This window comes from Marmota monax, unplaced genomic scaffold (assembly GCF_021218885.2).
Source record: "Marmota monax isolate L192 unplaced genomic scaffold, Marmota_monax_Labrador192_F-V1.1 WCK01_AAM20220418_F8-fsc00041, whole genome shotgun sequence".
In the NCBI taxonomy this organism is placed as follows: domain Eukaryota; kingdom Metazoa; phylum Chordata; class Mammalia; order Rodentia; family Sciuridae; genus Marmota; species Marmota monax.
In genome coordinates this window covers 2,942,923-3,067,605 of record NW_026695238.1, presented here as the reverse complement: position 1 = coordinate 3,067,605, position 124,683 = coordinate 2,942,923, and the positions used below count along the sequence as shown (strand labels likewise).

The 124,683-nt window shown below is 51.5% G+C and overlaps 7 protein-coding genes, 2 long non-coding RNA genes and 1 pseudogene across 27 annotated transcripts; 4 read left to right on the top strand and 6 right to left on the bottom strand.

Moving 5' to 3' along the window:
* Positions 1-7,207: 7,207 nt before the first annotated feature.
* Positions 7,208-8,107, bottom strand: LOC124089688 (uncharacterized). Its single transcript, XR_006850833.1, has 2 exons — positions 7,444-8,107; positions 7,208-7,358 (listed from the first exon to the last, which is right to left on the bottom strand). It is a non-coding gene; the product is annotated as an uncharacterized LOC124089688 (long non-coding RNA).
* Positions 8,108-8,530: 423 nt separating this feature from the next.
* Ctdsp1 (CTD small phosphatase 1) lies at positions 8,531-14,632 on the bottom strand. Of its 6 annotated transcripts, none has more exons than XM_046439880.2 (7): positions 14,487-14,632; positions 12,003-12,151; positions 11,522-11,692; positions 11,357-11,413; positions 10,658-10,750; positions 10,347-10,532; positions 8,531-10,189 (listed from the first exon to the last, which is right to left on the bottom strand). In XM_046439880.2, the coding sequence occupies exons 1-7, from the start codon at positions 14,509-14,511 to the stop codon at positions 10,061-10,063; spliced, it is 810 nt and encodes a 269-aa protein (XP_046295836.1). In that variant the 5' UTR covers positions 14,512-14,632; the 3' UTR covers positions 8,531-10,060. The 6 variants fall into 6 exon arrangements, with proteins under 6 accessions (XP_046295836.1, XP_046295834.1, XP_046295837.1 ...); XM_046439878.2 differs by lacking the exon at positions 14,487-14,632 and adding an exon at positions 13,490-13,671; XM_046439881.2 differs by lacking the exon at positions 14,487-14,632 and adding an exon at positions 13,490-13,667 and having other exon boundaries at positions 11,522-11,626.
* A 2,868-nt stretch (positions 14,633-17,500) lies between these two features.
* Positions 17,501-26,027, bottom strand: Slc11a1 (solute carrier family 11 member 1). 4 transcript variants are annotated; one of them, XM_058577458.1, is made up of 15 exons: positions 25,874-26,027; positions 25,214-25,347; positions 24,417-24,539; positions 24,034-24,153; positions 22,505-22,611; positions 22,029-22,099; positions 21,707-21,774; positions 21,437-21,592; positions 20,428-20,586; positions 19,758-19,842; positions 19,542-19,661; positions 19,035-19,184; positions 18,597-18,670; positions 18,058-18,211; positions 17,501-17,859 (listed from the first exon to the last, which is right to left on the bottom strand). In XM_058577458.1, exons 1-15 carry the CDS (start codon positions 25,878-25,880, stop codon positions 17,828-17,830), a joined length of 1,560 nt encoding a protein of 519 aa, XP_058433441.1. In that variant the 5' UTR covers positions 25,881-26,027; the 3' UTR covers positions 17,501-17,827. The 4 variants fall into 4 exon arrangements, with proteins under 4 accessions (XP_058433441.1, XP_046295659.1, XP_058433440.1 ...); XM_046439703.2 differs by having other exon boundaries at positions 17,555-17,906; positions 19,758-19,847; XM_058577457.1 differs by having other exon boundaries at positions 17,555-17,859; positions 19,758-19,847.
* Positions 26,028-28,189: 2,162 nt separating this feature from the next.
* LOC124089561 (oxysterol-binding protein-related protein 9-like) lies at positions 28,190-30,175 on the top strand (annotated as a pseudogene).
* Catip (ciliogenesis associated TTC17 interacting protein) lies at positions 30,093-44,279 on the bottom strand. 7 transcript variants are annotated; one of them, XM_058577461.1, is made up of 10 exons: positions 44,164-44,237; positions 43,902-43,994; positions 43,440-43,640; positions 43,113-43,168; positions 42,371-42,457; positions 42,017-42,184; positions 40,572-40,696; positions 39,081-39,157; positions 38,672-38,760; positions 30,093-30,216 (listed from the first exon to the last, which is right to left on the bottom strand). In XM_058577461.1, the coding sequence occupies exons 1-10, from the start codon at positions 44,186-44,188 to the stop codon at positions 30,199-30,201; spliced, it is 939 nt and encodes a 312-aa protein (XP_058433444.1). In that variant the 5' UTR covers positions 44,189-44,237; the 3' UTR covers positions 30,093-30,198. The 7 variants fall into 7 exon arrangements, with proteins under 7 accessions (XP_058433444.1, XP_046295662.1, XP_046295661.1 ...); XM_046439708.2 differs by lacking the exon at positions 30,093-30,216 and adding an exon at positions 38,176-38,478; XM_046439706.2 differs by lacking the exon at positions 30,093-30,216 and having other exon boundaries at positions 32,525-38,760; positions 43,902-43,985; positions 44,164-44,279.
* LOC124089572 (uncharacterized) lies at positions 38,313-49,240 on the top strand. 2 transcript variants are annotated; one of them, XR_009226284.1, is made up of 2 exons: positions 38,313-38,448; positions 48,380-49,240. It is a non-coding gene; the product is annotated as an uncharacterized LOC124089572 (long non-coding RNA). The 2 variants fall into 2 exon arrangements; XR_006850797.2 differs by lacking the exon at positions 48,380-49,240 and adding an exon at positions 38,972-39,539 and having other exon boundaries at positions 38,336-38,448.
* A 765-nt stretch (positions 49,241-50,005) lies between these two features.
* On the bottom strand, positions 50,006-114,914 carry Pnkd (PNKD metallo-beta-lactamase domain containing). Of its 3 annotated transcripts, XM_058577463.1 has the most exons (10): positions 114,782-114,914; positions 113,871-114,039; positions 56,183-56,298; positions 55,943-56,055; positions 55,218-55,276; positions 54,504-54,596; positions 54,041-54,204; positions 53,092-53,178; positions 52,207-52,322; positions 50,006-51,981 (listed from the first exon to the last, which is right to left on the bottom strand). In XM_058577463.1, exons 1-10 carry the CDS (start codon positions 114,846-114,848, stop codon positions 51,808-51,810), a joined length of 1,158 nt encoding a protein of 385 aa, XP_058433446.1. In that variant the 5' UTR covers positions 114,849-114,914; the 3' UTR covers positions 50,006-51,807. The 3 variants fall into 3 exon arrangements, with proteins under 3 accessions (XP_058433446.1, XP_046295667.1, XP_046295671.1); XM_046439711.2 differs by lacking the exons at positions 113,871-114,039; positions 114,782-114,914 and adding an exon at positions 71,612-71,787; XM_046439715.2 differs by lacking the exons at positions 50,006-51,981; positions 52,207-52,322; positions 53,092-53,178; ... (3 more) ...; positions 55,943-56,055; positions 56,183-56,298 and adding an exon at positions 112,437-112,808 and having other exon boundaries at positions 114,782-114,913.
* Positions 98,360-111,742, top strand: Tmbim1 (transmembrane BAX inhibitor motif containing 1). Its single transcript, XM_046439712.2, is given in 13 exon segments — positions 98,360-98,563; positions 104,245-104,292; positions 104,294-104,486; positions 105,594-105,688; positions 106,367-106,431; positions 106,566-106,619; positions 107,177-107,227; positions 107,868-107,907; positions 108,185-108,222; positions 108,402-108,489; positions 108,816-108,911; positions 109,885-109,938; positions 110,316-111,742. Coding segments are annotated over 13 exon segments (1,101 nt in total). The 5' UTR covers positions 98,360-98,431; the 3' UTR covers positions 110,463-111,742.
* Positions 114,915-115,207: 293 nt separating the features above from the next.
* On the top strand, positions 115,208-120,152 carry Aamp (angio associated migratory cell protein). Its single transcript, XM_046439710.2, has 11 exons — positions 115,208-115,416; positions 115,877-116,032; positions 116,757-116,876; positions 117,410-117,549; positions 117,800-117,944; positions 118,120-118,203; positions 118,301-118,416; positions 118,556-118,659; positions 118,785-118,875; positions 119,080-119,234; positions 119,674-120,152. The coding sequence occupies exons 1-11, from the start codon at positions 115,296-115,298 to the stop codon at positions 119,747-119,749; spliced, it is 1,308 nt and encodes a 435-aa protein (XP_046295666.1). The 5' UTR covers positions 115,208-115,295; the 3' UTR covers positions 119,750-120,152.
* A 249-nt stretch (positions 120,153-120,401) lies between these two features.
* Positions 120,402-123,341, bottom strand: Gpbar1 (G protein-coupled bile acid receptor 1). Of its 2 annotated transcripts, none has more exons than XM_046439714.2 (2): positions 123,121-123,341; positions 120,402-121,582 (listed from the first exon to the last, which is right to left on the bottom strand). In XM_046439714.2, exon 2 carries the CDS (start codon positions 121,535-121,537, stop codon positions 120,545-120,547), a length of 993 nt encoding a protein of 330 aa, XP_046295670.1. In that variant the 5' UTR covers positions 121,538-121,582; positions 123,121-123,341; the 3' UTR covers positions 120,402-120,544. The 2 variants fall into 2 exon arrangements, with proteins under 2 accessions (XP_046295670.1, XP_046295669.1); XM_046439713.2 differs by having other exon boundaries at positions 120,402-121,694; positions 123,121-123,339.
* Positions 123,342-124,683: the final 1,342 nt, after the last annotated feature.

Here is a 124,683-nt window from a genome sequence, read left to right as displayed (position 1 = left end):
CATTTAGGATGGGAAGGAAAAGGAGTATGGTCCTCCCTGGTGTGGATTTGGCTCAGAAACTTGCTTTGAGCTGGTGCAGTGGTCTACACCTGGAATCCCAGTGATTGGGGAGGGTAAGGCAGGAGGATTACAAATTTGAGATCAGTCTCGCAGTTTAGTGAAACCCTGTTTAAAATAAAAAATAAGAAGGGCTGGGGATGTGACTCAAAGGTACAATGCCCCTGGGTTCAATCATCAGTAACAGAGTCAGCAACGTGGGTAACTGCCCCCAACCTGCAGAAATTCTGCCTCCCCTGAACCCTGGTTCTCAGAAGGGTGAGACGAAGTCAGCTGGGTAAAGCAGCCCCTCTTCCTGACCCAGCTTTCCAATAGTTCTAGAGCCTGAAAGCATACGCATGTGCACAGGTCTGTGAGTGCAGGGGTGTGCACATCTGGTCAGAGAAGTAAACACTCTGCGCATGCTATTTAGGTTTTAAAATAACATAACAACCTTTCTTGTAAATAAAATGGAAACTGGGTTTGGTAGCACACGCCTGTCAATCCAGTAACTCAGGAAACTGAGTCAGGAGGATTGCAAGTTCAAAGCCAGCCTCAGCAATGGCAAGGCACTAAACAATTCAGTGAGACCCTGTCTCTAAATAAAATACAAAATAGGGCTGAGGATATGGCTCAGGGTTAAGTGCCTCTGGGTTCAATCCCTGGTACCAAAAAGAAAAAGAATTGTTTTAGGCTAGGCGTGGTGGCACACGCCGTAGCTCAAGAGGCTAAGGTAGGAGGATTGAAAATTCAAAACCAGCCTTAGCAATTTATCAAGGCCCTAAGCAACTCATCAAGATCCTGTGCTGGGGATGTGGCCCAGAGGTAAAGCAACCCTGGGTTCAAGCACTTGTACAAAAAAAAAAAAAAAAAAAAAATTCAAGATGAAGTATTCCCTTTGACTGGCGTGTCTCCAGTATTTTTAATTTTATTTACTTATTTTTAATTTTAAATTTAAAAAGAAATTTTGACATGTTTCTGGATTCAATCCCCAGTACCAAAAGAAAAGGAAAAAAAAAAAAAAGAATCACCTAGCAGAGATTGTAATTTAATAGGTCTGGGTTGGGATCTGAGATTCTGTATTGCTAACAAGCTCCCCCGGGGATGCTGACCTGCTTTTTCTTTGGACCAGTCTTTCAGTGGCATGGCCAAAGGTAATGACATTGCATTACAACAGGGGGCACATAATGTCCCGTTATCCCAGCATGAGCAATGATTTCTTGGTCATAGTGGTGACTTCCAGATATTCTAAGTCGCATTTTCCTCTTTGCAATTAGAACTTGCCTTGAAACTGGCACAGTGATGTGCATCCGTAGGGAGGATGGCTTGAGCCCTGGGGTTCAAAGCCAGCCTGGGCAATATAGTAAAATCCTCATTTCCAAAAACAAATAAATACATAAAGTAAAAAAAAAAAAATTAGAACACCACCACCAACAACAAAATTGTCTGGTTGACAGTTTGGAACTAGTAGCACAGAATTTTTTTTTTTTTTTGTACAGGGATTAATCCCAGGGGAGGGGTGGCACAGACCTGTAATCCCAATGGCTCAAGAGGCTGAGGCAGGAGGATCATGCGAGTTCAAAGCCAGCCTCAGCAAAGGCAAAGTGCTAAGCAACTCAGTGAGACCCTGTCTCTAAATAAAATACAAAAAAGGACTGGGGATGTGGCTCAGGTGGCTGAGTGCCCCTGAGTTCAATCCCTGGTACCCAAAAAAGAAGAAGAAAAAGGGCCTCCATATGTTGCCCGGGTTGTTCTTAAACTTGTGATCCTTCTGCCTCAGCCTCCGGGGTGACAGGTGTGGACACTGTACCTGGCAACTTGAATCATGCTTTCTTTCATTTATCAGTGGATCTTGGAGCTCATTCTCCAAGTTTATAGAGTTCCATCTCATTGTTTTTCGTAACTACATAGCATTTTCTGGTATAGATATGACAAGATTTATTTAATCAGTCCCTTCTGGTGAACACTTAGTAATCTAAGTGTTTTGCTGTACAGACATTAATGCAGTGGGAGCTCCTACACAGCAGGTTGTGTGTGTTGTACGTTTCGCCTCCAGGGTAAATTCCTAAAAGCAGAATTGCTTAAAAGGTGTCTGGGTTTTTTGTTTGTTTGTTTGTCTGTTTGTTTTGGTACCAGGGATTGAAGGTGGGGGGCGCTAAGCCACTGAGCCCCATCCTCAGTTTTTTTGTTTTTTTTTTTTAATTTTGAGACAGGGCCTCACGAAATTACTTAGCCTGGCTTTGAACCTGTGATCCTCTGGAGCCTCAGCCTTTAGAGCTGCTGGGATTACAGGCGTGCACCACACACCCGGTAGGTGTCTGTATTTTTTAAATATTTGTGATAGAAGGTCAGATCACTTTGCAACCAGGTTGCACCAGGGACACTCCTGCCAGCACTGTATCTTGCGCCAGACTTCAGGTCACCTTCCTCCCCCTTCCCCCCCCCCACCCCACCCCCGGCCGCAGGAAGCCAACCAGCCACTCCCTGCCTGTCTGCTTCTCTCCTCTCTCTCAGGCCTCCTCCCTTCTTTCTCCACTCAGCAGCCCCAGGCCAGGCCTTTGCCCTTGTCTTCAGGACTGTGGCGGTGTGCTCCCGCTGGGGCACCGGGTCCCTGTACCCGTGATTTAGCTTCCGATGTGCAGTCGCCAGGTTTGCACGCGTCTCTCTCCTGCCCGCTGTTCCTCGGGATTCCTCCACGATGCCCACTGCCTGCAAGGAAAAAGGCCGCTTCCTTCTCTAGTTAGAGATGGGCATTATTTGCCCCCTCCTGCTTTCCGCAGGGCCGTCCCCCCCACCCCCGCTCGTGTGCCATTCCGTACCTTTTATGCTTCCCACAGTCTGGGTTTGGTCAGCCCGTGGGGCTTTGCTTGAAATTCTCCCAGCACATACTTTTCACTCAAGTCACCTCCTTCTCCTTCTCCTGCCTCTTCCTTTTCCTTTTCTCCTTCTTCAATTCTGGGGATTGAACCAGGGGTGCTCTAGTACTCACCTGCATCCTAAGCTCTTTTAAATTTTTCAGACAGGATCTTGTTAAGTTGCTGAGGCTGGCCTCAAACTTGCAATCCTCCTGCCTCAGCCTCCCGAGTCACTGGATTTACAGGTGTGCTCCAGCACATGGGGCCTCAACCCATCTTCCCAACTATTCCTTTTCCAGATCCTTGAGTATTCCTCCAGCAAGGAGCTGTTTTCCAATCTCCAGAGGGCCTCCCCAGTGGGGCTAGGCATCCCCAGAGCTCTTCCATCTCCTGTGCTCTCTCACAGCAGTGTACAGACCATTTATCTGTTCGCGTTTCTTTCTCTGTAGTAGGAGTGATGTGTGTTTTGCCATGTTAAAATTCTTGTGAGTCTAAGTGAAATAAGCCAATCCCCCCAAACCAAAAAACCAAAGGCTGAATGTTCTCTCTGATATGAGGATGTTAATCCACAATAAGGAGGGTGGGGAGAATAGAAGTTCATTGGATTAGACAATGGGAAATGAAGGGAAGTGGGGATGGGAACAGGAAAGACAGCAGAATGAATCGGACATGACTTTCCTATGCTCATATATGAATACACGACCAGTGTAACTCCACATCATGTTCAACCAAAAGAATGGAAGTTAGACTCCATGTACGTGTGATATGTCAAAATATACTCTACTGTCCTGTATATCTAAAAAGAACAAATTTAAAAACTTAGACACAAAAATCCTTAATAAAAATTAGCAAATTGTAAAAAACAAATGATTCTTGTGAGCCTAAATTTTAATGTATTTGTGACTATTTTTTAATATTTATTTTGTAATTGTAGTTGGACACAGTAACTCTGATTATATTTTTATTTATTTTAGTTGTTGAAATTCCTTTATTTTATTTATTTATATGTGGTGCTGAGAATCGAACCCATTGTCTCACACATGGCAGGCAAGTGCTCTACCCCTGAGCCCCAGCCCCAGCCCAGATGTGACTATGTTTTGACAGCGCTAACTCCATTTTGACCTTTCCCTGTAACAAGCTGTGAAGGAGCCAAGCAGCTAGCTGATAGCCATCTGGACAACAGTGTACCCATATGCAAATAAGGTAGTTGCAGACCAGAACTTTTCCTTCTAAATTTGACATGTGGAAGCTGAGATATACACCTTCTAGGACTATAGATACCAGAGCCTTCAGATTGCTATCGGAGACACATCTTGCTGTGACTCTACTTTGCAAGTATTTGCTCTGAAATGGCATTATCTGTTGGAGGCTCTGCTCAGCAATAAGTCTTGCTACATTGTTGACAACCTGATGATATTCTGGGCCCTTGTCATTTTGGAGGGAATGGTCCCCTGGTACAGGGGTGCTCAACCACTGAACCACATCCCCAGCCCTTTTTATATTTTATTAGAGACAGGGTCTCACTGAGTTGTTGAGGGCCTCGCCAAGTTGCTGAAGCTAGCCTTGAACTCACAATCCTCCTGCCTCAGCGCCCTGAGCTGCTGGGATTACAGGCATGCACCACCATGCCCGGCCCATTTGGACAATTTCTTCCATGGATCTTACAGGGCATAAGACCTGCCATGAATCTGAGGCAGTTCAAAGGCCCCTTCACCCTGATGCTTGCAGTCATGCCAGAAAGATTTCAGATGTGTTGCTCAGAATAATAGGCAAGGGTTTATTAGAAAAGATATGGAAGGGGAATGGGGGACACTATCAAGGAAGAGAAGAGAGTGGGTCCTCTCAGAGAGGAGAGGAACAGTGTGCCTCTCCTGCCCTCTAGTTTTATGGACAGAGGGGAGGTCCAGGGAAATTTCCAGAGAGCCCTGCCTAGGTCCACCTCTTGACTTTTGACTGTCAGCAGGATGATATCAGACTTTCAAGTCCCCATTACATATGACAACTCCAGGTCGATTGGCCCAAGCTGATCAGATCTAATCAGAACCTGTTCTTATAGATTTTATGGTTAGAGGGCAATTACCCTTATGTCCCTGAGTTCTGGGATCTGATCTGTGTAAGGGTCACAAAATCCCCCTCCCCTTTCAGAGTCATGTGTGTTTTTAAATTTTGTTTAGAGTTTTTAAATTTTTTTTTTAGTTATCAATGGAGCTTTATTTTTATTTATATGCAGTGTTGAGAATTGAACCCAGAGCCTCCCACATGCAACCGCTCTACCACTCAGCCCCAGCCCCAGCCCCAGCCTGTGTGTGTTCTTTATGGGCATTTTGGGCCTGCATTTCTCCTGCAGAGAATAGTTTGCTGAGGAATGTGACACACCCTGTCAACTTAAGCCAGGCACTGCTTCACGTAAATTACTATGGAAGGTTTTCGGGGCTAGGGTCTCACCCATTAAAAAAATAAAAAGCATGTGAGGGTCAGCATGGTGGGCCCAGTTTATAAAACTCTTCCCATAACCCCTCCGGTTCCCACCGTTCACATCTATCTGTTCCCTATCAGATGCTCCGTGTTTGGTTCCTGACTAGCGCTGTTCTCGCGTGATTTACTCATTTTTGGCTATGTTTTCATATGTTCCTTTAGCTTATTTTTTTTTATCCTGCTTTTCTGTATATTCCAAAAAGCCACTTAATTTGGAACTGTCATTTGTTTTATTCAGCATGTCATTTCATTAGACGTCTGTCCTTTAAAAAAAAAATTAGTTGTAGTTGGACACAATATCTTTATTTTATTTTTTATGTGGTGCTGAGGATCGAACCCAGGGACTCGCACGTGCTAGGTGAGCACTTTACTGCTGAGCTGCAGCCCCAGACCATGTCTGTCCTTCTTGAGTTTAAATTGTCACCAATATTAGGGAACCGGACCACCCTTGTCAGTCTGATGTGACAAATTGGCACAGAAAGCAGGGGATCTTTGTTTAAATTTTAATTATGCTAAGGGGCGTTCTATACTCAGAAATTCCCTGAAGTCCCCTCATTTGCTGACTATTCAAGGGTGAGGCAGTCGCAGCTCCTGCAGGGCACCGCTGCTCCTCAGCGCCCTTTCCTTGTCTGCAGGCTCCCTGCTGCAACACTCTGTCCACCAGAGCGTGTCCTTCAGACCTCAGTCCACAGGAGTTGATGGAGTCATTCCTGGGAGTGGGTATCTCACTCCTGTTCTTTTCTTCCCTGGGGACCGGGAGCATTGCCTCATTCAGGGAACCGCAGCTTGGCATGAGGCAGTAGACCAGAGAAGCAATTCACGAGACTTTCTGATTAAATATTATTGGAAAAGCCAGGGATGGTGGCGCACGCCTATAGACCAGTGGCTCGGGAAGCTGAGGCAGGAGGGTGGCAAGTTCAAAGTCGGCCTCAGCAACTTAGTGAGGTCCTAAGCAACTTATCAAGAACCTGTCTCAAAAAATAAACAGGGCTGGGGCTGGGGCTCAGCGGTAGCGCACTTACCTGGCATGTGTGAGGCACTGGGTTCGATTCTCAGCACCGCGTATAAATAAATAAAATAAAGGTCTATCAACAACTAAAAAAAAATTTTGAAAATAAAATAAATACATAAATAAATTAAAAGGGCTGGGGGTGTGGCTCAGTGGCTATGTGCCCCTGGGTTCAATCCCTGGTATAAATAAATACAACTGGAAAAAGGTTTCTAGGGCTAGGGCCTCACCCATGCTGGGCAGGTGCTCTACCATTGAGCTACACCCCTGGCCTTACTATTTGAAATTTTAACAGAAGCCATCAAAGACAGGCCAAGATGTATACCTTTGTGACTGCTATTGAAGCCCTCCTACCTTATTTCTTTGGTTAAGTTATAGGTGGCATTCATATTTGTGCTTCCTATTGCTGCAAAATCTTCATTTTCTCCCTCCTACCTTTTTTAAAATTAATTAAGCCTGCTTCAATTATGGAAATGTGTTCAGAATGGCCCTTCCAGGTTTTTTGTTTTGTTTGGTACTGGGTATTGAACCCAGGGACACTTAACCACTGAGCCACATCCCCAGTCCTTTTTTGTATCTTATTTAGAGACATGGCCTCACTAAGTTATTAAGTCTGGCTTTGAACTTATGATCCTCCTGCCTCAGCCTCCCAAGTTGCTGGGATTACAGGTGTGCACTACTGTGCTCTGCCCCCTCCCCCAGGGTTTTAACTCCAGAGGACACTTAGAGGACTCTGGGTAAACAACTACAAAATAAATAAATAAATAAATAAATTTAAAGGACATTCCAGAAGTACAGTTAATAACTCATCCTAGAGAAATGACACTGATACTTAAGATTATCTCCTCTACACAGAGGAGTACCTCCACCTTGCCCTTTATTACACTGGTGTGTGAGTTCCTTGAAAGCAGCAACAAGGCCGGTCTGCTCCTGGCACCGTGCCCGGCACAGGGATGCACCCATACACGTGGTTGAGTTGAACTCTGCATGGGCCAAGCGTATGTAGGTGGTGAGGATGAGGAAGCCTGATTGTGGTCTCACTAAAGCTGGGTGTCCAGTTCCTCTCACCTCTGAAATGCAAATCTGGGGCGACTAGCCTTTGCATAAAGAGCAGGAAAAAGAGCAGTCTAAAGACTGCCAAGGCCTGGGGCTGGTATTCATCTTGCCAAGGGCTGTCTGGGTCCAGCCCAGACCAAAGCTGACGCCAGGGGGACTGCAGGCTTCTCCTTCCAGGTAGGTGCTTCCCGGCTCCTTTCTATGGAGTTAAAAGTAGCAGATGCCCCGCACAGAGATTTAGAGGGCGATCAACATCTGGAGCACAAGGAGGCAGGCTCGGGGATTAGATCACCCTACCTGGGACAAGGAGGAGGCAGGACTAGGGAGGTGGAGCTGGGAGAAAAGGGAGCAACACTTGGGAGGGCCGGTGCAGTCACACGGGGTTGGCCGGAGAGGGCCAGGCCCCAGGGAAACCGGGAGTCCATCAGGACCGGGAGGCCTCTAGCGGCTACCGCAGGAGGCGGGCGAGCGGCCGGGAGCGCACTTCCTGCCGGGGCCGCGGTCACCCAGGCTCCGCGAAGGAAGTGCCCTGGCAAGGGCGGGGACGGGAAGCGGGGCGGTGGCTCGGGAGGGAGAGGGCGGCGGCCACACCCAGTCTTTTCCACCGGCCGGAGGCCGTAGACTGCGGACCCCCCGAACGGCCAGCACAGCGGCGGAAGGCCAGCGACCCCGCGAGCCCGACCACGTCAGCCCGGCCGGGGAGCAGCGCCTGCTCAGACCCCGCCTGGGGCGCCCCGCCCACCGCAGGCAGGCCCCGCCCCACCCCGCCCCGCGCATTCCACAGGCAGCCGCTGCAGGGAGTGGTTTAGTTTTGCTGTGTAGCCAGAGTCTCTAGTCATTAATGTCCGGGAATTTAATCAAGTCTGCAAGACCTGTCTCCATTTTGCAAATTAAGTGACTGAGGCTTCGGTAGCCCAGCCTCGATGTAGATCCAACCCAAATCCCGATTCACCCCGGAAGCCCTGAGAGCCGGAGCCCCTTCCTCCTTCGCACCACTCCTAGCCACTTGCTGAGGCAGGGTCACACTGCAGTCTCAGTGTGACTATTATCTGATCACTCATGCCCACTTCAAACTCCCCCAAAAACCACAGAAGCAGGATAGGGGGGGTCTGGCTTTCTCTTTAGTTCTTGTTACACTGTGAGGCTCTGGGTCACCAAGAAGGCACTAAATGCGAAGGTCACCCTTTTCAGGTCAACCATATCCTCCCTCCCCCCACCAACTCCCTTGGCACTGGTTTGTGGGTCCACTTAACCGTTCGACCCCGGGGAGAGCCCAAGGCCTTGACCTCCTGACTCAGCAAGTGTGGGGAAGAGTTTCAGAAACAAGTTAGAGTTGGAAGGCAGACATTCTGGGAGCTTCCCCCAGCCAGCAGGGGGCAAGGGAGGAAGCTGCAGTGGGTGGGTTGGCACAGGGGACAGGGACAGCTTGGCCCAGCTTCCTGGAGACCCCCCCAAACCTCACAAGAAGTTTCCATCTCCTGCAGATACCCCAAAGGCACTGGTGAAGTCTGGGGTGGGTGGAGAAGGCACCAGTTAGGGGTGGAGACCCCCCACTTAGCTGGTGGCCTAGCATATTGCTGGGCACACAAGGTGCTCAATAAGTGTATTTTGAACGAACGGAGCAAAAGGGCTGTGAAGGACAGGGAACAGGGCCTGGGGCCCCTTGGCCCAGCTTGTTCCATTCAGAAAATAGCAGTTTAAAAAATGTAAAAATCCTTTCCCTCCCTCCCCCCAATTTCTGGGCCCAGGAAAGGGGCAAGGGAGGGTGTCTCTATGCCCACCCTTCCCTCTCTCCATCCCTTAAAAATCTATATACACATATACATATTTATATGGCACCACAAGGGGGTCCTGCCTATGTCCCGATACTCAGAAACAGGGAGCCAAGCTCCAGGGCCTTGGGGTAATTAAGGCAGAAGGAAGGGGTCACAGCTTGGGTGACATAAGGAGCAGCCATCAGCCTTGGAGAAGCTGGACTGTGGGGTCCTGAAGGAAAGACCCTTGCTCCCTTCACAAGGGGTAAGAGGTTCTTCCCTCCAGGCCCTCCCCTGCCTAGACAGGAACTGGTGGGGGCTCTGTCAGTTCCAAGGGAGGCGTGGGGGTGAGAAGAGACTGGTTCCCCCGGACCAGCCTAGACCTCAGCAACCTGCAGGCCAGTCCAGGCAGGAGCTGATGATGGTAGCCACGCCCCTGGGAAAGCTGAGTGGGCAAGATGGGGCTCTATGAAAGGCACTTGGTGTCCACTGTTCCCAGGCTGGGGCTCCAAGGTATGGGATGACAGAAATCTTGCCCCCACCCCAAAAGCAGAACTGGGGCTAAGGAGCCCAATTTGGCAGCAGAGAAACATGGCAGCATGAAGAGAGGGGACAGAAAAGGGGAGCAGCAGGCAGGGCCCCCAGGTCCCCTGAAAAGTGGGGAGGAGGTTCGAAGGCACTGACACAGGGAACCAGGGGTTTACAGTCCTCGGTACAGCCTGGCAGGGCTGCTGGGGAAGACACCTGCTTCCCCAGGGCCACCAATGGGCACAGCTCGTGGGTTTTCTTAAGAGCTCTCGGGCAGGTGCCCAGAGTCTCCGTGGGAGGAAGTGTGGGCTTCAGTCAGGGGCAGGTCCAGGCCCCGTGGCACCTCACTAGCTCCCGGGCCTCGGCTGCCTGAGCACTGAGTAGACATCATCCACGCGGCTGAGTTGCTCAAAGAAGGGGAGGAGGTCATGGAGTTCGGTGTCACTCATGTTGTCAAACCACGAGGCCACTGGTACCTGGGGACATGGGAAGACAGGCACAGGTAACCAGGTGCAGGAAACAGGAATGGGAGCATCCCCCTCCCACTGGTCCTGGAGACTACCAGGCTTGGGACTGGGCAGGCCAAGACAGACTGAATGGGCTCCTGTCCTTGGGTCTCAGCCCTGTACTCACAGCATTGTCCGGATGGAAGACATAGGAGGCAGGCGAGTTGTCCAGGATGAGCACCCGCCGAAGGTCTCGTCCCAGCCGGCTCAGGTCCTTCACGTAGTTCCCCCGGTGGAAGACGCAGGACTCTCGAAACAGCCGGGCTCGGAAGGCCCCCCATTTGTCCAGCAGATCAGCTACTGGGTCTGCATACTGGAGGGTAGGAGGTAGGTTATCCTAGGGCCAGGAGTGGCCTGGGGCTGTGTCCAGCGGCACGTGGCCACCTGAGGCAGCAGATGGGAGTGCATGGTGGCCCCAGGTCCCTGGTGGGAACTCACCTTGGCTAGGCTGGCAGTGAACAGCACACACTCGAAGAGCTCGCCCATTCGCTGCAGGAACTCGTCGACGTGGGGCCGCTTCAGCACATAGACCTAGGGGGTGGGTCTGTGAGGGCGGCTGGCCCAGCTGGGGGAGGTTAGCCTTGGGCCGGGAGGGAATTGTGGAGGAGGCAGAGTAGCCCAGGAGGGCTGGCCCTGGGCCTGTGGGTTCCCACAGCCAGCTGCTCCACCCACCCAGCCTCCCAGAGGAGGACGAAAAGAAGCTTTGGCTCCCACCAGCTGCAGGTCCTGCCTCGTGGGGAGTCATTAATCCTAAGTCCCTTCCCCCAAATTCAGGAGCCTAGGGGTAGCCAGCCCCCTCACCCCAAGGCTGCAGCGCACCGGCCCCCGAGCCAAGTAATGGAGAACAGGCTGGACAGCACACAACCTATCCTGAATTACTTGAACTGGGTCCCGGGCAGGGGTGGGCAAGGGGGCACATACATACAGGACTGAGAAGAGGAACCCACTCTCAGGAGGCCTGGAGTTGGGCCCAGTCCCTGAGGTTCTATGTGATCTTGGGCAAGTCTCCTACCCACTCTGGGCCTCAGACATTCCACATCTATCAAAGTCCCATGTGGGGCTCTCTCCAGTTCAGTGGGCAGCGCTTGGGGTCTGGAGGGAGATGCCAAGCCCATCACCTCCTCCCCGGCCCCTCACCTGGTGGACCACCCCATCAATCTCCACTGGGATGATGAAGTCAGCGTTGTTCACTGGCTGTGGGGGAAAAGAGCTGCTGGAGCTGGGGTGGGGAACCCCAGGGCTGGGGGCCCAGCCGAGCCCTCCCTCCCTGGCCAGGGATGAGGGCTGCTGGGCAGGGCCCACCTTGAAGGAGCTGTGCACCAAGGTCTCGTCCAGGTCGATGACCACGCAGATCTTGTCCGAGTCCTGGGCCTTGGCCTCAGGGAGCAGGTACTGAACTGGGGTCTGCTGGTGGGAGGGGCCGGGCTGGGTGGGGGCACCTCCTACACAGCCTTCCCTACCCTGGCCCTCCACCTGAGAAACAGGAGACAGTGGGACATCCCACCCACTTCCCAACATGGGCCCCGGCAGCTCCCGGGAGGAATGGCCACTGGCTCTCTAAGCCCCTTGGCAAAGCTTCCATCTTCCAGCGGATCTTCTCTTGGTTGGCAGCAGGCAGAGCAAGCTGGGAGGGGCCCAGTGGGGGGCCTGTAGGGCTTGGTGTCCAGGTCCCCCCTTCTTTGAAACTTTCAGTGACTGCAGGTGTGTCTCCACCTGGCACCCCTTCCTTTAAGCCCCCTTCCAGCTGAGCCCAGGTACCCCTGTAGTCATCCCGACCACGTACCTTAGGGATGGCGCCATTCTCCTCCACGAGCAGGGGTGCCCCGCTATGGGCCGGCAGGGCCTCCCCATCATCCCGGCAGACACAGCAGAAGAGTGAGTGGAGGATGCCCCGGCTCCGGGGCTTCTGGGAAGCCGCTGACTTCTGGTCACCTGAAGCAGGGAGGCAGGGAGGCACAGGTTGGGATGTGGGCACGCTGGGTAGTAAAGTGCTGTGTATGTGTCCAGGTGTGAACCCCTGCTCTGGGAGGATCTGGCCACACCCCCTTCATCAAGGGAGACACTGTTGTGCTCTGGTCCTCCTGAAACACACCCCAGCCTTTGCTCCAAATCCTCTGAGGCTTCCCATGAGGAGGTCTAGGGTGGACAGTCACCCAGGTTAGGGAGGGCGACCTAAAGGAGGGGGAGGGGAGGTTTTCTTTTTCTCAAAACCTCCATCACCTGACTAGGCCTTACCTGAGCATCCCCTGCTTAGGAGGGCCAGGGCCTGGGGCCCCATTGTCCACTCCCATCCTGCCTCTGTCCAGTCCACTCCATGGGTCCAAAGTCCTCATTGAGGCTGGGCCCAGGGGCAGGGGGTGCAGTCCCAAGGCCTGGGCCAGTGTCCCGCAGCCATCTGTCAACCCCGCCTCCTAGGCCCCTGCCCCGCCCAGACCTGGGACCTGCAGCGCGGCTGGTTGATTGACAGACCCACCCTCCACCGCCCCTCCGTCTGACCCCCGCCCCAGGCCAAGCTAGGCCCAGGCAGGAGGTGGGCAGATCTGGGAGGACCCCCAGCCCCTGCACAGGGAAGAGGAAGAGGGATTCCCAACCTGGCCAGCCCCCTGGGCGCAGCCTCAGCGAGCAACGCGGCTTTCCCTGCCGGTGCAAGTGTGCACAGGCCCGGTGCCCACGGGCCTAAAGCCCGAGTGTCGCGTGCCTGGCCGGGCACAAGGCTGTGCCTGCGGGCGCCCTCTCCTTGGAAGAAGTGGCCCCTTTCTGTGCCTGAGGGGCTCAGCGCCTCCATGCTTGACGCGGAAGTTTTGTGGGAACGTGGCTGTGTTGGCGGGAGATCCCTCCAAGCTTCCCCAGCCCGCTGTCACCTCGGCGCCCCTTCCCAAGACCCTACGAGACCACAGCCCAGAGGGGGCGGAGTCTCAGCGGGTGGCCTGGAGGCGGCCTCCTAACCCCCCCTCCCAGCCCCATTGGCGCCAATCCGGGGGGGGGGGGCGCCCGGGAACCGCCAGCCCGGAAGCCCCCGCAGGAACCTCTGCCTCAGTTTCCCCACCTCGGACAGACTAGAGCTCCCTAGAGGCGCCAGGTCCCACCCCGCGTCCCTGCGACTCCAGGAGTTCAAACTCTCCCCGCTCCCTCTCGGCTAGGAGCTCCGGCCCGGCCAAAGCGGGCGCCCGGGGCGGTGGCAGCGGATGCAGCACCGGGAAAGATCCCGGCCCCTTCCTCCTCCCCTCCCGCGGCGCGCGGGCTGCGGCCCCCTCCCCGCCGCCCCAGTACCTTTGCCCCGCAGCGGGCCCCGCGCCTCCTCCTTGCTGATCTGAGTAATGACGGCCGAGCTGTCCATGGGGCCGGGCGCGCTCCGCTCCGGCCGGACTCTGGCCCGGGTGCCCGGCCTCCCCCCCGGCTCGGGCCGGAATCGGGGCGCGGGGGGGAGGGGAGGGGTGGGAGGGAGGGATCCCCGCGAGCTTTGGAGGGGAGGGGAGCCAGGTTCTAAGGGGGAGGGGGAGGGAGGGGGCGCGGAGGAAACTTTGTTACAACATGGAGTTTCCTCCCCGCGAGGCGGATGCAAACATGGAACCCGGGCGCTGTTTCAAGGCTCCCCCTTAAAAGGGCAACGGCTTTGGCGTGACCTGGACTCGGCCGCGGCTTTCATCACTTCTGGGGCCCTCACGGCTCCGCCGGCGGGGAGGCGGGCCGGGCCGGGTTCCTGCCGCGATCCGGGGGGCGTCCCCTCCCTTCCTGCCGCTGGCTGGAGGGACAGAGCCTCTGCGGCTGCGTGGCACAGCCAGCACCCGGCCCACGGTGCCAGGCCTCCGAGTGCCCGGAGCCAAGGCCCGCCCCGCCCGCTCCGAGTGCCCGAGGGCGGCGCGGTTCCACCCTGTGCTCCTACGAGGGCCAGGGGCTTGCCACTCCTCGGTTTGCTCATCTGGAAAATGGGATAACACTAACTTATCTGTTAAATGGGTCTTCTTTTCTGTCTGACGTTAGCAGGAACCTCCTTGCAGAGATGTCAGGAAGGAGCACTTGAAATCTCTTTGCTAACCCCGAACAGCTGTGCAAATCCACAAAATTATGTTCTGGATTTGACTCTGTCACCACCCACCGCGGTCTCGGGGGCGAGGAGATCGGGTCCGGAGAGTGAAAATTCCAACTTCCTTCCCCCGGGGACGCTCTCTGCCGACCTTTTCCGACTGCTCAACTTATGTCCCGCACCCTACCAGCTTCGCCTTCCCGCCTGGAGGCGCTCTCCCCTCCTCCCGCTTCGCCCACCGACCTAGAGAAAATGCCACCGTGTCCATGGGCCTTGCCTGATCCCCTTCCCCAGCCGACGGCCATTCTTATTATTGGAGGGTGCGGATTCCTGGGACAGGCTCGGTTCCCAAGTGTCCAGCCTGACGCCCCGTGCACAGTGCACTCCGCGCGGGACCGCGGGGACTCAGACATCACAGTTACAGGCGTTTAAACACACTGTCCCCGCCTCTGTGGGGACACACCCCAGCCACGCGGGTTCTTGCGGGAAACCTCCGTGCGCGCGCCAAGAGGTGTGCGGGTCCTTTTTTCCCCGGTTACTAAGTTCCTCCCATCCCTAGTTACTATTCGGTGTTCACAATTTAAAAAATAACCCGAGCCTCGACAACACGCCTCGGCACTTCCTTCCCTGCCCCGGCCTCGGCGGCGGGCGGGGCGGGCCGGGGCGGGGCGGGCGCGTCCTGTCCTGTCCGGGCCGGGAGCGCGCGCAGCGCACGTCCGCCGGGGCCGACGAGGGGGAGCCAGGAGGGGAGCGCGCGGGCGGGGACTCTGGGGGACCGAGGCCCGCCCGCTGCCGGACCCCGTTCTTCCTCCGCTTCCTAATCTCTGGTGTCCTCAGAACCAACCCCTTCGTGTCCCATTGACAGATAAGGAAACTGAACTCAGAAGTGAAGCCATCGGCTCAGGCCCTCCAGCTTGGGCAGGGGCGGAACTGTGGCCTCTCAGCCCAGCGCCTCTCCTCGGTCCAGCCCGGGGGTGGCGTCTCAATACCTCCGGATGCTCGCCCGCGCTGACCCCAGAAGGAAGTGGCCAGGGACTGTAAAGGGGGCTGGAACTGAACTGGCTGTCCCAGAGATACACAAAACCAGGCGTGGCTGGCCGCTGTCCCCTCACCCGCCATTCGCAAACCGAGATCCTACCCCCAGCACACATCCCTAACTGCCCCCCGCCAAGCCTTTGCTGGTGCGGTCTCTCACCAGGGGAGACACCGCCCCGGCAGGCGCACCTTGGTCCGAAGCCTCTGGCTCTCTCCCCACGTTGGCGAAGGTGGGTAGGGTGGTACACGCGCCCTCCCCGCCCCAGCCCACCAACTGCTGCACCCCTCTACCCCAGCAGCCGGTCATCACTGTACCCATACATTTATTTGGATCTCTTTTTATCAGTTTGCATTCCCAGAAAGGACAGTCGTGGGGGCTGCCAGTCGGGGTGGGCGGTGCGTGCATGGGGTGGCACAGAACTAAGCAGAATTCAGTTTTGCAATTAAGAGCAAATGTCCTCTCCATCCCCGGCCAAGTGGGGATGGGGGCAGTGCCAAGGGTAGGGTAGGGCAGGGCTCCTGGGAAGAGTCTAGGTGCAGGGCCACTCCCATTCCCAGGGTGGACAGCCTTCCTCCCTCTGGGGATGGAACTCAGAGCTACTATGGAGGTGAGGGCAGCCCCGAACAGGAGCCTCCTTGTCCCCAAATCGACTTTGTCCTGCCCTCATCACTAGCCCCCTATGCTAGGCCCAGGGTCGCCCCTTGGTTGGCCCTCTGCTGTCTTCTTTGACCCCAAGTTCTAAGTCCTAGGCTTAAATGTTCATGTGACCAATCCATGTGTCCTTTTGTCCACCCCCTCCCCAAGTCCTGCTCCACAGATCTGAGAACTCCCTAGAGGGGTTCCTGTCTGCACTTACTACACACACCAGAACCCTACTCCTGGCACACACCCCCTCCCTGGACTGCCCCGCTTCCTATCCAACTTTCAAAATTCTGTACAAAAGTCACCTTCTCTGCCCCTGGGCTCTCTAAGTTAGGGTCAGGTGCCTTTCACCTCATCCTGTTATTCAGTGGCTTGTCCTTTATTTACTTAGCTGTCTCCTGGAGTGTGCGCGCTCCTGGATAGCTGACACCTTCTCTAATTCGGAACTCTCCCTTCCCGCCTCTAGCACAAGGTCTGGCACAGAATTGGCACCCAGTTAATGCCAAATGAATTGGCCACAGGAATGGGCAGCGGGTACCGCTAGGAAGCTGCAGAAGGATATGGGAGATGCTTTTCTTCACCACCCACCCGCCCCATTCTTCAGCTCTAGGGTCCTGTGTTGTCCAAGGACAAGCCTGGAGAAGGGGGATGGGCGATCCTCTTGCCCCACACCTTCTCGGGCAGCTGCTCTGCTTTCTCCAAGACGTGTCACCTCCCTTCTCTCCTTGCGGGCCCCACTCTAATCATTGCCCTTTTAAGAAAGAGGAAATTCTTCTCATAAACAAGCGCCCCAACCTGAGCGCCAAGCCGGCCGCCGGACCCGCTGGGTCCCCGGGAAATCCGGGTTACTTTCAGACACCGCATCTGCCCCAGGCTCAACTTAGGGATAAAGTGCGGCGACCCCTCCTCGCTGCAGTTCTTCGCAACTCCGGGGCTGAGGTCCGAAGGACTGGCGGAGCCTGGAGGAGGGACTTAGGGGAGCCTAGAAACATCCTAGGGAGCGTCTGTAAAGTGCAGCCTCTGCACCGGGCGAAGGGGTGCCCGGTTCCTTCCTGCAGCTGAGGGGGTTCCCCGCCACCTCCTGGCCGGGGATCATTCTGTGGCCCCCAGGCGCGAGATTCTGGCACCAGCCTACCCTGATGGTGCCGCTTGGCCCGGAGCGGAGACGCCGAGGCGGGAGTGCGGGCGCTCGGGACTGTCCCTGCCCCTAGGGGGAGCTGGGAGTCAGCACGGAGGGAATGTTAAAGTGCCGCGTGGGAGTCCCGTTCGCCCGGTTCCCTGGGGAGATGACAAATGAATTGGGACTGGAAGGCACGGGCTCTTGGGTTCCTTAAGACTGGAGCCTGAAGGAACAAGAATTGGGCCTTGGTTTTACTGCCTGGAATACGGGTTGCAAGGGCAGAGCAGGAGCGAACCAGATGGGAAGGGGTCAGACTTGGGGTCTTCCGGGTTTGCGGTCCCAGCTCTTGGGAAGAGGAGGGAATGTTTGTTTAACATTCATCAAACTGTTCTAAGTGCCAGTTTGGAGCCTGTGTCCCTTTCCGTCTTTCCCCTCCCCTCATGGGTCAAGTCACTCATATGTGCTCAGTAAATTTTTTTTGAATGATTTTTAAAAGTTCCATGTGCCAGGCACTGCGTTAAAGTGCTTTATACCCAAGGCAAGGTTGGTGTTGTCCCCATTTTACAGATGAGGACACAGACCAAGAGATTAAGCCTTTATTCAAATTAGGAGACAGTAAGTCCCTAAGGACCACCTTTGGATGACTTGCAAGAGTGTCTGGCTCCATCTTGCTGCCTTCGTGTCCACGCCCATCTGTGTCCAGGGGCTAGTCTGCCCCTTCATCCCATCTCCCAGCCAGGGCCTGGGGGTCTCATCCAGAGCTTTCCCGACCGGCCTGCCTGTCTTCTAGGAGCCCATACAGGAAGTGCTGGTGGGAGCTGTGGGTCAGAAAGGTGGCCCCATGGGCAATGCAACAGGTCCAGACCTGGGAGAGGGTGACCACAGGGACAGTCAGCCTGGGAGTGGGGGAGAGGCTGAGACCCCAGGGGGGCCCACCTGGTGGCCCCCTCCCATTCTTCTCTCCACTTGCCTCCCCCCCCCATTCCAGAAAGCCCCACCCCACAGCCCCTGCATACCAGGTAGGCAGTGAGGGCCAGATAGCCCGCGGCCAGCAGAGCCACAAGGCCAAAGTAGGCTGGGTGGGGCAGGCTGGACACATAGCTGACCATAAAGTAGAGGTTGATGGCGCAGATCAGTGCCATGATGCTGGAGGTGATAGCTTTGCTCAGCCTAGGGGACAAGCAGGAAGCTCAGGACTGGCTGGATATAGCTAGAGACCTGCATCCGCCCCTCGTCCAGTGCCCACCGCTAGCTTGGAGCTGGGAGCTGGTACACAAAGCCCTCTTCTCTGAGCTGCGGGGCCTGGTACACACAGAGCCTTGCCCACTTCTGGTCTCCAGGCCCCCCAGCTCCACACTGGCAGGATCTGGCAAGAGGTGAGGTGAGGGTAACCTCAGGCTCTAGAAACAGCCCTCACCCCCACTGGTTTCCCCCACCCACTTACTAGCTGTGTGACTCTGGGAAAGTTCCTCAATCTCTCTGAGCTTCAATTGGACTTGGGGATAACAATAGTTCCTGCCTCTGGGTGATGAATACATGGGATGGGAGGACTCACCGGCCATTGGCAAACTCCTGCATGACAGCGGGCATGCTGGTGAACGTTAGGATGGGCAGCACAGCAAAGGGAAGCTGTGGAGAGAGGCGGGAGCTGAGGCCAGGGACCCTGCCTTCAGAACAGCAGGGGATGGGGAGGCCCCGCACCTCAACCTCTGTCTTGTGGCCAGCCTTTGGGCAAGTCCCCTAACTCCTCTGAGCCTGTCTCTGTGCCTTTCAAAGCAGGAGAAAGTATGTGGGGGCTGGGGGCTCTGGCACAGGCTGCCTGCGTTTGAATTTTGGCTCTGTCACCTAACTCTGCTGGTCAGTTTCCCCATCTGTAAAACGGGAACAACAGTGACTCGGATTTGGTGAGCCTTGTAGGCCAAGTGCATTCAGGGTAGCGCCTGAGTGGGCTCCATGTGGGGTGGCCGCGGTTCCTGCTGGGCCCTCATCTCACCAGCAGGCTCTGCAGCACGTTGAGCAGGTCGTTGAGGCCTGACAGGTCCCTCAGGTCCCGGAAGACGGCCACCAGCACGGTGGGCAGGATGGCGCAGGAGCGGGTGAGGAGCACCCGGGCAAAGCGGGACCACCGCAGCCTCAGGAAGCCCTGGGGTGGGGAGAGAGCGGGGGTGTGGGTGGGCCTGGGGCTTCACACTGGGAGAACACGGGCTTTCCATCTTTGAAATAGGGACAGCTCTGTCCCCCTTTGGTGGAGAGGCAGTGGGTGGAGAGAGCGGGGGTCCCCACCTGTCCCTGATTCCTAAAGACTTTCAAGGGGCTTTCGGGAGAGGGCGCTGTTTGTCCTGCCTCTGCGACTTCCAGCGAGTGGCCTCAATTCTCTGAAGCTCACTTTTCTCATCTCTAAAGTGGGACTACGGTGGCGCCCCGGGGGCTGCTCCAAGGACCAGCAAGGCCGTGTATCCGAGGCCCCACTAGTGTCCAGGGCCCCCCGCCTCCCGCCCACCTCCATCACGAACTGTCCCGCGTAGGTGCCGGTCATCGTGGAGCTCTGCCCGGCCGCCAGGAGACCCACGGCCCAGATGTAGAGCGCCGCGGGGCCGAAGAGGCACCCCAGGATCACGCCCTGGAGCGAGGGGCGGGGTCAGAGCTTCGGCCCCACCCCGTGGGCGGGGACAGGCGGGGCCCGCTCGCGCCCACCTCCCCACTCGCCGGCGCTTACTCCTTGGTAAATGTCCACCGACACCGTGTCGTTGTTCCTGGGGAAGATCGAGGCGTAGTCGTGGAGGCTGCTGTTGGCACAGACGCTGTACTGCGGCACCGGGCCGGGGGGCGAGATGGGGGGCCCAGACTTAGTCTTGGAAAGTCAGACCCCAGGCCTGGGCCGAGGCCAGCAGCTGGTGGTCTGCACACCGAATCTGGCCAGATTGTGGCTGTCACGGCTTTTTGCCCCCCCCCCCTTAATGTGAATTCGTTGCCTGTATTTAAAGTTGGGAAGGATGCCCATGGGACTCGGTTTCCAGCCTCAGAAGAGCTGGCACTACCCAGAAAATCCCGGGGACCTGCAGTCCCCTCTTCCTCACATGGGAACCCCTTCCCACAGCTCTGAGGGCTGACCCCGGAGACCTCTGACCTTGGAGACGCAGTCTGCAGTCCCTATTTAGTCCCTCTCTCCTGGCGCCAAGGAACAGGGTGAAACCCGGGGAGGGTGTGACACCCCCCCCCCGCCCAGATCATGATCGATTGGCTGAGTGGATGGTGGACAGCGTGAGGAGAGGGGACCCGGAGCCCGGAGTAGGGGCAGAGGCTCAGAAGGCACGTCTGGCCGCGGTGCCTGGCGTCCCCCTGGAGGGCCAGTGTGTGAGGTGCGCCGACAGGGAGAGCCGGCTCACCGCGTCCTGGTTGGTCTTCTGGAAGAAGGCCTGCCCAAAGACAGCCATGACGAAGAGGTTGATGATCAAGGAGACGGAGAGGGCGATGGTGGCCTCGATCAGGAAGTACATGTTGGCTTCTCGGATTTCCGCCCGGCGGGCACGGTCCACCTCTCGGGACTATGAAGATCAAAGGGAGAGGGAAGAGCCAAAGTCCTCAGAGTCACACCAGTGTCCCCTGCCTTCCCACTTGCACCTCTGTTCCCTCTAAACCCCAGGTCTTCTGAAGACCCCATGTGGCAATCTGGTTCAGAACCTGGTCAGCTGCCTCCTTCCTATATCCTTGTCCTTGCCAGAGGCCGCTCCACAGTGACCGGCTATGAGAATAAAGGAAGACGGGCCTTTGAGATCCCCATGTAAATCAGTCTGACACCGTCCCTTTCACTCACCGTGTTACATCCTTAAACACTTGCTTTATTTCTGCCTCAGGGCCTTTGCACTCGCTCTTCCCTCTGCTTGCAATAGCTTCTCCCTGTCTTTGGTCACTGTCTACCAGACTTCTCTTCTGTTTCCTTCAGAGGACCTTTCACAATCCACAGTCCCTTCCTTTGTTTGCTTGATCCTTGCCCGTCTCCCCTCCTAGAATACAGGCTCTGGAAAGGCAGGGCCTTGACTAACGTTGACCCTTAGCTCTCTGCACACAGCAGATGCTCCTTTTTAAAAAAATTTTATTAAAATTTTTTTAAAAATTTAATTAATGTTTTGTAGTTGTAGATGGACAGAATGCCTTTGCTTTATTTGTCTATTTTAATGTGGTGCTGAGGATCGAACCCAGTGCCTCACACGGGCTAGGCAAGCGCTCTGCCGCTGAGCCCCTGCCCCAGCAGATGTTGCTCCTTTTAAAATAGAGACTGAGCCTTTCCCGGCTCAGACCGTGAAGGAGCCGGGGGGCGGGGTTCCAGGCTGGGGGGCGGGGCCAGTGCGGCTTCAGGAGGCCTGTCTTCCTCCCTCCCTCCCTCCCTCCAGTCACCTTGACCAAGGCTGAGTGCAGGTAAATATTGTGGGGCATGATGATGGCTCCCACGATGCCCACGGCCTGCAGCAGCTCTGAATGGCCGCAGCCCGGGCACGAGGGCAGGAACAGGTCTCGAAGAAGCAGTCCCTGCGCCGGCCGAGCCACCACGTACTGTGGGGAGGAGAGGGTCAGCCACTAAAGCTGGGACACCCGCCTCTCCCCCGAGCCCAGCACCTGGGGGCTTGTCCTAGGGCGCTTCCTCCACCCCTGGGCCTGGCTTCCTACCTCGTAGCCGAAAGTCAAGGCCATGATGGTGATCAGGAATCCAAAAAAAGCTTCCAGCTTCCGCAACCCTAGGGGCAGAGCAAACCAACCAACCAGAATCCCCTGCAACACCGCAATTTTAATGGCTGATATTTTGAGCACTTTGTTCCCGCGCTGTGCCAAGGCTTAAGGTGTTGTACCCACGTGAGCCACTGTTTCCCACGTTGCAGATGGAAAAACAGCTGGGCCGCCAGGACGCCCAGGGGGGAGTCAGCCCCGCCCAGCGCAGCCGGCCCCAGGCTCAGCGCCCAGCCTCCCACCTGGGCCAGGAGCGCTCACTCACCATAGTTATCCAGGAAGAGGAAGAAGAAGGTGTCCACAATGGTGATCAGGACGCCACCCCAGAGCGGGATTCTGAAACCACAGTGGCCCGGGTCAGCCCAGCCTGGTCCAGCGTCTCGCACTACCGTCCTCAGCGCACGGACGGTGGGACCAGGCCTCCGGGGTGCAGGAGCCCAAGCGAGGACAGCGGGCAGGGAGGAGGGAAGCCCTGAGAGTCAACCCAACACTCCAGGCCCAGCGAAGCCCGCAGGGGGCCAGGAAGGCAGGAGGCTCAGAGCCATAGTCCTACATAGAGCTCCCTAAGTCACATCTGTGGGACTTTACAGAGGTCACTTTACATTCTGAGAAATGGAGCAGCAGCCCCATGTCAGAGGGGACAGCAAGATAAAACGGAGTCCAGGAGGTACATGGTCTGGGAAAGAAATAGCAGCTCTCCCCCAGCCCTGGACTGAAGGGTGGGTGCCCACGGGGTGCTACCGTCCAGCTGAGAGCAGGTTGAAAGCAATGGCTGTGCCGATGACCTCCTGCATGTCGGAGCCCACGATGGCGAGCTCGATGGTCAGCCAGAGGAGGGTGCGGGGCACCTAGAAGAGGAGCCGATCCTTCATCAAGGTCCTTCATCAAAGCGGGTCAGGCACTTGCCTGCAGTTTCAGTCTCACGCCCACCTTTCCTTCCCTGTACTGTGCTGCGGGGCTAGCAGCCTGCAGACCACCCTCCCCAGGCAGCCTTGCCAGGCTTTGGAAGCGGTGCTTATGCAGGATGGCGGTGTTTTGGATTCGGCTTCTGTGTGTCCCCCCAAGATGCGTGTGGTGCAAGCTTGGTTCCCTGGCAGCAATGTTGAGAGGTGGTAGAAATTTTAAGAGGTGGGGCCTAACTGGACTTGGTGGTGCACCTTGTAATCCCAGGGGTTCAGGAGGCTGAGGCAGGAGGATTGCAAGTTCAAGGCCAATCTCAGCAATTTAGGGAGGCCCTAAGCAACTTAGCAAGACTCTGCCTCAAAATAAAAAGGGCCTGGGAAGAGGCTTAGTAGTTAGGTGCCCCTGAGTTCAATCCCAGAACTAAAAACAAAACAAAAAAAAAGAGATGGGACCTAGAGGAAGGTAGGGAGGTGATTGAGGTGTTGCCCCCAGAAAGGATTCATGTAATTCTCATGGGACCTTAGTTAGTTCCCAAGAGTGTGAATTGTTACAAAAGAGCAAGCCTGGCCCCTGAATGGCTCTGACTTCCTGTCTCACCATGGCTTCCTGTCTGGCCATGACATCCCTTCTTCCTGTGTTCCTGCCATTGTGATGCCATGTGCCACTAGAGTCAAGCAGAATCAGAGCCACACTCTTGGATCTCCAGAACTTGAGCTATATAAACCTGTTTTCTTCACAATAGACCCAACCTCAGTTATTTTGTTATTGCAGTGACAAATAAACTAAGAGATTGGGCAGAGAGAAATCATTTTCCCTGATTCTGGTGGTGTTTCTGGCAGGGTCACTAGCAAGGACACCAGCTAACTGAGCTCCAGCCACACTTGTGGTCATTTAAGCAGTGGCCACAATGCTTCTGGAAACTTAGTGGCAAATGATGACTCTTGGGCTCATGCCAGGAGTATATCAGTTTTCTGAGCTTTGGTGAAACCTTTTGCCTTTGCTCCTCCAGCCCTTCAAACTGAGTGCCTGCACTGAATCCCTTGGAAATGTCTCATGGTATAATTTCTGTTTTCCTGCCTGGACATGGACAGCAGTGACCTTCCTTGAGCTGATGCCTTTCAGTTTCTGCCTTGGGCAATCACATCCCCAGGTTCTAATTTCCCTTTCTGTAAAACACGTGTTTCACCCCGATGCCCCACGATTCTGGGTGCTGTTTGTTTGAGCCTCAGTCTTCTCATCTGTCAACTGGGCTTGCTTGCCGCACTTGGGTGAGACAATGTACAGCTTTCATTTGATCATGGAAGCTGTAAGTAGCTGCTCAGGGTTCGAAATCTGTGGGTGCTTCTGACCAGGCCCCCTACACTTACCTTAGGGTAGTAGAGGTGGCAGACCTCTCCCAAGTCCTTGCCCGTCACCACGCCTAGCCGGGCAGCCAGTCTCTGGCACAGCAGGCCCAGCACGGTGGCCCAGAGCAGCACCCAGAGCAGCTGTGAGGAGGCAGGGAGAGCTTCAGCCAGGGGGGCTGTCCTGGAAGGCTGCAGGCTGGGGACACCTAACCCAGGACACCCCATGGGGAGAGGCAGGAAGACGGAGCAGGAACCAGCTTCGCAGGCTGCCCTGGGGGACCCCTTCCTGTCCCATTTGAACCAGGAAGACCATCTCCCTGGCAGCCCCGAGGGCCCCTGGCAAGCTGAGGGCTCTGCTCTCAGCCTGGTCACCTCCCACCCCACTGAGGCCCCGACTTGGGCACTTTGAATCCAGCCACGGCGCCAGCCTGCAGATCCGATTCGATGTTTCCCGGGTCCAGGAAGGCGATGCTCATGAGGAAGCCAGGGCCCGTGAATGCCCACAGTCTCCGGAGGCTGAAGGTGCCCTGGTGGGGGAGCAGAGGGAGGAGGGCCTGGGAACGGGGGTGGCAGCAGCTGCCTTGGCCGGCCCCTCCATCCAGGCGCCATTGTCTGTCCCCAGAGCTGCCCAGTCCCCAGACATGGCAGGGGACACGTGTGGAGGAACCGGCAGGGTTTGCTGAGTCACGGAGGATCTGCTTTCTGAATTGGTCACGGTCACTGTCACGTTCCGCAGTCTCAGCAGCATCCTGCACTTGACTTGCCCACCTCTTGCCGGCTTGACTCAGTAGGTCCTTGGGCTCCAAGAGGGGAGCACTCTGGGGGTCAAGCCGCCCTGGTCCAGTTCCTCGCTCCCTAACCCTCTCAGACCACAGGGGTCTCTCTGGGGTCCACTGAGGCTGGGGTCCCCCACCCCATTCCAGGGCTTGGCCTGTCAGTCAGACTAGAAATCTGCTAGATTCTTGTGACAGCTTCTTTGGAAGCTAAAACAAACCTGGAGGCATCAGTCCTAATTCACCCGGGACCCTTTCCCTTCCTAGAAAGCTGAGATTCATTCAGAAATGGCTTCATTCAGAAAGCCATTTGGTCATTTTTAGACAACCATGGCGTTTTCCAGCTAAGGAAGGGGCAGTTCCACTGTCGCTGCTGACTTGGGATCCTATCAACCCTGGAAGCCCCCAGGAAGTTCCAGAAGGCCCACCGGTTTCGCGTCTGGGATGGGAATCTTCTCACTCAGGTAGGTCTCCCTGGGAGGCGCTTGTTGGGGCCCTGGGCCAGGAGGGCTGGAGATGGAGCCATAGCTGGGCCTGCTCAGCCCCCAGGGCCTCCCGTCACCTGTGAGGAGCCCAGGAGGCATATTGAGTGTCCTGCCTCTTTCTAGAGCCCAGACTTCAAGCCATTGCCTCCTCCCTCTCCTCTTCTTGGCAAAGTAGAGAAATGAAAGTCCTTGGCCTTCATCTTGGGTCCCTCACCTTCACCCCTTGACCTGATATTTCAGATGTGTGGGAACTGGAAGTTTCAGAATTACTTTCCCAGAATTCCCCACACTCTGATCTCAGAGGTGTGAGAGAGACACCAGACTCCAGGAAGGGCAAGTTGAGGCCACCATGTCCTCCATCCTTGCCTCCTCCCAGAGACGAGGAAACTCAGGGGCCCTGTCTACAGAGACCAGACATGGGAATAACAGGCCCTTCAAAGGGGAAGATCTCAACCCCAGCGGGTCTGGGTCAGAACTGTGGTCCTGGCCACGACTCCCCTGGGGGACCAGGGGCTTCCTTGGCTTCTCAGACCTCCCCCAGACCTAGTGTCCTTCTCCACCCTGCCCTCCTAATCAGGGGAGCCCCTGGAGGCCACTACTCACTCGTCATGAGGACACAGGCGTCTGGTGCGTGGTGAGTTCAGGGATGTGCCGGGCACCCCTCAGCCTGCACCCGCTCTGTGCGGCTGCTGCGAGTGACTTTGGGAACATACCCTCCTGCCCATCACCCTGGCTCCGTCTCTTACATCACTGGATGCGGACATTCACATACTCACACGCTTGGGCGTTGTGAAACTCTCCAAAGGCAGAAGTGGCCTGCTCAGCGGAAGGGTCTGGTCACCCACAACATGGTTCCTCTCTCGGATGCCCTATGTCCTTCAACACTCTGGCTCCCCTCCAGGCTCCCCATGTTCTGTCTCCCAAATGAACTCTGATTTCAGGCACTTCCTGATTAGCAGGTTGGAACTTTGATCTCCCTCATTTCCAGGGAGGGGAGAGGGTTGAGGAGAGTTCCATAACCAGGGGCCCTGCTTCAGTCACACGCCTGCACAACGGCGCCTCTTGGAGATGCTCAGCTATGGGCTTCAGGGGGATTCTGGCTTGGTGAACACACTGGGTGCTAAGTGAACCACATCTGAGGGGCAAGAGAAGCTCCATGCACCGCCCCTGCCCCCCAATAACCTTGCTCTGTGTGTTCCTCCTATTTGGTTGTCCCTGGGTAAATCCTTTATGATAAACCTATAATATTAAGTAGGGTTTTCCTGAGTTCTGTGAGTCACAAATTATCAAAACTAAGGGTTGTGGGAACCTCCAGTTTGCAGCCAACTTGGAAAGAGGCATGTATAACTTAGGGACCCGCTACTTACACTTGGCATCTAAAGAAGGAGGCCAGCCTGGTGGGACCGTCCAACTTGTGGGGCTTGTGTTAACTCCAGGTAGTTAGGGTCAGAGTTCAGTTACATGGGAGAACACCCCACGTGGTGTCAGAAGTGTGGAGAGGAAGGAAACAAAGTGACCCTCTTTCAGAGATTTTTAGGCCCAGAGTTGATCTAGAATAGGATTTACTCCCATATTGAGTCCAACCCTTTAGATGACGCCTGGGAACCCAAGGTGAGAGTGGGGAGCCAATTTCCTGGCATCTCAATGACGGGGCAGGCTAGAGGAACTGGAGAGATGGCAGTGTGGGGACAGGGGAGAGGAATGGGTCCAGGGGACACGGCACCCTCATGGCTTGTCACCACGCAATCCTATTGCACAAGGTACCACATCATCCTGGCCCCTGAGGTCTGCACACATTTCCCAATCACCAACCCGGGCTCCTGTGGGCTTGGCGGGCTGGGACTGGGAGACTTCCTGTCTGTGTATTTGGTGGTGGGGGGGCGGCTTTCCAACAGCTAGGAACTCAGTAAATGTAACTGATCATCCATTGATCAGTGTCCCTCACAACCTCTAAGTTACAGAACAGGGGGTCTGTGCCATGGTCAAGAGCAGAGATCCTGGGCAGAGACTCAGAGAGCAGAAGTTCTAGAAGAGCGGCAGAAATCTACAGAGATGTCCCCAGAATCTGGGGGTGGTGCTGAATATCAACCCCTGCCCAGTTCAGGTGAAATTTCATAATTCTCAGTTCACTCAAAATGGGTCACAGACTTAAATGTCAGTATGCAACTATCAGAGTTTTAAGAAAAGAAGCAGGAGAAATGTTTCAGATCTAGAACCAAATGAGGGCTTCCTGGACTTGATCACCAAAAAGCCTGATCCATGAGGGGAAAACAGATGAATTGAACCTCAGATAAAAATTAAAGACTGGGCTGGGGATGTGGCTCAAGCGGTAGCGTGCTCGCCTGGCATGCGTGCGGCCCAGGTTCGATCCTCAGCACCACATACAAAACAGAGATGTTGTGTCTGCCGATAACTAAAAAATAAATATTAAAAAAAAATTAAAGACATTTTCAAATTAAAACCTTTTATTTCAAATTGAAATCTTCTGTTCAATGAGAGACCCTGTTAAAATGATTAAAAGACCAGATAAAGCTGGGCGTGGTGGGGCACACCTGTAATCCCAGCGGCTCTGGAGGCTGAGGCAGGAGGATCTCGAGGTCAAAGCCAGCCTCAGCAATTTAGCAAGACCCTAACAACTCAGCAAGGCCCTGTCTCTACATGATATATAATAAAGGGCTGGGGATGCGGCTTAGTGGTTAAGTGCCCCTGGGTTAAACCCCTGGTACAAAGAAAAACAAAACAAAACAAGGAGATAAAGATTTGTAGATAATGTTTGCAAATCACAGGGCAAGGGACTATTATCACAGTAGATAAAAATCTCTTAGAACTTAACTCTCAGGATCTGATCCAGGAGTAGAAGAAGGGTGTGCTGGAGCAGCCCCCGCTCCTGCCCCCGGAGGCACTGAGGGGCCTCGGCAAATGGCTTTCTTGCTGGCCACTTGCGGAGTGAGTAGACCCTTTGGGGGTTTGGATTCAGGATTTGTTCCTTGTGTCCAAGACTTTGACAAGAAACTAACAGAGGCAGATGCTGACCTACAAATCTTGATAGAACAACTAACGCTTTTAGATGACAAGCTTCAAAACTGTAAAGATGATGAACAGAGAAAGAAAATTGAAACTCTCAAAGAAACAACAAAGAGCAAGGCAGAGTCTATTAAACACTGCATTGTGTTACTGCAGATTGCTAAAGACCAGGGTAATGCCGAGAAGCACGCAGATGGAATTATCAGTGCTGTTAATCCTGTGGATGCAATATGTCAACCCAGTTCCTGGGAACCTGTAGCAGCACGGTGCCATCCCAGACTGTCTTACCTCCAGAACCAGCTCAGCGTCCGTCTTCCTTACCCGTGGGACCTGGGTTAGCTACCTTGGGACATCATCAGACTCCAACACCAGATAGCACAGGCAGTGGGCATTCACCACCTAGTAGCAGTCTGACTTCTCCAAGTCATGTCACCTTGTCTCCAAACACAGTCCCAGAGTTCTCTTACTCTAGCAGTGAAGAGGAATTCTATGAGGCCGATGGATTCCATGGGGTGGCTCATCCCCAAAGTGCTTAATAGATTCTTCTGGTTCTGCCTCCGTCTTGACACACAGCAGTTCGGGAAATAGTCTACAGCCCCAGATACCACAGAATCACTGAATTCTTCATGTCCAATGGTACAAGTGGTGCTGATCTTTTTGATTCACAGGACGATAGAGACGGTGACGGGGAGGCAGCAGGGTCAGTGTTATCATGCACCTCTCGTCACAGGTTAGGCTCCGAATGGATCTTCCTCAGGTAGTTCTTCCATCATTTATTCTTGAAAGAAGATCTCTTTTAGAAATGTACGCAGACTCTTTTGCACATCCGGACCTGGTGGTGAGCATTCGTGACCAGAAAGATCCCAGGGATCGAACAGTTCAGGTTGTGAAATGGTACCTCTCCACCTTTCATGCAGGAAGGAAAGGATCGGTTGCCAAAAAGCCATACAACCCCATTTTGGGTGAGATCTTTCAGTGTCACTGGACATTACCAAATGACACTGAAGAGAACACGGAGCTAGTTTCAGAAGGACCCGTTCCCTGGGTTTCCAAAAGCAGTGTAACATCCGCGGCTGTGCAGGTTTCCATCATCCACCCTTTTCAGCCTTTTATGCTGAATGTTTTAACAAGAAAATCCAACTCAATGCTCAGATCTGGACTAAATCAACATTCCTTGGGGTGTCCACTGGGGTGCACAACATAGGGCGAGGCTGGGTCTCATGGCTAGACTATGATGAGCATTACATTCTCACATTCTCCAATGGTTAAGGAAGGTCTACGCTCACAGTGCCCTGCGTGGAACTAGGAGGAGATGCAATATTAATTGTTCCCAAACTGGCTATAGTGCAAATATCGTCGTCCACACCAAACCTTTCTATGGAGGTAAGAAACACAGAATTACTGCTGAGATTTTTTTTCTCCAAATGACAAGAAGTCTTTTTGCTCAATTGGAAGGGGGAATGGAACAGTGTCATGTATGCAAAATACGCAACCGAGGAAATGCGGTCTTTGTAGATACCAAGAAGTTGCCTGTAATCGAGAAGAAAGTGAGGAAGTTGGAAGATCAGAATGAATATGAGTCCCGCTGCCTTTGGAAGGATGTCACTTTCGGTTTAAAAAACAGAGACGTGGATGCAGCAACTGAAGCAAAGCACAGACTTGAAGAAAGACGAAGAGCAGGAGCCGGAGGAAGGAAGGAGAAGGAAACTCAGGGGGAGACAAGGTTCTTCCGTGAAGATGGAGGAGGCTGGGTTTGTGATGAGCCATTCCTGAACCGTCTTGGTGCTGCGAGGCAGTAGGCTGGGACACGGGTCTGCACCCGGTGACAGGGCGGGTCGTAGAGCGCTTGCCTAGCTTGTGTGAGGCACTCGGTTTGATCCTCGGCATCACATCAAAATAAAAGGTTATTGGTCCACCAACAACTAAAAAAAAAAAAAAACAAAAAAAAAACCCCAAATATTTTTTAAAAATTCCAACAGAAGTGAGCAAAAATCATGAGCAGGGGCTGGGGTTGTGGTTCAGTGGTAGAGGGCCACATACAAGGGCTTGCCTTGCATGTTCAATCCTCAGCACCACATACAAACAAATAAATAAATAATTTTTTAAAAATCATGAACAGTCACTTCACCAAAGAGGATGTACAGATGGCAAAAAAATACATGAAAAGATGTTCAACATTATCATTCCTTAGGGAAATGCAAATTAAAATCATGACCAACCAGGTCAGGTGGGACACTCCTGTTAATCCTTGCTACTCATGAGACTGAGGCAGGAGTACCACAAGTTCAAGGCCAACTTGGGCAACTTGGCAAGATCCTGCCTCTAAAATAAATTTAAAAGGGCTGGGGCGGTCAGGCATGGTGGTACGTGCCTTAATCCCAGATACTCCAGAGGCTGAGGCAGGAGGATTGAAAATTTGAGGTCCAGCAGCTTAGCAAGGTCCTCAGCAACTTAGTGAGACTCGGTCTCATTTACTTTTTTTTTTTTTGCAGTGCTAAGGGTTCATGTATGCCAATTTAGTGAGACTCTCTCTCTCATTTTTTTTTTTTTAAACCCAGGGCTTCATGTATGCCAGGCAAGCACTGTACCACTGAGCCACATTCCCAGCTCATCTCTCAGAATTAAACAAAAGGGCTGAGGATGTGCCTCAGTGGTTAAGCACCCCTGGGTTCAATCCTGGTGCCAATAAGAAAAAAAAGGGGGGGGGATGCAGATATAGCTCAGTGGCAGAGAGTCCCTGGGTTTAATCCTCAGTACGATGTGGGAAAAAATTTATGCACAAATGTTTACAGCAGCTTCATTTATAATAGCCCAAGCTGGAAGCAACCCAGATGTCCTTCGACAGGTGGATGGTTAGCCAAACCACGGTACGCCTTACCATGCCAGGATACACCGCTGGGCATTTATCCCAGAAACTGAAACTTATGTCCACACACACATAAAGCCCTGTACATAAATGTTTATAGGAACTTTATTTGTCATAACCCCAAATGGTAATTATTTCAGATGTTCATTAACAGATGAATGGCTAAATAAGCTGTAGTACATGCATACCATGGACTACTACTCAACAATAAAAGAAACAAAGTATTGATAATAACTTTGATAAATCTCCAGGAAATTGTACTGAATGAAAAATAGCTAGGGGCTGGGGCTGTGGCTCAGCGGCCGAGCATTTGCCTTGCACATTTATTTATTTAAACACAAATAAATAAAATAAAGATGCTGTGTTCAACTACAACTAAAAAGTATTTTTTAAAAAATAGCTAGATGCAGTGGTACACTCCTGTAATTCGGAGTTGTTTGAGAGGCTGAGGCAGGAGGACTGGAAATTTGAGGCCAGCCTTGATGCTATCTCAAAATAAAAATTAAAAAGGGCTTGGGGTATAGTTCAGTGGTAGAGTGCTTGCCTGGCTTGTGGAACATCTTGGGTCCAATCCCCAGGACCACACACACACACACACACACACACAAGCCAATCTCAAAATGTTGCTGGTTCTGTGCAGTTCAGGCCCACACTTGTAATCCCAGCAACTGGGAAGGCTGAGGAAGAAAGATCACAAGTTGGAGGCCAGTCTCAGCAATTTAGGGAGAATCTCAGCAACCTAGCAGGATCCTTTCTCAAAACAAACAAAAGGACTGGAGATGTAGTTCAGTGGGTAGCAGAAAACGAAACAAATAAAAAACAGTTATATTCTGTATTATTGTTCTATTTAAATGACATGTTGCAATGACAAGATCTTAGAAATGAAGATCAGATTAGTGGTTGCCAGGGGTTAGGGATGGGTGAGGTGGGATGGATGTGGTTACAAGAGTGACTTGTGGGATCCTGTGGTGTTGGAGCCATTCAGATTCTTCACTGTTGTGGTGGATACCGAAACCACACATGGCAGAACTGCACAGAACCGCTACACCCACATGTGGGCATGCACACACGCACACGCACACACGCACACACACACACACACGCAAGCACGCACACATGAATATAAGAAAAAGAAGGGCACCTGAAAATGATCAATGGGATCGTGTCAATGTCACTATCCTGGTTGTATTGAAAACAGGGACACAGCTGGGTATGGTGGTGCATGCCAACTTCAGCAATTTAGTGACGCCCTAAGCAACTTAGCCAGACTCTGTTTCTAAATAAAAAATAAATAAATAAAAAGGGCTGGGGATGTGTCTCAGTTGGTTAAGTGCACTTGAGTTCAATCCCTGGTACCAAAAAAAAAAAAATGTGGGGGGGGACATTCTTTCATCAATACTCTTGACAACATTGTTCACAGCAGCCAAAAGGTGGAAACTGCCTAAGTGTCCATTAACAGATGACAAGATAAACATACAATGTGGTATATACACAAAATGGAATATTATTCAGCCTTAAAAAATAGTTTTTGGCGGGGCTGGAAACGTGGCTCAAGTGGTGGTGTGCTCGCCTGGCATGCGCGGAGCACTGAGTTCGATCCTCAGCACCACATTAAAAAAAAAAAAAGATATCGTGTCCACCTAAAACTAAAAAATAAATTAAAAAAATAATTCTGGAGGGGCTGTGTTTGGGGGTGGAATCTGAGGCTGCCTGCATGCTAGGCAAGTGCTCTACCACTGAGCTACACCCCCAGTCCTGAGTTCCAAAATGTTGTCAGTCAGTGTCAGTTCTTTGGAATGCCAAATGTTACACACATTGGTGCTCCTAATAGTTGATTCTCAGGTTTCCCCACTGTTATTGTCTAAATGTTTGTGTCCCCACAAAATTTATATTTTAAAACCTAGCTCCTGCTGAGTGCAGTGGTGAAACCTATAATCCCAGCAACTCAGGAGGCTGAGGCAGGAGGACTGCAAGTTCAAGGTTGACCTCAGACTCTTAAGACTTTGTCTCTAAATAAAAAAATGAAAAGGGCTGGGGAGTAGCTCCGTGGTAGAGTGCTCCTGGGTCCACTCCCCAGGTCCACAAAACAAAATCCAACAAAACCAATCAATAGGAGACGAAGCCTCTGGGAGGGATCAGGTCATGAGGCTCCATTTACAAGGGATTTGTGCCCTTGTATGAGAGATTGAGGGGACTTGTTTGCCCTTCAGCCCCACAGAAGACGTTCCCCAAACATTACACCTGCTATCGCCTCAGTCTGTGCTTCTTGGCCTTCAGAACTGTCAGCAATAAATTTGTTGTTTATAATTACGCAGTTTTTTTTTTTTTTTTGATACCAGGGTTGAGCCTAGGGGTGCTTACCCACTGAGCCTCAGCCCCAGATTTTTAATATTTAGAGACAGGGTCTCCCTGAGTGGCTTAGGGCCTTGCTAAATTACTGAGGCTGGCTTTGAACTTGAGATCCTCCTGCCTCAGCCTCCCAAGCCACTGGGATTATAGCACGCACCACCACGCCCAGCCTAAGGTATTTTCTTATAGCAGCCAGAATGGACTCATTCAGCCACCAAAGCCTTGCCAAGATCTCAAACATGAGGTATTTATGATGATTAAAATAGTAGGGAACAATTCCTGTTAAAGAATTTCTTTTTTAGTTGTAGATGGACACAATAGCTTTATTTATTTATTTTTTTAAGAGAGAGAGAATTTTTTAATATTTATGTTTTAGTTTTCGGTAGACACAACTTTATTTTACTTTTATGTGTTGCTGAGGATCAAACCAGTGCCTCATGCATGCTAGGCGAGCGCTCTACCACTGAGCCCCAGCCCCAGCCCCAGTAGAGAACAATCTTGATGCAATGCGTCATAAAACAAAATGGAGAAACCATCAAACTGAGCAGGAACAGGTTTTTCGTGCTGGTTTCAGGGGAACTGCAGATTTAACCAGAGGATTAATAAAGGGAAGAACGGACAGAGAGTCCAAAGACGAGGTCTGTACCTTCCCAAGCACTACCAGCCTGGTTTTAATGTTGTCTAGTTAAATACCAGAGACTCTTCTTTAGGGCTCTGCTATGGTTTGAATATGGTCCCCAAAAAACCTGCACTGGAAACTTAATCTCCATGGCAACAGTGTTGGGAGGTGTTTAGCTCGTGGGGCTTGTGAATGAATTAGTATCAATTATAAAAGGGTTTGAGACCCCAACTTCATCTTTTTTTGCATTCTTTCTCTCCCCCTCTCCCTCTTGACTTCTACCATGGGGTGATGTAGCAAGAAGGCCTTCCACAGATGCCAGCACCCTGACATTAGACTTCCCAGGTTCCAGAACTGTGAGAAATACATTTTTCTCTTGGTAAATCACCCAACCTCTGGCAATCTGTTATAGCAGCACTGAACAGACTGAGTCAGGCTCTACCTGTAGCACTGCTCTTAGTTCACCTGCTCTCTTCAAGGCTTCTTGTGGGAAGGGAAACTTGCAGAAACAGGTGGACATCCAGGCCTTTGCCTCACTCACGTCCAGAGTCAGTGTCTGGGACAGCAGGCCACATGCTGGTTAGGCTCCCTCCCTCTTCATCAGCTTATCCTGAGCCCTGTAGTAGCCCATAGGTTCAGTGCTCCCAACCCTCCAACCTCCTAGCCTTATCTTAAGCTGCTTTCTCTTGAAACATCCTCCACAACCTTTGCCTGGTGTGGCCTCCTCCAGGAAGCCCTCCATGGTCTCTCCCAGGCAAGGTTGTGTGCTCTCTCGGCACAATGCCCTGCTCTTGGTGGCAATGCTCTAGAGAGGAAGGCAGTTTCCAGGCACCTGGGGAAGGGGAAAGGCAGTGTCCAGTGAAGCCTGCTCTAGATTATTAAAGCAGGAGGTGCCCCTTTTCTGCTGTGAGGCAGCCACTTGGGTCTTTCTATCAGAATGGCTCAGTTCATGAACCCTGGAGCCGGACACTCTGGGTTGAACTCCCTGCTCTGTGTAGCCTCAGACCTTGACCTTTTCCTCATTTGTAAAATAGATATAATAGAACCTGCCCTGCTATGATGTGAATGTACCTCCCAAATTTTATGTGTTAGGAACTTAATGCGCCCAAGTTCAAGTGTTAACACATTTGGAGGCAGGGCCTTTAGGACAGCATGAGGTCCTGAGGGTGGGGCGCTCATGATAGGGGCAGTGGTTTCTATAAAAAAAAAAGGATAGTCTTAGCTACTCAGGAAGCTGAGGCAGGAGGATTGCAAATTGGAGGCCAGCCTCCACAACTTAGTGGGACTTTGCCTCAAAATAAAAAGGGCTGAGGGTGTATGGGGGTGTCGCTCAGTGGTAGAGCGTCTTTTGGGTTTAATTTGGGTTTAGTCCCCAGCACCACACCCTCCCCCGCACCCAAAGACAAACACAAAAAAGAGGAAGAGAGAGATTGGGCGGCTGCCTGCGGTCTCTGCGATGTCAGGATGCGGCCAGAAGGCCTCACCAGACGCCAAGCAGATGCAGGTGCTCTTCCAGCCTCCAAACCACCAGCCAACTACCTCTGTTCCTTATTAATAACTCAGTCTCAGGCATTTTGTTAGAGCAACAGAAGGTGGACTAACCCACCTCCTAGGGATGCTGTGATCACAGGAATTGTTGACTCATGCTTATTACCAGGACTATTTATTTTCTTACAGTGGTGGAATTGAGCCCAGGGCCTCATGCATGCTTGATAAGTCCCCTACCACTAAGTTACACCCCAACACCTTATGATTACTATTTATTTCTCTTTGATCCCTGGACTCTCAGACGAGGTCAAGTTTGAATTGCACACTTCCATGTTGTATGTATATGTTCCCTTCTTAGCCCTTTATGATAATAACAAAGTATTTTAATAATAACATTATAATTATTATTTGCTATTATTTATTAACTAATAATAATAATTATTATTTATTTATTATTATTGTTATTATTTTGTGGCACTGATTGAACCCAGGGTGCTGTACAACTGAGATACATCCCCAGCCCTTTTAATTTTATTTAGGGCCTGCTCTCACTAAGTTGCCCAGGCTGGCCTTGAACTTGTGATCCTCCTGCCTTAGCCCACGCCCAGCTTCCTTCTTACCCCTTCTGTGATCTACCCTTACACATTCGTCCACGGGATGACGAGGGTGTCTCCCTTTCTGAGCTCCTTGTGCCCTGCAGGGTCCTGGCCTGTTTGCCCACCACTGAATGCCCAGGTGCTGGGCCAGATGGGCTCAACAGGTGGTTTTTTTTTTCCCCCCCAGGAAATGGTCAGAGGTTGAAGCAAAAGGATTGCAAGTTCAAGGCCATCCTGGGCAATTTAGTGAGATCCTATCTCAAAATAAAAAAAGTAAAAGGGCTGGGGGGTGTCTCACTGGTAGAGCATCCCTGGCTTCAATCCCCAGTACTGAGAGAAAGAGAGAGAGAGAGAGAGAGAGAGAGAGAGAGATATTTATAAATTTCTTGGTATTATGGAGCAAAAGAAGGGGTCATAGAAGTTCTGGGACAAACTATAAGATCTAAAAATAAACCACTTTTGCAATGGATGTCCCAGAGGAGGCAGGGAGTGGTCAGACTTCTCCTTCCTAAGTTCCCTAATGCAGGCAGGCGAGCTCGACAGAGAGGCTGGAAGTTGCCTCTTCACCTTTCCTCCACCTGCAGGGTGTCTGCGACTGCAGGGGGCCTGGGGATATAGCTGGGAGTGTTCAGGCCCGCCTTGGTTCTCCACTTGTACTTGCTGCGGCCTAGGAGCCTGGCGGTGAGCCAGCCCTGTCCAACCCGCCATGACTCATGGCTCCCATTGTCCTCAGGCCTCCGTGCTCTGTTCCCCAACATGCTGTACTCAGAGCCTTTGTGCTTGCTGTTCCCTCTGCCTAGAATGCTTTTCCTCAGTCTGACTCCTTATCATTTAGGTCCTAGGTCAACTCAGACACTAGAGAGATCTTCCCTGAAGTCCCCACCCTCAATCCTCCAACCCCCTGAGTCACTTTCTACCCATGACTCAGCTTTTAAATGTCTGAAACGTCATAAGAAATAATGCTTTTTTTTTGGAGGGGGGTCCATCTCCCCACATTACCTGTAAGCTCCATGATGACAGGGACTGTGTCTTATCACTGCTGACCTCCCAGTTCCCAGAATAATCCTAGTCTGTGAAGGGAGGCAGTATTTGTTGGGCTGACTTCCAGCTGGGGTAAGAATTTCTTCTCTAGAGCTATGCTTCCGATATGGAAGCCACTCTATCTTGAAAGTTAATTTAAATCAAAAGTAAAACTCCAATTCTTTGGTCACACTGGCCACATTTCCAGTACAGAACGCCCATACTGGCTAGTGGCTTCCTTGCTGGACATCACAGGCACAGACCATTTCTACCAGAAGGTGGTGTGGGATGTGTTCCACTCTCCTGCTGGTACCCTCTGCTCATGCCATTTTCTCTGTCTGGAAAACCTTACATGTCCCCTACCTCGAGCCTGGCACAGTGGTGCCTGCCTGTAATCCCAGTAGCTCGGGAGGCTGAGGCAGGAGGATTGCAAGTTCAAAGCCAACCTCAGCAACTTAGTGAGAGCCAGTGCCTGTGGATCCCCCGCCGTTTGAGGGTTCCTGTGTGTGGGTGGGGACACGGAGACGATAGAGCACAAAGGCGTAGAGCGAGGCCAGGTGTGTTTCAAGACCCTCCTGGGGCGGGCGACTGTGCTTAGTGGGATCCAGAAGGATTCTGAGCGCCAAGGACCCCGCCCCTCCAAGTCTGCTACCTGGAGACTCAGAGCGCGGGCTTTCAAGAGCAGTGTCCAGGTTCACCCTGCTTCCCGCGCCAACTCTAAGAGTCGCTAGGCTTCTATTTTCTTATCTGCGAAATGGGGATAACAATGCGCCCGGCATCTAGGAGGAAAGACTGAAACTCGCTCCACTCGTGGGGTCAAAGGCACCAGGCGCGGGCCAGGGGGAGTCCCTGCTGGCCCAGCGGCGCCGGGAGCGCCCCGTTTATTCCCACAAAAGCCGCAGCTGGGCCGGCGCGCCCGCCCGGGGCGGGACCAGCCCGCGTCCCCGAGGGGCCCCGCCGCGACGCCCCCGCTTCCCGCTGGGTCCCCGCCAGCCTAGTGCGCCCAGCCCGCCCCCGAGCCCGCGGCGTCCCCCGGGTCCGGCGAGCGGAAAGGGCTGGGCCTGTGGGAGGAGCGCAAGGGCGGTGAGGGCGGGCGGTTTGCCGCAAAAGGGCCGAAGTACTCGGCGGCGAAGGTGACCACGTCCTGGGGCTGGCGCAGCAGCAGGAAGAGCAGGAAGTCGGAGACGAGCGCCTGCGCCTCGGGGTGCTGCCGCAGGTAGCTGGCGTGGCTCAGTCGCAGCTCCTCCTGGCGGGGAGGCCCGGGTCGGAGCCGGGGACCCGCGCCAGGAGCCCCCACCCGCTCCCAGCAGGGCCCCCAGGGTGTGCGGTTCAGAGCCGAGAGGGGGCAGGGGGAAAGGAGGGAGGGACAGGGAGATCGGTAATGGGGGGTTCATGGCCCGGGGTGGGGGGACCCCCGACTGGCCGCTGCGGCTCCTTACCTTCCTCTCCAGGAACTTAGAGTAGAGCTCCAGGTCCTCCTCCCACTCCAGGGGTTTCTTCTCAAACACAGGTTTTGGCTCTATGACATCTGGACGGGGAGGGAGGAGGAAGGCTGCTTACCCCCACCCCAACCTTCTTGGATACCCAGAGGATTCCCGTTGTCAACTAGAAAGCTCAGGACCAACCTCGGATTCTGCCCACAGGGCAGAGTTGCTGCGAGGGGTTCCTAGCAAAAGACGCCCGCCCCTAACTGCCTTGGGTCAGGGGCAGGAGGACAGAGTTTCTCCTCTGGTTTCCAGGCTCGGTCCCATCCCACGTGGAGTGTGCTGGCCAAACCCTGCAGATCCTGGTTGCCTTCCCCTTTCCTCCCCTCTCCCACCAGCTGCCTTGGGCCTGGGCTCTACTTACCCTCCTTCCTCAAGATGGGCATCTTGGTGATGATGCAGTACCCAGGGGAGCCCACCTGGATCCTCTTAGCCAGGTGCCTGGAAGGCAACACAGAAGAAGGTGAGGGAGTGGGCCTTCCTGGACCACCTGCTGGGGACAGGAAGGAACTAGCACTAAGTTGTAGTTCTGAGCCCCAGTGTGATGGTATTTAGAGAGAGGGCTTTTAGGGAGGTCATATGGTTAAATAAGGTCTCAAGGGGTCCCTAATCAGATAGGATTGACATCCTTATAAGAACAAGAAGGGACACGGGAGAGTTCTATTCACCCACACATGGAAGAAAGGCCCATGAAGACACAGCCAGAAGGCAGGTATCTACAAGCCAGGAAGGGAGTCCTCACCAGAAACCAACTTCTGGCATGGTGACCTTGGACTTCAGCCTTCACAACTGTGAGGAAATAAATTCCTCTTGCTTAAGTCAACCAGCCTGTGGCACTTCGTTATGGCAGCCCGAGCTGGCTAAGAAACCACAATGCCCCCTTGAGAATGCTCCTTTTTCTATTTAATTCTACTTTCTCTCTTATCTTTTTGAGTTCCCTGTTCCAAATAATTGCCCAGGGCTTGGAAGGGTCAGGTGCCTGTTTTTAAAAAATAAGTGAATGGAGCCCACCCAGGGATGCCCAAAAATAAATAAATAAATAGAAATAAATAGAAAATAAGTAAATGGAAAAGCCAAGTGCTGTGGTGCATGCCTGTAACCCAGCTACTCGGGATGCTGAGGCAAGAGGATCACAAGTTTGAGTCAACCTGGGCAACTTAATGAGACTCTGTCTCAAAATAAAAGGGTTGGGGATGTAGCTCAGAAGTAGAGCAATCCCTGGTATTAAAAAAAGAAAAAGTCAATAAGAAAAGACTTAGACTTTCAAAGGTATAAGCACAAAACAAAACAAAAAACACCTCCTCCTTCATAGGTGACATATACAAAGAAACATACGAAAAGTTATGAACTAAGGAAAGCCAAAAATATTGATCACTTTTTTTCAGTGAAGTTTCTAGATCAATACTTCTGAAATTTCAAGAAAGAAATTATTCTCCCCCACATGAGTTTTTCTCAGTGTCAGTGCTCTGCTGGTGACCACTTGGTGGTATGCCAAGGGTGCTCCAGCACCGATTCAATCAAGTGTCGAGTTAAAACCCTGGTGTCCTCAATATTCCCCTCGACTACGGCCACTGCCTTAGCTAATAGGCTCTGCAGGGCTGGCATTTCCTTCCTCAGCCAGTTGGGGTTATTTGTGGGAAGTTCTGGGAGGCACTGTGAGCATCGGAGAAGGAGCCCATGAATGAAGAAAGGGTGAGTGGCGTGGAGGGGACACTGGGATCTCAAAGACAACTCTTACTGGAGGTGTCCCCAGGAATATGTAGTCTCTCCTTTGCTCCATCCCCAGCCCGTGTCCCTTCCCCATCATTGAGCACCAAACTTGTCTATGACACTGTCCACCCCTGAGAAGGCTCACCCATCACAGAGCATGTAGAACTGCCAGGACATGGGGATACCCTCGTTGGAGTGCACGGTGTGCTCCACAATGAACACCTCGGACTGCTGGTGGCCCACCTGGATGTTCTGGAAGCCCAGGGCTTGCTGCAGCAGCCAAAACGAAGGGAGGGTGGTGAGGTGGGTGCCACCAGGGTCTCCCCGCTCTCAGCCTGATCCTTCCTCCTCCTCCTCCTTTTTTCCTTGTTCACCAGTGATTAGCAACTCTTGGCTGTCCACACCGTCAGGTGCCACAAGATTTGAGTTGTAACCCCCAGGTAACTTGGGCCTTCTCCCAGAGAACCAGCTTCAGCTGGCCCCTGGCCCCTGCCATGCCATCTTTGTGCCAAGTGTTGTGGTTGGCAGATTCTGTTATAGGGATGAGGGTCAGTCAGTATGGGGAAGGCGAGGAGGAGATGCAAGCTTTGGGGGCCAACTGGGGAAGTAGCAAGGCTGTGAGGAGAGAGGCAGGACAGATCTGTGATGGCCTCAGGCCACGCAGCTGCTGGCAGCCTGCCTTATCACAGTTGAAACTTAAACCAATGTAGCTGCTGCCATGGAGAGTCGAGCGCTAACATTAAACAGGTGTTTCAAAGAAAATGGGAGTTGTGGCACGCGCTTGCTTGTGTGCTTGTGATGGACAAGACAGAAGGTAACTTAGGAGGTCAGTCAAAGACAGACAGATCCACCCCCAAAGTGTCTTGCTGGAACTAGTGTGTGTTCAGAGGGCAGCTGTAAAAGCATGTAGTGCAGGAGGTCCCAGGTGTGTTGTGAACTTCTAGCCAAAATCAAAGAAAAAAGGAACCCTCTCACTTAATATTTAAGTAAGTGGGAAAAACTGCATTTCTCCAAGCTAAAAAATGATGTGTCTTTGGGTTGGGGGTGCAGGGGAGTGCTTGTCTAGCATGTGCTGGGCCCTGGATGACATGTCTTTAAAAGCATCCCTCTGCTGTACTGACTTTTGAAGACTGGCTTTTCTGCAAAAGGTTGTTTTGCTCAACTGCTCCCACTTTTTGTAGAACTCATTTCACCTGCCCCCCTCCACTTGATCTTGTTTTTGTTTGTTTGTTTGTTTGGTATCAGGGATTTGAACCCAAGGTGCTTTACCATTGAGCCACATCCCGGCCCTTTTTATTTATTTATTTTTTTTTGTCTTTGAGACAGGGTCTTGCTAAATTGCTCAGGGCCTCACTGAGTTGCTGAGGCTAGCTTTGGATTTGTGAGCCTCCTGAGCCGCTGGGATTACAGGCATGCGCCCCAGCACCTGACATCAGTTCTTGCTTTCTCTTGCCCTCAGAAATCTCATTCCCACCCTCCTGATTTATCCCCACCCCAACTCCCTCTCCACTCCATAGCTATCCTGCACCCCAGCCCAGCATCCCTCATGTCCCTTCTAGTTTGTCCCCAGGCCAAATCCCTTGCCCTCACATAGGTGGAGTAGCAGAGTTTGCCCTCAGTGTCCAAGGCCAGGAAGCGGGCATTTTGAGGGACCTTCTGCCTTCGAGCCATCAACCTCAACAGCACCAGGTTGGCAGCTTCGGAGATGAAGCCAGTAATTGAGTGCAAGGGGAAGAAGGCCACACCAGTCTTCACTTCCTGCTCAGGACAGATCTGGGTCAAGAACTGCCAGCCAGGAAGGGGATGGCAGGGTGGGCAAAGCATTTATGGGTGTGGGTCCTTGGGGTGTCCTCTGTCTAGACTCCTGGCCTCACGCCACCAGCTCTGTGCTTGTGGTTCTGAGGAGGAGGTGAAGGGTGGTGCCCACCTGGCTCTCACCCTTACCTCACCCTCCTTGATGCTTCTGGTCATGGCCAGCTGGTCATTCTGCTTCAGCAGACTCATCTTGTGTTCCATGGGGAGGATGAGGAACTAAGGGTCAGATCATGTGGTGGAGAATCAGAGACTCCTTGGTCCCCAGAGGTCACCTGTCTATTCTCCTTTATAAATGAGAAAACTGAGATTTAAAGGTTTTGATTTAAAATACAACCAACCAGAAAATCCTTCCATATATGGCCAAGCTCATGAACAGCAGCCATAGGATGGTGTGATACTAGCTAAAAAGCAGGGCACCTCAGAACACAGGTTTAAAACATGGGAACGACTCTGTGGAACTGTTCTAGGTATGAGTGGTTTCCACTGTGTAGACAGTCATGGCAGGTTCTAGAAGTTAGTGAGGGGGCCGAAGCTGGGGGTGAGGAGCACAGAGCCAGAGGGTTTGGAGGCCACATGGTGACAGATCCTAGGGACCAGCTAGGCCCTGGGAAAGGCCAGCCCCCATGATCCTCCAGGAGATGCTGGGCTGTAGGCTAGAGGAGAACCAAGTGGGGCTGGGTTCAGTTTGTGCATCAGGAGGACATCTTCAGCAGCCACCACAGCTGACCTCAGCATCCTGGATGGGTGGGTTTTCAAGTGTGCGTGTGTGGGGGGGGGCGGCGGGGACAGGGTGAGGGAGATCCCTCCTTCCCTCAGATTCTCTGTTCTCTCATTGTCAGTCAGGGGCATGACACAGGACCCCAGGAAGTACCTTGATGAACTCTCGACTATGTTGTTCCATGGTCTCCAAAGTCTGGGAGAGATAGCCTGGGGTGCAGGTACAAACTTTAATGTCACAGGAGACATGGGCCCAAGATGGAAGGAAGGGAAGGAGGGTGGGCCCAGGCTGGAGGACTAGGTGTGATGTGGCCCCAGGAAAACTAGGGGGTGGGTCAGTGCTGCTCCTGTGTCTGTGAATAACCGCCCAGTGGCCCCTCCCCCATGTCTCATCAAGAGGTAGGTCCTGAATAAAGAGGCTGGGAATGGAAGGGGTGGCGGGGTTGGAAGGATGGGGTGACATCAGCAGCCGGAACCCTACCCAGGAGCGAGTTTCCACAGACGGTTTTATCCAGGAGGCCGTGGCTAAAGGCGTGCACGAGGATGCACTGGGACATGATGCTCATTTCGTCCCTGTATTTCCCTCTCTGCACCTCGATGGTCAGTTCTCCCCGAGGCTCTCCGGTGTCGGAGACCATGGCCAGAGTCTCAGAGAAGAAGAGCATCTGCAGCTCCTCGGGCTCTTGGGTGGGGCGGCGGGTGGGGACTGATCAGCCCTGGAGTCCTCACAGCTTGTCCCGCCTCCCCCCTGCCGCCTCCCCACTGCCGTCCGCAGGAGCCGGGGCTGAAGACCCCTCTCCCCCTCGCATCCCTCCAACGTCAGCCAACAGGCCTTGCGCCCATTTTAGTTCTAGGAGAACGGAGCTGACAGAGGTGGGGACCGTCCGGGCCTGTCCCCTTGCCTCCTCCCAGACTCGGTCCCCTCGCCCCTGTCTGGGCTCACGGAGGGAGTTGAGGAAGTCGATGGCTTCAGCGTTGGCCTCTGGGAGGGGCTGACGCTCCTGGCCTGAGGGCCGGTGGTCCTTGCCTTTGGCGACTGCGGGGGAGAGGCTAAGATGGCAACCCCTGGGGAGAAGGGCGGGGCGGGCAGGAGTCCCCCAGTCCCAGCCTCTGTCCCCAAGAACTGAGTCCACCAGGACGACCCTGGAGGGGCTTGTAAGGGAAAAGAGCCCCCACCCGCTTCCACCCAGCCGCCCTCGTCCCACCTGAGGAGTGAACTTTGGAAGACATGCTGTCTGCAGCCAGCGGGTCTGTGTCCAGCCGTCTCCCTGGCAACCGGACTAGCTGCCGCCTCTTAAAGGGCCCCTTCACTACACCTTGACCTTGGAGGAAAAGTCTGACCACGCAGGCTCTGGTGCTCAGCCCAAGCCTGAAGCTTTGTCCAGCAGGGGGAGCATTTGACATTCTTAAGAGGCAGGGGAAGAAATGGATCATTAAAGAACTTCAGAAGTTGTGGCCGTGGGCCAGGAGTCTCACAATCGCAGAACCCAATTCCATGTTGCCTAAAGAGCTCTGCAAGTTGTAGTCCTAATACGATGGCCCCCAGCTTGTGATGCCTCATTTTATCAGGTTTTTCTTTTATTAATTAATAATTATTCTTTTATTAATTAAAAATAACAATTATTATTATTATTATTTATAACAACTCACGGGCACTTAACCACTCAGCCACATCCCCAGCATTTTTTTTTTTTTTTTGAGACAGGGTCTCCCTAGTTGCTAAGGCTGACTTTGAACTTGTGATCCTCCTGCCTAATCCTCCTGAGCCACTGGTTTTCAGGTGTGCACCACCACACCTGGCCCAGGTTTGACTTTACATACAAAGAGGTGAAACCATTTGTCTTCAGTAGAAACCATACTTTGAAGTTTGAGTGTGATTTCCTGGGCTAGTGATAGGCCATAAGATCTTCTCTCTAGATGCTGGGTAGTGTCAGCGAACCCTGGCTCCCAGTCAGCCCCTGGATCATGAGAGGGAACAAGGATACTCCACAGAAGACTGCATTGCTAAACTATGTTTGTTTTTTTTTTTTTTTCTTTCTTTCTTCCTTCCTTTATTTATTTATTTATTTATTTATTTTTTTGTACTGGGGATTGAATCTATGGGCGCTCTATCTCTGAGCTATATCTCCAACCAGCTTTATTTTAGTTTTAAGAGAGGGTGTTGCTAAATTGATGCAGCTGGCCTTGAACTTGCCATCCTCCTGCCTCAGCCTCCCAAATCAGTGGAATTACAGAGGCAATTCAAGGAACTCTTGCTAGATATAGTGGAGCATGCCTGTAATCCCGGTGAATCAGGAGGCTGAGGAAGAAGGATGGCAAGTTCAAGGCCAGCCTGACCAAATTAGTGATACTCTGACTCAAAACAAAACATAAGAAAAGGGGTGGGGGGTTGAGGATATAGCTGAGTGGAAGAGTGCTTACCTAGCATGCGCAAGACCCTGGCTTCAATCCCCAGTACCACAAAAACAAAAATAGAAACAAAACAGGGAGTGGAGCTAAGAATATGTAGCTCAGTGGTGGAGTGCCCCTAGGTTCAGTCCTCAGTACTGCAAAAATAAAAAATAAATAAAAAGAAAATTAAGGGGCTGGAGTTGTGGCTCAGCAGTAGAGTGCTCGCCTAGCAGGCGGGAGGCACTGGGTTTGACCCTCAGCACCACATAAAAATAAATAAGTAAAATAAAGATATTGTGTCTAACTACAACTAAAAAAAGTATGTATATAAAAAGAAAATTAATAAATATATACTTCAATTGAATAATTGATTTAGACTTGGACTTTTATTTAAAGTCTTACTGAGATTGTAAAAGGACCAAACATTATAAGATTAAAAAAGAGCTGGAGAGTGTGGCACATACCACACTGGATCATAGATCCCAGCAACTGGGGAGACTGAGGCAAAGGATCACAAGTTCAAGGCAAGCCTATTTTATTGTACTGAGGATTGAACCCATGGAGCCACATCCCCAGCCCTTTCTATTTTTAATTTTGAGACAGGGTCTCACTAAATTGCTGAGGGCTATTTTTGAATTCTCCATCCTCCTGCCTCAGCCTACCAAGCTGCTGAGATTGTAGGTGTGTGCCACCTCGCCTGGCCTCGGTAATTTAACAAGACCCTGTCTCAAAAATAAAAAGTAGGTGGTGTACACCTGTAATCCCAGAGACTGGGGAGTCTGGGGCAGGAGGATTGAAAGTTTGAGACCAGCTTCAGCAATTTAGTGAGGCCCTAAGCAACTTAGCCAGACCCTGTCTCAAAATAAAAAATAAAAATCACCAAGAATGTGGCTCAGTAGTAAAGCAATCCTGGTTTTAATCTCTGGTAACAAAGAGAAAAGAAAAAATATTAACATTTGCCAGACTTATAGTTAGAACAATATGACTGCTAAGTTTAAAAGTTTAAAAAATACTTATGTTTTTTTAAATTTGCATTTTAAGAAGCTGAGTATTTTTATTTGTAGTATTAATTATTTTTGGTGGTGCTGGGAATCAAATCCAGACCCTTGAATATACTAGGAAAGTGGTTTATCACTGAATGACACCCCCAACCCTGAGTATAAATTTTTAAAAGCCAAAGGAAAAAAAAATTTGTGTATGATACTGAGGATTGAACCCGTGGGTGTTCATACCACTGAACTACGTCTCCAATCCTTTTTCTTTTTCACTGAGACAGGGTCTCCTAAATTGCTGAGGCTCACCTTAAACTTGCAATCCTCCTGCCTCAGCCAACTGAGTGGCTGGGATTACAGGCGTGTACTGCCACACCCAGCACCAAAGTAAATTTTGAATAACTCTCCTCACATAAGGCAAGGTCAGTGATATTAAGGAAACTTATAGCTGCTTTGGAAAGCAGTCTGGCAGTTCCTCAAAGAGTCAGCAATTCTACTTCTAAGTATATCACCAAGAGAACTGAAAATATTTTCGATAGAAAAATTTGTACATCACCAGGCATGGTGGCACATGCCTTCAATCCCAGAAGCTTGGGAGGCAGGAGGATCACAGGTTCAAAACAACTTAGCAAGACCATATCTCAAAATAAAAAAATTGAAAGGGCTGGGGATGTGGCTCAGGAGTTAAGCACCCCTAGGTTCAATCCCTGGTAACAAAACATTAAAAAAAAAAAATGCTCACGAATGTTTACGACATTGTTCCTAATGGACCATCCTAATGGACCCAAAGTAGAAACAACCCAACTCCCCTTCAACTGTGGAATGGATAAAAATGGATAAACTGTCGAATGGATATACATGTTAAATGCATACCCACATTAAAAAAATGTTGTTTGGCTATACAAAGGAATGATGTATTGCTTTTAATTTTATTTTCCTTTTTTGTTTTTTTTGAGATGTTATGCAGGCTGGCCCACAAGGCTCAATGGATTACCCTTGCCTCAGCCTCACGTGGCTAGAAACACAGTACTGCTAAATGCGGTAACATGGATGAACCTTGAAAACACGTGGGACAGAAGAGGCCAGAAAAAGTGCACAGATTGTCTGATTCCATATATCAACTGCCTAGAAGGCAAATCTGTAGAGACAGACAGTAGTCAGTAGTTCCATAGCGCTGGGTCTTGGTGGGGTGTGGAAACTGAGCAGGATGTCAAATGGGGACAGGGTTTCTTTTGGAATAAGGAAAATGTTGTAAAATTAGATTATGGTGATGATCACAGACTCTATATATACTAAAACCCACTGAATTATATACTTAAAAAGGTGAATTTTCTGTTATGTGACTATCTCAGTAAAGCTGACAATTAAAAAAATAGGATTTAAATTTTTCCCTTCTATAATTAATCATAGCACCAGAAATCTGATGTAGCATTTTTTTCAGAGTGACTTCATATGCCTCTCCCCATCTGATCCTCATAATAGCCTCTGATAGGTGGCATGATTTTTTTTTTTTAAAGGTGGGTCCTGGATATTGAACCCGGGTGCTCTTTACTACCGAGTTCCATCCCCAAGCACTTTTAATTTTTTTTTTTATTTTGAGACAGGGTCTTACTAAGTTGCTCAGGGCCTTGCTAAATTGCTGAGGTTGGTCTCAAACTTGTGATCCTCCTGCCTCAGCCTCCTGGGTTGCTGGGATTTCAGGCATGAACCACCAAGCCCATTGATAAATGGAATTTGAATGAAGATTTATGATTTCGCTATCTTGCATCATTTCTAGATCAGACCCCTTCTTCCTTTGCCCCTGACCTCTGGTTCAGTGTGGCACAGTGGGGCTGATGCAGTCCCTGTGGATGTGGTCAGATGACCTGTCCTGGACAATGAGAGAAGCCCATTCTCCTAAGGTCTATGATTCCTTCAGCGTTGGGCCCATGACCCAAGCTGGAGCAGTGAAACTCAAGCCCTGGGACTCTTGGAGGTTCTGCATGGTGTGGTGAAGTAGAGTCCTGTAAGGCTGTAACTTAGCGTCTTTCCACTGCAGGGAGAACGCCTGACAGAGGGTGACACTAATGGAGAAGAAAGCAGAGCTGAAGGAAGACACTCTGAATCCCTGGATCCACCTGCGCTTCTCCACGTTTTGCTTTCCCACCTGAGCAGTCAGGAGGCTGTTCCTCTCCAGATTCTCCTTTCGGGTTAAGCTACTCTGTATTGAGTGTTTGACACTTGTACCTAAAAGGATTCTAACTCACTGTGTCCTCTCCACTGAAAAGTGAAGAAACAGGACAGGGAATTGACCTGCCCGTGGTCACTGGGAGGCTGAGTGACAGAACTAGGACTGGTACCAGGCCTTGAAGGTGAGTGACACCTGTTGTCCTATAAGCAGGTACACGCGGTGTGATTGTTACTGGGCAGTGCCAGCTTCAGGAGAGGCACGCATCTTCCATCCTTCAGGACAGACAGCCAGGTGGGAGAGGTCCCAGGCCCTGGGAAAGTGTTCACCAGCCCAGAGACCCGCCACCAAAGGCTCTTTGAAGATGTGAAGCTGAGCATCCCCAGAGTGACCTGCAGAGTCCAGAGCCTGGTCCTCACCTGCCCAGAGAGCAGCAAGCCAGACACGTCCCTGAGTACACAGAGCCACCTTCTCTAGGAGGCAAAGACTGTGGCCCATCCCAACCCAGCCTGACTCAGGACGGCCAGAGCCAGTGCCAGGGTCCCTGGCCTGGGGTGAGGGATCCTAAGAGGGGGCTGAACTATGACCAGGGGGGAATCTGTGCTCTAGGCTGGCCAAGAACGTGTGTCACTAAGCCAGTGCTTCCTGTCTTCATTCCTACCTTCAGTTTGGCCATAGCCAAGTTTCACTTTTTCTTTTGTTTTCCCATTTCAATGAATATCTACAATCAAATTAGTGTCACTTGTCAAAAGTAAATATTGGCCCCAAAGAGAAATACAAAGATGATGCTAAAGTTTAATTAGAGACAGGTATTCAATTAAGGCGTGGAGCTGCAGTCTGGATCTTTCTTTTCACAGCGGTGTAAAGACAGGCTAGAGCCAGGTGTGGTGGTTCACTCCTGTAATCCCAGCAACTCAGGAGGCTGAGGCAGGAGGATTTCAAGTTGGAGACCAGCCTCAACAATTTAGCGAGGCCCTGTGGTTCAGTGGTTAAGCACCTCTGGGTTCAATCCCTGGTACAAAAAAAAAAAAAAGGCTGTGCCCTTGAAGTGCTGTGATCATGTGTAGTCACGCCCCCCACCACCCTGCCCTGTGGTCCACCTGTGCATCTCAGGGTTTGGAAAACACTGAAGTAAGCAAATTATAAACCCTGAACAAATGCATACGGGTTGTGGAAAGAATACATTTAGGGTCCCACTCCTTTTTTTTTTTAATTAAAACATTTTTCCTAGCTGTAGATGGGCAGCATGCCTTTATTTTATTTGTTTATTTTTATGTGATGCTAAACATTGAGCCCAGTGCCATTCACGTGCTAGGCAAGTGTTCTGCCACTGAGCTACAGCCCCAGCCCTAGGGTGCCATTTCTGACCAAAGTTTTTCAAAGGTAGCAACCCCAAGTTATAGGACCTGGAACTGAGTCGGGAAAATGGTTAGAAAGTTCTCTGCTGTCTTCACTCACACAGCAGTAAAGACAAGTCATTGAGTAGTCAGACCTTAGTTAAATCATTCATTCATTCAACATTTATTGAGCGCCTACTGTTGTGCCAGGCACCGTGCTAGGCGCAGAAATACAGAGATGCATAAGATACAGTCCATGCCCTTAAGGATTCACAGTCTAGAAGGGGAGACAAACATGTAAACAAGTAAAATAGGGTATGATAAGTGCTGAGAGAGAGAGAGACAGAGACAGACAGAGAGAGAGAGAGAGAGAGAAGCATTTACAAAGTGCAGAGGTAGCCTGGGGAGGAGGAGCATGGGTGCCTTGGGGGGGGGGCTCTGGGGGAGATGAACAGGTGTTTGCCAGGCAGCTGAGGCAGGGGAGCGGGGGAAGGCATTCCGGTTCAAAGAAACAGCGTGAGCGAAGGCACAGAGGCATGAAACTGTGTCTCGGGCGCAGACTGCTAACCAGTCTGGTGGTATTGCTAGAGTTGTTCCAGGGGCTGTGGCTGCAGAGGGCAGGGAGGCCCGATGGGGAGGGGAAAGAGAGGGTAGGGGGCATCTCAAGGTCTTGAGCGGTGAGGAGAGCCCGAGGCAAGGCTTTGACACTTGAAGAGAAGGCTCCTGGCTGACCCCAGGTACGCCTGCTGGAGGACCACAGGGTGCCTCTCTAGGCCCCAAAGGGACCTGGACCCGAGACTAGAGGAGAAGCAGAGCTAGAGGAGGGGGGAGCAGAGGGTGAGGGCCCAGCCCAGGGCCCTGGAGGCCTCCAAGGCTCCCACACTTCTGCATTCTGCTGCAGAGCCCTCCTCCCTGCCAGGGAGGGGCCAAGGGGCCAGTGGGAATCACGGGAATGGAAGTTCTTGGCAAACTGCCAAGATGAATGTCAGGGCCCCAAACCAAATCCTTACAAATTCAAAAGAGGAGAGGGGTTGAGGATACAGCAAAAGAGATTAAGTTAGATAGAAGAAGGCAGGCAGAAATTCCCAAGAGCAAGGGCCAAAAGGAGGGAACTGCACTGACAGAGGCAGACTGTGGCTCTCTCTCCTCTGGGAAGCCCTTGGGGCCCACGGCAGGGGCAGAGGCCAGCAGACAGGCCCAGGCCAGATATGTAGGGAGCTGTGGCTGGCCAGGCGGTCAGGCTCTGCATCTCAGCATCCGGGGTCTCCTCAGCCTAAGGCAGAGGTTTCCTTGGCAACCAGGACCCTCCTGCTTCTAGGCTGCTGGGGGGCCCACGGAGGCTGAGATTAGAGACAGACTTCCAGGCCCTTGGGGTTCTGGAATGGCTCTGCCTGCAAAGGCCTTGGCAAGGTAGGGTGGGTGAGAGGCTGGGAGGAGGGGCAGAGGCCTAGAGACCCAGAGCAGGTAGCCTTGCAGTGACCACTTTCCCAAGGCACCATACCTGACACCATTTTACTGGGAAGAGTCTGTCCCTCAATCTTGATGGGGCAAAGGCAGAAGATGGACTTAGCCTGGTCATGGTTCCTGCTGCCCTAGTCTGGGGCTACAGTGAAAGCCAGGCCTCCTGGGGAAGGGGCTGACAGTAGCCTCCACATTTCCCTGCTGGCCCAGGAGTGCAGGAACAGAGAGGGACCTCCTAGTAAGCAGGGTCTGGAGATGTTCCAACGTCCTTCCTTTCTTGTCACCCTTGATGACCAGCCTCACTCTGTGGGGTCTCCCAGCCTTTGGCCACTCTTGATCTCATCACCTTGCCCTTCCCCTCCCCTCGACCAGTGGGGAGGGGACGATGCCCACTGGGGGCGCAGGTGGAGGTGGTGGTGGTAGCCATGAGGAGGACAGTGATGTGCAGGTGACGGGCAGCCTCCCCACTGCAGGGAGGCTGGCTGGGGTGGACTGGGGGCATCACTTGCTCTTGTGCGTGTCCTTTAGCCTTCGGAGCTCCTCCAGGAGCTGGGCCCGGGAGCAGCCCTCGTCTGCTGTGGGGCCCGGGCCTGGCCCCAGAGCCTCCTGCAGTGCCAGGCAGTGGGTCCTCAGGAATGGGTTGTAGGAGCGCTCCTCTCCCAGGGTGGACGGGCACTGTAGGGTGAGAGGCACCAGGCTGGATGGACAGAGGCTGGAAAAGGGACCCAACAAAGGAAGGCTGCCCCAGCCCCCACCCATCCTGGGGTCCAAGAGTTCTGACTGGACAGGCCAGAGCTCTGCGGAGGTGTCCCCAGCCCCGTCTCAGTATCAGGCTCAGGATGGGCTGAGTGCCCACGCCGTCCCCTGGGCTGCCGTCCCAAGGGCTCCCGAGCTCCGCACCGTGCTCCTGCGCTCCATCCGCTGTCTCTGCACCCACTGCATCTTCCTCTCCCGGGCCAGGTTCTCGGGCTCCACCACGCCAGCGAAGCCCAGGTTCTCCTCTGCATACTCGTGACCTGGCAGAGCCATGAGGCATGAGGCAGATCAGTGGTGTGGCCAGAAAAAGTCCTCCCTGTCCCCAGGCCTATGGTTACCCAACAACCAGGGAGGAAGGCGGGCTTCCAGGAAACCCACCCGCGGGGCCTGCTTTCCCAGCTGTGGGCACAAGTCAGTCAGGAGCAAGAGGCAGAGGCTGGGGGGCCGTGAGACACACACCACTAGGCTTGGAGCTGGGAGGACACTCTGCCACTGCCCAGCATGTAACCTCAGTCAATGAGCCAGAGTTTTCTAGTTTGGCAAGTAGAGAAAACACTAATGCCACAGGGCACAGATGTCACCATTGGGGTCCCAGTGCCTAGAACAGAGCTTAGTTCATGTCAGGTGCACATTAAGTACCGTCAAATGAATGAATCTATGTTCTGAGAATTAATACTTGTGAATGTTTTTATAAAAATACAAGGCAATGGATACATGCGGGATGTGTTTACTAACTTTTCTGGACTCTGGCTATGAACAATTAGACATCTCCTTGAAATGCTCTGGGTCCTGCAGGGCTCCCAAGGCCAAGGGCTGGCTGGTGGGGATGGCGGTGTGACAAGCAGAACCTTAAGGAGCCAGGACTGCACTCCTGAAGAAGGGAGGCGGAGCCTGCCCCACCCCTGGACGCAGAACCCTTTGTCCCTGGGCCAGAAGCTGGGTTGGCTCCAGCTCCAGGGGACTGAAGGGGTGGAGCACCCTGGTGCCAGGACCAGTGTGGGGCTAGAGAGAAGGGGAAAGGTGCCTCACCAGGCCACAGGAGGGTGTCATCGCCCAGCCCCAGCACAGTGTCCAGCGAGCTCAGCATGGTCTCTGCGGTACCCTCAAAGGTCCGTCCTGGTGGGGTCAAGGGCACAGGATGACACAGGATATGGTACTTGAAGAGGGCTGGGGACCAACTTGGAAGCTCTGGCCAGCCACCAGTCCTTCAGCCATGCCCCTCCCACCCACCTCCAGGAATTTAGCTCCCTCTTCCCACTGAGAACTGGGCCTGTCAGTCACCCTGCCCAAGGCCAGGCTCCATGCACACAGTGGCATCTGGAGGGAGGGGGCTGCAGAACCTTCAGGTTGGCCTCCCTCCTGAGGCCAAAGCTGGGGAGGTGGGGGGCTGCTCTTTTCCATGGGGGGCTTCTTTGCCTGGCTGCCCTTTGGGACTCTGCAGCCTAAGACATGGGATTGCCACCTGTCTATAGATCTCCCCTCACTTAGGGGTCCTCAGCTTTCCACAACCTAATCCCTCTAGTCACTGTTCAGAGAGCCAGGCCCCACCCAGTGACAATAAGTGCCCCTTGAGGTCTTTGCTCAGGTGTAGGATCTTCTCTTCTGTCCATCCCCTGTGGAAGGCCTGTCCATCCCCCGTGGAAAGTCTGGAGGATATAAAAAACAATTGGGTGCCAGGTGCAATGGTGCTTGTAAGTAATCCTAGCGACTAGGGAGGCTGAAGCAGGAGGGTGATAAGTTCAAGGCCAGCCAAGGCAACTTAGGCAGACCCTGTCTCAAAATAAAAAGGGCTGGGGATGTAGCTCAGTGGCAAAGTGCCCATGGGTACCAGTATCAAGAAAAAACAAACGAAAAAAATTGCGTGACACAAAAGCAACATACACGTTGTAACCAATACTTTCATGTGTGACATGGACTACAGCTGTCCTGTCTCTGTCCCAACTTCTCTCCACTCTCTCCTCTTTCGGGGGAAACTCACCACAGCCAGAGAGGAAGAGCAGGTCCCCTGAGAAGAGGCAGGAGGGTCCCTTGTAGGGCTCCCCATCCAGCAGGTAGACCAGATGGCCTTGTGTGTGGCCAGGAGTGGCCAGGGCCCGGATCTGGAGCCGTCCCACACTGACCACATCTTGATGACACAAAGGGCTGGAGGCAAAGCAATGGGGAGAGAGGGAACTAGAGCTGATCCCCACTCCCTCCACAGGCCCAGGGGTCTGGGCGATTTGCAGGGGGTGGGCTTCCATGTCAGGGAAAAAGCACCTAGTGCCCAGGGTCAGACCCAAACCTTTCCCCTTCCTCTTTTGGGGGCCATAGCTGGGCTAGCTGGAGGGCAGGGAGTGCCAATCCTTACCTGGGCTTGGATCTGCTAAGAGCCAGCAAGGATGCCAACAAAGATCTAGCTAATGCCCTCTGCCAGGCCCTCCCAACCTAGGCCAGGGACTTACTGGGTGAGGTAGGGGATGCCGTCCTGAGGGCTCCCGTACACCCGACAGTCCCGGTGCCGACGGCTGAGGTCACGGTTCCCTCCACTGTGGTCCCTGTAGGACAGTAGAGATGGGCAGCCAACTGTCCCTGGGCCTCCTTTTTATCCAAAGCATCCCCAGGCCTTTGTTCAAGCTGTTTTCCTGTCCAGAATGTCACTGCCACTCCCACCGTCCCCGCTACCTGGCACCCCCCCACCCCCAAAGAGCTCAGCCTGGCCAATGCTGACTGACCTTTCTGGCTCCTCTCAGCTCCAGTAATCATCCTCGAATTCTCACAAGTAGATCTGGTCACAGCCTGCCTAGTGCCTCCCATCCCCTACGCCCTGTGCCACCTGCCACTTAAATGTTCATAACCATTGGTCCTTTATGCAGTGTATTCCCCTACTAGACTTGTTTGCTTTGATGGAAGAGATCACAAGGTTTGCTGGTGCCCAGTCACATACCTACTCCATGGCCTCAGAATGGAGGATGAGAGACTGTCCTGCCTTTTAAGATGGTGGTGGGAGAACAGCCCCTTAACTCCACCCCTGCTGTGCTGGGTAACTGTGCTGACTTTCTGCCACCAGCTCTGGTCCTCTCTGGGCCCAGTTCTGACCCACACCCCTGCAGTGGGGCAAGGGTGGGCTAGGGAAGACTGTCTGCCCCCAGACCCCCAGAGTCCCCCCAGCCCCTTACCAGTGCTTGTGGGTGCAGAGAATGGCAACCAAGGTAACTCCCTCCTTTTCAATGGAAGCCTGGGGAAGAGGAGGCACTGAGTCGGGGGAGCAGGACGCAGAGGGGGACAAGCTGAGAGGCCAGGGTGTGGGTGCTGAGGAGAGGAGAGCGGGACAGGAAACGGGGAGAGAATGGGGGGGCTGAGAAAGGGGGGAATGAGTGGTCCCAGCCGGGGGCACTGGAAGAGGGCGGAGGGTGGGCACGGGGAGGGGAGAAGGGAGAGCGAGCTCTAGCAGGGACACGCAGGCACGTACACACAGAGAAACCGGGAAAGGGAGGGAGACCCCAGGACTGACAGAGAGGCCAGAGGGTAGTGGGGGGGGTGAGGGGCAAAGAGTGAGAGACAGCTTGGAAACTGACTAGACCCACAGTCCTGGGCCAGCACCTGTCTGCCCCCCTCCCCCCAGTCCTGACCACTCCTTCCAGTCTGCCCCCCTCCCCCAGTCCTGCCCCCTTTCCCCCCCAGTACTGCGCCCCTTCCCCCCCAGTCCTGCCCCCTCCTTCCAGTCCTGCCAGGGCACCGGCCCTCCCCCATGCTGTGGAGGTCAGTGCTCTCAGGCCTGCACACACACCTCCACATGGAGGGGTCGCACATTGCAGGTGGAGGGACCAGGGTCATCCCTTTCTAGCAAGGGAAGAAGTCGACCTCCAAGGGCGACCCCAAGTGCTCCCTGCGTCCGCCTCACCTGCACAGCTCGAGGGTCTGAGGGGTCCACAGCCACAGCCAGCCCGGCCTGGGTGTCTATGATGAGGTAGCTGTAGTTGTCCGAGAGGACGGGGATGGGAAGCACCTTCACTCCTGGGGGCACACACAGACAGAGATAGGCTGTGGGTGGGGAGCCCAGTAGTTCCGGGGAGTGAAGGGGAGGGTGCAGGGAGTGTGTCCCCACCCCTGAGGATGCCGGCCAGGGGCAGCCGGAGCTCACCGTTGAAGAGGCGGGGCTGGGTTTTGGAGTGGCCTTTGGGGTAGCGATTCCGGGCCCTGCGCAGCTGCTGTCTGTAGAAGAGGTACCCCAGCCAGGTGCGGGTGTACAGGCTGTACCTGGAGGGCGGATGGCAGGGGTCAGCCCTGACTCCCCAGGGTCCCCTTGTCATGCCTGCCGCCCCACAGCTCGGCTCCTCAGCTAGGCGATTCCATCAGCACACATTGCTGGCCTACTGTGTGCCCTGTCAGCACTCGGGGCAAGAGGGAGCATGGGACAGACACCAGGAGCTTGCAGCCACCAGGGGGACTGCGGGTTGAATCTACAGCTGACCCCCAACTAAGTGGGGGAGAGGAGTTAGGAGGTGGCCTTGAGGGAGGACAAGCAGCTGAGGAGGAGCGGGCGGGTGGAGCCAGGCAGGCATGGCAATCCCCCCAGGACCTGTGAAGGGGCAGATCCCCGGGCCCAACCCCAGTTTCCACCTTCAGAAGGTCTGCGCTGAGACCCAGAAACTTCCATGTTGTTGCTGGTCCGGCAACAACTTTGAGACACACTGGGGCAGAGGAAACAGAGGCCCAGAGGCAGCAGACAGCAGGGCTTGTTTGGGGAAACTAGAAAGTTCTATTTGATTGCTCGGTAGTGGAAGCATCCAGAGGTGAGGCCGGATGACCCAATCCCCATCATCATTCCAAGCCGTCCTGGGCTCATTGGGAAAAGTCCACAGAGAGGACCATGGTGACAGTCTTCCAAACACAAAATGTCAGGATACAGAGGTGGCTTCACAGGTGTGCGGCCTATGCAGTTAGGAGGGCCCATTCTAAGACAGGCTCCATTCAATTTAATGCTCTGCTGTTACCATCTTGAAATTATTTTTTTGGAGGGGAGGGTACCGGGTATTGAACCCAGGGGTGCTTAACCACTGAGCCACATCCCCAGTCCTTTTTATATTTTATTTAGAGACAGGGTCTCACTAAATTGCTTAGGGCCTTGCTAAGTTGCTGAGGTTGGCTTTGAATTCATGATCCTCCTGCTTTAGCCTCCTGAGTCACTAGGATTACAGGTGTGTGCCACAGCTCTTGGCACATCTTGAAATTATTAATAAATTTATCTTTGAACTTGCATCTTGTGAGTAGAGTCTGAGGCGACAATGGAGCATGCACCTGAGCAGAGGAGGAACACACGGCGGTATGCATAGGCTCCATTCCACTCTACCACACACATACTGTATTAGAAATGCTCGTGAGCACAGAATTCTGGGGGATCCCTACGCATGGAAATTCAAGAAGACCCGGAGTGACCACAGGTAAGTGCACATCTGTGACTGAGGGCTGGGGATGCTGGCTGACCCCAGAGGTCAAGCTATCAGTGAAACTAGGATTTGTTTCAAATGCACAGACAACTGTGTTCCAAGGAACGTGAACGACCAAAGAACCCTCCAGCAACCTCTCCTACTCTGTGACTTCCTAACTCATCAGTGCATTTATGATGCAGATGATGACAGAGAAGGGGAGGGAAAGATGAGATGACCAATCTGTCCTCTTTCATTCAGTCCTTCCTTAATTTTCAGTAAGTTGTTAGTACTGGTAGAAATAATAATTTAAAAGTTATCAAAAATGAAGTGTTTCTTTTCTTTTATGATCATACTTTTGACTTGTCATTGATTTGGGTAATATTGGAGATTGAACGCAGGGATACTTTATCACTGAGCTACAGTCCAGATCTTTTTTAAAAAAATTTTTGAGATGGGGCCTTGCTAAGTTGTTGAGTCTAGGCCCTAAGCAACTTGAACTTGGGATGCTCCTGCCTCAGCCTCCTGATTCCCTGGAATTACAGGTGTGTGCCACCATGCCTGGCTCTACATTTTAGTACCTTTAATGGCACTGCTTTTTAAACAAGAGGATCAAGATTTCACTTTAGGCTAGGTTTACAAGTTATGTAGCCAGTTCTTTCAGGGAAGGGAAACTTTTAAGTTGGCTGGGGATGGGGTCAGGGGCAGTCTGCATGGGGCTGTTTGTCAATCTAGTCAGAAAACAGGAAGGCACTCTGGCTGTTGAAGCCTGAGGCAGAAGAGTGAGTCAGGATGGAGGACAGACCCCAAACCTCTCCAGGATTTCTGGTGTGTGTTGTGGGGGGCACACTGAGCGGGAGAGCCTCTCTTCAGGCCCCCAGAGAAGAACTAGCTGATTTGTCTGCAGTTTGGCAGAAGCAAGCAGGCCTCCATGACAATTTGGAAATAATGGTTCAGCTGAAGTTTAGTCAGTATCCTCCCTGCCCCCCACACCCCTGCACTTGGGTCGACTGGTAATTGGTACACTGAGGGGGCTTTGTGGTCTTTTATGGGTCATAAGGCCATTTTAAAAAATAAGGCCTTTATTTTGGCTTTATTTCTGAGTCAGTTTCAGCCGCTCATGCTTCTGTGTCTTCAGCAATATTTATTGAGCCCTGGCTATTGGCCAGGCAGACCCTGTGTGCACAGGGTGCAGGGCAAAGTCACCGCCCAGGGCAAAGTCACCAGCCACTTGAAGCTTATGTTCTGGCAGGAGAAATAGGACAGTCAACAAGTACAGATGATAAACTGAAACCAGGGAAAGGATCCGGAGGAACTGCCACGTTAGACACACTTTCCTAAAGAAGTTAGGCCTCTCTGAGGAGGGGATGCGTCAAGAAGTCCGGGGTAGGCTGTGCAGTCTGCGGGCACTCAGGAGCAGAGGAAGGGGAAGTGCAACCAGCCCCTCCGGCCACCCGCTGCTGGGGACAGGCTATTCTTTCTGTGTTGTGCTGCTAAAATAGCTGAGTGAGCACAACAGAAAACAGATGGTAGGAATTAATTATAAACAGCACATGGAGGTTTTTTTTTTTTTTTTTAGAAAAAATGAGAAAATATTTGTGTACATCTCCATTGAAAAGGCACTGAGTCGTTGAGAGTGGCTCTTAGTGAAAATACCAGTGGATCCTTAATAGATTTTGTTTGTGTTTTTGTGGTTACGGTTGTTTTGTGGTACCAGGGACAGAACCTGGGGGTGCTCTACCACTGAATGACTAATCCAGTACCACCTCCACCCTTTTTAAAAATTTGAGACAGGGTCTCCCTAAGTTGCCCAGGCTGGTCTCGAACTTGTGATCCTCCTGCCACAGCCTCCTGAATCTCTGGGATTGCAGGGGTGCAGCCCGGCACCTGGCTGGATTTTCTTCCTATCTGGTAGTGAACATGAAATACTTTTGGAGAGAGCCAGAGAGCCAGAGTAAGTGAGAAACTCTAAAAGAATCCTGTGGTTCAGAAATAAGATCCTCCCCAAACAAAAATTAAAAACAAAACCAAAAACTTTATTGTTGAATACTCAGATTGGTTTTACTTTCCTTTTTTAATCAACCAGCATAAAAATTACTACTTGAAAACACAAATACAAAAGATAGAAAATGGACTTAAAAATAAATGAAAAATAAAGCCAGGGGTGATAGTGCATGCCTGTAACCCCCAGGAACTGGGGAGGCTGAGGCAGGAGGAGGCCAGCCTGGGCAACTCAGTGAGAGACCCTGTTGCAAAATAAAATAAAGAGCTGAGGGGGATGTGGTAGAGCACATGTATCACCTGGTTTCAATCCCCACTACAGAGAGAGAGAGAGAGAGAGAGAGACACGAGGGGAGAGAAGGGGGGGAGGCAAAGAAAGAAAGAAATATATAAACTGAAAGATATATTAAGAAATAAAAAAGACACATTAAGGTTGCCAAAGTGTCCCTCTGATCACTTGAATACTCTTGGAGAGGGTAGAGGATAGGAGATTGAAGCGAGTGGGAGACACAGGTGTCAGCCATTTCTACCATCCTGAGAAGAGGGCAACCTTCCTCTTCATTCTCTCAACAATTTACCCAGGCGTGGCAGTGTATGTGTGTGTGTGTGTGTGTGCACGCACACACACACGCACGCTGGAGAGAGGTGGTGAGTGGATAGATGTGGCTGCTGCCCCTCTCTGCTAGAGCAGGAACTGGGGGGTTGAACTGTCCCTGAAGGTCCCAAGCTGGAGGAAGGGTGAGCTCAGGCGGCTGTCAGCTGCCTGAGGACAGGCCCCACAGTGGCCTGCAGCCGGAGGTTGTGCAGGACCCTGCAGGTGCGGAGCCTGAGGGAATGGGAAAGAAGGAGGGCACAGCCTCCGTGCTTCCTCCTGGGCAGGTCCCTTGCCTGTGCTGCCCTCTCCTCCCTCAAGAAGCCTTCCCTGGCCCTCAGCCTCCCTCGCTCACCGAGGCTCAACACACAGACAACACTGAGAGAGCTCTAGCACAGGAGAGCTGTCTACACCTGGGCGCTGTGGGGGGCAGTCAGCCAAGTACCTGGGAAGGAGCAAATTTGCATAGCCTGCGAGTATCTCCTCCACAAGATTCTAATTAGTCAGCAGGGGAGAAACCTGGCTGACTCCACCTGAAACCAAGATCAAAGTTAACCTCAGGCCTGGGGGTGTAGCTCAAGGGCAGAGCATTTGCCTACATAGGTAAGGCCCTGGGTTCCATCTCCGGCCCTGCAAAGAAAAAAAAAAAAAAAAAAAAAAAACCACAGCAGTCACAGTATACAGATACACAGACATCATTTGCTTCTCAATATGATGCCAAGGAGGGCATGACTTCTCTTTGCGGTACTCATGCCAAAAATACATAGCCATAATTTATTCATAAGAAAACCTCAGACAAACATGTCAACATCATGACAGACAGACTGAAAACTAGGAGACTAAATGCTACTCAGGAAGCTGGATTGAATTCTAGACCAGAAAAAAGAATATTAGGGAGTCAGTTGGCAGAATTTGAATAAGTTCTGAGAGTAATTAACAATCTTGTGTTGATGCTAATTTGTTGGTTTTGATAATTGTACGGTGATTATGAAAGATGTTGGGCAAGGGGTATATAGGAATTCTTTGTGCTATTTTGACAATTCTGAAATTATTTCAAAATGAAAAGTTAAAAAGTTCAATGAGACAAGCACCTTTCCTCTGTACCCGACACCACCTTGCGCCATGTCGAGGCCTGTTCTGTCTTCGTTTTCTCCCTACACCAGCTCTGTGCCCTTGGCAGGCTGTGGGTCTTGTAGATAAGGTTCCTCATCCACAGAATGGCAAGCCACACTTGGGACTGCGAAGAGACTAAGTGGCATAGAGCAAGATAACAGGCAAGGCTCCGTCAGGGTGGGAGGGGTTGAGCAACTGCCACTTCCTTCCTAAATTCAGCCACACAGCTGCTAGCACAGGGTCGTCTGCTGGGAGGGACTGAGAAATGTCCTTCCCTGCCTTATTGGATGCTTACATGCGGGCTTTGGTTTTGTCGCCCAACAAAGAGCAAGACTGTGAGGCAGGGACCATGTACTAAGGGACTGGGGAAACTAGGTCCCTCTCTTTTGCTTGTTTGACTCAGCAAACAGTTACTGCACTGTGGGACACAGAGGGGAGAGCAGAAGACAAGATCCATGGCTCTGGCATCAGGGAGCTTGTGCAGTAGTGACAGGAAGAGCCACAGATGCCAAACCAGAAAATGCACACGTCAGCAAAGTATCGGTTAATTCGAGCTGGGGAAGGAGGAGAGGGACCTAAGGGAAGAGGCCTGACTGTGGGCAGGGTGGCCAGGGAAGACCTCTTCTCTCAGAGGTGATAAGGAAGCTGGAAATTGAGAGTCGGACCCTGCAGTGGGCACTCTTCTGGGCAGCGTGGTATCAAGGCCTGGGCAGGAGGGAGTATATGGTATGTTCTAGGAGTTTCTGGGGGGCTTCAGTCTCTCGGCAGGGCTGGGAGGACAGAGATCTGAGAGGCAGGTAGAGGTCAGGCCATGGTTGGAGAGGAGTTGCTGCCAGGTTAAGGCAGAGAAGCCATGGTCTGACTTCCCTTTCTGAGCCCTCCCTGGCTTGCTGCACCTGCAGGCAGCGACAGTGGGTGATCAGAGATGCTGAGTCATCCAGGTGGGGGTGACTCAGGGCCTGAACCAGAGCTGGCTTAGGGGGAGGGGCGGCCCTGTTGTGAGCCCTGAGATCTGTGTCTCCTGATCTGTTTAATGACAGCCTTGCACTCCCAGAGTGGGAAGGTGGAAACTCCCCAAATGCCCATCAGCAAATATATAAACAAGTGTGACATACTCACTGGAAACCTACACGGCCAGCAAAACAAACCATCTAGCATAACGGGTCTCCACACGCTCAAGGCTCGACATATACCATTAAGCTAAAAGAGGGGTTGCTGAGAAGACAGCTGACGACATTTATTAAAAATGCCAACACATGCAGAAACCACAGAGCTACCATTTTGGGATACAGATGTAGGTGGTAAAGTAAGCAGGGCGACAGGGGCTATCGAAGTCCAGCCGGGTTTATTTCTTAAACTGGGGGACGGGACAGAGGCTTGCTCTAGTGTCTAGCCTTTTTTGAATGAGGGACTAACTCTTTAAAATCTCAAAACCACCCCATGGCTCCCTGCCTTTGCTCTGGCAGCCCCGCCCCTGTCCCTGCCTGCCATGCCCTCCTGCTCACCCTCAGGGCCTTCTCTATTAACTGTGTTTCAGGCTCTGCTCACACCTGTCTCCTCAGAGAAGTGGCCCTTGATGAGGCCAGCAGAAAACCTCTTTTCTCTGCTCCATTTGGGGCGTGCGGCCCTCCCACACGCCCCTGGGTCCTTGAGGCAGAGGCCATGCCTATGGCTTCCACCCAGGCGCCCTGGTCAGTGCCCGGCCCAGGGTGGGCAGACTCCCACCTGCACCTCCTGTGGCTTCTCAGGGATCCTGGCAATCCTGCTGGATCTCCCAGCTCAGCCCTTGGCTTCAATAACGTTTAGCTGGTGAGTAGGCGAGGCCAGGAGAGGGCCTGGCCTGTGGATGGTGCCGTGACAGAGGCCAAAAAGTAGATCCCAAGGGACACCAGGCTGCTGGATCCCGGGAAGCCCAGGGGAGGCGTCTTGCCCAATTAAGTCCTCTCCACCCGTCTCCCCCTCCTCCCACCTGCTTCCCATGTCCCTCCCTCTCCCTGCTGCCTCCACAGACCTGGGTGAGCAGGGTGCTCTGCCAAGCAGGTCATCCAGACCCAAGGGCAGGGGTGGGGTTTGTGTCACTGGGACACAAAATCCCAACTTCCTCTGCCGTGTGGTCTGCAGCCAGGGCCTCCAGGCCAGGAAGGGGAAGGAGGAAGCTGGAGTCTGCAGCGGGGCTCCCCCAGCCCCTGTTCTGCCCAGCTCAGGTCACAGGTCCCCTCTGGAGCTCATTGCCTCACCTTTAATAACAATTAGCAGCTTTCTTGCCTCCGCCTGTGGGCACACCCTGAGTCACGTGCTTCCCACCCCTGACCTCAGGCAGGTCACGCTCAAAACTGGACTGAGGCAGGTACTGTGGTCCTCCCATTTTACAGATGAGGAAATGGAGCCCAGAGAGGGGAAAGGGGCTCGCTTGATACCACATAATGACTGCAGGCAGAGGTTCATTCCTGGCATCTTGATTAGGAGTCCACTCGGGCACTCAATTCCTCCCCAAACCCCAAATGAGGGGGTAGGATGAGAAGAGTGGTTCTGAACTATTTCAGGGCCACTCCAATTCCTCTGAGGGCCTTTTCTGAGAAAAATGATATGTCAGGGTGGTTACAGTGACCTGGACACACAGGGCAGAATTTGGCCTCTGGGACCTCCAGAGCTTGGACAGCACTCTGAATCCTTTCTCTGGGCTAACTTGCTACCCAGGCAGCGTTCTGCACACAACTGCAGAGGAACAGGGACCCCAGGGGTCTCAGGATAAGACCCTGACCCAGGACTTATGAAGGGCCCTTCTGAATCCAGGCTCTGGGATTCCTGATCCTGGACGGCTGGCGGGGCTGATGGTTCTGTGGGTCCCACTGTGAGCCAGATAGAGGAGAGAATTTAGGAAAAAAGGAACAAAGCCCAGTGGAGAAAATGTGGTGGTGGAGGAGTCCCTGAGAAGAAGCTATGTATGGCCTGTGGCCCACCCCACCCGACGTGGCTACAATGCCGCTTTTATTCTACAGTGTTCGGATTCATCCCGGGGTCTTGTGCAAGAGCTCTGCCACTGAGCCCCATCCTAGACCCTGGCCCCTGATTTCTTTCTTTCTTTTTTTTCCCCCTTGTACCAGGGATTGACTCCAAGTGTGCTTAACCACTGAGCCACATCCTCAAGCATTTTTATTTATTTATTTATTTATTTTTTTGGAGACAGGATCTTACTAAGTTGCTTAGGGCCCCACTAGGTCGTTAAGACCTTGTTGTTTTTTATTTCTTTGTTTTGGTACCAGGGATTGAATGCAGGGGCACTTAACCACTGAGCCCCATCCCCAGCCCTATTTTGTATTTTATATAGACACAGGGTCTCACTGAGTTGCTTAGCACCTCGCTTTTGCTAAAGCTGCTTTGAACTAGCAATCCTCCTACCTCAGCCTTCCGAATTGCTGGGGTTACAGGGGTGCCCCACCAAGCTCAGCTGGCCTCTGGTTTCTTGCGTCATTACCAGGTACATAGCTTCTGTTCTTCTATTGCTGGATGCAAAAGGCAAGACTCACTCACTCCCCAGCCTCAGCTTCCCTTTTTGTTAATCTGAGTGTCCCCATAAGTTGCACATAACTCACAAGGTGACATTGACAACCCTGGGAACCAGAGGTGGGTTCATACTCTGCCACGGTTTCCCAAGTAGGGTCAGCAAGCTGAGATCCAGGACAGAGCTTCTCAAAGGAAGGCCCTGGCCAACTGCACCTGAATGATCTGGGGTGCAGGCTAAACAGGAAGGTTGTCTGAGCTGCAGAGTGGTGAACACCTACAATCCCAGCGACTCAAGAGGCTGAAGCAGGAGGATCGCAAGTAGGAGGCAGCCTGGGCAACTTAGCAAGACCCTGTATCCAAATGCAATAAAGGGCTGGGAACATAGCTCTGAAGGAGAGCGTTTCTGAGCTCAATCCCCAGTTCTGGAGAGAGAGAGAGAGAGAGAGAGAGAGAGAGAGAGAGAGAGAGACTGACTCTGATTTTTCTCTATTTCTCTTGTCCCTCCTCCTTTCTTGAATTCTGATTCAGCAGTTCTGCCCGGAACTACCCACCATCACCTCACTTAAAACAAAAGTTTCCTAATTGGTCCTCTGGAACCCAGGTGGGAGACCAAAAAAAATCACTCTGCAGAGAGGGCAGGGCTGAAGCAGGGAGCAGTGGCCCTGGGTGAACTGCAGCTGCCCAGCGGCCTCCCTACAGAGCACCAGCCCTGCAGTATCGGGTCACAGACACCTCCTGACCTCACTGAGCCAAAGCATGGCCTCTGGTGTCCGAGGCTGAGCTTCCAGCCTATGGGATGCTGTGTGGGACAGCTGGGGACAGTGAGTCAGAGCCCTCCTACCCCTCCCTCTGGAACACAGAAAACACACAATGGAACTCTTCTTCTTCCTCCTCCTCCCTCAGGCCCTTGTGCCATCTGGGCTTCAGCCTCGGATGGCAAAGGCCAGGAGGGGATGAGCATAAAGGGGTCTGTACCCAACAGAATGACCTGAAAAGTCCCTACTGACAGGGTGCCCCCCCCCGCCCCGCCCCGTACTTTTTTTTTTGTAAGGAGTTTGAACCCTGGGGCACTCAACCACTGAGCCACATTTCCCAGCCCTTTGTTTTTTGTATTTTATTTTGAGACAGGGTCTCACTGAGTTGCTTAGGGCCTCACTAAATTGCTGAGGCTGGCTTTAAACTTACTATCCTCCTGCTTCAGCCTCCTGAGCCGCTGGGATTACAGACATGCGCCGCCAAACCCAGCCCCTCCAGTACTTTCTAAGTGGCTCCTGGCCTTAGTGGGTCCCTGATTCCACTGTGACCCAACAACTAAGCCCAAGCTGGTGAGGCCTCGGGTCAAGGGTGCTTCTGGCCAGGACCCAGCTTGCCCAAGCTTTGCATGTGACCAGGGACAGGGCTTTCTTTTCTTCCTTCCTTCTTTCCTTTCTCTCCTTCCTTCCTTGGGATTGAACCCAGGGGAGATCTACCGTTGAGCTATATCCACACTCCCTTTTGGTTTTTATTCTAGACAGAGTCTCATTAAGTTGCTGAGGCCTCTCTTAAGTTGCAGAGGCTGGGCCTGAACTTCTGATCCTCTTGCCTTAGCCTCCTGAGGCACTGGGATTACAGGCATGTGCTGTCATGCCTAGCTTGCAACAGGACACTCTTAATGACACTGAACTTGGAATGGCAGGCCAGGATTGCAGCTCAGTAGTAGAGCATTTGCCTAGCACATGTGAGGCACTGGGTTTGATCCTCAGTACCACATTAAAAAAAAAAAAAGTTAGAAAAAGATATATTTAAAAAAAAAAAAAACTTGAAATGGCCATCTGAGTGCTGAGGGACCTGGAGGGCCACCGGGACACAGGGCTCTGTTGGAGTCAGGGCCTGTTCAGAGGTCTCTTTGCAATAGACAGCAGCTCCCTGTTTTTAGCTTTCTCAAAACTCAGGAACAAGAACCTGAGCCGGCTAAGGATGCCTAGGGGGTGAGGTTCTCCTGAAGCTGCCAGATTGCCTGGGTGGGGGTGTCACTTCTCTGCCCAGAGAGGACCATACATACGGGGTCAAAGCACAGGACTGCATTTCCTGCCATCCTGGGACAGCTCTTCCTTAGACTTTGCAGCCCTCTCCAGAGGACAGTCATCTTTCACAGAAGGGGAAGGAGTGGCGCTCAGGGCTCTTAGACCTGACAGGAGGCACAGTAAGAGCTGGAGGACCCTCCACTGAGCCTCGTGCTGGCTGGGGGCCTGGGCCAGTCTCCTTGCCTGTAGTCCTAGGCCACTTGCCCAGCCGGGGCTCTGGGTTTTGTTTGTTTGGGCGTGGGGTGGGTTAACTTTGGCCTTCCCCTTCTCTTCCTCATCCTGACCCTAGGCTCTTGATTCAACCATTCCCTGAGCCAGGCCTGTGGGAACTAGAGTCGACCCCAGAACGGGCAAGAAGGTGCACTGAATCTGTAAGAGGAAAGAGGGTGGCAGGGTCCAGTATGGAGGCAGAGATGAATTTGGACTGAGGAGGCTGGGCTGGCGCCCTGGAGGAGATGGCACCTGGGCCAAACCAGTTTGTAAATTCAGAAACATCTAACAAGGGCCAACATGAGCCAGGCATTTCTCTGAAGGCTGGGACACGGTAGTGAAGAAAGTTTCTTTCCTTGTGTGGCCATATTCTGGTTGGAGGAGAAAAACAATAAACAAATAGACAAGTCAATGTATAGCATGTCAAGTGGGGACAGGTCCTGTAGAGACTGAAGCAGGGCAGAGAGAATGGAGTGTGCAGAGGCGGGACATTGCTGTTTACATGTCGGGTAAAAAGGGGCAGAGAATATTGAAGTCATTCTTTTTTTTTTTTTTTTTTGTACTGGGGATTGAACCCAGGGGTGCCACATCCCCAACTCTTTTTATTTTTTATTTTTCTATTTTGAGATAGGTTCTCACTAAATTGCTTGGGGCCTCACTAAGTTGCTGAAGCTGGTCTCAAACTTGAGATCCTCCTGCCTCAGCCTCCCAAACTGCTGTGTTTACAGGTGCACACCACTGCACCTGGCTGTCATTCTTTGAATGGACTCGTTCTTTGTAAGAGAGACTGAAGGCTGAAGGGTCTGAGCAAAGGAACAGCATGCTTCCAACTTAAATCAGAACAGTTTCATTCTAGTCACCACACTGAGGACACTGAGGGGCTGGAGGGCAGAGACAGCAATGGGAGGCCAGGTGCAAGGAGTAGCAGGGTGGGGAGAAGTTCAAATTTTGATGCATTGTGAAGACAAATCTTGGATGATGCAATAAAACTTGACCCACAGAGACGCAGGGGAGGGCAGAAGTACTGACAGGTCAGACAGGAGTACAGGAAGAGTCCTGGGGAAGGGGACTTGGGCAGGTCTGGGGTTGGATGCTGAGGGCTACAAAGACCTGCGTGGAGGTTAGCAGCTGTGCTCTGTGGTTTGGGAACGGGATACCTGCTGGGCAGTCGGGGAGGGTGTGCCATAGGGAGAGCAGGGAAGCCAAGGGGCTGCCATGGTCTAGGTGGCAGGTGACTTCTCCAGGTCCCAAAGGCCTGAAGAAAGGAAAAGAACCCTCTCCCCCTCCCCCTTCCTGACAGGCTGTCGCAGATGGCCCAGCGCCTTGCCTTCAGCTGGCTTTTATTCAGGCCATGAGCAGAGCAGGGTAGATGGTCCTTCACTCCCATCAGGACTCCTGCCACCCTCAGCATCAATGGGCCCCACTGGCCATGATAAAGGGCTTCCTCTTACAGAAGTGGTGCAAGTAAGGTTCACCCTGGGGACGGCTGGTTTTATTCATGTGTGTGGGGGGTGGCCAAGAAGGATCCCTGAAGGAATGAGGGGGCGAGGGGCTTGGCCAGCTAGGGTTGTCCACTCCCAAAGGCTGCTGCTATCTACCATCAACTCTGCAGGCCACTGCATGAGCCTCGCTTATGCCCCACTGACCTCCCTCAGCAGACAGAGGCTCTCCTCAGGGCCTTGTTCTGCAAAATCCTCTCAGCTATCCCCAAGAAGGCAAAGGGGCAAGAGGGAAACTGTGGCATGAAGCAGGGGCACACATGCAAGAGTCCCCTCCTCCGGATTCCAGCTCCTGGGGTGCCCCTCCCCGCACCAGTTTGGATATCTGTTTGCATTTGTTCAAGTGCACCTTTCCCCCACCCAGGAGCACTGAGGCCACATCCTGCTCCTGTCTGTGATCCTAGTCTCTGCCCAGGGCAGTGAGGTGTTAACGAATGGAGGGATGTGGCCCTTCCCAGCGGGTGGTAGGTAGACAGATGTGGAAGACACTAGTGGAGGGATATAAGGAAGCTCCAGAAGGAGCTGGTCACGCCAGGTACCCTCCCTCCTGCCCATCCCAGGCTACAGCAATTACCCACATTTCCTGAGGATCTACTCTGAGCCAGGCCCTGGGCACCTACACGTGAAATTCCATTTCATCTTCAGAGAAGCCCTATGAGGCAGGCACTCTCGCCATCCCCATTTTACAGATGCAAACGGCACAGAAAGGTTGTCTGTCCAAGGTCACATGGCCACTGCACAACAAAACCAGGATTCAAGAGCTGATTTGTCTGGTGACATGCTGTGTGCTTAGCTACTGTATACCCTCCTAGCCCCCACAGAGCCCCAAATGCATGTGTCTAACCTCAGTTTTGCCTACCTCAACTGTGCCCAGTTATTCCCATTCCAAAAGACCAGTGATTGTGTTTGAGGAAAGCCTTTTATAAAGTTGACAAATGCCACTTCTGTATCATTATTAATGATATAAACAGCCTCTTTCCCGGCCATTGTTTAGGATTTCCCAGGGTCTACTTTCCAGCACCCCACCCAATCCTCCATTTGTGGTCCTCCCAGCCAGGTGCCCATGTGCTTTCCCCTCCCTCCCCATCCTTCCTGTGGGCCTGGAGGCGCCCACAGCACCAACTAGTACGCCTACACATTCTCGGTGGGTTTCCTGCTAGGCTCGCCTCTCCAGCAGCCATTGGTCTGCCCCCCAGGGGACTGGACCAATTGTTTCTCAGACCTCAGAGCATAGGGTCTGGAATTCTGATTCCAGGCACACCCTTCTGCTCTGCCAATTTGGGAAGTTAATTCCAGGCAATCTTGAAATCCAGACAAAGGAAAGCCCATAGAAATAATGAATTCTGAAGAAGATCTCTGAGAACTTGAAGTTCAGGAATTTGGAAATTTCTGGATCTCAAGTTCTAGGCATACCCAAAACCTCACAATTTTGATAGAACGATCTTGGACATTCTGATCTCAGCAATTTTAATTCCAGTTCCTCATGGACATTCCTATTTTCCATTTCCCTGGGCCATTTGTATGATAAACTTTTTTTTTTTTTGTACTGGGGATTGAACCCAGGGCAATCTACCACTGAGTTATATCCCCAACCCTTTTCATTTTTAAATTTGAGACAGGGCCTTGTTAAGTTGCTGAGACTGGCCTTGAACTTGTGATTCTCCTACCTCAGCCTCCTGAGTTGTTGGGATCACAGGTGAGCACCACTGAACTCAACCAAATTTACCAAGTTTGGAAGCTGGAAATAGATTTCAAACTCTCTTCTCAAAGATAGCTGTCAAATTCCCAGAAATTTTTTAAAATACATTTTATAAAAAAATTTTGTTCCAAAGGATGTAGCTCAGTGGTAGAGGACATGCTTAGCATACATGAGGCCCTGGGCTCAATCCCCAGCACCAAAACCAAAACAAAAACAAAAACACCCCTCATAAATATTAAGATATTAATATATTCAAAATGTCATTATTTTAATGCTATCTGCAATGGGAAATAGCATTAAAATAATGAGCAATGGCAACTTGGTTGGAGCATTACCTACAATGTGATCAATGTTTGGTATAATGGCAACACAAGTATCCCAAAAGTCATGTACAAGATTTCCTTCATCCCCAGTATTCTTTTTCGTCCCACTAGGCCTTTCTATTTCTATTTCTCTGAATGCTAGTGAATGCCTAGGCCTGAAGCCTGGGGAGGGAATCTGGGGAGGTGGGGGAGGAGGGATGAATTGCACAATGCCTTCTCTGAACCTCAGGAAATTCCCAGGACTTGGCCTTCTCAGCAACCTGGCCTTTAGCCAGGGCTCCCACAATTCTCATCCCCCAAAATCACTGTCCTTAAACTGGGGCTTGAGTTTCTGCCCCATGGTCCCACTGGAAGTAGGGGGCCAGGGAGCCCTCAGAAGCCTGTGTTTTTCTGGCTCCTTCCCCTGTCTCCCTGTCTCTGGGCAGACAGCACTGGTCACTGCTCTTGCCTTGGTCAGGGAAAGCAGGGCAGGGGGAGGGGAGGGAAGGGTATGCTGGGGACAGAGCCACTGGAGGTCAATGAGCCTTCAACAATCAGGCTGTTAGTCCAGTCAGATTTCTCAGCCAGCAGGGGGGCCTCCAGGGTCCGGGGTAGGAGAAAAGGGACAGATTGATCTGTATGGTTGGGACTCCTGCTTGGGACAAAAGAACCTATCTGGAATGGTGGGGAGTTGGGTGATGGGGCAGGGATACATGTAGGGAGGGGCGGTTTCAGTGCCAGTTATTTGGTCTGGGGCTTTCCTTCTCTCTTGCACCTGCCAGCTGAGCCAACGTCTCCTGCCCTCCAATGACAAATCCCGTCTCCCGGCCCGAGGCCCCTGCAAGATCCCCACTTCCCAGCTCCCTGGTCTCCAGCTTCTTATCTGGAGCATTTTCCCAGCTGCCCTCTCACACCGGCTCCCTGGCTCCCTCGACCTCCTTAGCCGGTCCCAATTCTCTAGCCCTCCAACTCCTGTCCTTCCTCAGTCGCTGCAAACTCATAGGCTTCTCCATCCCATTTCCCGATCCCTCCGCTCTTACCCCGGGACCCTCTAGCCCAAGCCCGGTCCTAATCCGCAAGCACCCCAGTCCCGCCTCCACGTCCCCTCTCCCAGCGCTCCCGCCTTCCCGAACCCGCATCGGCCCAAGCCCGGGCACTAACCCGATTCGGAAGAGCAGCCGCTGGCTGCGCGTCATGAGCAGGCCGCGGAGGCCCCGCCGCACCCGGCAGCTGCGGGGACTCAGGAGCAGAACTACGGCGAGGAGCAGCAGCCCGCAGCCGGCCGCCCACAGCCCAGGCGCAGGCCAGCCAGCCCAGACCATGCTGGGGGCCGGCGCCGGCGGCCGCCGGGGGCGTGGCTGGGCGTTGCTAGGCGACGGCCGAGCCCCGGCCCCACGCGGGGAAGCTGCGGGATGGGGGCCGGGCTCCGGGCGCGCGGGTTCGGGGCGCTCGGGGCGTTGCGGCGCCGCCCAGTCCCTGGCTCGCATTCGGACCCGCCCCCTCGCCAGCCTCGGCCGGGCGCACGCGGAGAAGGCCACCCGGCTGGAGGCGACCGGCTCTGCCCCTCGCTGGCCCGCCAGGAGGCCCGACCCAAACGAGGTTCGGACCTGCGCTAATCTGGGTCTACAGTCGCCTGAATCCTCTGAAGTAAAAGAAGCCCGCAGCCCGTGCCTCCTTCTTCCCCATCCAGGGGACCTTGGGAGAGGCTCTGGAGTGGTCTTTCTAGCAAGAAGCCCTAAAGAGACTTTTTGAGGTGGAAGGAACCTGGAAGTTTATCTGAGTCAGTTGCTGTTCACTCAGTTTATTCATTCACTAAATTACTTTTCTAGCTCCTCCTAAATGCCAGGCACTGCGCCAGCATCTGAGGATGAAGGGTCAAAGATACCCAGCCTGTGTTCCTGGAATCTAGAATCTACAATCTACAATCTAGAATCTAGTGAGGAGACAAACCAAGTTAGCAAACAATTATATGTATATACTTCACACACACACACACACACACACACACGCATGATGACAAACTGTGGTGCTACAGAGGAAGCAAAAAGTGGGGACAATTACATGGAGTGCAGAGAGGACTAATTTAGATGGGGAGGGCCCCCTGAGGAGATGGCATTTCACCATGTCAGTAGGATAAGAGGCCGCCCAGGCTCAGGCTGAATGACTTGATCAAGGTTATGCAGTGAGGTGGGGCAGAGCCAGGTTTAGGACCAAGGCATCCTCCCTCCCATGCCCCATGGGATTTCCACATTGCTACCCTCCACCCCTTACTGCTGCCTTCCTGAAAGTGTTCCAGAAGTCCTTATGGCTGTGGGATAGAAGTGGATGCAAGAGGGCAAGGGAGGTGAAATCTACAAATTTAGGCACACAGGAGTCAGGGCTGGGCTCCTCTGGATCCAGCCTTGCCCTGGCGCAGTACAGGAAGGAAAGGAAATGCTGCAAGCAGTCAAGCTCACCAGGGCTCCCTCTGGGAGATGGTGTGGAGGGAAGCAGGTGAGGCAATGCTCTTGTTTTCTTCCCTGCTTCCTGTGCTCTGGTCTAAGACCAGATAACCTGACCCCCACATCATACATTTTCTCTTTCCTCTGAAAAACAAGGATTAGATTTTTGGATCTAAAGGTGGCAGCTGCACTGTGCGGAGTGTATAACTGTAGGATCATTGGGTACAAAGTACCCTCCTTTTCCTACTTCTACCCAAAAAGCCAAGGGATGGGTGAAATTTTCCCCAAATGCAATTGCAATATGTATATACTTAACACACACACGCATCATGGAGCTTGTTTTACATGGATACATCTTGAGGGACAGTGCCTATGACCCACACCCATCTTGTTCCTTGCCTGCAGTTCAACTTCTCAGTGCCTGGCACAGAAAGGGCAGGTGCAACAGAGGAGGCCTGGGGGAGAGGAAGACTGATAAACTAATTTGCAGAAAGCTCTTCCAGGATGGTGGAGTTTGTGTCTCTACATGCAAAGTGAAGAATTTTTACTTTTTACAAGGTGTATTATAAACACACCTTGCTCCAGGTGAGGCTGTTCCAGGCAAGCATTATCTTGAGAAATTATAACACACTCCTTGTGATCAGAAACAGACAACTGGATCCTAAATCTCAAGCCATATGCTCACATTAAGACTAGAGATAACAAATCCAAGATGCATTTTGTGAAATACAAGGAGTGAAGGCAAGGCTGGGGATAAAGAGGAAGGATGGGTGTTTTGGGGGACTCATACAGTCTCAAGAGATCATCCTTCCTTACCCTGGTCTGTTCTGGAAGACTTCCCATGGCTGCTCCAAATCTGCTTTCATTTCACCTCCTCTCCCATGAGAATCTTTTGTCCCAGCTAGACTGATGCTTCATTATCCACCCTGTCCTGCACCTTATACCCTGTAATACCTAACTACTTATAACTTTTGGAATCTCCCATGTTGTTTCACACCCCCGTGCCTTACACATGCTGTGCTTTCTGCCTGGAGTGCCAATCATTCTTTGTTCCCTAAAGATTCAGATCTGATGCACTTGCTTCAAGAAAGCTTTTATTGAACCCTCCCACCCCCAGAGTGGGTTTAAGCATGTTCTCCTTGTGCCAACTCTCGGTCTTATATATAATCCTATCATTCAGGATATAAACACAATACCCACGCCATATCTTCTTTGCTTACATGTCTATCTTAGAGTCCACAGTCTTGAAGACTTTACTGTCTTCTTTAAGAATAGGGATTATAATTTAATTTATTCACCTTCAACTCTCCAGTGTCTGGTAGGATGCCAGATGCATATTACACAATGTTCCTTGAAACATCAAACTCCTATCCATAGCCCACAAGGCCCATGACTGATAGAGCCTGTCTCTTCAGCCTCCTCAGATGCCATTCTTCCTGTCATCACAGATCAGTCACATGGTTCTTTGAATGTGCCAAGCTCATTCCCACCTCAGGGTCTTTGCTCATGCTCCATCCACTTGGTACATAGTCCCCTCAGTTATTTAAACAGCTCAAATGCCAACAGATGAGAAATAACTCACATTTCCAGCTGAGTGGTGATTGTGTGACATACCAGGGGCTCTCAAGTACAACTGGGTAGAGGAGTGCTACTGGTACCTAGGCTGAGGCCAGCGATGCTATTAAAATCCTACAATGCAGCTGGGGACGGTGGCACTCACCTGAAATTCCAGCATCGCAGGAGGCAGTGGCAGGAGAATTGCAAGTTCAAGGCCAGCCTCAGCAATTTAGTGAGGCCCTAAGCAACTTGGCAAGACCCTTTCTCAAAATTAAAAAGTAAGGGGGCAGAGTGTAGATATGGCTAAGTGGTTAAGCACCCCTGGGTTCAATCCTAGTACTAAAAAAAAAAAAATCCTACAATGCACAGGACAAAGCCCCTACAACAAAGAATATGTAGCCCCAAATGTTTGTAGTACATGTTGAGAAACTGGCATATTCAAATATAAAAACTCATCAAGCTTTACACTTAAGATTTGTGCACTTTACCAAATGTATACATCAAATTAAAGAAAACATTCACACCCTCGAGAAGCCTTCATGGGCCACTCCATCACTATTAAATTACTTGAGTTACTCTTCTTCCTTCACCTTAAAGGCATTTTTCACAATCTGACGTTATTTTGTGGTTCCTGTCTATCACCCCCATTGGAATATAAGCCCTGAAGTCAGCGGTGTGTATAATTCGTGGCCCAGAGAAGACATTTGGTTAAGTATTTGCTGAATGAATGAGTGGATGATAGAAGAAAAGAATGGATGAATGACAATCTATATTGCTGTTGAGCACTGTGACTGTCAAAGGAACCCTCTTATTCTGACCAGTGGGCTTGGTCGCTGAAGGAGAGTTGTATGGAAACTGAACTCCAAGCAAGAGGCAGGTCTTGAACAGGGAGCAGAACAAACCACGTGGGAAAGCTGCAGGAGACCCCAGCCGGGGCACCCGTACACATCTGGATCTTTGGCTACAGTGTCCTCTCCAGAGCAGCCTGGGGGCATGGCAAAGGCTAGGGTTTGCCTCTACAATTCTCTTTGGGGAGACCCAGCAATGACCGGAGGCGGGTCAGGCCTGTGGTGTGGTGGTTTCAGAGCTTTAACTACAAGGGGCAAGCGCCCCCCAGGTTCCCGGAGTGGGTGGGGGTGGGGTTCTCACATCTGCCTCTTGTTCCACCCGCCAGCCCGGGCTGTGCCCTTAGAATGAACAGTCTGTCCTCATCTTTGCAGCAGGGCTCAAGCTGGATGACTAGTGCTTGGATGGCATACAGGAAATCACTGGCAATGATGATGATGGTTTCAAGGACAATGACAATGATGACATGGCCATGAAGGAGTTTTGATGGTTGGAGCTATTTGAATGTTAGGAAAAAAGAGATAGCTTGTTGGATCAGGAGGACAAAGTCAGTCCAGCTGAGTGAAGTTAACCCGATACAGAAGTGGTAGCTGGGATGCCCTGGTCCCTGCTCTGCCAAGCCCCAGCCACATCATTCTATTTTCTCATTTTTTGGCCACCCAAAACTTACCATCCTGGTGTGGACTTCCCTCAGAACCCTGATTTTGTGGGAAGCAGATCCTCCTCACCCTCTTCCTTCTCAAAGAGCTCCCTCCCTGTCCCCCCTCCATTTAAAAATATTTTTAGTTGTAGATGAGCATAATAACTATTGAATTTATTTATATGTGGTGCTAAGGATTAAACCCCGTGCCTCACACGTGCCAGGCAAGCGCTGTACCACTGAGCCACAATTCTAGCCCTAGACAATGTCTCTTTAAATTAGGCCCTCACTAAGTTGCTGAGGCTGGCCTTGAACGTGGGATCCTTCTGCCTCAGCCTCCTGAGTTGTAATGGGTAACTAACTCAAGCCTGGATGTAAAATAAACTAAAAACACTGAGAATTAATGCCTGGGAAAGGGAGAGTTCCCCTCCCATTTCTAGTCAGCAATCTTTTGGATTGTAAATGCTGTCCCCTAGGATCTAACTACTTTCCTTTGAAATATCAATGCCCCTTCAGAGGCTCCAGGCCCAAGGCTAGAGATTTATCAAAGGCCTTGTAAAAGGAGTTGGTTCTTCCTCTTATCACACTCTGTGCTTCCCCTTGAAACCCGTGCATAACTATGTATCCTTTAGACTAGAATATTCATGACGCTAGATAGCCTATAAATGTTGTGAAAACTGATGGTGGCCACTCAGAATTTGCAGTCTGACCTCCTCTGGGCCTGCCAGCCTGTAAAATAAAGCTTGGAGTTCTCCTCTCTGAGTGCCCTGCGCTGCTCCTCCACCAGTCTGTTTTCTTCAGCGGAGTCCTGGGATTACAGGTGTGCACCATGGCGCCTGGCCCACCTGCCCTGTTTTGACTGAATCTGACCCCCGTCTTCTACTCCCTTCCCTCCCTCCCACCTCCCCTCCTGCTGGGAGCCATTAGCCAAGTAGGTATGACAATTTCCTTGCCAGCGTACCCCATGTTGCAGTGACATTGAATGTAAGTGACCTTGCTCAAGGACCAAGGCAGATTAGGGTGTTCCCGGTTTTAAGATAATCGTGTTTAGGGCGTTCCCAGTTTAGGTTCCAGGTTTAAGGTTTAAGATTATTCCTGCTGGGAATAGGGCGTATCCTGCTGCCTGAGTTCCCCTTGAGTTCTCACGGGATTCAGACAGTATATTTTGGAGATAGAAGCCCAGTGGAGGAATTTGGGAGAGAAGGTGGATTTGGGAAGAGAACGTGGATTTCCCCAGAACGTGATTGTAGACGGCTGGTGTGAGTTCGGGAATAAAGAGTTGCTGTTTGAATCTACAAGCTGTGTGGTGGCTCGTGATTTTGTGCCCAGCCAGACTGCGGCACCCTCCCTCCATCTCCATCTCCCTCTCACCCCCTCACTTCTGCCTCCTGCAGAGAAAACCAATCTTCTGCCTGTTGCAGCTCCAGGTTAGAATGGGATGTGCTAATTTTATTGCAGGTCAAGACCACAGCTCTTCCTGACTCCTATAAAAACATCTCTCCACCCCTCCCCATCAGTACATCCTCTGACCCCGCCCAGACTCCAAGGACTTAGACACCTGTTTCTACTCTTCCTGCTGGATTCTTGCCATTAGGTAACAATCCTGGCTTGCTCTCTTAGCTCAGGTAGTTCTGAAGCTTCAGAGAGCCCAAGATCCACTCAAGAAGCATATCAAATGCAGACTCCTGGGCCCCTGCCCTGGAGATTCAACTTAGCAGTCTGCCTCAGCCCAACAGTCTGCCTTCTGCATAGGTGATTTTGCCTTGCTCTCAGTTCCTGACCTCAATTCCAAGGTCTTTAATGTCATTCAGTAGCCTGCTCATGTGGCCATACCCTGCATTCACCTGGAACTTCTCTACCTCTGAAAACCTAAACTCTAATGTTCTTTTCCCTGGGACACAGGACCCTCCAGTTTTAGCTCCGCAAAACTGATTTCTTCCAGCCCTTCCATCCCTCCCGCCCGTATTTCTTCCCTTCCAATATGGACTTGGTTCAATCCTCGAACCTTCACCAGCTGTCCCCTTCCTCACCTCTCAGCCCTCCAGCCTTAGTCCACCAATGGACAGACTTGCCTGTTCCAACAATCCTCTTTTCTGCTCCCATTTCAAGGAAAGGACTAGAGAAAACTGCTGTCCCCGTCAATCAGAATTGTTACAGTTCAGGCCTCACAGAGACCCCAACACCAACGCCTGGCAATACTTTTATTTTGTGACATCTCCTTTTTCTACCCCTGTTTACCCCAACCTCAGGCCTCAACTTCATTTCCTTTGCTTCCATCAAATATCCTTCTTAGAGAACCAAGTTATGTGCCCAGATGCCCCCTAAACATCTTGCTACTTATTTGATGAATTTTTAGAGAAAGTTCTATTAGCCCATCTTCCTTCCTTCCTTCCTTCCTTCCTTCCTTCCTTCCTTCCTTCCTTCCTTCCTTCCTTTATTCCTTTCTTTCTTTCTACTGGGGATGGAACCCAGGGCCTGTACTTAGCCACTGAGCCACATTCCAAGCCCTTTTTATTTTTTATTTTCCACCCAGTGTCTCCATAAGTTGCTTAGGGCCTTGATAAGTTGCTGAGGCTGGCTTTGAACTTGCTGTCCTATTGCCTCAGCCTCCAGAGCTGCTGGGATCACAGGTGTGCACCACCGCAACTGGCCTATTAGTCTCTCTTGCTCATATCTTTTAAGTGTTCTCTCTCTACTTTCTTCATCATATGAGCAAATTCAAATTAAAAAACTTCCCTCAAAGGCAGCCATGGTGGCCTACTCCTCTAATCCTATATACTTGAGAGGCTGAGGCGGAAGGATCACAAGTTTGAGGCCAGCCTCAGCAGCTTAGAGAGACCCTTCTCAAAATAAAAAATAAAAGGGGCTGGGGATGTTATTCAGTGGTAAGATGCTTCTGAGGCCAATCTCCAGTCTCCCCACCCCCTCAAAAAAGAACCAGAACAACAAAGAACTTCTGCTGACCCCCTTTCTAGACTCTTATCTGCCTTTATCTCAATATAGCTTCATTTTCTGAAGAAAAGGCTGTGTTTACCGGTGTTATGGGTTACATTTGAGTCTTAGTTTTTCTCTCCTTGTAACGTGCCCTTCATCAAGTACTTGTTCACCATGTACTTGGCCTTTTAAAATAGTTTTCCTTGTGGTGCTAGGGATTTAACCCATGACCTCATGCTTGCTAAGCAAGTGCTCATCCAAAATTAGAATAAAATAAAATACATGTCCAATCTCTGAATAACAGAGGACTTTATAAGGCTAAAAGTGATACAAATATTATTCTAATTTTCTTTAATAAATATATATGATTCTTAAATTTAAACAAAAAGCAATGGAAGACCTGACAAGGGAAGCAATTACCCTTTTGGCTACTTGAAAATTCAAAAAATTTTTAGGAGACCGAGGCAGGAGGATTTCAAGTTCAAGGCCAACCTGGGCCACTTAGTAAGACAGTATCTCAAAATGAAATTTAATGTATAACTAAAAACAACAAATGAAAAAGTTTAAAAAATAAAATTTAAAAATAACTGGGAATGGGAATGTAGCTCAGTGGTAGACTGCCCTTGTTCCAATCTCCAGTACCAGTAAAAATAAAGTAAAATAAAATAAAATAAATCAACAACATGATATGGCAGATCTTGTTTGCTGATTAACATCCCTACTCTACCCTACTCCCTTTCCCTTATTGACCTCCATTTTGCCAGTTCTCCTCTGAAAAGTTGTAGCCTCTGAGTCCCTCCCCAGCCATGATTGGGTGGACCTTGATTGTTTCAAGCCAACTGGTGCACTCCTTGCTCAGTCAAGCTCTGGTTAAACCCAGGAATGCAATTCTTGCCATCAGATAGTAATAGAAAATATTTATATAGGGCACACCATGACTAGGCACTATTACAAATGCTTTGCAGATTAACCCTCAACTCTCACAATAGCTCTATAAATCAAATAGGGAGAGAGCAAGTGGTCCAAGTCACCTCATACAGGTGAGGTGAGGAGGAAATAGGCCGAAGGTCTTCTCGGAAGGTTCTTTCTTCTTGTTATTTAGAGGATATACTTTGGCTGAGGTGCTGGGGATCAAACCCAGGACCTTGTGCATTGTAGGCCAATGAAATACCACTGGGCTACAGGTCCTTCTTAAGTGTAACTCTCTCATACATTTCCTTTCTTTCTATCAAGAGGGAGCTTTTCTAGGATACTATCATCTACTTGTGATGCCTGGAACTGCAGCAACCATTGGAACTCTTAGAAATAGTTTAAGAGAAAATCTTAGCGGGGCATGGTGGTTCACACCTGTAATCCCAGCTGCTCTGGAGGATGAGACAGAAGAATCACAAGTTCATGGCCAGCCTGGGCAAGTTAGTGAGACCCTGTCTGTACCACTCCCTAGTTGTGTGACTCTGGACAAAAGCAAGTTTTGTCACCTCTCTGAGCCCACACCTCCTATCTATAGGTCAGGAGGAGTAAAGGATTGTGTCCTACACTTTGTGAGGATCCAAGGAGATATTTCAGGCTGAGCACACTCTGCATAGTGCCTGGCATGGAGATGTTCAAAAAACATTTTCTGTTTTTGTTTGGCGGTGCTGAGGTTGAACCCGGGGCTTCCTGTACGCTAGGCAAGCGCTCCACTATAGCTCCACTCCCAGTCCTGACTTTGTTTTTATAGCTGGTTCTCAACCTCCCTCTCTGAGACCCTGCTACAGTCCCCCTTACTCCAGGGGGGCCTCCTACTCACCCTCCAAGGGTTTTTTATGAATCATAAAGCTGAGCACATCTTTCCTCTGTTTAACATGCTTTGATGCTACCTTGTCTGTGGAAGGCCATCCTGACCACTACACCTGAGGTCTCAGCCCTTCCCAGCTAGCCCTCACCTCCTTCTCTTCCTTCTCCCTACCTCTCTCCTGGCCTTGGGTTCCAGCAGCACTGACCCTGCAGAAGGTCAGGTTCTCAGTGTCAACCTCTGCATCTGCTGTTTTGCTGTCTGCCCACTCTGTTCCCTGGCATATTCCAAACTCACCATTTAGAAACCCTGGCATCGTGGGCAAGTCATTCATAGCTCCTCTGGGCCTCAATTTCCCCATACGTAAAATGAGGTAATAGGGTCTCCTAGGGTTATTGTGAGGAAATTAATGATGTGGAGCTCTTTGAACAGTGCCTGTGACCCAGAAAGCATGCAACACGGAGGTGAGACTGCTCTTCCAGGTCCACATGTGCTCTGTGAGGCAGAGATTTTTGTCTACTCTCAGCTGTCCTCCCAGTCCCTGAGCCAGTGCCTGGCACACAGTGATCCTAGAAACATTTGTTGTCAAATGACCAAACCAATCTACAGCCCTAGCTCCCATGGAAGGCCTTCTTCCTTGCCCCCTTAGGCCTGGGTGATGACGTCCCCCTTATTACACACACTGCTGTGTCACCATCCTCATCAGGCTGCTGCACCAACACTGGGAGTTCCTGGTGGCTAAGGAGGGCAGGATCTGAGGGTGAGAAGGTGGATGCAAGACTCAGATGGACTAAATTGCATCCTGTACCCACTACTGACTTAATGTGGTACCTTGGGGCAAAGGTCTTAATCATTTTAAGCCTCATTCTCTTTCTCCATGAGAGGGATTGATCATCTGTGAACTACTTTAAAGATTGTGAGCCAGGTGTGGTGGCAGACATCTGTAATCCCAATGATCCAGGAGGCTGAGGCAGGAAAATAGCAGCCTTGGCAATTTAGCAAGACACTGTCTTGAAACAGAACAAAACAAAACAAACAAACATACAAAGGGCTAGGGATGTAGTTCAATGATAAAGCACCCCTGGGTTCCATCAGTACTACCCACTACACACACCCAAAAGATGACTGGTGATTACAGGTCAAGGATGGGGCACTTGGTCCACCAGGGACTCCTTACATGTTTGCTGATGTTTATTTTATCTCTCTTGCAATATCAGCATCTGCTCCTTCTCTGTGCTTCAGTATAGGACTGAACACAGAGGGTGAGATCTTTCCTTTCATTCCTCCCTGCCACTGCCCCAAATTGGGCCCTTAGGTCTTCATACCTGGCCCCTCCAGAACCTCCAGCCTTATGCAGTTTAGATGAAGGGTTCAAAGCCCTGCTGCAAATCAGGCATCCCTCTGCCTGAAGCCAGTGTTGATACTATCAAGTTTACATCACCTGCTTTAGCAATATGGTCTCAACCATATTGTTTTCTAGTTTATTTATTTATTTATTTTTTTGCTACAATGTGCCCCCACTTCTTCAAGCCAGCCTCCACTGCTTGTTGTCCTGGGTCCTCTGTCCATGTCACCAGGAAATCCTTTAAGACACATTTCTTTTTCCTTTTTTTCCTTTTAGTACTGGGGATTGAGTGAAGGACCTCACACATGCTAGGCAGGTGCTTTACCACTGAGCTACATTCCAGACATTTTGGTTTTTTATTTCAGGCAGGGTTTCACTAAGTTGCCGAGCTTGGCCTTGAACTTATGATCCTCCTGCTTTAGTTTCTGGGATAACAGGTACGTGCCACCATGCCCTGCTTTAGGCAGGTTTCTACCAGGTACCTCTGGCTCCAACACACCCAAGGGGACATAATACACTCTCAGGAGTAACTGTAACTAATTAAGGACCCAATTCACAATCTGGGGAATCTAACAGGCTCTGGGTGGAGGGGAGGGAGGGAGTTCTGTGCTCTGGGAGGCTGATCTGTCCTTTGAGTACAGTTCCTTCAAAGCTAAAAATAAATTCAACCAGCTGGGCCCATAGCTCAGTGGTAGAGCACTTGCCTAGCATGTGTGAGGCACTGGGTTTGATACCCAGCATAGCTAAATAAAGAAATGTTTATATTGCCAGGTCATCTGCAGACCCACAGAAAGTGCCACATTATAGTCAAACAGAAATAAATGGTTTGAAAGTAGCTACTTTCCCACTTGGGGCTATGGCCATGGCCCCAGGATCACAAGTCTGTGACCTCTCTATAGGCAGAGACAGTGCTGTTCACTCCTAGACTCTCACACTCCCTAGTACCTAGCCACTTGGTTGACACTTGTAGCGCAATAAGTGTTGGTTCTACTGTGGGGAAAGGAAGAATGCGACAGACTGCTGAGCCCCAGACCCGTGTGGAGAAGCCCTTTGCACGTGTTATTTAATTGTGGTGACAACGCAATAAACAAGGTCGTGGCATCCTCCTTTTAGAGATGAGAGTGCTGAGGCTCAGGCAGGCCGAGTGACTTACCCCAGCACAGGGCTAATAAGTGACAGAGTCTGAATTCAAGTCTGGATTCAGGGGATCCAAAGTGCATGCGGTCCACTGATACCTCTGCTGCCAGCCTGGGGAGAAAGTGCACCAGCCCCGGGAAACACAACAGACTTGGATTTGCAATCTGAGGAGAGCTGCGTGAAAGGACCACAGTGACCCTGACCACATTCAAGAATCCAGAGGATGCCTGAAATACAGACAGTCCCAGAACTGTCCATGCAAACATTTTCCTATTCAGATATACTAAGGCAAACTTTTTTTTTTTTTTTTTTTTGGTAACAGGGATTGAACCCAGGGTCGCTAAACCACTGAGCCACATTCCCAAACCTTTTTTTATATTTTATTTAGAGACAGGGTCTCACTAAGTTGCTCAGGTCCTCTTTAAGTTGCTGAGGCTGGCTTTGAATTTGCGATCCTCCTGTCTCAGCCTCCTGAGCGACTGGATTATAGGCATACATCACCATGCTAGGCCTAGGCCTATTTAATTTATAAATTAGACACAAGAAGAAATTAACAACAATAATAAAATAGAACAATATAATAAATGTTATTAAAGGGCTGAGGATGTGGCTCAGCGCTTGCTTAGCATGGGTAAGTCCCTGGGTTCCATCCCAGTACTGCAAAAATATAGTTATTTAGAACTTATGAACTGAGGTCTGGGATATATTCAGTGGTGGAGCAATTCCCAAGCATACATGAGGTCCTAGATTCAATTCCCAGTACTGAAAAAAAAAAAGTTATTTAAAACATAAATTGGTAGCTGGGCGTGGTGGCGCATGCCTGTTATTCCAGTGGCTCAGGAGGCTGAGGCAGGAGGATTATAAGTTCAAAGCCAGCCTCAACAATTTAGCAAAGCACTAAGTAACTCAATTAGACTCTGTCTCTTAAAAACAAAAACAAAACAAAAAAAAAAACAAAGTAGGGCTGAGGATGTGGCTCAGTGGTTGAGTGCCCCTGAGTTCAATCCCTGGTACCCAACAAAACAAAACAAACTCATAAATTGTGACCAAGAGTGTTACTTAGTTGTAGAGCACATGCTTAGCATGCCAAAGGTACGGATTTCAATTTCCGGCATGAAAAAGAAAAGCAAAACAACAACAAATAGTAAAAATTGTTTATTTCTGGAATTTTCCATTTAATATTTTTGGACTGCAGTTAACTAAAACTAAGGATAAGGAGGGGCTACTGTATTCAACAAGCCTTTGGGGCTGTGGGCAGAGTAGAGCAAGATAAGAGATAGTGCAGTTCCTTGGGGCTGGTGATAGTGGGTCTCGGTCACCAACCCTAGGCCTGAAGGGGGAGGGGAGGGATCAGAGAGAAAGAGCTGTGTGGAGGGCCATGGGACAGGAGCTGTGACCTTTGGATGAGAGAATATCAGTCTGTGGTGACCCTTCAGGGAGGGAGAAGGAAGAAAAAATTCTCCAACTCCATTCCCATTCCCTGCTGGAAATCTCCATTGATCAAACCCATCCAAAGCTGGAGGACCAAGAGCCCACTGAGGTGTCCATGTGAACCAGCTCCAAGCACAGTAGGGAAGAGCAGGATGTGAGATGACTAGAAGCCAGCCAGCCAGATGAGACCAAAGATGTGTGTGCTGGGAGCCATTAGCTAAGTAGGTATGACAATTTCCTTGCCAGCGTACCCCAGCATGTGTGGCTTGGAATGGCAGCGTGGGGGCCAGCGGCGCACCTTTTACCCCATCAGGAATCAGCTCCTGACCTTCCTCCCACAGCCCACAGCTCAGGATCCAGATCTCCACCCTCCATTCAACTGGCTTCCCTTTAGGGCACATTTCCAGATCCTTAAGTCCTCCAGACCTGGTCTCTGCCCACCTCCCCAGTCACCTCAGGCCAATTCCCAGTGACTAAAAATTTCCTTGAAGTTTATGGAATGCCATAAGATCTTTCAGCTCCAGGGCCACCTCAGCCACCTTCACACACCCTGTGCTCTCCCCTGTGAGGATGGCGGTAGCCTGCTTGGGAGCACACAAGCATGAACACACACACACACACACACACACACACACACACACACACACTTTCCTCTGCCTGTCTCAGGCTACTGTTACATGCGGCCTTCTCAGAGGAGCACCTTATGAGAAGCCAGACTAGATGAGGTCCCTGTGTGCTACTCTGAAGGCACCAGGTCCTTCAGTTTCATTATAAACTAACTTTTTATTATGGAGAATTTAAAGTATCTAAAAACAGAGAGAAATATAAATTAAAAAAATACAGAAGATAGGGAGAAAGTGAGATGGTGAGCTCTCTTGCATCTACTACCTAGCTTCAACCACTTTATCTGCAATTATAAGAGTGAAACTTTTTTCTTTTCTTTTCTTTTCCTTTTCTTTCTTTCTTTCTTTTTTTTAAAATATTTTTTAGTTGTAGATGGACACAGTATCTTTATTTACTTATCTTTATGTGGTGCTGAGGACTGAACCCAGGGTCTCACACATGCTAGGCGAGTGCTCTACCCCTGAGCCACAACCCCAGCCCGAAGAGTGAAACTTTTTTCCAACCTAGACTTTAATAACATATTTTACAATCAAACCCATACATTGTTCATATACAGTATAAAGAAACCTAAAACAAAGTATCATGAAACAATATTTCCATTTTATGTAGTCTGTTTTATTTTCTTAATGCTGGTTATGACCCACTAATCAATTTCTCCTACAATATGGAAAACACTGAGCCCACCCCATCCATCTGGCTATTTGTTGGGCTTCCCCTTTTCTTGCCAAGCAGTAATAGCCAGATCCTGCCCCCTAGTGGTAATTATTTGGAACTGATTGTGCCTGACTCTACTCTTCCTAGAGGACTATTTTTGACACACTAAACTCTGTAGGAAGCATTGGTTTCAGGCCCTGGGCTAGGCATCTGGGGGTTGAGGATCAAGATGAATTGTGACCCAGATTCTGACCCCAGGGTTTCCCCCAGTATGTGGCAGCACGATTGCTATGTGCTGTGCTGTTCCATATGGCAGCCACTCATCATTTTGGCCACTGAGACTTAAAATGTGTTGGTGCAACTGTAAAACTGACCTTTAAATTTTATTTAATTTTAATTCATTTACATTTAAATATCAAAATGATACTTGTTCAGTTATTAGAAAACACTTAAAAACAGCTGGGGATGTAGCTCAGTGGCAACGTGCTTGCTTGGTATGCCTGAAGCCCTTGGTTCAGTTCCCCATGCCACTGAAAAAATAAAAACAAAAAAACCAAAAGAGTGAATTAGCAAGCCAGGTATGGTGGCACACACCTGAGGTCCCAGCTACTCAAGAGGCTGGAGCAGGAGGATTTGCCGAGCCCACAGGTTCAAGCCAGCCTGGGTAATATAGTGAGATCCTATCTCAAAAAAACAAAACAAACAAAAAAACTAAAATGTGCTACTGAAGAGTTTGCAATGACAAATGTGGCTCATGTCACATTTCCATGATGGCACTCACAGGCAAGAGTGTTTTCTGATGTCTTTTCTTCAAGTTCCTCCTATGCATCTTGCCTCTTTGCCTCTTTAATGGGTACGGAGAACGTGCTTGAATCCTCATTCACACTGGGGTGAGGATGGGAGTGTGGATTAGGAGTTAACGTTTGGGACAATATTTAGAATGTAGTCAGAGGAGCAGCTGCTGCATTACCCAGGGCTCATGAGGAATGCAGAATCTCAGGCCCCTTATCAACTAGCTAAAGCAAGTATTTCAATGAGATCCCCACGTGATCTGTTCGCACGTTGAAAAGCAATCTCCTGTCTGACTGGAGATACATGTGGCAGTTCTCTGATTGCTTGCTTTTCTTTGCCAAATGCCACGGGAAGCAAGGTTAAGGTTGAGAGCCAGGCTGCAAGAGAAGTTACCAGAGTTTTGAAGGACCTGGAGAAAGTGTGCAGTAAGCACCCAGGATGGGAAGGTTAGTATGAACGGATGAGGAGAACAAAGATGCTCATGAACTTAAAGAGAGACCCGAGAGGGCCGGTGTACCTTTCCTTCTCATTGTCGGCTGTGTGGATGCAGGCTGAGGTTTCACTGCTGAGAACGACCAGGCAGAGTGGAGGGTGTTTGCAAAGCAGTGGTTGTAATACAGGAGTGTAAGCTGGTCCAGGAGGGGAGTGAGGATGTGAGGGACAGGAAGAGGGGGTAAGTGCTGCTCACTGTAGAGAGCTCACCTAGCATGTGAGAAGCCCTGGGTTCCATCCCCAGCAGCAAGAAGAAAGAAGATAGAAAGGAAAGAAACAAAGGTGGTAAGATTAATAGATTATTGATCTAAATATGGTTACAGAATTGTCAGAGCCAGGATCCGTAAAAACAGTAGTCAGAGCTTGGGGCTCTTGGATATTATGGAGGGTGCGACTGTGGGAAGAGAGGTGTAGACAGCTATGCTCTTAGGCTGAGAATAAGCGCAAATAGCTGTTGGCTTTTCTGGGGTACACAATACAAATGAGCTGAGGAAAGTGGCTCCTAACTGGGAGGCAGGAGAGGAGGAGGGTGAACTCCCAACAGGCTTGGATGGCCCAGGAGGCCAAGGTTAGAGGGGGCAGAGGACAGGTGGGAGGGCACAGCTGGAGCCTGACCCCCCTACTAAGAAGCAAATCCATCCCACAATGTCCTGTTTCCTCTTTCTAAACTGTAGGTTGCCTCCATCACTGAGAGAATCACTAGGCTTCTATCTCCATAACAATAATAACTGACAACATAACAATGGACAGTTTTAATTCTGCCTCAAGCAACAACAGCAACAACCAGCAACAATGGCTATTTTTAATCCTTACAACCACCCTATATTATTGCCTCCCTTTTTATAGATAAGGAGACCAAGGATCAGAGCAGTTATGTAATATTTCCAAGGTCACATAGCCAGTAAAGTGATCTGAACTTGCATTTAAGCCCAGAGCTGGCTGGTGATCACCTGGAGCCCTTGTTTACACCTCCCTGAAGATTCTCATTCTCAGCTCTGGAGGGAGGTATCCCCAAGAGTATGTGCAGTTTTCACAGACACCTCAGGTGATTCTAATGGTCAGGGGACAATAGAAAACATGCCCTGGGCCTGGCTCTGGCCCAAGCAGGGCAGATGCCGGGCTGGTTCTATGCCCAGACTTCCATGCACTGAAGCCCACTTCCAATTCTAGCTGGAGTTGAGTTGCTCAGCATCACCACATGCATTTGCAATACCTTACACAGATGATTTTACCTGAGGCTTCAAAAGTCACAGGAGGGAAAAAATAATATGATTAGACCATCTGTAAGTGAAGAGATGGGTCAGGTGTGGAGGTACATGCTTGTAATCCCAGTGACTCAGGAGGCTGAGGCAGGAGGATCTCAAATTCAAGGCCAGCCTCAGCAATTTAGCAAAGCCCTAAGCAACTTAGTGAGACCCTGTCTCAAAATAAAAAATAAAAAGGGCTGTGGATGTGACTCAATGGTAAAGCACCTCTAGGTTAAATCCTCAGTACCGCTCCCCCCCACCCCTGGCCCTAAAAAAAATGTAAAGGAAGAGATGGGTCCCAGGATTCAGAGCTGTTCATTGCTAAAGCTAGGACTGAATCTTCATTCTTGGGACAGGCAAACTCACCATTTCTTCCACTTCTCTTTCTTTAGGAAAAATCTTATGAGCAATAAGACTCATTTGTAAGGAAAGAGCCCCAAAAGCCCAACCTCCCTCCCTACCCTACCTGAGAGCATTAAAGGGCCTTCAACTCTAGAGACAATGGGGACAGCAGTGCTGAGGCCTAGGGATAAATGGGACTTTGTTCCTGCTCTTCAGAGGGGAGAAAACATATTTACCCCAGGCTGGGTTAAATACCCCAATTCCGTAAGTACAAAAAAGGCAACTTCTTTGAAAAAGTAGTGATAAACAGAAAGATCTCATTTGGGTTGAGTAACCCACTGCATACTAGGTAATCCAACATCTATGGGAGGAATTAGTAGAGCCCCTAGGCTGGCCTGAGAGGGCGGAGCAGCAGAGAAAGCTCTTTGGGGCCGCCACTCCCAGTAAGTTTACCCTACCCACACCCTTCAGGATCCACCCTGGATCTCCTACCCCAGGTCTTCCCTGACCCATCAATCTCCCAGCCTGAGCACCCCCATTCCTAAAGTAAACAGCAGTCTGATGCTTTCAAACCCCCACGCCCCCACTAACTTGACTTTGCTCCAGGGGTAGGACTGACAGAGAAATACCAGATGCCTAGCTGAACTTGAACTTCAGATAAACAGTGAACACTTTTTTTAGTAGGAGTATTTCCAAATATTGCATAGGACAATGGGACATACTTATACAAAAGAACTCTGCTTGTTTATCTGAAGTTCAGACTTAACTGGGCATTCTGCCTCTTCTGAAGCTGGCGGCCCTCCTCCAGGGGCCCCAAGGCTCCCGGCTCCTCCTCGATGCCTGTTTTCAGAGGGGATCCTATGGTTTCCCATTGCCATGGGGTAAAATATCCATTCCTGGGTTCCTGATGTATTGTCCAGCAGTATTTCTTTTTCTTTTTTTTCCAGACAGGCATGGAGTGGGAAGCAAGGCTTAAAATGAAATTCTTTTTATTTCCTTTTATAATTTTTTTATTAGAGCTGGCAATTGGGCTTCATGGATGCCAGGCAAACACTCTACCACTGAGCTACACCCCAGCCCCTAGATAGTGAGCTTCCTTATTTCTATTTTATTTATTTCTTAATAAGCTGTCTCTTTGGTTTCTTTTGATAGTGAATTTCTTGAGCTGAGGCTGGGTCCCTTAGCTTAATTTCTGACCAGAGTCAGAAATTACTGTTTACTTGGTAGACAGTAAATTAACAGCCTGCTAAGGGTGGGTCTTCCAGATGAGAGAAGGAGACATCATTTATTTTTGTTTTTTTGCAGTGTTGGGGATAGAACCCAGGGCCTCATATATGCTAGGCAAGAGCTCTACCACTGCCTGGCACTCCAGCAGAAGACATCTTTATTGAATACCTATTGTGAGCTAAGGGCTGTTCCAGGCCAGGTGCTTCAGGTATTATTTTGCCATAATCAGAAAATGGGCTCAAGAGCTGGTCCTAGTGGCAATCACCTGGAATCCCAGAGACTTGGGAGGCTGAGACAGAAGGATTCTAAGTTTGAGGCCCGCCTTAGCAACTGAGTGAGACACCATATCTCTAGACAAAAAAATAAAATAAAATAAGGGACTGGGGGTGTAGCTCAGTGGTGAAACATCCCAAGCTCAATTCCTAGTGCCAAATATAAAAATTCAGAATAAAGAAAACAGGCTCAGGTAAAAGAACACCCAGAAAGGCTTATGTGGGGCTTGTCTGTGTGTCCCTATATTGTGAAGCTGAGGGAGCATTCACCAGGAAAAATCTAGCACCTGACTTTGGATTTCCCAGTCTCCAGAATTGTAAGCAATAAATTCATATTGTTTATGTATTACCTAGTGTAACCTTTCTTTTTTCTTTGCTTGTGTGAGAATTGAAACCAGGGTCTTTGCTGGGCCAATGTTCTACCCCTGAACCAGGCTCCCGGCCCCTAAGACATTTGACTACAGCAGCAGGAATGGATTAGGGATAGAAAGAAGAAAGTGCCAAGGGACATCAGGAGGTCCAGCCTGACTCTGTAGGAGTGGTGGTTCATCTAGGGACTCTGTTCCTCCAGAAACGGGAGACCAAAATTGAGCACCCAAGCTGTACTTGCTGTGGTGAACACATTTTGGGGGGAGACTGTAGGACTTTGGAGTACACTGAAGGGTTGGGGTGTTTGGGGGGCTAGTTCACCATTCCCCCTATATAACTCCTCAGTTAGTATGTGTGCGGGGGGGGGGGGGGGGGGGGGGGTCAATTTTAAAAACATCACTTTTTTTTGGTACTGGGGGTTGAACTCAAGGGCATTCGACAACTGAGCCACATCCCCAGCCCTTTTTTATATTTTATTTGAAGGCAGGGTCTCACTAAGTTGCTTAGAGCCTTGTTAAATTGCTGAGGCTGGCTTTGAATTCTTGATCCTCCTGCCTCAGCCTCCAGAGCTGCTGGGGTTACAGGTGTGTGCCACCACAAGGGCTAAAACCTTGATATCTTGATTGGTAGGAAATGTATAATCTAAGTGTTAATCTTGCTTACTCTGTTTACTGGCAAGCACATTGCTTTCGCTTATGCTTACTATGCAAATGAGCTTCCAGATAAATCCTAGGGCCCCTCTTCTTAAATCTTGCTCTACAAATACACTGGTCTGGCTACTGGACATAAGGATGTAAGCAGAAGAGCCTACTGATGGGCTTGGTGTCAGGAGATGTTCTGGTGGTCTTAGCTGCACAGCTGCCTTAACCTCCAGCTGTGCTTTGTCCAGTCAATCCCTGTCCATTCAAAAAGGGAAAGTGTCAACCACCTGTGAAAGACATTTAAAGGTGGTGCTGATCAGAGGCTTTTAGCACTAGATAAGCACTTTAAACCCACGCTCATCTACCAGCAGCTTCCTGCATAAAGGAAAGAACGTGGACTTTGGAACCACACAAACTGGGACAAGCTCCAGTTTCTCTGAAACTGTTCCCTCCTGTGTACCGCAGAGCTGATGTTCTTCTTCATGAGTGGCTGTGAGGGGTGAGGCAATGGGTCAGAAGTCCCCAGCCCAAGGTCGTGCACTAATAATGGTAATCTACACCTGAGTGCAAGCTTTAAGACTAACACATGCTTTCCAGGTTGAAGCACAGTGGTGTGCCACTTAATGGGATCAAAGAGGGACCTCATGTTATAGCAGCTCAGTTCACAATAGCTAAGCGAAGGAACCAACTTAGGTGCCCTTCAACAGATAAATTGATAAAGAAAATGTGATACATATACACAACGGAATATTACTCAGCCATAAAGAGAATAAAATTATGGCATTTGCTGGTAAATGGATGGAACTGTAGACTATCATGCTAAATGAAATAAGCGAATCCCCCCCAAAACAAAAGCTGAATGTTCTCTCTGATATGTGGATGCTGACTCACAATAAGCAGGAGGAGGGAAGAACAGAAGTTCATTGGATTAGACAAAGGGGAATGAAGGGAAAGGAGGTGGGATGGAAATAGGAAAAACAGTAGAATGAATTGTATGTAAATTTCCTATGTTCATATATGAAAACACCAGTGAAACTCCACATCATGTACTACTGCAAGAATGAGAAGTTATACTCCATGTATGTATGAGATGTCAAAATACATTCTACTTTGATGTATAACTAAAAAGAACAAATTAAAAAAAAGGCAACTCACAAGCAAGTATACGATCCTATTTACATGAGAGGATATATGGGTACCTAGATAAAAAAATTTTTAAAGAACAAAAATCTGCATAGAGTTGAATTTTTTTTTCTTTTTTAATGTATGTGATATGATGTGGCATAAAACATATAAAAAGTATCTGTACAGGGCCCCTCCAATTAGGACCTCTTCTTGGCCCCACTATTTTACTAGTTTCATAAGTACAACAAATTTATTTTATTTACTTATTTCATTTATTTTTTTCATAAGTACAACAAATTTATGTTTATTGTTTGTTCCTTGCAATAAACACAGAGAAAGTCCCTGTATTTGTCTGGTTACTTAAATTGTATCCTCTCCTCCCCAGTTTGGACCCTGATCATCCTTTTGTATCACCCTTAGCCTCTCCCTTATGGGGGTTGGATAGGAGAAAATAATTTGCTGTGGGGGCTGGGGATGTGGCTCAAGCGGTAGCGCGCTCGCCTGGCATGCGTGCGGCCCGGGTTCGATCCTCAGCACCACATACAAACAAAGATGTTGTGTCCGCCGAGAACTAAAAAATAAATATTTAAAAAAAATAATAATAATTTGCTGTGAATCATTATGAGGCATATAACACATATCTAATGCTTTTACAGATGTATATCTTACACACAGTAAACTACTCTGACCTCACATGCACAATTGAATGTTTACCATATGTTTACACCCTGAAGCCCCTACCCAGACCAAGGTCTTTGACATTCTCATCTCACTCTGAATTGCCAGGTACCCCTTTCCAGGTATTGACCTCCGCAGAGGAGTGGGATACTATTCTAATGTCTATGAACATGGATTTGGTTTGTTTTTCTTGAGCTTCATATAATACAAATCATATTTATCTTTTGTGTCCAACTTCTTTCATTCAACATGACATGAGATTTCATCTGCAATTGTAGCATGTATTAATAGTTCATTCTTCTTTATTGCTGACTGGTATTATATATTGTGAGTATATTATAATTTGTTTATAAAAAAAAAGAAAAACAGAGGGACCTTGGTCCTGTAAGATTATAGTGCCCAGTGATGTGTGGCTAGCTGTTGAAGTTTGTGTAAGTACATTCTATGAGGTTTGTACACGACAAAATCCCCTAACTGAATGTATACCCAATGTTAAGTAATGCACACTAATTCCAAGCAGAGGTTCTAAGTCCCACATCTATGTTTACATACTTGGAAGTTTTAAATTTGAAATGTGCATTTAATTTGGGGCCCTGGTGCATGTCTCTAATTCCAGCGATATGGGAGGCTGGGGCAGGATTACAAGTTTGATGCCAGCCTCAGCAACTTAGCAAAACCCTGTCTCAAAATTTAAAAAAGGGCTGGGATATTAGATCAGGTGTAAAGTACCCCTGGGTTTGATCCCCAATACTGGGGGTGGGGGAAGTGCATTTACTTAAAAGTCCTGTCAATGATTCATCACAGACTTGTAAAAATGGGAAACAAATGTCCTGTAGTAGAAAATTGATTTGATAAATCAGTATAACTATGTGATGGACTACTTTACAGCATTAAAATTATACTTTCTAGCACTGCACATCCCTGTAATTCCAGCTATTTGGGAGGCTAAGGTAGGAGAATGAGAGTTCTTGGTCAGCTTGGGTAATACAGCAAGACCCCATCTCAAAAAATAATAATAAAAAAATTAAACCCAGGGTCTAGCGCATGCTAATGTAAGTGCTCTTTCACTACAAAATTGTGCTTTTTTTTTTTTGGTGCTGGAAATTGAATAATTGAATCCAGGGGACGCTTACCCACTTAGTCACACCCCCAACCTTTTTTGTGACAGAGTCTCACTAAATTGCTAAGGCTGGCTTTGAATTTGCGATCCTCCTGCCTCAGCTCCCAAATTGATGGGATTTATAGGCGTGTGCTACCACACCGGCTAAAACTGGGTTTTCATGGCTGGGGATGTGGCTCAAGCGGTAGCGCGCATGCGCGGCCCAGGTTCGATCCTCAACACCACATGCAAAAACAAAGATGCTGTGTCCACTGAAAACTAAGAAATAAATATTATAAAATTCTCTCTCTCTCTCTAGAAAAAAATATTTTAAAAAAATGTGCTTTGAAAGACTAGTAAGTGATGAGAAAAATACTGAAGATAAAATGTTAACTAAAAAAACAGTGAGTCAGGTGGTGGCTCACGTCAGCAGTCCCAGAGGTAGGCAGAGGTGGGAGGATCCTGTGACTCAGACCAGCCTGGTCAACATTGCAAGACCTCCTTTCAAAAAAAAAAAAAAAAAAAAAAAAAAAAAATCCCGGTTTAGTGGCGCTGGCAGGAGGAAGACAAATTTAAGGTCAGCCTGGGCAATTTAGGTAGAACCTGTCTCAAAATAATAACAAAAAGTGCTGGGGATGTAGCTAGTGGTAGGGCGCTTGCCTAGCATGTGCAAGACACCCTGAGTTCAGTCCCCAGTACTGCAAACCAAAACAACAGAAACTTTTCCTACAGGACCCCTCTGGAAAAGCAAGTACAGTACACACAGATGCAGGCAAAGAAGCACCCAAAGCTTCCCCCTGGGAGTTGGGATGGGTGAAAAAAAGTGAGTTTCTTTCTGTAATCGTGTGTGTTCTGAACTTCCCTCAACGAGCGTTACCGCCCCTAAATCTGAAGTACCCACCCAAGTTCGCAGCGGAGAGGAAGGACACCTAGAGGACCCCTGCGCCCTCTGGCGGCGCCCCGAGGCCCCGCCCCACGGGCCGGCAGGACGGGGCGGGGCGGGGCGCTCAGCCCCAGCCCAGCGCAGCCCAGCCCGGCCCCCGCAGGACTCGCCGCACGGGGAAGTGGAACGCACGCTTGGAAACAGCGCAGGCAAGGCTTGGGGCCGGGGCGGCGGAGGTGGGAACTGCGGGCTACTAGGGACTAGGTCAGGCCTGGGTTGCGCTGGCCCCGAGCCCCCAAACTTTCTCGGAGTGCGCAACCGGCCGGCCCCTCCAGAGTTAGCTGGGGGCTGGCCTGCTTCGGCGTCAGAGTGGGGATCTTTCTCCCTGGCAGTGGGGACTTTCGCTTTTCCTATGCGCCTTGGGAGGGCATGTGGCACCTGGTTAGCCTTGGGAACCGAGCAGCTGTTGTGGGCGCCGGTGAGCTGACCAGGGTCTGGGAAGGAACTCCCTCTCACAGGAACGAGTAGCTCGTCTGTGGCAGGGCGGGTCCCCCATGCGAGCCTCAGAGTGGCCAGCTGTGAGTTGGGGGCTGTCATGGCTCTCAGCTGGGGGAGAGAGGGAGGGGAACCAGCCCAGGGTGGCCCCCACCCCAGGTTGCCCCTCCTTTCCCTGTTGCTGCTGGCCTTGGCGTAGTCCCAGCAGTGTGTAAGTGGTGGGGTATGGGGAGTTCCCAGCCCAGAGATGGGTGGAAGCCGGGGCAGCCCCAGCCCACAGCCCGGGGAAGTAGCAACCCCATCACCATAACTTGGCCGCAGCCCGACACTGAACCACCGCCCCGTGGACTGAGTTCTGGAAGCTACCTGGAACCACCCGTCCTCCTCAGAACCTATTTGAGTCAGAGTAAAAACAAAACAGGGAAGTGGGAAAGGGAAAGCGATGGGAAGAGTGGGAGGGAGAGAAAGGCTGCTGGGCCTGACCTTGTTCTTCACCAGCTCTTGTCCTATAGGGGCTCCGTGCCCATCCACTCCCCTGTGGCCTCTGGGTAGTGTCCATGGGCTTGGGGTTCCACCCTGGATATAGGATAAGTGGGGAGATCCGGGAACCAGGAACAGAGCCAGATGCCATGGAAGGTCCATCAGGTGTCCAGTTCTCTCGGGCTCTGAAATATTCATCTGACCGGTGAGCTTTGGTTTCAAAGCTGGTTCCTTCGGCCTGGTCAGTGGTGGCAGGGGGAGCCAGGAGCTTCCTGAGGCTGCTTTGTCTGGGGCAAAATGGGAGCCATACTTCCGTGTCACTTGGGACTCTCTTAGTCTTAAGGACCCAGAGTCTCAGTTTACAGCTTAGGACGACTGTCAAGGGTCCGACTTCCCTGTCTTCTTATGCCATGACCTCAGGGCCTCTCTTGTAAAAATGGGCACGCCAGAGAGGTAATGACAGGTTAGGTTAGAGCATAAGCATTAGGAGAATCTCATGTCGTGAGCCGGGGTAATAGCCACCTCCATTCAGCCCCCTCTCTGGAAATGGGGGAGTTTTCCACCGCACAGCACCTCCAATCCCAAAACTTCTCATCCAGGGCCCTTCAGAAACAGCAGAAGTCCTACCCTAGAAGCCATAGTGAAGGGACACACACACACTTGTGTGTCTTCAGAGTGCCAAACTGGAAGAACTGGAGGGTAGAGGCTCATAAAAATCTCTGGAAAGAAATTCTGCTAACAACATAGATAACCATGATGTGGACCTTCTGTGAGGATGTTGTGGAAGGGTGACCTTGACAAAATCTGTTAACCCTAAGATTCTGGGATTCTAGACCCAAACCTAGGTCTCATTTTAAAGTAGTAATGCTATCCAGAAGTCCACTGGCCACAGAGGCTGATATCTAGAGGGTTCTCGATAAATTGGTCAGGAGAATGATAATGAGTCCTTGCTTGCAAGGATCTGTTCTTTCCCCCTACATATGGGTGATGCTAGGGTATGCTAGTGTCCTGGTTTTGTGCAGGCTGGAGATCTGCTCTGTTGCAGGGCAGTAAATCCTATCATGGAAGTTACAGTAACAGCTGTGTGCCTCTGGGGCTTAGGGTCATGGAGGACCCTCCAGAGTATCCTGGAATTGAGTTGATTGAGAGTAAGGTTCTTGGTGTGAGTAAGGGCAGGCTGGGTGGAGGCATAGGAGTTTTAAGATATGAGAGGTTAGAATACGGATTTTTCTGATCCAGACAACCTATGTAAGACATAGGTTGTCTGGATCAGAAACCCACAAATGTTAGGTGGGCCTGGATCAAAGAGTTTCAGCATTAGGAAAGTTTGGGGGGTACTGGGTTAAACAAAATTGAGCAGGTTTCTTAGGGCAGGACTTCATGGAGGCTTAATATGTCACTATGCCTTGTGAATTTCCAAGAAGGGGATATGGACTGTTTATTTCTGCATTCATCCACTGACGCCTTCTCAGAATTGCCTGGCTTGGTAAGTCTCTCTCTCTGCTTTCTGGTTCTGGTAAACTAATCTCTGCTTTTGTCCCACAATTAGGCTGATTTGAGGATAAAGGAGGCCAGAGAGGTCATTTGCCAGGATTCCCAGAGCTGGCTAAGGAACCCAGGCCTCTTGATTCCTGACATGCTGTTTCTTTCATACAGTGTTAGACTGTCTCTCTGCAGGCTTTAGGGTGAGTGAGAACCCAGGAGGTGCTTGCTGGAGGATCCAGAGGGAATTACAGGAGTAGTCTGGGAGGAGAGGCAGTTACAGCCATCTCCATACTCAGTGCATGCCATGTGCCTCTGCCTCTGTAGTTGTCCACTGGACCAGTGACACATCAGTAGTCCCTCCCAGTGTAGGTTTCTTAGGGGGTATGTCAGTCTGCCTTGAAGGTTTTTGTTCTATTAGGCTACTTTTTCAGAATCAGAAACTGGCAGAGTTGGAGTGGACTTTGATCTTTTGGTCCAGGATACTCATCTTACAGATGTAAAAGCTGGGTCTGGAGATATGAAGTGACCTACTATGACTCATGCAACTGAGTTGGTACCAAAGCCAAGACAGGCATTAGGTCTCTGCCTTCTAACTCAGGACTCACCCATCCGATCACTTTTCACTGGGAAAAGCAATAGGTATCGACGATGCACTTGCTTAGTCCCTTCTGGTCATTTTCAGTCTTTCTACCATATCCACAAGTGCTGGGCTGCTCCCAGAGTGACTATTGGGAGTGCCTTAGGGGCTTCTGTTCCAACCAGGTACATAAAAAGTACAAGGTATGGACTTTAGCATCAAATACTGGCTCTGGGTTCAGACCCAACTCTGCTGTTTGCCTCTGTGGGACCTTAGATGTGTTTTCTCTGAATTTGTTTTATTGGCCAGTAGGATCGTAGGGCTTCTGTGAGCATCAGAGTCCCTTACTTGCTTAGTAACTACTGACTGTTCTTACTGCTCTAAGCCACTCTTAATGGTCCTCTTCTGTGCCTGCCCACCTGCAGTTCTCCACCGTGGGTGGTTAATTATCTGTCTCATTCCTCTGCCTATCTCTGCTCCTAACCTGGAAGTTCAGCTGAAAGACAGGAAAGTTGAAACACCAGAGGTGAGTAGGGGCTGTGCTCTAAAAGGGACATCGTATTTGTCAATGGCTTCCTCTTTCTTCATCTACACTTCCAGACCATCCTGACCACTGATGTGGCTGAGGTCTCTGGGATTAATGCCTTGATGACACAATTCTGCCCCCAAACAAAGGTAATGGGTAATGGGAGAGCTGCCATTCCTGGGGTGTCCCATGCTCCCCTGGGCAGCCTCTCTTCCCTTGGAGACAGGAGCTAGCCCTCTGTCTTATGGATCCAGAAAGGCAACCCTGGCTAGAGATGGGGGTGGGAGGGGTGGCTAGGAGCTGGAGAGGTGCAATAGGTTGGCACTCAGAGCCAGAGCTCAGAAGAGAACCTGGGAAACGGGTGGCTTGTTCTGGCTCCTCCTCAGGGGTGTGTATGCTTGCTTCTGTCTTTCAGAGTTCTCAGATAGTGGGCTGGGCTGGGAAGGGAAGTTACAAACCCATGACCATGAGGGCCTGTCCTGGGCTGGGGCAGGAACTTTCTTGGCTCTGAGGTTTCCTGATCTGTCAAACAGCCAGATGATTTCTCAAGTTCATTCCAATCCAGGGCCGGCAGCACCCATTCTAAAGTCTGACATTTCAATTTTTAGGCCCCTCTAGTTCATCTCTTGGTCCAGGAGGCCAGGCCAGATAAAGAGTATGAGGTTGATTCTGGGCCCCCTTGGTCCAGAATCAGGCCTGGTCACTTGCCCAAATTCTCCTGAGTGTGTTTTACTCCTCTGCCCTGGTGGCTGTGCTAGGGTGGCGGGGCAGAGCTCTCCCTGGGGGAATGGGAAAGGAAAGCAAGAGAAGGAGCTAGCCAGACTGACTTGTGTCGCAGCGCCTCCTGGGTGGGGCTTCCTGAGATGTGCACTCTGAACTATTCTTTCCATTCTGCTCAGCTCTGGGCATCTGTTCCTGGCAGGGAGGAGGGCAGGCTGCCTGGACCAGTCAGCTGCTCCTTTCTGCCCCTCCCTCCAACACACACCCTCTTGCAGTAACCCCAGTAGCTGGCCTCCTCTTCACAGATTCCAGAGCCTTAACCCCTCATATGCCCCAGGAGAACTGGTGCCCAAGGTAGCAGCCTGGCACATTCGCTGACACAGCCCCAGGGGGGATGAGTCCCTTCCTCGCATGGGAAAACATTGGTCACCAGCAAGTGTGTTGATTAGGCCAAGAGCCCAGTCACTTTTTTTTCTGGTACTGGAGATTGAACTCAGGGGCACTTGACCAGTGAGCCCTATCCCCAGCCCTATTTTGTATTTTATTTAGAGACAAGGTCTCACTGAGTTGCTTAGTGCCTTGTTGTTGCTCAGGCTGGCTTTGAACTAGCGATCCTCCTGCCTCAGCCTCCCAAGCTGCTGGGATTACAGGTGTGTGCCACCACCACAGGCTCCACTCACTTCTGTTTCTACCATCACTGGGTGGAGGAGATGCTCTGGGCTCCAACTGAGAGGAGCAAACCGAGATGGAACTGCCAGGATCAGGCAGAGTCTAAAGCCTTGGTCACAAGCATGAGGTAGACAATGTTCTGATGGTTCAAGCTGCATGCAGCCACAGCAGTGGGCAAACAAACTCCCCACGGCTGGCATCTGTAGAAATGAATGCCTTCTGTATTTGAGGAAAAGGCAGTTTCTGGTGGGAACTCTACAGGCCCCTTTCAGCCTGTGGAGATGGTGGGGCCTTCCATCAGCTACTGGCAGAACCTGGAAGGCTGGCTTGTAGGCTTTGGGCCTTATCCTCCCTCTGTCTCTCTCCATCCCTTCCTCTCCCCACTGTTCTCCAGCCATCACCCTTGGTCTGGCTAGGAGAGGAGCTGGCTCCCTCTCCTTCCCCCTCTTCCCTAGACAGATGTCAGCCTAAACTTTGGCCCCAGCACAGGCCCTGATGGTAGGAAGTGGTAGGGCCCTCACATAGGCTGGGCAGGTGCTAGGGCAGACACAGAAGCGAGAAGCTGCCGAGGCTGGTGGCCCTGGGCCCCTGAGGCTCCTGCCAGTGTTCTCCTTGGCATGGCTCAGAGATGAGGGTGGTGGAGGCCGGCAACCCCCTGGCAGGCACTAACAGGAAAGGTCTCCTTTCCTGTGCCCAGAGCTCTATACTAGATAGGTAGGATTAGGTCCTGGCCACAAGACCAGCTCTGTGACAAGGACAGATTACTGCTTCCTGCACAGTGGCTCTCTGGCTGGAGCAGTGAGGGGCAGGTTTGCCTTAGTGCATGTCCTCTCGGCTCTGACCTTTTGAATCTCAATCTCTGGACCAGCCTCTGCCTCGAGCTGCTGGTTGGGGTTGGAGCCCACTGTGGAAGGCTGACTTGGCCTCCACTTCCTGTGTAAGCCTTCTGCTATTACAGAGGGCCTTAGACTGGAAGCCATGGAAGAAGGGGTGAGGAGTTTGGATAGACAGGCTGTGCAAATGAGGAACTCGAGCAGAGGGACTCAGAACATGGCTCTGGGGCAGTCTAGGGCCCCGAGTCTTGACTCCATCTCACCCTGGCAAGGTAACCATGGCCTAGTGACTTCATTCTTCTAAGCCTCGCTGTCTCCATTTGTAAGTGGGGATAATAACAACAATATCTACCCTTCTGGGCTACTGAAAAGACTTAATGAAATAACTGAAAACAGCCAATATTTATCCGTGTTTTTCAGTGCTGGAGATCAAGCCCAGGGCCTCAGGTACACTAGGCAAGCACTCTACCACTGACTACATCCCCAGCCCTTTTTATTTTGAGATAGTATCTTGCTAAATTGCCCAGACTGGCCTTGAACTTGCGATCCTCTTACCTCAGCTCCCCAGGTAACTGGGATTATAAGCTTGTGCCATCATGCCACACAATTCTCGGGGGTGTGTGTATGTGGGGGGGACTCTTGTAAGTGTCAACCCCATTTTCTAGGTGAAGGCACTGGGACATAGTGAGGTAAAGTGATCATGGTATTGTCTGCTGCAAATAGGCTGGTGACTGAGGCCCCAGAGAAGTAAACTTGGACCTACTGTCCTCCCAGCAGGCAGGTCAACTTGTGAATTCTTCTGAAGTTGGGGCATGACATGGCAGGGTGAGGAAGCGCAGGGCTCTGTGATTCAGCAGCCTACTGGGCTGGACCAGACTCTTGAGGTCTGTCTGAGGCTTACCTTCCTCTCTGTGAGTCATGTTTCACCTATGGCCGCTGCAACCTCTCAGTCTGGGACTAGGGAGGGCAAAGGGTAGGCCCTGCGTAGCTTGGGTCCCAGGATCATCATCTGCTGATAGAGCTGGCTGCAAGCTCAGAGATCATCTGGTCTTTCTCACCTTAGTTCATAGAAGTGCATCCTGAGGAGGTAAAGGGCCAGGAAATGGTGGCATTGTGGTTTAGTGCACAGCATGCCTTTTGATGACAGGTGCCTCCTCGGCCTGTTCAGCCAGCCATATGTACTACCAACCCAGTGGTGGATGTCAGATAGACCTGGGGTGCTGAGATGGTGCCATGATGCAGACACATCTATTCCAAAGGTGACCTGTCCTCCACCCCTTCCTCTAAAAAGGACACCAAATTTTTACCTTTTTTTTTTTTTTTTTGGTATCAGGGATTAAACTCGGGGGCACTCGACCACTGAGCCACATCCCCAGCCCTATTTTATTAGAGGTAGGGTCTCACTGAGTTGCATTTTTGCATCTCACTAAATTGTTGAGGCTGGCTTTGAACTTACAATCCTCCTGCTTCTACCTCCCCAGCCACTGGGATCATAGGCATGTGCCACTATGCCCAGCAGATTTTTATCTTTTGGTGCAGGGGATTGAACCCAGGGGTGCTCTACTACTGAGCCCCAGTCCTTTTTATTTCTTGAGGCAGGGTCTTGCTAAGTCACTAAGGCTGGCCTTGAACTTACAGAAGATTCATATATGATAATTACTTAAGGCGATCTTCCTTCCCTTACACAGCCCCAGCACTCCACACCCAGTTCCTGTATTCTCCCCTGTGTGTCTGGCACCTGTCGCTGCAGGCTTCTCTGCTGCGCTGCAAGGGCTCCGCTCTGGTCTCCTGACACCCGCTTTGCCCCTCACACCTCACTGTTGGCAAGGGCATTCTTCCTGGCCGACACTTTCTTGCTCTGTCTGTCTCCTCACTCTGGGTGGATGGAGAAGTGTTTTTCTCAAAATAACCCATTCAGAGACCTGCCCTGCTATTTAATCCCCACCACTTTCCCCTTTCTGAATGACCCTAGTTGTCCTAAGAAAGAAGACATAGACAGTCCTTTATCTGATCCCTGAACCGCATAGGGTGTCCTACAAAGAGAAGCCAGGGCTCTTCTGCTTCCTGCAAAGGCTGAGGGTGGTTGCTGACCTGGATCTGGGGTGTCCCTGTGGGGTCCTCTAGGTCTGCCCTGGGCAATGCTCTAGGAAAGGGATGGCCCTGTCAAGGGGCCCAGACTGTCAGGGCTTCTTCCCACAAGGGACACAGGAAACTCCACCTTAGCTCTTCCCCCAGCTCTGCCACCTCAGTGGGGAACACCAGGCCTGAGGGACATTTATTTGGCAGAGGAGGCAATAAAGAGCACAGCATAACATAAAGGACACGTGCCCCAGATCCTGAAGGGATCCATTGTGACTCTGCTACTGACCTGCTAGCTCTGTGGTCCTGGGAATCGTTTACTGTTTTGGGCCTTGATTCTCTCATCTGAAAGGAGCATGGGCGCTGTGCAACCCGAGGTCCCCTCAACTTGTGCTTCCGGGCTCCTGGCTGTGGGGCTGTCCCTGCTACTTAAGGAACTCCCTCCATCTTGTAGCTCCCTTAAATGACAACAGGGAGTTCCCAGCTGGCCCTCCTCACTGCTAGCCACTGCCCCTGGGGGAGACAGAAGAAACTACCAAGACCCCAGAGATACTGGGCTACAAACCCCACTCCCTTTGGAGGGGCCTTTGGGGCCCCATGCTCACTGTGTGTTCCCTGCTCACCAGCGAAGGGAGCAGGCGTGCACAGGCTGTCACATGCCTACCTGACGCGCCACAGCTGGTTATTTAAGGAACCTGAAAGTCCTGTCTCGGGCCTGCCCTTCTGTGGGGCCTCCTACCAGCTCGCTGGCCCAGACCTGTCAGGCTCCCTTGACCCAGCCTGCCACCAGTCCACGGGCTCTTCCCCTGGGGCCAGGCGGCCCTGGCACTGGGCTAGACTGTTCCCTCCTCCTCCTCCTCTCCACTCGGAGCTTGGCTGCACCCCAGCTCTGGCTCTCAGGCCCTGTGCTCCAGCCAGCTGGATGGGGGCTGGGCTTCCACTCTGGAGGGTCTCAGCTGGCCCTGTGACTCACTGGAGGCTCTACCAGAGCCCTCCAGCCTCTTTCTTGGTTCTGTTGAAAAGCCATCAACACTGGAAGGCTTTTTTATGTGAGGACAGGGAGTTCCCAGGCGCCCAGTTCCTCGTGCATCACATCCGATGCTCAGCATCAACTCTAGTTGCCTCACCAACCCCTCCTCCTGCTTTCTTGTGGCCAGGAAATTACACAGGGAAGACATAGCTCTCAATGAAAAGCTGGCTTGAGGGCAAGAGGGCCAGGGGTTGGGCTGATGGGAAGCAGCCTGTGGGCAGCAAGTGACATGTGTGACCCAGAGAAAAATTAGGAGTCTCTCTTCTCCAGGGAGACACAGCCTGGGAGGGACTGGGGGTGGAGTGAGCTGTGCAGGCACTCATGACTACTTTGCTTATCTTTCATTTCAGGTCCCAGCAGCTGGGGTTTTCCCTCAGCTCTTGAGTGGCCATGTCCAACCCTACTGCCCCACCTCCGTATGAGGACCGCAACCCCCTGTATCCTGGCCCTCCACCCCCTGGGGGCTATGGGCAACCATCTGTCCTGCCAGGAGGGTACCCTGCCTACCCTGCCTACCCACAACCTGGTTACGGCCACCCTGCTGGCTACCCACAGCCTATGCCTCCCATCCACCCGATGCCCATGAACTACGGTGAGTCCTGGAAGTGGATGTGGAAGGTGGGCGGGAGGAGCAGCCCTTGGGTGAATGTGGCCCCCTCCTTTCACTCCCTTCTCTTCAACTTCCCTTTTAATGCCTTTTCCCTCTCATCTGTTTAGATCTCTCCTTCCATTTTGTTTTACTTCCTTACTTTTCCCCCTCAGCTCCTCCAGCCACGTGGTAGCCCCTTTATTCAGCCAGGAGGCTGAGTCCGTGCCTTCCCACCCAGGGGCCATGTCTGTCTTAGGAGCTACCCCTGTAACCCCAAACACTTCACTTTTTAAAATACATCCTTGGGGATGACAAATCCTCATCCTTTAGGTAAAGTCTGATTTTTGCAAACACCCCAAAGTGGAGCCAACCTTGGTAAACATCGTGGCAGGTCAGAAACAGGTGAGGTTAGAATGCAGTGAGCCCCTTTTCCTGGGCGTCTTTTTAATTTTGTGGTGCTAGAGATGGAACCCAGGGCTTCATACATGCTAAGCATATGCTTTACTTCTGAACTATGCATAGTGCTTTCTGGTTGGATTTTGACAACAGTTCCCAAAGAGGCATCCACACAATGTTTGGAAGCTGTGCAGCAGCTCTGGAGTCCTGAAGCAAGTGTAGGGCCAGCTCTCACTTGGACATGTGTGTTCTGATGCGGACTGGAATGCGTCACTCACATGTGAGAGGCTACATGCCCTTGAAAGATCTGCTCTCAATGAGGCTTACGCTACATCCTGGCCCTTGCCCTCTGTTCTCCCCACCTTTTCTCTGGCCCTCCATCCCTGAGGCTGTTGCTCTGCCAGCCAGCCCCACTCCTGCCTGCTTCCTCCCTAGATCCTGACAACACCACCTGACCTCTGATGGTGTGGGCTGGCTGCACAGAGCCCTAAGAGATGCATGTGGATGGACTGGCTTTTGCCTAAGCCCCCTCATGCCACCCTGGCTCAGGTCACTCTGAGGGCATCCAGAGGACCCTGGCTGGGAAAGGAGTTCTGCACTGTAACACTTGACTTTTGGCTGGAGATACCTGAGCCTTTCAGACAGTGTTGAGAGGCTTTGGGATGAAGGTTACATTCCCAGGTCTCCAGTTGGTCCGATGTGATCTGTCCCTAGGCCCTGGCTATGATGGAGAGGAGAGAGCAGTGAGCGACAGCTTTGGGCCTGGAGAGTGGGATGACAGAAAAGTCCGACACACATTCATCCGAAAGGTGAGATGGGCTGGGAGGCAGATGGACCTGGCCCCTCACGCTGTGGGAATTGGGGAGGGCCAGGCCACACCAACCACAGGCAAGGGCACAGAATTCTCGTAGAAATTTGCTGGCTGCCTGCCCTCACTGCTCTCTCCCCGGCTTCCCTATCCCCAGCATCCCTTCTCTTTGACCTTGTTTTGGGAGGGCAGTCAATCTGGGAAACCTCACACCTCTTCCCCAGACCTTGCTTTCCCAAGACCCTAAACAACTGGGGAGCCGGCAGGATCACCCTGCTCCTAATCCACTCTCCTGTCTCATATCTGCAAGGCACCTGCTCAGGGCAGACAGATGTGTGACATGCCACGCTGAACTGCAAGTGTGGAGCCACGGTGGTGGCGCAGGGCAGCCCTGCAGGGCTGGATGCTGGACAGGAGGGAGGGAGCAGAAGTTCAGACAGCATGTGGACCATGCTCCCCACTGGGGTCACCTCTAGGCCAGGCTGCAGCCGAAGGCTCTTTGAGGGCTCAAAGTAAAAGTAGAGCCTTCAAAATAGGGAAAAGAAGCTCCTTCCACCACTGCCAGGATAGGAAGGGCAGGGCCTGTGCTCCTTTGGCTTCTTGGTCTTGTGGTTCTGCTTCCTGGGGAGAGGCCAGCAGACAGGGTGGTCACCTGTGCCCCTGGCCGGCTATGTTCCAGGTTTACACCATCATCTCCGTCCAGCTGCTCATCACGGTGGCCATCATTGCTATCTTCACCTTTGTGTGAGTGTCTGGGCCTCACTGACCCTTCCTTCCCTCCCTGGGGAGTTCTGGGTCAGCTGCCTGTCTTGGGGGATGCTTGGCGGGGAGGCAGCCAAGCCCTGGAATGACTCTTCTCCTCTTCCTCGACTCCACAGGGAGCCAGTTGGCCAATTCGTGAGGAAGAATGTGGCTGTGTACTACGTGTCCTAGTGAGTGTGCCTGGCTCTACTCAAGGCGAGGGGAGGAGGCGGCTGGCAGTGTTTCCAGTTGACCGGCTGTACTCAGGGCATGGATCAAAATGCTTTTTTTAAAATATTTTTTTGGATGTTGATCAATCTTTATTTACTCATTTATTTATATGTGGTGCTGAGATTCGAACCCAGTGCCTCACACATGCTAGGCAAGCGCTCTACCACTGAGCCACAACCACAGCTCCTCAAAATGTTTTTTGAGAGGGGCCTTCCCAGTGGCCAGTGCCATTCTCCCATGCTGGGGTGCAGCAGACGGTGGTGACAGCAGTGTGCAGTCTGTATGGAAGTGCCCAGGTTCTCACAGCCAGTTTCTACGGCCCGCACGCGTGTTACAGAACTGCTCAGGGTCCCTGGCTTGGTAGTTCTGCCCTAACTCTTCCTGAGTAGCTTGCCCTCAGACCCAAGCAGCTTCCTAGGCCTCCAAGCCCTGGGCCAGCTGAGTGCTGCCAGGCTGGGCTGAGAAACGGCCAAGGGTAGCTCTGGCCACAGACCATGTCCCATCTCTTCTTCCCCAGTGCTGTCTTCATCGTCACCTACCTGACCCTTGCCTGCTGCCAGGGACCCAGGTGAGTTCCAGAGCCTTAGACAATGAGGAGAGAAAAGGGTGGGACAGGAGCGAGTATTTTGGGAAGAAAATGGATTCCTTGTAGTGGTCGAATGGAGACTTATAAGAAGTACTGTGGTGGTGGTGATGATGATGATGATGATGATGATGATGTCGGTGACTACTGTTCAGAGGTTTACAAAGTACTGTGTGAGATATATTTAGCTATCATTTTTACAGCAACCCTGCAAGATACGTAGAATTTTAACCATTTAATAAACAGGAAAGAGAAAAGGAAAAAGGCAGTGTGGGGAGGGGGGAAGGGAAAAGAAAAATGAGAGGGAAAAAAAGAACCCCAAACCAAACAGGAAGAACTCAAGGCTCAGAGAGGCTGGACAACTTTCTCACAGTCACACAGGTAGTCGGAGTAATAGTGGCAAACAGTTTCAGGTCTTTCTGGCTCCATAGCACAGGTCCACTCCACTGCTCCATGTTGTCCTTTTGAACCCCCCTGAGCAGGTACCAAAGCCATGCAAGCCTTCCCTTCCCCAGAGCAGGGCTTGTCCCTGCAGGCACAGGAGCCAGGTGCTCCCTTGTGCTGAGGGAACCTCTAGGATCTGACTTCTCTAAGTCATGTAACCAGGCCTTTTCTTCCCCCTAAGGCGCCGGTTCCCATGGAACATCATCCTGCTGGCTCTCTTTGTAAGTCTAGAAGGGTAGGGGAGCGCTGTCCTAGGGAAGGGAAGGAGATATCACTGGGGAAGGATGTCCCTGGCTTTCTCCCCCTTCTTATCCTTACTGCTAGCTCTGGGTCCCCTCTGTGGCTGCATCTTTCCAGCTCAGTCTAATCTACTCCCAGCTCTATAAGGCCACTGTGGTCATCCCCCAGTGCCTTTACACATGCTGGGCAAGTGCTCTACCACTGAACTTCACCCAGTGCCTGCTGTTCTTAAGTGTCTTCTTTGTTTCTCTCCCTCAGACTTTTGCCATGGGCTTTATGACAGGCACCATTTCCAGGTACATGCAAGGGCAATCTACCACCTTCATGTAAAGTGTGTATTCTTGGGGAGCAGCTGTTCCTGGGCTGGTGGTCATCTGTGGGGATGGGTTCTGGGTGGAATCTTCTGGAAGCGGAGAGTTTGAAGTCATCTGTATGTGGCTTATGCCTCTGGCTTCTCTTAACTCCTTCCTTCCAGTATGTATCAGACCAAAGCTGTCATCATTGCAATGATCATCACTGCTGTGGTGTCCATTTCTGTCACCATCTTCTGCTTTCAGACCAAGGTGAGGGAATGGAGCGTTCTTCCCTGGCACCTGCCTCTCTTTATTATGAAACCTGGCCCTTTGGGTTTGGCATTTGAATGGCCTGGGAGGGCCCAGATCCATATAGACCAGGGATTTCCGTTAGAGACCTAATCCCTTTTCCCATATCTACACCTGCACAGCTGCCTCCTATGTCTGTCCTTAGCATGACATGGTCATTACTGTGTCTCCAGGAGGCAGAACTGGGACTCTCAGGCAGGGTGGCAGGGTGGCAAGGCCAGTCTAGTCTGGCTGGGCTGCTAGTGACGGCAGTTGTCTGACAGGTACCTCATTCCTCTTCCTGGCAGGTGGACTTCACCTCGTGCACAGGCCTCTTCTGTGTCCTGGGAATTGTGCTGATGGTGACTGGGATTGTCACTAGCATTGTGCTGTACTTCAAATATGTGAGTGTCCCATGAGGGCTGAGGCCACTGAACCCAGTCCTCACTGCAGACTCCCTGTGTAGCAGAATGTAGCAGGGCCCCTCATCTGGGCAGGATGACCTCAGAACCTTCCAGTGGCTAGCAAAGGCATCCACATACAAGCACCATCCTTTTGGGTTAGGGAATAGTCAGTGTCTCTTCGGAAAGAGCCACAGCACTGGGAGCCCTGGACAGCGCCACTGAGTTCCTATGGGAAGTAGTAGATTAGAGCTGACAGCTGAAACCAGGTTCTACGAGGCAGACTAGAAGAGGAACCCAGAGGAACAAGATGGACCTGTGTGGAAGGGACTTTGGAGATGTCTGGAGCTGAGTCCTTTGACTATAGTCAGCTAAAGGAAAACATGAGGTCCCCAGGCTGATGACCATCTCACCATGGACTGGCCTTGTCCTTCTGTGGACAGGCACCTACAGGAGAGTGAAGCAGGGCTGCCTTGTGGGCACCCCCTAATTCTGAACCTCATCAGGGTGGTTGCAGGCTAGGGTTTCCCTCCCTCCTAGCTCTTCTTCATTCTGTCCATCCCAGGATGGGCTGTGTGGTCTGTTGAGTGCTGACCAGGACTGGAGGAAAGATGACGGGGCTCTTCAGCTGGTGTTTGCTGGGTCTGTCCCTCCAAAGCTGGCACTCAGCCACTGCTTTTTTCTCAGAAGCACAGTGGACACCTCTGCAGATTAGCTCTATGGATTGGTCTGGCTAAAAGATGCTTTGATTGGTTTTATATGGCCATTTTAGGATAGCCTCTGCTCCCTCTGCCAAATATGTCACCTTTTCAGATCTGTTCTAGGACCTAGAGGGCATGCCCCAGGATCCCAGTGAGCTGGCTTCCTAGTTCTGTCCACTCTGATGCCCGAATCCCGGGGGTTAGCTGGGTCCTGAAGGTCTGCCTCACTGTACTTTGCTCAGATTTCTAACGCCACCCCATCTCCTTCTTCTCAGATTTACTGGCTCCACATGGTCTATGCTGCTTTGGGGGCCATTTGTTTCACCCTGGTAAGTCCCTGCTGTGCTCTGGAAAGCTGAACTGAGGGGATGGCGGACAGGGGACGACGAGTGAATTTAGGTGGAACAGAGCCAGAAGCGATCTTTCCTTACTGTCAAGAGTTCCCGTGATTTTCAGGGCACTCCTGCTGTCTTAGTCACACACCTGCTGCTGGAATGCTGGGCAGGGCGAGTTGGAGATGCAGTGTGCCTGCCTCTGTTTCTGGTGTGGACTGCAGGAGGCAGAGACCACCTATTAGCCTGTTCGTTACCCTAAGCGTGCTTGCTACGTGGCACACAGGCTCCCAGGACAACTCTGCTGACCAAAAAGGAGCTCTAGGCCTCTGGGTACTTACTGGCGCTCACTTCTGGCTTCCCTGTCCCTGCAGTTTCTGGCTTACGACACACAGTTGGTCCTGGGGAACCGGAAGCACACCATCAGCCCAGAGGACTACATCACGGGGGCCCTGCAGATCTACACAGATATCGTCTACATCTTCACCTTTGTGCTGCAGCTGTTGGGAGATCGCAACTGAGGAGCCCCCCATTTCACCCTCGCTGGGCTCTCCCTTCCCTAGAGGGCTGGGCCCTGTGACTGGGGTCTGGGCCTCAGACACTTTTTTCTTCCCCTCAAAGTAACATACCCAGTTTCCTTTCTGTCCAGGAGATGGGTAACCTCTCTGGCTGTGGAGGTGTGGGAACCTGTGGTGGGCAGTGGGTGCTGGGACAGTTCAGACCTGTTAGTGGGCTTGGCAGGAATGAGGCTGAGGATGTGTCTTTTGCCCTCTACCCACAATATGGCACCAAACTCTTAGCACTTGGGTGTGTGTGTGTGTGTGTGTGTGTGTGAAAAGAGCCCATTCTATAACTGAGAGGAAATGTGAACACAGAAGGGACTTTAAGGTGCAGGGGTTCCTCTCCCAATCTGTCACGGGCTTCTAGCCTAGGTAGCTGGAGCCTGTTTCCCTCCTAAACCCAGTAAAGCCAGACAGTATTATCCCCACCTCCTGGACTACAGGCCATTATTCTATACTCCTTAGACTTGGTACCTTTTAGCTCAGAATGGTAGAAGAGATCTGTGCCCAGGGGCCTCAGCACTCTAACCCCATCTTGTTTTTGTAACATGTATGTATTGTTTATCTAGGTTAGGGCTGGGGGGAAGAAGAGATGAGCAAAGTACAGGGGCTAATACAAAGAGCATGTCCTCTGAGCTCCCTCCAGGCTTGGATGGTGTGAGAGAGCAGGCCATTTGGAGCCTTCTGGTTCCCATTCTCCAAAGTTGCCTGGGACTTCCCTGGGTGCTTCTGAGGTCTTTTACTTTCTCTGCTCAGGCAGGTAGAGCAGAAAGTGAGGGACAAGAGTCAGTAAACAGAGTAGTTTGTATGATCACGAGTGTGGCATAGAAGTAGCCAGGGTGAGGAGATGGGTGGAGGCTTGGAAAATGCCTTGGGGCCTCCAGAGCCAGTTTGAGAAATACTAAAACCCACCTCAGTGCCCAAGGAAACTACAGTGCTCTTCCTTCTGCTAACAGGAAGGGCCCTGAGGGCAAGGTGATTGCCTCTCTCAGCCTGCTCTGAACTCCCACTGGGGGGCTTTTCGACTTCAGACCACCTCTCTAGTCAGCCACTGCTTTCTTTGTAATACAAGTGCCTCAAGCTGGAATAGGGGAGGGGACAGGGTCAGTCTATCGGGTAGGGGCGGAAACCACGTCAGCCCAAGGATATAATTAGGACTTCTTTATTGAGTACTTGATCCTAAATATATCACACAAAGGGACACAATTATAAATGTATTAAAGTTTTGTTTAGAAGTTAAACCCTGTGTGGCTCTGGTTTTCTTCTTTGGAAGGTGTTGGCTCAGGGAGTGTCTAATTCTGCCCAAAGCATCCATTCACTTCCTACCTCTACATCCTGGCTGGGTCTCTTGCACCTTTCCTAAGGTCACAAATATCCTTTATTGCTGGACTTCCTAGGGAGGGATGTGAGAGGCTGGTGAAGGCTCAACAGTTGGCTGGGGGAAACGGGAACTCAAACTTGCAATAGTGGATTCCAAAGAGACCTCTTGTTACGGGTCCTTTACAAAAGCTCACGAGAGCAATTAACTCTCTTCCCCACAAAGCTATATGCATATATAAAATCTTGCAGATGAGGGAGGGAATGGACCAAGGTTCAGAACCTCTGTCTTAAAAATCACTAGTCCAATCTCTTGAGCCCCAGAGAAGTTGAGTCATTTGGACTGGCTAAGGGTACTGCTTGTTTGCCTCCACACCCTTAATGCCGCCTTTGATTCTCTTTATTATTTGTTTCAAGGCTGAGTGGGACCCCACCCTCCTGGCCCGCAGCTCTGAGGGATTCATCCCCAGGGCCTGAGCCTAGGCTTGTGGTGATTAAGCCTCTGTGGTGGCCCTGCCACCCAGCCAGGAACAAGCTCTTCTGTGAAAGGGAGCATACCTGAGTAACCAGCCCCACCCTCTTCCCCTCCACTCCCAAGGGACTCAAACCCAAACCTACTTCCTTTCCACTGAATAAATTTATTTGCTTTCAGCTGGCTCCTCGGTGTGGGAGGGGCAGGGATTGGCAGCAGTCTGGCTCCATGCGCCCTCTGGTGGACCTCACAGGCCAATGACCAGAATCAGCCAAACTGCAGGGTTTCAGTCAAAATACAGTCTAGAGGGTTGCTGCAGTGCTCCTCAGGCCTGTACCCCAGAACCAACTTCAGGGGATGGGGCATGTTGGGAGGAAGCCCTGAACCTCTGGCTCTCATACTCGCCCGTGTTGGACGCCCGCATGTTCTGCCGAGCCTTCATCTGCTTCAAACGGTTCTTGTCCACTTCCCGCTTGGTGAGGATGAAGAGTAGGATACCACAGGGGAAGCCGATGGCCCTAAGGGTAGGGAGATGTGCACGGGGTTTGGGCAGGGGCCAGGCCTGAGCCAGAGCTGGGGGGTATGGGGGGATCATTCCATCTTTTCAATTGCACGAATGCTGCAATGCCTCTTGTGTCTACTTGTCCCCTCTGCTGGCTGCTAGAGGGACCCACATAAATCAGATCCTGTTGCTGCCCTGCTTAAGACCCCATAACAACTTTCCATCACTTCCTGGATAAGTCCAGACTCCTGGGCATGGCAGAAAATGCCCAGCTCTTCACTCCTTTCCCCTGTGGCACAACACTCATAAGCATGGACCCTGCACTCCTGCTTCAGGGCCTGTGCATGATTCTCTAGGCAGACCAGCCTCTTTCTCTGAGTCCTAGCAAGTTTCTCTCTACTTAAACTCCACAACTCCTCCCAGGCTTCCTCTCTCTGGTTACTCTACTACTGAGGTACGACTCCAGCCCCTCCCTTTCCTTCTCTGAGTAACTGCGACTAGGGGGCGCCTTGGTGTGGGGGAAAGAGCATGGAGTCACAAGACCCGGGTGAGAATTCCAGCTCTGAGCCTCAGTTCCTTCCTCTGTGAAATGGGGGTGTAATATTTATCTCAGAAAAACTAAAACATTACATGGTAAAGTACTATCAAACCTCAAGAGGTGAAAAAGTGTTAATTTCCCCTATTTTTCTTTTGATTGATAGTATGACCTAAGATCAGAATCACAGCCAAATAACATACAGAACAACTTGTAGTTACTATACAAATAATACATGATTTCAACTAATTACTAGGATTTGGGTCTTTCCCCAAGCTCCCAAAAGGGAGGATGAGGCTAGGGACCCAAGTTCAAATCATCTCAGCTCAGCTAACGCCACAGAAAACCCACTGTCTCCACAATTCCACATACTTTCCCACCTCTCCTGACCCACTCCTCTGAGATTCCATTCTTGGAACCCAACAATTCTGTTCCTATAACCTTGGATTCAGCTCACCACTTGAAACTTAAAAGTTATTTCTGGGTCCTATCCTCCCCTGGATGCACTCCCCATGGGTGGGCAAAGAGGTAGTTAACACTCACCAGGCTAGTCCCACAGCTTTCATGGGGTTCTTGCCCCTCTTTCTGGGAATGTATTCCAGCTCAGGGGAGAGGGGCTCAGGCTCCTCCTTGCACTCTGGGGAGCTGTGGCTCTGCAGTGCTCTGGTTCTGTTCTGAGAAGCCTTGTTAGCAGTGGCTCCTGAGAGGATTCCTGTGGATGGAGGTAAGGAAGGTCAGCACAGGGATGAAGAGGGAGCTCCGGGAAGGTGGGTACAGGGTGGGAAGGGGCGGTTGAGATCTGAGTTTGGAGTAACAAGTGCTAGGGAGAATCCAAAAGGAAATGGGAAAACTGCAACTGAGGTGGGACCTTTGGAAGCCACTTTCACGTCACTGCGGGTTCATCACCCTGGTGCCAGGAGAGCGAGCTTCACTATTCTTCATTTCCGACGACAGGATGGGAAGCACTGCAAAGGGACTCACAGGATTCGTATGATGGAAATCCGGGGAAAGGTTTTAAAACTGAAGAATGTTAGCCCTGGAAGGAAGATAGTCTACTCCATCCCCTCATTTTAGAGAAGAGGAAACTGAAGCTCTGAGAGACAACTGCTTCACCCAAGGTCAAACTGCTAATTACCCAGGGTTAGAACCCAAGCCTTCAGAAGCCCAGGGCTCTTTCCTCTGCACTGCGGTGAGTGTGAAACACCTGGAGCGCGGGAGTCTAAAACATTCTTCGGGGGTCCTTCTTGCAGCCAGACCCCAGAGGTGTTGTGTAACCCGAAGGCAGGGGCATGGACTGAGTGACCTCTATAGAGCATCTTTTCACCCCAGACTCTAAGATCCTAAAGAGTGGTGTGGGCAGAATTGGCTGCCCCGACCGCCTGCTATAGCCGGGTGGGATGTGAAAGAAGAGAAATCTCCTGCAGTCTTGCCCTCCCCGGGGTCCCTCTCCTTACCCCGGAGGACGCGGGCATTTCTCGCCCCCCGGCCCTTCAGCGCCGTAGCAGCTACCACCGCCGCCATGTTCAGATCCCACCCCCCTCCACCGCGCTCTCCGCCGGGAATTGTAGTTTGCGTAAGGGGCCTCCCCCGCTCCTTCCGTCCTGCATACAGATCAGAAACTACATCTCCCAGAAGCCCGCAGAGAGGACTCCAGAGAACTACTCTTCCCAGGAGACCCCGGAGGCGCGCACGCTCGCTTGTTTCCCTCCTGTTGGGGGCGGAGTCAGGCCGGGCGGAGTTTGGGTTCTCCCCGCCACGCCTCAGCCCCTTTTCCAACTCTGCCTTGTGATTGGTGGTTCAACCAGTCAGCCCCCGTTGCTATTGGCCAGGCCGCCTTCGCTCTTCCTGCCCGGGAGTCGCCTACGCCTACTTCCTCCCGGGAGGAGGGGCTCGAGTTCCGCGTCGCCGCGCAGAGCTGACTCTGGGAGGCGTTTGGGCCCAGAGAAGTGGATCGGCCGCCTGCGCCGCATGGAGTCCGAATCAGAAAGCGGGGCCGCCGCTGACACCCCCCCGCTGGAGACCCTAAGCTTCCATGGTGATGAGGAGATTATCGAGGTGGTAGAACTGGATCCTGGCCCGCCGGACCCGGGTGAGAACTGCTTGTGCTCAGGCCATGGGACAGGAGGCGCTAACCCCTGGCCTCTGACCCTTGCTTCTCCCCGCTCCCCTCTTCACCCTACCGGTCATTCTTACCGACATTCCTCTCCCTGTCCCTTACCCTGCCCCCACACTTAGTTGTCAGGCCTGGCGGGGTGGGGGTTCCCTGACGCCTCCCCTAGCCCTTCCCCTCACACACCCCCTTCCCATGATGCCCTCGGTCCTCTCTTCCCACACGGTTGCCGGCCAACCCCGGGTCCTCAGACCTTGCCTCGTATGCTGCGCCTCACACGCCCCCTCCTCCTGCCCCTTAGCCCCCGCTACACCCCAGCGGTCTGACTTCACCCTACCCTGTGGCCACATGACCTACCCCAGCCTCGGCCTTCTCATGCTTATTCCCATCCCTCTTAACGCCTCCTGAGCCTCATTTTTTAACACTCTCCCCAAAACAGATGATCTGGCCCAAGAGATGGAAGATGTGGACTTTGAGGAGGAAGAAGAAGAGGAAGAGGGCAACGAGGAGGGCTGGGTCCTGGAACCCCAGGAAGGAGTGGTCAGCAGTATGGAGGGCCCCGATGATAGTGAGGTCACCTTTGCCTTGCACTCAGGTAGGCCTCTGAGGAGATCCTCTTTAAATTAGTCCAGGTGGGCATTTGAGCATTGCACATTTGCTGCCTACAGAGCGTTATGAAAGACAAGTTGGGAAAGCTGTTGGCCTTGTCCTGCAGGAGTTCACAGGTAGGGATCAGAGAGAAGAATGGCACTGGAGTCAATTGAGTCACCTGGGTTTAAATCCTACCTCTCCTTTTTACCAATTTGTCACCTTCAATAACTTCTCTGGCCTTAAGTTTTCTCTTAAAAAGTTAGCCTTTGGTGGAAGTTAATGAACGTAACCTGAATGGAAATTAGAGGTAATTTATGCTGAAAAATGTATCTTTTTGGGCACTTTTTATATAATCTGTTCAATAACAGCTCTTACTAAGAAGCTAATAACACGATGCTCTCTTCACTGTATTCATACCCAGCCTGGTGGCATCCCATGCTGAGAATTGTAAGCCCTGTACTGTCCACAGTTTCAGTGGGGGGTGGTGAGGGGAACAGAACAGTATGAATCTGCCCTGGAGAAAGACTTGGAGCTCAGCAGGTTGGGGAAGGATTTCTCTAACAACTCACTGCTTACAACTTAGAAGAATTTGAATGCACCTTTTTTTTTTTCCAGGAGAGAAGACATATTGCTTTGGGTGAAAGAGGGTGGGCTTCCTAAAGGTTCTAAAGGACAGAACTCTAGGTGGGAGCCCCGTCCCCTCACCTGTGGATTATCTTTTGGGACAGCATCCGTGTTTTGTGTGAGCCTGGATCCCAAGACTAACACCTTGGCAGTGACAGGGGGTGAAGATGACAAAGCCTTTGTCTGGAGGCTCAGTGATGGGGAGCTACTCTTTGAGTGTGCAGGTGAGGGGGCTGGAGTGGAGGCCTGGGGGAGGTCCTGTTCCTTTGGAGATCTTTTGGGGGTGATCTGCGGTAGTTGAGCATCTGAGAGCCATCTGTTGACCTTTGTTTTGTATCAGCTGTGGGCTGGGTCCCAGGAACACAAAGAAGAATAACAACATAGTCTGTTGTAGGCTTAGGGGCAGGAGATGCTAATTGGCAAACAGAGTTTAGGAAAGGCCTGAGAGGAAGTAACACTGGCATAGGAGTAAGAGGGAAAAGGATGTGGGGATTTCAGGCAGATGTGTAAAGGGAACAGAGGGGCAAGGCAAAGAAAGCTCAGGCTCCACTTGGTTGAGTAGGGGCCAGTTATATCTCTACTGGGGAGACCTGGAGGTGTTAGTTCCTAGAGCTGCAGTGTTTGGCCACTTGTTTTGGTGGAGACTGCCTGCTTTTTTCCCTAGTAGGTCTTTCAGGGGGCAAGGGAGCTGGGTCATGTGTCCCCAGCACTTAAGTACCCTAAATTTTCTTCTTTTTCTGCCCACTTTTCTTGGCAGGCCATAAAGACTCTGTGACTTGTGCTGGTTTCAGCCATGACTCTACCTTAGTGGCCACAGGGGACATGAGTGGTCTGTTGAAAGTGTGGCAGGTGGACACAAAGGAGGAGGTCTGGTCCTTCGAAGCAGGAGATCTGGAGGTAATTTCTTCAGAGTGGGATCCAACTTTGTGGAACCACAGGTTGGGACAAGAGATTTGGGGGCCTGTATTACCTCCAGTGGACAAGCCTGCTCTGAGCCAGTGTACCCAAAGTTATAGCAAATGTACCTGTTGACTTGAAAGTTCCTACTGACCCCAGAAGCAGGAAAACTTTCAGGGGGACTTAAGGGACAGGTTCCTTAGGTGGGGTGGTATAATGGGCCTCCCTGCTGATCCTTCTTTCTGCCTAGTGGATGGAGTGGCATCCTCGGGCACCTGTCCTACTGGCAGGCACAGCCGATGGCAACACCTGGATGTGGAAGGTCCCGAATGGTGACTGCAAGACCTTCCAGGGCCCTAACTGCCCAGCCACCTGTGGTCGTGTCCTCCCTGACGGTGAGAGTACTGTCTTGCGTGTTCTCCTGGGTGTAGAGGGGGATCCCAGGTTATGCCCTTCCCTGAGCTCCCTCTGGGCCCCAGCTCTGCCCTTTCTCCTCTCCTCCTCCACCCCCTTGCTTAGTGTGTGAATGTGCCCTCTATTCTCTTTTCATTGGTGTGTCTGATCCTTTAGGAAAGAGAGCTGTGGTAGGCTATGAAGATGGCACCATTAGGATTTGGGACCTGAAACAGGGAAACCCCATCCATGTATTAAAAGGTACCAGAGGTGGGGGAAGTGTTAAACTGGGCCTTCATGGGAGAAGGCTGAGAATCAGGGCAGGACTGAGCCTATCTTGTCCCCTGCTTCTTCCTAGGGACTGAGGGTCACCAGGGCCCTTTGACCTGTGTTGCTGCCAACCAGGATGGCAGCCTGATCCTGACTGGCTCTGTGGACTGCCAGGCTAAACTGGTCAGTGCCACCACCGGCAAGGTGAGCGGACCTGGAGCCTGGCTGGGGGCCTCTTGTTTTCCCAAGTCTTCTGCCTTTCCTTTCTTGTTCCTCACTCTGCTGCTGTCTGTTGGGGTCTGAGGGTCCTGGACCTCCTCTGATCATCTCCTCTGGCTAATAGGTGGTGGGTGTTTTCAGACCTGAGACTGTGGCCTCCCAGCCCAACCTGGGAGAAGGGGAGGAGAGCGAATCCAATTCGGTGGAGTCCTTGGGCTTCTGCAGTGTGTGAGTGTGAGCCTGAGCCTTGGCCTGGAGATGAGAGGGACTGGGGGAGAGGCCTGTGGGGGACCAGGGAGGAGAGTGGGTATGAGTCCAGGGTCTCACAAGCTTCCTGGTGCTCCACTGCCCAGGATGCCGCTGGCAGCTGTTGGTTACCTGGATGGAACCTTGGCCATCTATGACCTGTCTACCCAGACCCTCAGGCACCAGTGTCAGCACCAGGTAAGGTAGTTGGAGCTGGGTTGCTGGTGGGCTGTGGTCATGGTCACAGAGAAGCCCTGGCCTCTGGGAGCGTCCACCCCAAACCTGGCTCCTACCCTCTCCTTCCCTGTGAACCTCCCTCACTGAGAGTTGGGAACAGATGTCTTTCTTCTCCCATCCCCGGTATCTGACACATCTGCCACCTTGCTCTGTGTCCTGGGGCAGTCGGGCATCGTGCAGCTGCTATGGGAGGCAGGCACAGCTGTGGTGTACACCTGCAGCCTGGATGGTGTCGTGCGCCTCTGGGATGCCCGGACAGGCCGCCTGCTGACCGACTACCGGGGCCACACGGCTGAGATCCTGGACTTTGCCCTCAGCAAGTACGTGAAGTGGGAAAGGGCTGGGACCACTGTATTTGGAAAGTGGCACTAGTATGGGGTCTTGGGGTATGGAAGGGATTTCCAAGAGGAGGGCATTGAGACCCAAGGCCTGGTTGCAGCCTGTGAGACAGCAGTACTGGGAAGCCTAAGGGTTTCCAGCCCTGGGAGTCATCTTTTAACAAGTCTTAGGCCAGTGGTTGGCAGTGATCTGCCCGGGTATCGCCTCTTGGTCATGAGTGGAGAGGCCGAGACTGATGCTCCATCCCACTCAGCTCTGTGCTCCCATGCCAGGGGGACTGCCTCTCCTGTCCGCTCTGCTATTTGCATGGAGGGTTGATGGTCAGCGTGGCACTAGTTATTAGGGACCCAGAATCAGAGTGTGCTGCTGGAGCCTGACCCAGGGCCTTAGTCCCTTCAACCCTGTGCTTTCTGTTCACAGAGATGCCTCCCTGGTGGTGACCACGTCAGGAGATCACAAAGCGAAAGTATTTTGTGTCCAGAGACCTGACCGTTAATGGCTGTGGCCTCTGACTTGGTGTCTGGTGTTGAGGGGGATGAAGGGAGACCCCCCCTTTGCCCTGTGAGGCGCAGGGTACAGAGGGAAAAGGAGGGGGGGCTCAATTGCTTCCCAACCCCTTTAACTGACCTGCCTCCCTCTGTCCTTTTTTTCTCCTTGAGACCCCGCCCTCGGGCCCCCTCCCTTCTCCTCACCCAGACCTAGGGGCCCTTCAGCGGGAGGGACAGGCCTCTTTCTCTTTCACTTTCATTTGCTGGTGTGAGCCATGGGTGTGTATTTGTATGTGGGGAGTAGGTCTTTGAGGTTCCCGTTCTTTCCCTTCCCAAGTCTTTGGGGGTGGAAAGGAGGAAGAGATACTAGTTAACAGATTTTAAAAATGTAAATAAAATATACTTCCCAGAGGCAGTGTCTGTGAAGGTTTTGTGGTGGCTGGATACAGGGAGGAACTGGCGAAGGCCATGTCAGTGGGAAGCTCTCCCAAACTGCTGGATGTTGAGAGTGCCAGCCCAGCCTCTCCGGGGCCGTGGTTTGTTCACACTGACAATTACGTGCTTGTCTGGAGTGGAGTCTCCCTGGCACACATCTGTCTTGAGGTTCTTTCTGTGACTGTTCCACCAGCCACTCTCTTGAGGTAAGGAGTGAGATCACTATAAGTGGCCAGAGGAGCTTTATTCCCTCAGGGTGGGGATCCAACAGGGGAATGATTTCTGTTCCAGGGAAGAGGGGACATATGGAAAGGGATTTGATGACTGAGATGGACAGATGCTTCTAGGAGACAGCTGCGGCCCTTCCCCTAGTTCAAGTCCAAGTCAATGATGCTTTGGCTGCTGGTGTGGTAGGCCATGCTGGGACCAGGACTATCCCTGGAGGTTCTTCCCCACAGCACCCGTAGCCACCTTTGCGTGGCTGCCCTCCAGGGGGCTGTGTAGCGCTGATCACCCAGACCCATGGCCACAGGCACAGCTGCTGCACTGGCACTGCCCAGTGAGAGGAGGGATAACAGAGTTCCAGGCCCCAGTGGTGGGCGCTGCTCATAGGCCAGGACCGACAGGAGCAAGGTGGCCACATAGGGTCCCCAGCATAGCCCAAATAGCAGTGTGGCTCCAGCTTGTGCCTTGGCCTGCCTCCAGGTGAGGGTGCGGGCCAGGGCAGAGGGTGCATCGCGACACACTGCCCGTTCCAGCCGGCGGATGTCCTGTAGCTGGCGGTGGGCAGTGACCAATACTCGGGCAGAGAGAAGGGCAGCAGCCCCCACAGCAGGCAGCAGGAGCCCAAAGATTTCAATGTAGAGGTAGGGAGCTGGGAACACAGCCTGGGAGCTACAGTTGGCGTTGGGGCTCCAGTGGTTCCACCCCAGAGCCGGCAGACTGGCAAAGAGCAGGGGACCAGTCCATGTGAGGAGCAGGGCCAGCCGAGTGCTCCCTTGGGGCTGGAGTGGCCGCAGCACTGCCCTGTAGCGCTCTCCATGTACCAGCAGCAGATTGGCCAGCAGAGAGAGGAAGGAGAAGTTGGGAGCCAAGTAGAGGAGGAGGCAGGACCAATAACCCCTGCGGCTTTGGTTCCACAGCACCGGCAGCGTGGGCAGTGCCAGCCCTGTGAGCATCCCAGCCAGCAGCAGGCTCAGGAAGAAGCAGCCAGCAGGGGGGCTGCGCAGGTGGTGGTCTCGAGCGATGCCCAGTGCCAGAAGAAGGTTGGCGGCCACAATGAGGCTTGCCAGGGTCAGGGAGAGCCCCATAGCCACCATGGGGATGGGGATGGCCACCTCCCCAGTGCTGTTGGGTGTCATCTTGGGCCTTGGAATGGGGGAGGTCTGGAGCAGCAACCGGCATGCCTGGATGGAGGAGGGGGGTGGCCAGAGTTAGCCTGGGGCTTCAGGTCACTGTCCTTCTGGTGGGGACTGCACAGTAATCCAGAGGCTGCAGACCCAGACTGTGGGCCATATCCTGTGTGCCGATACACATTTTTTTGGAATTAGTTGCCAATATTTAAAATTATATACAAGAATTCATATTTTTGGTTTCTCTGCAAAAGCGAGGTATGGTGACACATTTCCTATATGGTAGCAGGGCAGTGGCTGCCTTTCAGGCAGTTGACCAGTCTCCAACAGGCAGCATTGCCCATTTCGGTCATCTGCCTGGGCTCTGGGCAGCTGTGTTTATGCTTATTTAGATTGAAAAGCAGACCCATCCAAATAATTTTGTCCAGCCTCTGCCCCACCCAATGAGGCTCTGAGCCCAAAGAAATGACAGGGTCTGGCTGGTGTGGAGTGGTCTCTTGCTCCCCAGGCCTGGGGCACAGTGGGGTGCCCTGTCCTTGCACCTCCACCCCCTGCACCCTTGCAGTCTGGTACAGCTCAGTGAGCAGCCTCCGGGTAGGACTTCCAGTCCATAAACTCGTCCACTGCATGATAGCAACAGGCTCTTCCGGGGAACTGGAGGAAAGGGTGGGGGAGGGGATGCATGCTTGGCTTTGAGCGTGGAGATGCCAGCAAGCAGAGAGAGGACCCCCATGCTTCCAGATGCTAAAGCGGGACGAGGATAGGGAGGAGGGGCTGGTGGGCAGGGCCTGGCCTCTCTGTCCTTCCCTTAATTTTCTATCCAGGTTTCAGCCCCATGGCCACATGCTGGGGCCAGAGGGAGGGGTCCTGGGTCCTGTGGGAGCTCCTGCTTCTGTCAACAGGGAAGCAGCTGCTGTTGCTAGGATCAAAGTCAATAAGGAAGGGATTCCTCCCTTCCTTCCCTCCATCCTGGGTCAGAATTGGCCTCAAGGCCACCCTGAGCAGAGTGTTGCCTTGCCTTCCCTTCCCACCTTAACCCCTAGGCAAGTGCCCTTTTCCCTCCCCTTACCTCCAGTTACCATTTGTTTTTTTTGGTAGATGTTCACAATATCTTTATTTTGTTTATGTGGTGCTGAGGATTGAACCCAGTACCTTACACCTTTGGCAAGGGCATTACCCCGTCCTCCCCAGCCACTCCTGTTTCCTCTTACTGAATCTCCTCCCAGTGCCTCCCACCCAGACATCCTTCCCTTTTCAGCGATTCCCCCAGTTTCTGTTCTCCTTCTTCCTTACACCATCAACATTATTAAACCCCATAAGACTTGGTCTGAACTGGAGTTCCTAGCACTATTCTGAGCGAGTCCCCCACCTACACCAAAGCTATATTTTATGATCCCACATCAGCTAGTACAGCTATATTTTATGATCCTTGAAGCAGCAAGAAAGGCAAGGATCAGCCCCCCAGGAGTAATGTCGCAGGGGGGTACACACTGGGCCACCACATACCCTGGAAGGTCTGTGGCCTGGGCCAGTGCAGTGGCCTTTTCAGGATCTGGGCCTGGGAGACTGGCGGGAGGGGCGTAGGTACTCACATGGTGGCTGTGGACAGGTGTTGCTCACCAGCCTGGGCTTTCCTGAGTGTCAGGGAGTCACAGCAGCTAGCCTTTCAGGGCTTGGGACCAAGTCTGGTGCCTGGCCGGCGAGTGCATGGTGCATCCACTCTGGGGCAGTAGAGCCCCAGCTCCCGGTCCAGGCTCTACACTGCCCGGGTTCCCAGAGCTGTGGCTGGCGGGCCCAGCCCTGGCCCCGCCTCTGGGGGTGGGACCTGGCACATTCTGAGCTGGAGCCACCGAGAGGCCTCCCTCTTGGCTCCTTGTCTCCCTTCCTTATCCTCTAGTACCAGTGACCCTCTCCCTGGCTACAGGCCACATGGTGCCACCTAAGTTCCCCTACTTAGATGGTGGTCTCCCTAGCTGGGAGCCTTGCCTGTCACTGCCTCACTCATCTGAAAAATGCATTTCAGTTAATGAATGGTAATGACTGCCTACCCCTACCCACCTCCAACATCAGCTAGTACAGCTATATTTTATGATCCTTAAATCTGAGGCAGCCAGCCAGGCAAGTGCACAGCCAGCTCCCATATTCCTGCCAGCACACCCAAGGGTAGTGTATGTGTGTGTGAGAGAGATGGTGGCAGTGGTTGGGATCTTCAGTCCCCCATCCCATCAACTGAAGGGCCTTTTAGTTTATAAGACCACCTTTTGGGGTTACTGTGGGGAATATCATGGGCCAAGAGGCAACCGGAGATACCCGAGTGCTTGATGCTAAAGGGAGAGATGAGGGAGGTGTCATCTCAACAAATGACTGTTATCCTTCCTCCACCATGATGATCTTTAAGAGGTGTGAGCCCCCAGGGCATGGTGGCACACACTTGTAATGCCAGACACTTCATGGCTGACATAGGATCACAAGTTTGAGGCCAACCTGGGCAACTTAGGGAGACCCTGTATGAAAACAGAAAATAAAAAGGGCTGGGGATGTAGGTCAGGGGTAGAGGAATGAGACTGGGCTGGAATGAGAAGTTGGCTGCGATTCTACTTTTTTCCAGCTTGGGCCAAAACTTTGGTGGATTGCTAAAGTTCTCTTGCCTTGGTTTCCTTATCTGAAAAATGGAACTCCTAATTATACACACCCCTTACAGGACTAAGATCATGTGAAACAGACCAGCAGTTGGTAGATAGCACCCAATGAAGGACAGTCATTAACATTATTAGGCCTTCTGCACTTTTCTGCACCTGTACCCTTTAGGACTCTGCTGAGAAAGGCAGATAGGGGACCTATGAAAAGCAAGGGAATGACACTTTGCTGCACAGAGAAACTGAGGAAACTCGGTGAGAGGGAAGGCAGAAAAGCCAAGAGGTATGGTGCCTGATTTCCACCTTGTATCAAGTGTGGTTTTGGGGTGAGGGAGGAGAGGGGCCCAGCCACACTCCCTTAAAACTGCAACAGGAAGGAAAAAGCTGCAACCACAGCAAGAAGGCTCTTGGCGAGACCTGAGGAACAATCTGAAGAGCACAGCAGAGAGCAAGGGGACTTTCATGCTCTTGGAGACTGGCTCTGCTTGCCATTCAGGGTCTTGCAAGGTGGGACTTCTA

Excerpts from the sequence above, each read along its gene's own strand:
- Ctdsp1 (XM_046439878.2), bottom strand. The coding sequence starts at position 13,556 with ATGGACAGCTCGGCCGTCATTACTCAGATCAGCAAGGAGGAGGCGCGG. Across the intron at positions 11,693-12,002 it reads AGAATGGCGCCATCCCTAAG|GTGGAGGGCCAGGGTAGGGA; the intron begins GTACGTGGTCGG and ends CCTGTTTCTCAG. Across the intron at positions 10,190-10,346 it reads TCTTCCATCCGGACAATGCT|GTACCAGTGGCCTCGTGGTT; the intron begins GTGAGTACAGGG and ends CCATGTCCCCAG.
- Slc11a1 (XM_046439702.2), bottom strand. Across the intron at positions 21,775-22,028 it reads CCTCTTCCTGGATAACTATG|GGTTGCGGAAGCTGGAAGCT; the intron begins GTGAGTGAGCGC and ends CTCTGCCCCTAG. Across the intron at positions 18,671-19,034 it reads ACGTGCTGCAGAGCCTGCTG|CTTCCCTTTGCTGTGCTGCC; the intron begins GTGAGATGAGGG and ends CTCTCTCCACAG.
- Catip (XM_046439705.2), bottom strand. The coding sequence starts at position 44,188 with ATGTCTTCCAAAGTTCACTCCTCAG. Across the intron at positions 40,697-42,016 it reads AACTCTGCTACTCCACCTAT|CAAGCCCTGGGCTTCCAGAA; the intron begins GTGAGGGCAAGG and ends TGGCTGCTGCAG. Across the intron at positions 39,158-40,571 it reads TTCTACATGCTCTGTGATGG|GCACCTGGCTAAGAGGATCC; the intron begins GTGAGCCTTCTC and ends GTTGCCTTCCAG.
- Pnkd (XM_058577463.1), bottom strand. The coding sequence starts at position 114,848 with ATGGCGGCGGTGGTAGCTGCTACGGCGCTGAAGGGCCGGGGGGCGAGA. Across the intron at positions 54,205-54,503 it reads GGCATCCCCTACCTCACCCA|CCCTTTGTGTCATCAAGATG; the intron begins GTAAGTCCCTGG and ends CTTTGCCTCCAG. Across the intron at positions 51,982-52,206 it reads GGATGGAGCGCAGGAGCACG|TGCCCGTCCACCCTGGGAGA; the intron begins GTGCGGAGCTCG and ends CTCACCCTACAG.
- Aamp (XM_046439710.2), top strand. The coding sequence starts at position 115,296 with ATGGAGTCCGAATCAGAAAGCGGGGCCGCCGCTGACACCCCCCCGCTG. Across the intron at positions 116,033-116,756 it reads CACCTTTGCCTTGCACTCAG|CATCCGTGTTTTGTGTGAGC; the intron begins GTAGGCCTCTGA and ends CTTTTGGGACAG. Across the intron at positions 118,204-118,300 it reads CCCCATCCATGTATTAAAAG|GGACTGAGGGTCACCAGGGC; the intron begins GTACCAGAGGTG and ends GCTTCTTCCTAG.
- Gpbar1 (XM_046439714.2), bottom strand. The coding sequence starts at position 121,537 with ATGACACCCAACAGCACTGGGGAGGTGGCCATCCCCATCCCCATGGTG.